Here is a 118,586-nt window from a genome sequence, read left to right on the forward strand (position 1 = left end):
CAAAGTGCAATGGGGCTTCCTTTTGTCTCTTTCAGCAGTACGGTATTTTGTGTTTGTAGCTAATGTATCTTTTTACCATGTGCTTGCTGTTGCAGGAGTTCTGACAATAACTTCCGCAGATATGACTGAAACAACCTCAGACACTCTTTTAGGTAAGTACATTACTGTCATCAGAAATCACACATTGATAAAGATAGAAATGCCAACATGTTGTCTACACCAAAGTGTAAAGATACCTATAGTGGCGGACAAATACAATTGAAGTCGGAAGTTTACATACACCTTAGCCAAATACATTTAAACTCAGTTTTTCACAATTCTTGACATTTAATCCTAGTAAAAATTCCCTGTCTTAGGTCAGTTAGGTTCATCACTTTATTTTAAGAATGTGAAATGTCAGAATACTAGTAGAGAGAATGATTTATTTCAGCTTTATTTTCTTTCATCACATTACCAGTGGGTCAGAAGTTTGCATACACTCAATTAGTATTTTGTAGCATTGCCTTAATTGTTTAACTTGGGTCAAACATTTCGGGTAGCCTTCGACAAGCTTCCCACAATAAGTTGGGTGAATTTTGGCCCATTCCTCCTGACAGAGCTGGTGTAACTGAGTCAGGATTGAGGCCTCCTTGCTCGCACACGCTTTTTCAGTTCTGCCCACAAATTTTCTAGGGTTGAGGTACAAAAAAAAAAAAATGAAATGTATGCATTCACTACTGTAAGTCGCTCTGGATAAGAGCGTCTGCTAAATGACAAAAATGTAAAATGTAAAAAAAAATCTTTGATGGCCACTCCAATACCTTGACTTTGTTGACCTTAAGCCATTTTGCCACAACTTTGGAAGTATGCTTGGGGTCATTGTCCATTTGGAAGAGCCATTTGCGACCAAGCTTTAACTTCCTGACTGATGTCTTGAGATGTTGCTTCAATATATGCACAGACTTTCCCTTCCTCATGATGCCATCTATTTTGTGAAGTGCATCAGTCCCTCATGCAGCAAAACACCCCACAGCATGATGCTGCCACACCTGTGCTTCACGGTTGGGATTGTCTTCTTTGGCTTGCAAGCCCCCCCTTTTTCCTCCAAACATAATGATGGTCATTATGGCCGAACAGTTCTATTTTTATTTCATCAGACCAGAGGACATTTCGCCAAAAAGTACGATCTTTGTCCCCATGTGCAGTTGCAAACCGTTGTCTGTCTTTTTTTATGGCGGTTTTGGAGCAGTGGCTTCTTCCTTGCTGAGCGGCCTTTCAGGTTATGTCGATATAGGACTGTATTTACTGTGGATATAGATACTTTTGTACTTGTTTCCTCCAGCATCTTCACAGGGTCCTTTGTTGTTGTTCTGGGATTGATTTGCACTTTTCGCACCAAAGTACGTTCATCTCTAGGAGACAGAATGCGTCTCCTTCCGGAGCGTTATGACAGCTGCGTGGTCCCATGGTGTTTATACTTGCGTACTATTGTTTGTACAGATGAATGTGGTACCTTCAGGCATTTGGAAATTGCTCCCAAGGATGAACCAGACTTGTGGAGGTCTACAATTTTTTTTTCTGAGGTCTTGGGGGATTTCTTTTGATTTTCCCATGTTTGAAGGTAGGCCTTGAAATGCATCCACAGGTACACCTCCAATTGACTCAAATGATGTCAATTAGCCTATCAGAAGCTTCTAAAGCCATGTCGACATTTTCTGGAATTTTCCAAGCTGTTTAAAGGCACAGTCATCTTAGTGTATGTAAACATCTGACCCACTGGAATTGTGATACAGTGAATTGTAAGTGAAATAATCTGTCTGTAAACAATTGTTGGAAAAATTGCTTGTGTAATGCACAAAGTAGATGTCCTAACCGATTTGCCAAAACTATAGTTTGTTAACAAGACATTTGTGGAGTGGTTTAAAAACGAGTTTCAATGACTCCAACCTAAGTGTATGTAAACTTCCAACTTCAACTGTATATTGCCAACATTGCTCTTTTCATTAATAATTCCCTATTTCTGTCCCTGATGGGGCTTGATGATCGCCTCTGTGTCCAGTCTGCCAAAAATACTTTCCTGACACTCACCTCCATGCATTCTGGTCTTGTCCCATCATCGAGAATTACTCGAAAAAAGTTCTGAGCATTCCCTCAGTCATCCTCCATATTACCATTCTTGCATCCCCATCACTCTGCATACTACACTACTTTGATGATGGCGTCCCCTGTGTTTCCTCTATGTCCAAGGACAAACGACACTTCCTATTGATTTCATTAACAATCGCCCAAAAAGTGATATTGCTGAACTGGAAAAGCAGATCCAATGTTTCAACCATACACTGGCTTCATTTATTGTCTAACCTGGCCTCCCTGGAGAGATCCACAAAATAACAAACTGAAGGACTTTAACACAATCTGGGAACCATTTCTATCCTATATTGCCCGCAGGCCACCCCAGACAATATTAAAATGGTACCTACTATTAACAGCCCTATGCTAACAGGCTACTTTTCCACAAGTCTTGCTTTGTCTTGTCCGGTCCTGTCCTGTCCAGTGTGGCCGTCTCTTGAATTGTCCTGTTTTGACATGTCCCTATTTTCTACTTTCCTCATTTTATTCTTACCCTACTTTTCAGTTTTTTCTTACTTGTTGGTTGTAGTTTACCTTCTTCACTATAATAAACAGTTGTATGTACACAGCAAATTTTAGATCAGTATTTTAACACCCACAGTGTTCAATTGAACACTTTCTTAGAAATTATATGTGATCCACCGAAATAGTGTTCCCAAACTGACACCCCTAGAGTGTTGGTCCCTGGAATGAGATGTTCAACAAGCAGGTGTCCACATACTTTTGGTCATGTAGTGTATGTATGAATATAAAAAGGGAGACGTATGCAAATGTTGTAAGAAGAGGCAGGGGGATATGGATATGACAAGGCTGGGTGTGAGCAGACCGAGAGCGAGCACGAGCAATCTCTCCCTGAAGTCTCTCACTGCGCGCGTGTGTGTGTGTGTGTGTGTGTGTGTGTGAGCAGACAGAGAGAGTAGTCTTTCCCTGAAGCCTACATGCCTCAGTCTCAATTACCATCCTGTCTCTGACCTCACACGGTGAGAGTTAAAAAACCCTGTGAACTCTCCTCTCCCTGCTCAAACATGTACTCTCTCAGTACTGACACACACTACTAACACCTCTTACCCTCTTTCACTTCTAAATGCAGCAATCTCCCACTCTCAGCTCAACCTCCGCCATGTCATCCACTACACTTGTGCCCCTGTTCAGGGAGGGTGGTTATCGACGCATGTATCTTGATAATGACTTGGTGGGCGCAACATTCCCTATGGAGTGTGCTACTTTTTGACCAGAGCACCAGGGGCCCTGGTCAAAAGTAGTGCACTATGAAGGGGAATAGGGTTCCATTTGGGAGGCATCCTTGGAAGGGGTTGCACATTTTGCGATAGTGATTAATGAATCATTAATGATAGGCTAACTCCTCTGATGAAGCAGGTAATTAAGAGTTAATGAGGTATTGCCCACTGAAGCGCCCCGGCACACTTCTTTTTTTTTTTACTTGGCACTTTTGAAGTGTGTGACTTTTTTCACTAAACACCTGGAAGTTGTTCTGGGAAGTGTGTGTATGTGTATTGGGGATGCACTGTGAGATAGGTTGGGTGGAGGGGATGACACACATTGAGCTGATTGGAGTGTTTGTGTCCCTTGGCTTGATTAAAGTCAAGGTGGATTGGACGGCTGTTCCATTGCAATAACTTATACTTAGCATCTCCTTCATTCCTCTTGATTTAGTCTCCCTTCACTTTTTACAGGTAGAAAGGCACCTTCTACCTGTCACTGTTTTAGTGAGAGAATAACATTCAGTCAACAGGCCCTGCGCTAGACTAGCGGCCTGTCCAGGAGGTGTACTTGTACATCAAGCTGCCTCCGTGCTTCAGACACAGGAGAATCAGGAGATAGGCTACTTAAAGTCAACAGTGTAGCTGTACTCAAAGCCACATCGTATACTGTACACACAACTCTGTCAGTACTGTATAGTCTAAACCAGAGTCAAACTACGGTGATAAGCAACGCAAGCAAGCGTCAAACAAGCTAGCGTAATGAATGTATGGTGAAATCTGAAGGGAAATGTAATGATAAATCAGTAGGTATCGTACATTTCTGTGTGTTGACTACGAGGCCCTGTCTCTCTAATGTCATTATCGTGTTGTCTGTTCTGGTGTCATTTGCAGTGGGAGCCACCAACACATATGAGGGATCCTTTGAAGCCATTTTCATAGGTGAGAAATATATCAATCACAATGTATTTTTAAAGCCGTTTTTATATGAGCAGTTGTCACAAGGTGCTTTACATTAGCCCGGCCTAACCCCTAAGCTTTAGAGATGGTTATCCAGATGTGGAAGCATTATTGTTCTCTCTATAGTCTGAAAATGGAACTAATTCCATGAGTATACGTAAATGGAAAGTCCTCAACTAATTGTTTCTGGTTTCACCTATATAATTGTTATCGTTTCCCTCGCCATGCTGAGGAAACAACGTTCTGACATCTTTTTTTTTACTCTATCAAGAAATGTCATTTATTTGACTTACATTTGAAGTCAATTCGCAGGTGCTCTTATCCAGAGAAACTTCTAGAAGTGCTTCGCTCAAGGGCAGGTCGACAGATTTTTCACCTTAGGGATTTGAACCAATGACCTTTCGGTTACTGGCCCAACAATCTTAAAACGCTAGGCTACCTGCCGATCCACCTACCTGAAATCAATGAACTAACACATAAAAATGTAATGTTTCTTTGATGTTCTAGTTCATGATTACCCCTATGATAACGTGTCTTATGAACAAACATATTACTCTTTAAGAGTATTCTATATTTTCAGAGACCATTCTCCCCTTTGTCAGTCTAATTTATACCCGTCTCTCTCCCTTCCCAGAAGTAATTTTTCCTCTGTTGGGGGTGCTGGTGCTGGTCGGGGCGCTGGTACTGTGCTACATCGCCAAGCGTAAGGGCAATTACCACACCTACGAGGCCGAGTGTGGTGATTCTGTCGACACGTATGGCAGTGCCTCTCAAATTGAACAGGTTCAACTAGAGATTTTGAACGAGGAAGAATAGAAAGAAGAATACTTCATTTGAAACAGGACTTTTTCCGATTCTAAACCGGGGCCAGTTGTCAACTCAAGATGCCAAATATTTTCTACGGAATTGGAAAAGCCTATGATGGTCATCTAATTTCAAGGCAACATTTATATGGGGCATACAACCATCTCAGCTCTGCAGATTTTGCCACGAAGATAGAATCATTAGATCACTTATTTTTGTATTGCGCATATATACACTATACTCTGTATATACAAAATTATGTGGACACCCATTCAAATTAGTGGATTTAGCTATTTCAGCCACATTACAGCCTTATTTCCCTCATTAATCAATATACAGAAGCACTTTTATAAACAATTAATATTCATTACATGTGACTAACTTCAAGCTTACAATTATAGTACAATAGTTAAACCAATATCAGATTGTTGAGATTTCGAAAAGACGTAAAAGCTAGAGAAATTAACAATCCTATAATAACAATAATAACCCTTTTATTTTCCTTTCTTAAAATGTTTATATTCAAAAGATAGTACCTTGTTTGAATGTCTATTATGAGGATGTTGAGCGGGCTTAATGTATAATAATGTATAGCATTTCTGAATGTAATATCTGTTTTCTATTTTTTGACGTCCAATAGTAATCTGAGCTTGTAAAATTAAATCAAGGCATAGGCATCTTTCCTAACGCCAAACTGGATGTTTGTTTTTTTGGCCTCAAGGTACCAATAACTGAGAAAAGGGAAATGCTACGGCAAGGACCATAAGAACACAAAAAATACTTTCATGAAACCTGACAGACATTTCACCTATGACAATACTGGAAACAAATCAGTCAAAAATGTAAATTCCCCTTCTTCTTATGCAAGTCTCTGTAACTAATATATTACCATATGATTAAAGAGAAACGACCTTGTTTTGCCTGATGAAAACAGTGTCTAATTAGCAAGAAAACACTCGTTCCAGAGAGGAAGGACTTTTTGTATCAACAAGGCAACAACAGGGAAGTTTCAAAAGGAAACTGAAGACAGCTGAATCACAAGGGGGTTTGTTCCTTAGACACTGCCCCAGCTAGGTAGAAAGGCTTCCATGTAGTTCAGAGAGGGCATATCAACAGGAATGCCCTGAGAAATGCTCAAAGTATTAACATCCCAAAATACTGTATCGGTGACTAAATGTGGTCCAGTTTCTGTTGAAGATAATGCATGTCTGTTTTATCACATGAAAGTCCCATTCGATTAGCGGTGCGTATGTATCAAGCTACACATTTGATACATTTGCACAGTCATGGACTAAATCAGCCAAACTTTTTTTTTCTCCAAATTAAGAGTTTACTTTTATACCCAGTCGAAAAATAGGATTATTCAACAAAACATCTGGGTTCAGGAAACCAAGATATAGGGGCAAAAGTTTGCACCTCAATAGTATGTGTTAATGAGATTTAGAAGCTTATGGAGGATTTTGTGTTTTCTATTTTCATCAAGCTAGAATAGAGCGATGCAGTGCCCGAGGCTGCTGAAGGGCAGTTCTGAATCCTTGAGTAGCGCCAGGCAGAGCTATGTGGGTTTAATGCAATTCGAACAACCCCAGAAACGTTCCTGCAGAGCTGAGCCAGCACACTTTAAAAAAAAACCATGGTGCCTCTGGGAAATCGTTTTACTCTAATTGCGCATTATTCTTGGTCGGGATACAAGACAATACAAGCCAAGCTCAAGATCATATATCACCTGATCTACGGGCTGGCAAATAACACTTACTTTTGGCCATTTGACTGCAAGTTGAAAGTATTTATTTCCATTTGTCTTCCTAATCAAAGTATGGAACAATTGCTAACCTTTCTCCAAACAGGTTTTTCCTTCAATTCTCTAATCAAGTCTAACTTCAAAGCCAGTGACTCAGTGTGTGTTTGAGTGCATTAGCTAGAGTGCTCTGTCTGATTGAGGTAAAGACAATAACGCCATTGAGACATCTATCCAACTGCCGTCCTCACCGACATCATATCAAGTCCTATTGATCAGGGGACCAACCATCAGAGAGGAAAACGCTTACATAAGATATGTCCCAAATAGCACCCTATTTCTTATTTTGTGCACTAGGGTACTTTTGACCAGGGTCCTATGGGGGGAATAGGGTGCCACTTGGGACTCGGCCGTGACTTCAGCAGGGCCATTGACACCTCTCAAGGAGATGAAAAACTTTTCTACAGGAGTCATTCCAGGGTCACTGAAGCTATAGCTTGGCCTAGACAGCTATACACAAGCACCAGGCGCTTGAAAGGCAATAATCAGGAAGTCAGCCTTGCAACCAGCCGCACTTCCCATTCAATGTATTTTTATTATTAGAAATCAAATAACCGTTCGAAAGGCACCCATTGTGTTCTCTTACAATTGTATCCCAGCTTTCCTCCTGGCCTTGGTGTGCAGAGAACATACTTTTTATTGCGACAATAAGCCATACTTTGATATGGCCCTGAAGGCATCAACATAAATTCATTTCATCTCGACTGCTCTGTGAAGCTTGAACAATGGTAAAGCCAAAGCTGGTGACTTTTCCATCTCTTCTCCTACTGTCTACAAAATGGCATAAAATAAATGCTAGTATTCTCCATGGATGAATATGGCATGCGACTGTATTTACCTAAACACATCAACGATGAAAACATAGAATTTATTTTGAACAATGTAGCTACCTCACTCTCTTTGAGTTGTAGCTAATTCCAGTAAAAGAGGATACAGTACATGAATTAATGAATAACTTGACTTGGAAGCCCATGGTCCTGTAGTCTGAGTTGTGTGGATTATCTCCCTTGTTAGACAATAGGCTAAATCTTGTGTGCGTCCCAAACAGCACCCATAGAGCTCTAGTCAGAAATAGTGCACTACAGTATGTACAGGAAATAGGCTGCCATTTGGGACAGAGACTTGGATGTGTTCAGACAAATGGAAGAAGAACGGGAACAGGAAACTCATTGAATCATCTTGTTAGAATATCCCCATGGCTTAGGCTCTGTCCCAAATGCAACCCTATTCCCTATGGGCCCTGGTCAAAAGTAGTGCACTGCGTAGGGATTAGGGTGCCATTTGGGATGCACTTTTAAGGTTCTGGGGCTCTTGAGAAAGGAGAGTTTTGCATAATACAGCCACAATAAAACAAGAAAATGCTCAACTCCAGCTCATCCAAGTTGCTCTATTCTATTCTTCAGCGAATATCCTATAAGCTATAATGAAGATATAATGTGACTTAGCCCCTGACATGGCAAGCTTCCTAGGAGAAAGGACTTCCATTCCAGACTCAATTACTATTTCAATACGTTTCCGCTATGGATATTGAATATTGCAAGATAAGCAGTTCTCGCAAAATTGCTCGCACAAAGTCTGCTCCGGGGTTTATGTTAAGGCTTTTGACGCTTCTGTTCAGAGGTGCATTGGGAAGGTTATGAAGTACATTTTTGGGGGGCCAGGGTTACAAGAATAAATAATACAGTATCTGCCTGTGAAGATGGATGCTACATTGTTACAGCCAGGAATAGTTCCTGCACTCAGCACTTCCCCAAAGAGTTGTGAATGTCAAACTTAGCAGAGAGAGAGGGGATCCCCAACAGAGCAACATTAGAGAACTGTTAAACCAACTCAGTGTTATATCTGACATCCGCATAAGGTGAAACGGCGTCATTGTTCGCCCCCCATCAATCAATCAATCAAATGTATTTCTAAAGCCATTTTTACATCAGCCGATATCACAAAATGCTGTACAGAAACCCAGCCTAAAACCCCAAACAGCAAGCAATGCAGATGTAGAAGCACGGTGGCTAGGAAGAAACCTAGAGAGGAACCAGGCTCTGAGGGGTGGCCAGTCCTCTTCTGGCTGTGCCGGGTGGAGATTATAACAGAACATGGCCAAGATGTTCAAATGTTCATAGATGACCAGCAGGGTCAGATAATAATAATCACAGTGGTTGTTGAGGGTGCAACAGGTCAGCACCTCAGGAGTAAATGTCAGTTGGCTTTTCATAGCCGATCATTCAGAGTCATGATTTTTGTTTTGTGCAATGATGTCAGTGCGGGAAAAAAACGGTGTTTGTTGTTTGAAATAGCTTCTTTGTTGTTGTAATATCGCAAACGGACGTGGCAGTTTCACCAAGTAAGAATTCCAGTTTTAAACAGTGTTAAACCAATGCAGTGTTAAAACAGTTTTTAGAAGAATTCACAAGCTTGTAATTGCAAAACTAGGCAGAAATGAAGAAAAGTTATTCAGAAAAGAGGGAACAGATGGTGTTATTCTTTGAACTGCGTTTAATTAAGTCTGTTCCTTTCTGTTTACTTTGATGAATCCTTGTTTCCCTATCAAACTAAAGGCAACATCATCCCCACTAACAACTGTTAGTCATTTATATACCTGTAGTTTGGTTTTGAAAGATTCACACAGTACACTGCCCTCTGATCCCAGAGATCATAATAACCTTATGTCTTGCTCCCACTATGCAACGTGCATTTACTGTCCATAAGGAGGGTGCCTGCCTGCCTGTTTGCCTGCCTGCCTCTCTGCCTGCCTGGCTTTCTGCCTGCCTGCCTCCCTGCCTCCCTGCCTGCCTGCCTGCCTGCCTGCCTGCCTCTCTGCCTCCCTGCCTGCCTGCCTCCCTGCCTCCCTGCCTGCCTGCCTGCCTCTCTGCCTGCCTGGCTGCTTGGCTTTCTGCCTGCCTGCCTCTCTGCCTGCCTGGCTGCTTGGCTTTCTGCCTGCCTGCCTCTCTGCCTCTCTGCCTGCCTCCCTGCCTGCCTGCCTCCCTGCCTCCCTGCCTGCCTGCCTGCCTGCCTGCCTGCCTGCCTGCCTGCCTCTCTGCCTGCCTGCCTGGCTGGCTGGCTGCTTGGCTCTCTGCCTGCCTGCCTCTCTGCCTGCCTGCCTCTTTGCCTGCCTCTTTGCCTGCCTGCCTGACTCTCTGCCTGCCTGCCTGCCTCTCTGCCTGCCTCTCTGCCTGCCTGCCTGCCTCTCTGCCTGCCTCTCTGCCTGCCTGCCTGCCTCTCTGCCTGCCTGCCTGCCTGCCTGCCTCCCTGCCTGCCTGCCTCTCTGCCTGCCTGACTCTCTGCCTGCCTGCCTGCCTGCCTGCCTGCCTGCCTGCCTGCCTCTCTGCCTGCCTGCCTCTCTGCCTGCCTGACTCTCTGCCTGCCTGCCTCCCTGCCTGCCTGCCTCTCTGCCTGCCTGACTCTCTGCCTGCCTGCCTCCCTGCCTGCCTGCCTGCCTGCCTGCCTGGTGCGCTCAGCAGTAAGAGGTGATATAGGCCTAATCATTATTACTCTATGATAACTGATAAATCATCCTCATATGAACGGTCACTAGGGGAAATTGGCTTTTGCTATTTCATGTGTAACTGCATTGCACCTGCAGAAACCCCATCAGCAAAACAAGTCAGCCAGCACTGAATCATCTGCAGGTAGTCTGCTAGGCTATATTGTCATTAACAAACTACTGGAATTGTGTTTGTGTGTATATGGATGGGTAACTTTGGGTCCTAGTGTATGCTCACTTTTTTCATATACTGTAGTTCCATCCTATTTGTATTTTTTTTAATTACTGCTTTTTGAATGCAGGCAGACCATTGAAAGGTCTCTGTACTTTGTATTTTTCTTTCTCAGTGTGAGAAGCCAGTTCCCAAGTTCCATTACAATTGTCTTTCCAGACTTAGTTGTTGTGACAAACTTTCAACCAGATAATTCAGTTCCCTGGGTGTAATTACTCAGTTGACTGCAGGCCCATTTAGATTTAATTAAAAGTGGGAGCCCAATATCACTTGTCATTGCACCTGACACCCTGGCATTAACTTTGCAGCTTTGCATTCATTAGAGCAGGCAGTCATCTCCTAAAGTTGTATCTTATTTACAGCATAATCCTAACAGACCAAATATAGTGGAGCAAATTGTACATCCTTAGGTTATGAAAGTAAGAAACTGAGGAGTGTGTGTGTGTGTGTGTGTGTGTGTGTGTGTGTGTGTGTGTGTGTGTGTGTGTGTGTGTGTGTGTGTGTGTGTGTGTGTGTGTGTGTGTGTGTGTGTTGGCAGAGGCCTCCCAGGTTCCCCACAGTCATAACACGGTAGGAGCATGGCTGTGTCTTTGCTCTGCCAATTATCACTCCGGAAATTCAGCAAACAGACTAACTACATCACACGCGCACAGTGTGTGGGGTGACTGATGTGAGAAATCTGCTATAAAGCTTTGTCTCTAATTAGATGAAACAGGAAAAATAGATCTCACAAAACATCTTGCTCACCTTACATTTCCTCTGCCAGGTTTTGCTTGAAAGGCAGAGGCATCTTCAGCATCTATTCTACACTCTCTTAGAAGGCCGATACATTTCCGCTGTCATTTCTGCTGTGGACTGACTCCGTGTTACAGGATTGTCAAAATGAAATTGAATTCTTTAGAGCAGATAGCTACAACTCTTCAGGGAAATAGCCAGAGACAATATACAGTCTATTCAACAGCAATTAATACAAATGAATAAAGATAGTGCTAAAGTAACTATTCCTCATATTGAGTACATCCCAGTTCTTAATGGTAAACACAGCAACTTGATGTGTGATCTGCCTTTTTATGAACACTATTTTCCTGTGGACAAAGAGAGTTAGGCCACTGACTGGACTAATAGCCTTGTTTGGTATGCAGGTCTACCGGAGGCCCCAAACATAACAATTAATTGGCTCTAGTTCTCCTTTGTGTCAGATCCCACATTTCAACTCAATTAAACCCCATTTTATTACAGAGCTGCGTCTGCGGCATAAGTGTGACTAATTGGAAAGTGGATGAACAAGGAAAGCAATTTTCTCACCTAGAAATGACTCACCTACTCGTCGCACAATGCTTTTCTTTTATCGAACAAATGGTTCAAGCTTCTGCACAAACTTCTTAGGAACAGTGAGCCCCATTGTCATGTTGGAAGGGTGGATGAATGATGCCAATTTATCCATCATTACATAACATAGGGATGTCTTCCTTTGTGCTCATTCACTATTAGATGAGAATAGAAAAAAACATAATTTCACACAGACAGGGCAAATACAGTTTATTGTTCAAGTTTTATTGTTAAAGCCACTTAGTCCTAAAAACCTAAGAGGGATTAACATTCATTCCATAAGATTTAACAATGGAATAAAAGCTGTCATGTTAATCACGAGACATCTTTATAAGCTAGGAGAATTTGTTATTTTATTTAATGGTTAGCACCAATCAGTGCTGAAAGCCTTGCACTCTCCTGGATAAGCTCTTGAAGTGTATGTACATTCATAAAAGTACATCTATTTTTACTTTGCCTTTGACTCAATTCATTGGTCTACACCTCCACTAAAGTATTAGCAGGGAGTTTTATAACTAACCCAAGATAGATCAGAGCCTGTCGTTTCCAATGGGAGCAAATGAATCATAGTGGGCAGAACAAGCAAGGTGGGCAGAGCCAAACACGAGCTAGTGAGATCTTATTGGCGCGTTATTTGCATATTTCCGGTAGGGAACGCCTTCTCTGTGACGTACGCGTGTGCACTCGAAACAATGCCCTTTTTTTTTTTACTTTGGCAAAGGGTAAAGTCTACAAAACACAGTCCACTCTGTTTGTTACAGATTTTAGATTGGTAACAGAAACCTGTATGGAGATCAAATGTTTCATGGATGAGAAAATGAGCAAGAATGTCGGCCAAAGTCCATCTCGCTCGATATTCTCCCACTGCCGGCCACTATTGAGTGGAAATGCTCATTGTTCTATCTGTGGTATTACATTTTCTGTGATAGTGAGACACTTCCCTCTTGTGGTGAAAAGGATACAGTAGTTGTATGGAAGTCAAATGTTCTGACTGCGCCACCCTGTGGTAAATTCTAAGTACTGCAATGAGAATACTGGAACACCACTGATCAACAACCACTCCTTATGAAAGTAACGTGTTCAACAGAGACGTGACAGTTGGTGATAGAGTGGTGAAATGAATAGTGAAAAGCATCCTTCTCAGTCAACCTTAACGTTCAAGTTGTATTTTGATGTCGTGTACAGAGGTTAGGTTTAGAGTTGAGGTTGAGGGAATGTGTTAAGGTGAGGGTTAAAGGGGTTAACATAGACTCTGGCTTGGGAACTTCTTTGTACATTTGAACTGTAAGTTGTCCTGTTATGACTGTATATGACTGTTTTGAATATCACTCCCTGACCACATTTTATAAAGTGCCTGGGGAAGTGAGGGCCTCCACCGTGGGAGATTTATGATATGGATGTATTTTATTATCAAGTAATAAAACTGGTCCGGACATCTGTTTGATTACTTTTATGAAACAGGGGTGGCAATACTGATGGAGAATTACGAGGCGATAGACTGATTTACTTGCCATCAGGATAGCTGACTTGTTGTGAAGGTTGTACACTGGGTGAAGTGCTTCAAAACTCCAAGTATGGCAGTACCAAGTATCTCAAGTAAGGAATGCATAATGGATACCATGCCAAACAAGCAAAAGCAAAAGGCTGTTGTAGGCTCAGAGAAAAGTGTTGGTAGCAAAATACAAAGGATGCTTTAAGTTGCTCTTTACCATTAAGCAATACCGAGCTGACCAGTCTAATTTAAATCTTACCTGAATTCAGAGGTATACTCTGCCAATAACAGAGTGGGCTAGACTGGCAGAGACGGAGTGTTTGTTTCTAGAAATAAGGGTGTTTTAGATGGGCACATTCTGCTGGTAATGATAAGCAGGGCTGTTGGCAGGCGGCTGGTGTGGGCAGGGCCAGAGAGACAGCCAGGGGTTTGAGTTAGCTTAGGCCCAGACGCTCAGACCGTTCTGTTGGAGGGACGCCAGTGAAATTCCCTGGCCTGCTAGAGACAAATGATTATGTGAAGAAGAAGAGGGGTCTGGGCCGCCAAGAGCATAACTTCCCGTTAGAATGGGTAATTAGAGGACCACACAGTTAGTTCAATCCCATCAGTCACTAGGAAAACGGATCGATGAAGGAAGGATGGACGAAGTGGGGTGCAGATGCAGATGTGCTGAGTCACAGGCCATTGTGACATCCCTTCCTCTGTCTCAAAACAACAAAGATCCATCTACAGTTGAGGTCAGAAGTTTACATATACTTAGGTTGGAGTCATTAAAACTCGTTTTTCAACCTCTCCACAAATTTCTTGTTAACAAACTATAGTTTTGGCAAGTCGGTTAGGACATCTACTTTGTGCATGACACAAGCAATTTTTCCAACAATTGTTTACAGACAAATTATTTCACTTATAATTCACTGTACCACAATTCCAGTGGGTCAGAAGTTTACATACACTAAGTTGACTGTGCCTTTAAAAAGCTTGGAAAACTCCAGAAAATAATGTCAGGGCTTTAGAAGCTTCTGACAGGCTAATTGACATAATTTGAGTCAATTGGAGGTGTACCTGTGGATGTATTTCAAGGCCTACCTTCAAACTCAGTGCCTCTTTGCTTGACATCATGGGAAAATCAAAAGAAATCAGCCAAGACCTCAGAAAAAAAATGTAGACCTCCACAAGTCTGGTTCATCCTTGGGAGCAATTTCCAAACGCCTGAAGGTACCACGTTCATTTGTACAAACAATAGTATGCAAGTATAAACACCATGGGAACACGTAGCCATCATACCACTCAGGAAGGAGACGTGTTCTGTCTCCTAGAGATGAACGTACTTTGATGCGATAAGTGCAAGTCAATCCCAGAACAACAGCAAAGGACCTTGTGAAGATGCTGGAGGAAACGGGTACAGTATCTATATCCACAGTAAAACGAGTCCTATATCGACATAACCTGAAAGGCCGCTCAGCAAGGAAGAAGCCACTGCTCCAAAACCGCCATTAAAAAAGCCAGACTACGGTTTGCAACTGCACATGGGGACAAAGATCGTACTTTTTGGAGAAATGTCCTCTGGTCTGATGAAACAAAAATAGACCTGTTTGGCCATAATGACCATCGTTATGTTTGGAGGAAAAAGGGGGAGGCTTGCAAGCCGAAGAACACTATCCCAACCGTGAAGCACGGAGGTTGCAGCATCATGTTGTGGGGCTGCTTTGTTGCAAGAGGGACTGGTGCACTTCACAAAATAGATGGCTTCATGAAGAAGGAAAATTATGTGGATATATTGAAGCAACATCTCAAGACATCAGTCAAGGTATTGGAGTGGCCATCACAAAGCCTTGTGATGGCCACAAGTTAAACTATTTAAAGGCAATGCTACCAAATACTAATTGAGTGTATGCAAACTTCTGACCCACTGGGAATGTAATGAAATAAATAAAAGCTGAAATAAATCATTCTCTCTATTATTATTCTGACATTTCACATTCTTAAAATAAAGTGGTGATCCTAACGGACCTAAGACAGGGAATTTTTACTAGGATTAAATGTCAGGAATTGTGAAAAACTGAGTTTAAATGTATTTGGCTAAGGTGTATGTAAACTTCCGACTTCAACTGTATGTGGTCCAAGCCAGGACAAAGGATGATTTCAGAGAAGAGGACAGAGGGGGTGACATCCGTGCGATGGAAGAGTGAGCACAGGGTGGAGGACTGGATGTGTTGGGATGAGGTAAAAAATTCCCTCCCTCTGTCTGGACCTAATAAGACAGTTATTGTTAACACATTACACACACACACACACCAATGGAAGCTCCTCAGAGGTGGAAGGGGAGGACCATGCTTCTCAGTGAATTTCATAAAAATACAAATAGTGAAACAATAATAAAATGCAATCCTTTTTAGATAAAACTATAGTAAATATATTCAAATGTCACCAAATACCTAATTAAAACACACTGTTTTGCAATGTTCTACAGTAGCCTCAACAGCACTCTGTAGGGCACCACGGTGTAGCTGGAGGACAGATATTTTCCATCCTCCTCTGGCTACATTGACTTCAGTACAAAAGCTAGGAGGCACTTGCTTTTCACCCGCTTTCATTGGCCTTCCGGAGGACAACCTCCAACCAATTAAAGCTTTTGCAGTATGAACTAACATGTTGTCCACTCAATCAAAGGATCAGAGAACTAACCTAGTCCTACACATGTCTGATTTAGAAGCTTGGTGAGTTGGTGGCATTGTTGGATAGATTGAAAGATTGAGATAGTGATAGATGAGCATTTTTAGGTTATTATTCAATTCAAATGAATTTCTTCAAACTACAGGAGACTTGGAGGTAGATTAATCCTTGCTTGGACTAACAAATTCTTAGCACTTCTGTCTAACTGTGTTGTGTTATTGTTTTTTGTCTTCCCAGTCAAATCCTGTCCTATCCTCAGTGGAAGAGCTGAGCTCTCCAACCGCATCCATCCATGATGAGCATGTCCTGCACTGAAACCCGCTGATCACCTCAACCCCTGTCCTGCACTGAAGCCTCTGAACACCTCAACCCCTGTCCTGCACTGAAGCCTCTGAACACCTCAACCCCTGTCCTGCACTGACGCCTCTGAACACCTCAACCCCTGTCCTGCACTGAAGCCTCTGAACACCTCAACCCCTGTCCTGCACTGAAGCCTCTGAACACCTCAACCCCTGTCCTGCACTGAAGTCAAGCCTCTCGAACACCTCAACTCATGTCTTATAACCCCATTCAGTCACTGCTGTGATCCCTTCCCAACACTGCGTGAGTATCAACAGTCAACATCAACTTTCATTCCCATTCCCCACACTATTTAACAAAAAATGTATTTATTAAATCTTAGGGTTAAAATAAGTTGTCTTTGATGATTTTTTTAAACATGCTTTGTCGACTCCATGCAGTCTGCGACTATACTGTGGGTCTCCCATCCTCCCACATTTTCTAGTCACCATCCTCCAATGAGACAGAATCATATTAAACCCCTATACAACCAGAGCCTCCCAGCCTCTGAGGCAGAATAATTCAGATGTGTTAAATAGTAAATAAAAAGGAGGATTAAAAACGAGCTAATTAAAACATCCAATGAGTTTACTGACCTCACTCTGTCTGCCCCAATCCCTGCAATCCCCTCTCCACAGGTGCAAAGAACAGCTTTATGAATACCTCCATACACACACACACACACACACACACACACACACACACACACACACACACACACACACACACACACACACACACACACACACACACACACACACACACCGCCAAGTCTTGAGTGAACTGAAACACTACATGCCAGCTTTACGAATGCCACCAGAAAAAAAAGTAGCTAAGTAGCTTAGTATGCAGAAAGCCGTTTAGTGCTCATTGTTATTTCTGGATACTGTGAGAAAAAGTGCCAGAGGCAATTAAGGCCATTGCCTTTGAGTGGCTGTGTGGTCACTTGTTTTTATGACGAGTCTGAAGCAGTGAAATAGTACATAATGATGTCTGGTTTGAGTAACAAACAAACACACATACACACACACACCCACACGCACATACACACCAGTAAGAGCCAAGTCCTGAGTGAAATGAATTGGAACACTACTACTGGACTCCTGATCAGAGGACCGGACCTCACCTGGGATTGAAAACACATCAAGTCTGCCAATGCCTGTTCCTGTTCAAACAACTTCTCTCTCATTCTCCACCCAGATCATCTTGTCCCAATTTTACACGTTACTTGTGATTTCACTTTGAGGTTGGTCCCAGACTGGCAGTTGGTTTCTCTGGGCCAAATCAAACAATAGCCTGATCTTCACTTTGTAACGCAATAGGGGCATGGCTTTTTTCCTTTTTGTGTTGTGCTTGTCAATTTCTCCACCAAATTTACTGCCTTCAGCAAGCTTATAAAACTTAAAGCATTTTGACGAATTTAACAGTAAAAGGATACAGATCTAAAATAAAACATGGAGGCCTTTGACTTCTTAAGATGACCCAGAAGATTACTTACTTGACTTACTAGGAATCTTTGGCTCCCATAAGGAGCATAGCAGACCATTGATAAATGTCCTTCATCTCACTCAGTTCTGGGCAAGTTCTTCCAGGTCACACCAGTTGAGGCCGCTCACAGTCACTTCTACCTGGATGTCTCTCTATGGGGGAATCTCAATTGAGTCCTCTCTCATCTCTCCTCGCCTCCTTCTTGAAACCCATTGGAGGAGAAGGTCACAGGGGAGGGGCCTCTGGCTTTCTCATCCCATGGGTTGTGAGAAGTAGGTGACGAGAAAGGAGAGAGGATGCGAGGGGTATGCAATTGAGATTATCTCCAAGCCTTTCTGGGTCGAGAAGATACGTCATGAGATACAGAAGACACAAGTTCAAAAATGTCACTCAAACATTTCATAGCTCTACATGCTTTCAGAAATAATTAAAATCCCTGTCTCTAAGCAAGCATATTAGGGTTATATGAGTGTTTACAGCAGTGCCAAATTAGATTTACAGTATTATCCATAATCGAAAGCTGTTAAAAAGTGAGCTAAATGTACACTGTACAGCCGAGAATGCATCAAAGAAAAATGCATCCACACCTGGACTATCACCAGAGAAACTGACTGAGAAGTGTGTCTCTCTCTCTCTCTCTCTCTCTCTCTCTCCTCTCTCTCTCTCTCCTCTCTCTCTCTCTCTCTCTCTCTCTCTCTCTCTCTCTCTCTCTCTCTCTCTCTCTCTCTGATTGGTTAACTGACAGAGGTTATAAAGGCACCTCTGGCCACCTAGAGAGACAGAGGCACAATTCAATAAACGTCTTCCTCAATTTGTCAAATAGTCGGCAGTAGGCTACATGCCAAGTTCAACCTGGGCTAACCCAAATAACGAGCTGCACTGTCCCTATAGGAGAAGCCTTTTTGGTTCCAGGTAGAACCAGGTAGAACCTTTTTGGTTTCAAGTAAAACTCTTTTGAGTTTCATGTAGAACGATGTCAGGAAAGGGTACTACCTGGAACCAAAAATGGTTCTTCAAAGGGTTCTCCTATGAAGACATCTGAAGTACCCTTTTAGGTTCTAGATAGCACCTTTTTTCTAAGAATGTATAATAGCTTGTTAAATAAGAGGCCAAACATTTCATGAAACGTTGTTGCATACAGCATTTCATATATCTTCTCCATTTTACCAATTTTTTGGGATAGGGTCTTACCAGTTCGAGGTTGGCTCGCTGTCACTCTCCCTGAAAACTCCAGTCAGGTTTTGGTCGATTTCAGTGACGTCACTCGACATCCGGTAATAAACGTCTTTGGCTTTACCTTATTAAAGACCGTCTCCTAGATGTTGAACTGATGTGCCCAGTTGGTAGCTAGCTCAGCTTGTTAGCTGTGTTGATGGACGTACACAGAAAGCAAACAAAAAAACTGTAAAGTAAGTTAAGGACAGATAAACATTAAACACACAAAGAAATGATTGAAAACACGGTACATAAAAGTTTATGCTTTTGGCTCAGTATATGGAGGGCTAAAACTTATTTCCTCTCTAACATTATCAATATTATTGTCCCGTCCTGACCAGTAAAAGGGGTTATTTGTCATTGTAGTTTGGTCAGGGTGTGGCAGGGGGTATTTGTTTTGTGTGGTTCGGGTTTTTTTGGTTTATGTTCTACATTTTATATTTCTATGTGTTAACTAGTTTTTCTATTTCTATGTTGGGGTTTTGTTAGGACCTCCAATTAGAGGCAGCTGGTTGTCGTTGGCTCTAATTGGAGGCCATATTTAGTTGGGGTTTGTTTCACTTGTGTTTCGTGGGTGGTTGTTTCCTGTATAGTCTGTGCACCTTACGGGACTGTTTTCATCATTTGTTTTGTTTAAGTGTTTTTTCTTTAATAAATAAGAAGATGATCAATATACCCGCTGCATTTTGGTCCACTTCTTACGACGAACGTTACAATTATGAAATGACCCTCAGCTCTTTTAAGAGAGAGGTTTTTGTCTAACTGCTATGCATCTAATCTAGTAGCTCCCTCTTCCTCCTCTTTTTCAGACCAAATAGTTTCAATATGCTCATTCTTGGTTAAGTTCATTGCAACCATTATTCAGTATATATTGCCTCATTAATCTAATGTATCCAACCCTTTGAACATTTGAATAATAAATTGATAATAAATGTATAAATATCCAGTTAAATCACAAGAAGACATATTTCCCAAATATTAAGAGTAGTGATAGAATGTGGGATATCCAAAATCCAATTGTAAATTGACCTCAGAATTTGTTTTGTAATTTAGGCCCACACCATTCCTCTCTACACATACCCAGCTGGCTTTCATCCCTCTAAGAGAAAATAGGGAAAAGACTGCCAAGAAAAGCACGGCCTAACCGTAATTCACCCTCTGCATGTGCCTTGAACAATGTTATGGTTGATTAACATTTGACTTTTAAAGTCTGTGTGTTGAACAGCGGTCCTATGCGCGTGAGTTTAAAAATGGTTTTGACAAGTGTTCAGTGATGCAGAGGAGGGAAGGGCCAATAGAAAAGGAAACTGTCGTGTTTCCAGGAAAAACATTTCCCAGTCAGCGACCATAATCCCATGCATTATGGATGAAGCCAATAGGCATGGAGAGAGAGCGAGAGAGGGCAGGCCTGTAGCGGGGAATTTGCACTTTAACTCACACGTCTTATCAGATCAATTTAAGCAACTAAAATAATAATGACATCCACTGACTAATAGTGAGAATGGAACTTTACATAACGTCGCTGTCTGATAACATCGTAAAAAAAAATTGGGCCAATTGTAATTTTGTACGTTTACTAAAAGCATCAACTCCCCTCAATGTACTCGGAACATTTCATAACTAATACCAAGATGTAAAATGTATTCAAAATTGCTTCTGAAGTTAAATGGGAAAATATGCTCATTTTTCATTTCCTGAAAACTTTTTGTATTGGAGATAAGACATTTTCATCAGACAGTGACAGTAACGAAAACCAAGTTTAAACACTCAAAGGAAACAAAATGTGACATTCTAAAAAAAAAAAACATGGAAGGACTAGGCTATATTTCCACATACTTTAGGTATAATGTATTTACTGTAAAATTTTTCTACAAGGATGCTGTTATTGTATGCAATAGGAAGTGTCAGCTCCTTGCTTGTCCCGTTGTGTTTTTTGACAGGTACTCAAAGCCACATGGTATAGTGTAGCAGCTGGCTATGGCATAGTAGACTGGCTACGGCATAGTACCGCATGCTTGCTACTGTAACACAACCTAAGTTATCAAATCCATCCCCTATCAAATCAACACCAATAATGACAAAATACATCAACAAATTTGACAGACAGCCTCGTATACAACAACATTAACATTAACAGGGATCTTTTATCACTCTCTGTTCTGCTTGAAGTGAGTGTTAACTGTTAGGTCTAAAATGTTCAATTTTTCATTCACTACAAGGGGATGCATGAGTTCATGGAAAGCCGCCATGTTTATCACTGTGAGTGTAGCCTGGGCCTCGCTAGGCCCATACCTCATGTCAGCGCTGGGGAACCAGGGAGAAGAAACCAACCGACCGACCGGGGCCCTAATCAACTACAGATGAGTGGAGGGACAGAGCCCGGCCAAGAGCAGAGGAGGCCCCACTCTTCAATAACACTAGAAATAACAGAGTGGGGCTGGGAGGCTGTGGATGGCGGGTCCCAATGGGCCAGATAGGCCTGGCCCACTCTCAGTTCTTCAGCTCCAGCTTCACAGTCTTCTCCTGAAGTCACCACCTGAGAATGCTGGGACATGGGGCCCCACAGCCCCTTGCGTGCGAACGCAGTTTTTCAGAGGGAAGGGGCTCACTCTACCCACTTAGAGTCAGGCAGCCCGAGCCGAGATAGCCTCAACACCAGGCACTGCTGTTGACTCGATGCAATCGCCTCTCCTCTCATGTCCAGGCTACAGTAGGCCACCATGCGGTGAGGCACTGCAGCACACTGTTATATGAAAAGGCAAAGCCGCAGAGGTTAGTTCCCGCTCAGCCCAGTCAAAACTGTTCGCTGCTCTGGCACCTCAATGGTGGAACAAGCTCCCTCACGACGCCAGGACAGCGGAGTCAATCACCACCTTCCGGAGACACCTGAAACCCCACCTCTTTAAGGAATACCTAGGATAGGATAAAGTAATCCTTCTAACCCCCCCCCCTTAAAAGATTTAGATGCACTATTGTAAAGTGGTTGTTCCACTGGATATCATAAGGTGAATCCACCAATTTGTAAGTCGCTCTGGATAAGAGCGTCTGCTAAATGACTTAAATGTAAAATGTCAATGTTAGGAACTTTGACTTTGTGCTGGTCACATATATTACAACCGCATGTTTGTGTTCTCAGTAAAGAGTAGTATACTACTCTCCTAACTCCAAAAGAGAGTTATTCTGAGCATCTTCTCAAACAGGTCATATTGACACGCAAGTAGCACCATTAGAAATAAGTACCGTAGGACTAATGTCCCTCAGATTTCATGCAATACCACATATACAAGTATAGACATTGGTCCCACAAAATCAAAACATGAATACTGTACAAAAAGGGTATTGATCTGAGTTATTGTAGATGTGTTACTAAATACACATAAACACCACACATTTCCATTAAAAGGCATAAGGCAAACCCACATAATAGATCCTAAAGTAGTCGGAGGGAAAGTGTGGCATGTAGAAAGCACCCAAACACAAGTGTTCCACTTTGGAGTGTTTGGGTGCTTTATTTGTGCTGGCTTTTCCAACAGCTGATTAGCCATACTGATTACTGGGCTTATGTGAATGAATGGAAAACAAGATATTGGTTCTACTGTAGCTACCAGCGTTAAACAGTAGGCCTACTCTTCAATGGCACTTTTGCTGCATGCTAATAGAACAAACATTGTAAGTGACATTTGCAGATGTTGTTTGACATTTCTTCTCTCTGTAAATATAGTTTATGTCGTTACTGTTGATCCTTAGGGGCCTCCTTATTTGCATTCTTCGTTAGAAACATTTACATGATTCTGTAAGGTGGTGTCCATGTCTTTTGTGGGACCACAACATACAGTATCTGTGCCCATGCTACTTGTCCAGAGCGAGTGGTGGTCATCAGTTGGGAAAACCCAAAGGTTGGGGATCTAGGCCAGACCCAGGTGTCATAAATACGATGCCCTTGGACCCAAGGTGAGCTGTTTGTCTCCATCCAAGATCACTGTAGTGCCCCACCTTCTGGATGCCACAGTTAACAGACGGTCAAGTAGAGGAAAGTAGATGTATGAAGACTGCTGTCATGGATTATATATTATTCTGTTATTTATGTTTACATTTTTACCAAAATTCCAACTCCGATCTTGAAAACACTTCCAGTAAGATAAACATGAGAGAAGTACATTCCTCATAAATCCCATTCTCCTACCTGCCAGCCAGGTAGACGTGATATTCAATATAATGAATCATTACACAGTGGAGCTTGGCAGTAGGATCAAGTGGGGTTTATCATTGGAGTTTATTATTTTGGGAACTTGGAAAAGAAGATAGGCACACACTGGATGAATCAATTTTGTTTCCACGTAAGTATGTGCCCAGTGGGATGTTGTTGCCATGAAATTCTGATAGTAGTGAAAACTATGCATCTCTTCTTCATAATTCATGTGAGTCCACCAGAACTTTTATGGATTTGAGTGAAGGAAGAAAGGGGACTTTCAAATGAAATGAAATGTTTTTGGTCACGTACACCTATTTTGCAGATGTTATCTCGGGTGTAGTGAAATGCTAACGAGTGCAGTAATACCTACCAATACAAAACAATACACGCAAATCCCAAAATGAAAAAGAAAGTTATTAACAAATATAGAAATATTTGAACGAGCAATCTCAGAGTCCGGAATATAAATATATAGTATAGTATGGGGTGTATAGACAGTATTGACAGTATATGAATAGAAAAGGTGTGTACAGCAGTAGTTATATAGGATGAGCCTCGACTAGAATACAGTATATACATATTGGGTTAAAAAGTATGCAAACATTATTAAAGTGACCCGTTTTTAATGACTATGTACAGTACATAGGGCAGCAGTCTCTAAGGTTCAGGGTTGTGTACCGGGAGGTACCCGGCTAGTAGCAGTGACTAAAGTTCAGGGCAGGGTACTGGGTGGAGGCCGGCTAGTGGTGACTCTTTAAAAGTCTGATGGCCTGGAGATAAGGTGAGTCTACTGCCCAGTTTCATCAGGTACAAAAAAAATGGTGGTAATGTTTTTCAATCTGAAAAGCATGATTCAATCTTTAACTACTTGTTACTTTTATTTCTTATTCTTATCTGTATTTTTTTTTTACCTGCATTGTTGGTTAGGGCTCGTAAGTAAGCATTTCACTGTGAGGTCTACACCTGTTGTATTCGGCGCATGTGACTAATAGCGTTTGATTTGATTTGATTTTGATGTTAATCAGTAGGAATTCCATGGTTGCCATAGCACCGAGATGGCAGCCTTGGATGATTACTCCTTTACATCTATTAATTATTTACTGTGTTAAGTGTTGTTGTTTTTTTTTTTTTTAAGTCAACAAGTGTTCGATTTAGGAAGCTGATTAAGAGTAGGTTACTCGGATCTAGACAATCTGAGAATATATCAGTCTGATTCATTAGATGTTTTGATTCAAATTCGCTCAACAATGACAACCTGCACCTAAATGATTATAACACACGTGGGAGTCTATGGGGTGGCCCACGGAAGAGCCTGAAAGTGCGGCAGCCTTATATCAGTGACCAATGGGGCTTGTCAGACCTGAGCCTCCCAATCCCCCTTTCCAACTCAAAGCACATGTGGAGCTGGCCTCATTCAGCACGCAGCCCCACTCATCATTATCATGTTTATTTTCTCACACTTGGAGAAAACTGAGCATTAGGAGTGGTGTGACCCGGTAGGAGAAGGCTAGCCTGGGTGTTAGCAGTCAGACCTGTTAGCTACACTCAAACCCAAACTATAAGGTACCCAAACTTCAGTGGTGTAAAATACTTAAGTACTTAAGTCGTTTTTTGGGGTGTCTGTACTTTACTATTTTTTTGTTGTCGCTAACTTTTACTTTACTACATTCCTAAAGAAAATAATGTACTTTTTACTCCATACATTTCCCTGACACCCAAAAGTACTATCAGGTTTCAGGTAAGACCCAAGTGCAGACTGTGTTGAAGTAACAATGTTTATTGCAGCAGGGGCAGACAAACGACAGGTCAAGGCAGGCAGGGGTCGATAATCCAGAGTAGTGGGGCCAAGGTACAGGACAGCAGGCAGGCTCAGAGTCAGGACAGGCAAGGGTCAAAACCAGGAGGACGAGAAAAAGAGAGACTGGGGAAAAGCAGCCACTGAGACAAACCACTGGTTGACTTCAACAAACAAGATTAACTGGCACAGAAAGACAGAAAACACAGGTATAAATACCCAGGTGAGAAGTGGGGAAGATGGACGACACCTGGAGGGGGGTGGAGACAAGCACAAGGACAGGTGAAACAGATCGGGACGTGACATACTCGTTACATTTTGACAGGAAAATGGTCCAATAAAAAACACTTATCAAGAGAACATACCTGGTCATCCCTACTGTCTCTGATCTGGCAGACTCACTAAGCACACATCTTTTGTTTGTTAATTATGTCTGAGTGTTTGAGTGTGCTCCTGGCTATCTGTCAATAAAAAATACCAATTGTGCCGTATGGTTTGCTTAATGTAAGGAATATGATATAATTTGTACTTTTACTTTATAAACTTAAGTATATTTAAAAACAAATACTTTTAGACTTTTACTCAAATAGTATTTTACTGGGTGAGTCATTTTCTATTAAGGTATCTTCTTTTACTCAAGTATGACAATCAAGTACTTTTTCCACCACTGCCAAACTTACCCTGCCATACCTGTAGGGTACAGACCGGAGTTTACAGTTTAGTTGGCCCAACATTTCCCAGTAGGTTGGGCAGCAGCGATATCCCTTAAATCCCAAACCAACTCCTATCTCTTACCTCCTTGGCAATTGTAGAGATCTGAGATGACTGGATCCGTGTCCACTTCTACCTACAGGAGACCCAGTGTGCGTACCCATGATCTACTCACAGGAGAGAAATGTACTTTAGAGCCCTTCCATCTACACTGTAGAGGCCAAAAACACACCCTGGCCTGACTATTCAAAACATGTCATCTAGGTAGGCACTTAGGAGTACTCTACCTCACACACTGTTTGAATAAAGGTGGTTTTCTGTTGCTGTTGAAAGTATAGAGGCAAGGCTAAAGTGAAGGCTGACTTCAGTGTTTGATACAAACAAATCGTTTCCTGAGTAGGAATGCACTGGCAAGACTACAGTCCTAAAGCCCACTCAGTACTCTGCATGACAACGAGCATAACTCACTACCCTCGCCTCCTTTAAAAATTTCACAGCTAATAATCTCTCATGAAAAAACAAGATGAGAAATAGGACCAATTTGTCTTCCAAAAGGCCAACCGATCAACCACAAGGGTTAAGTCCCTTCCAATAAACCCAATTGTGATTCATTGGGCTGGAGAGAGAGAGAGTTAGAGCTGCCATGGAAAAAGCCATGACCAGACGGTAAGGTAAAGTTTAAACAATGACCCGACCAACCAACTCCCCCCTCCACCCTGTTTTGCACACACTATGTCCACTACGCCAACATCTGTCCGCAATCACGGGTCTCTCAGAAGTAAATTAAATTGAGGATGACTATAAGACTGAAAGTGTGTGTGTGTGTGTGTGTGTGTGTGTGTGTGTGTGTGTGTGTGTGTGTGTGTGTGTGTGTGTGTGTGTGTGTGTGTGTGTGTGTGTGTGTGTGTGTGTGTGTGTGTGTGTGTGTGTGTGTGGCGCGTGTGTGCGCATGTGCGCGTGTTCGTGTGCTTATGCGTGTGTTGGTCCAGGGTCCAAACCTGGACTGAGTTTGAAGGATGAGCCTCTCTCAGGTTTGGTACTTTCAGGTGGAGATAGTGTGTCCTTCATTTTCATCATGTTTCATACATCTATACAAGACCGTATAAGCTATTCGTTGAGAGGAACATTGCGAGGTCCACCACCGGGCAGAGAGAGTGCAGTACTTAATGATTTACAGCATCAGAATGATGACAGATATCCTCTAAGCATATACTCATAATATATTCAATATTATGTACCATGATACATTACTGTACCCATAAATATAATGATGAGAGTGCAGAGAGATGAAAGAACTTTACTGAGGAGAAGACTTGTATTTCCTTGTAGACTCTTTATTTTCCTCTTCCACAGATCAAGTGCTTTGCTAGATATGGCTACTCTGAGTAAAGGCTAAGGGCCACTTCTGGATTTAACAATGGATTTAATCCCTTCCTTTCTCTGTGAACCAGACAAACCCCGGACTTCCCCTCTCTGCTTCAAAGAGAGGTCAACACAAACAACTTGTAGCCAATGAAACGATGCCAAATCACAACCTTCGGCTGCCATTTTGATTGGAGGTAAGCTCCTGTAACTGTTCCCAGACCTATGTGATAGTATCAGATTTAGCTATGGTTGTTGTTGTTTTTCCACTAGTTCTGCGCCCTTATAAGTACCGCACAAGTTGATGGCTGGACAGGGAGGCCGTCCAACAGCTTGAGTTTTGAACTTCGAGCCAGTTCAGTCTTTTGAAGAACCAGTGCTTCAGTCTGTGTTTCATAAAATGAAGGATGAAGGGTAGAGTAAGACATTATGCTCAATTCAAAACAATATCATCCACACCGACTCGTCAGGCTAGACTCCAACACTGTCAGAAGGCATCAGTATCAGGAAAACAGAAATGCTGTGAATATGAATAACCATGGTCAGTGATTTTCAGATATACATATAAATGGATTGTGTAGAATGGTCAGAGTGGCAAATTCCTCTGCCTCTGTTCTTGTAAATTGCCAACCTATCCTACAAAGGTTCTGTTTTTTACCTCTAGGGGCAGAATTCCTTGCTCTAATACACCTGTAATATCAATCAGTAACTGCAGGGTGAGCAGAGGGGACCAGGGGGTTAGCTTTACTTGAGGGTAGAGACCAGGCAGCGAAGGTACATTTTCCACCCACTTCATGCCTCAAATCTATTAAATCAGAGTATTGTATTAGATACCCTCCCTCAGCTAATTTGTTTACTTTTCCCATTGTGCATCCTAAACTGTCCTTGGTTATGACACTCACAAACAAGTATATCTTAGTCCCTTCATGCCAAACAAATCCTCTGCGAAGGCAGACGACATATAAATGGCATTTTCTTTTGGTTAACCTTAAAGCACATCAGTTTTCTGAAGCCCTATATCATGGATGCAGGTGCAGAAAGATGTCAAAATTGAGAAGAATGCAAAATGACATGGTGCTCATTTCACTTTATGAAGCTGGTTATAGAACTAAATGCTACCCTGTAAAAGTTGAATGGGTACCAATTAAAACTGTTTTCAACAGATTTTCTAGTGTATTAAAATCATCTCTGCGTGTCTTGTTAAAAACGATGGTAACAACCTTTGATTTGCCATCTAGAACTGGAAAATAACCACAGTTTCACCCTGTCCCCATCAAACAACATAAACTTCTCTGAATTGTATAACTCTAAATGTGTCATTCTATAATTAGCTCAGGTTCAGAGTGCCATTTTGTTAATAATGTTGCATCTTTATTGCTTGACATGTCAGCTAGAGCTTCTCTTCTGGTTGCATAAACTGATGTGATAATTCTACCTCGATGATAACCATATCATTTGTATCATACTACAGCTATTTGAACAGCCTTTAATAAATCACATTTCAGATTGAAGTAGAATTTCAGATCTAAACTCCATCACGACAATAATGGCAGCGTGCTTCGAATGAATGTCAAAACAGAGAGGGTTTTCATAAACTCCATTTGTTCTCGCTACAAACAGTCGTTTCTTCATTTTCATTCATACAATTTACACTCCCTGTGCAATCTACATAATTACAGTGCTACCAAGACAACTTCACTAACTAAGGTCTGTGTGTCAGTTTCCTGTATGTAATCCGGACAGATTTTCTTTATTGCAAGTCAAACTTTAATTTAACTGGATGTATTTTCAACCGTAAAAGTAATTTCATGGTGCCAGATGGTGGCATATCATAAATAGCTGCTTACTTGTAACTGGTTTGTTTATAAGCGCCAACAACAGTGGCTCTATGGTAACGAAATAGGTTTTCCCATGTGTTCTTTTGTTCTTCACTATAGCGGAGACTTTCCCTCCAGTGGCTATGACGGTGATTCCCAATACTTGCTTGGATAGGACCCTTTAATAGGCAGCTATACCAAATTATTTCTGGTTAGTGTTGTTAATAGGGGGGAAACAGACGCAAAAAAAAGCAGGCACAAAATAACCAGCTGGTGTTAATTCTTGAATTACACTCAATTTAGCCTTTGTGTTTATATCACTGTATTTCTCAACATACATTTGTCACGATTTATATTCAATTAAGCTTTAGTGCTACAGTAATGTTTGTTGATTTCATGTGTTAAAAGTTTCCATTATAGTGCAAACCCCAATACACTGCTTCAGTTGACAATTGGGCAAATAGTTTGTCAATATGTGGATCCACACATAAACAGCGGTTATGAAATCTGTTGGAACACTATGTCAATGCCAGCAGCTGAATATATGAAGCCAAAATACTTTGTGGTCGACTGATTAATCAACAAGACCAAGAACAGAGAGACCTTTTCAACCCCAATCCTCTATTCAGTGTTTACTGACAGGGTGTAGGAGTAAAGGGTGACAGATTGAACAATAATGAAGGGTATAGATTGAACTCCTACTTTTTCAAAGAAGTTCACTTGCAACCATGGCCTGCTGTTGTATGGGGACCTACTTTGTGGAGTGTCAAGTGAGTTGATTTTACACATTACATATCACTCCTCTCTGCCAGCCAAGTCAAAGCTGTCAGCTATTCTGTGGTGTGCTTTACTGTCCTTTCTGTGACTGTTTGTCTCTACTGACACTGTTTCAATACGTGTGCTGCAGATAGTTCCATGCTCTGTGGTGAATATGGTCAGTCAGAGGTTCTCCACAGCAATGCCTGGGGCGACCCAACCAAACCAATCACAGTCTGGGGTGACAACACCACTGCAGCCTGAGTATAGAACAGATCAACGTGTTAGCAAACATTGGCCTCCCTGGCCTGTGCCACATGATTGGTAGTAGCACAGTCATGATACAGTGAGGCTCTATTTTATTCTATTAGTTTATGTTCTATGTGATTATAATCCTGTCTATTGTGTTTCATTGAAGTTGTTGAATATTTACCAGTAAGTCTCTATTGTCAGTGTTAATCATTCACTTCAGTTTCCCTCAGAATTGAATTATCCAGTATTATCATGTGCTGGAAATACTGTCCTACTACTAGGATCCATTGGCCAAGCCATCACAGAGGAAGAGGAATAAAACAAGGCCTTTTACAGTAACTGTCCATAGTTTGCAAGTGTATTTAATGGATTGTGGTTTGGGGAGTTTCGAAAGCCCGTGGACATAACAGGATATCTTTGTTGAAATAAACAAACAACTCTTCAAGACAACCCTAGGCAACCATTACCACATTCATGATTGAACCAGAAGCAATAAGTCATCTTAATGGGAAGAGCGTCTGAAAAGCTCCCAGCATCATAGAACCATGCACAACCACAGTGTAACAGGGTTATGGTAGAGCCCTGCAGCCAGGGAATACCTGGCTATCTATTATCTTCTACTGCATGGGAGAAAGTGGCTTTGGAAATGTCTGGTTGCCAAAGTCCATGCACTAACATAAAATGATCTGAAACGGTGTATATTAAAAATGTTTTAATCTAGCATTCCAATATAAAGTTAGAGGCCCAGGACAATAGCCAGCATTTAAATTGAGATTGGTTATTGCACATAGCTCTGAGCGCATTCTCCATGATATCAAAGGTTGCAAACGATTATGTAAGTACAATATGTACAGTTTGTCCTTGTTGTATATATCAACAACTCCACCATTAAAGGGGCAATCTGCAATTTCTTAAACAATTTTTGACATGTAAATTAATGATACTGTATTGATTCTTGAATAATGTAAATTCTAACTACCTCTTGAGCTTAGTTCAGCTGTCGTACCCCATCAGAACCCAAAATATATGCTTGTTTTACTCTATTGTTTGTAATTAGTAATGTAATTAGAAACGATCACTGTATAGCCTCAATACATGGTTACAACTATGATTTTGATATGATGGATGCTCAGTCCTTGCATCCAAAGCTCTGTGCCTCTGCCTAATAATTTCAGAGTGGATACATTTCTCAAGCCCCATCCCTCGGGATATTTACCATAAACAGTGGCGGGGTCACCGCTCTATTATTGTTTGAATCGCAGATTGCCCCTTTAAAGGTATCTCTCTCTCTCTCTCTCTTGTGTTATATTTCCTGGAAGCGCTTTGCACCAATAGCGAGCAGCCCTACTGTACCTGCTGCTGGATTGGTTGGAGTAGCAGAAAAAGCAGCCATTACTCTCGCCCCACTGGGGGAGTGTACAGTATGTTAATGCATTAGGAATGACAGCTTCAAAAAAATAAAAATATTTTAAAAAAGGAAGGAGTCAAATGTATTCGGATCACGCACGCCATTTATAGCTGCTGTGCAATTTGAAAAGTTTCCTAAACTTTTGTATCAAAAAGCAATTTTGGATTTTGTCGGTCTGGTCTACCAAGAGGAATAGTTTCTGTTCATATTTGGAGCGTCGACGTATAAGACGTTCTGTACATCGGCGGACTCCTTGTGGATATTTACATTATACAGAGCTGTATCTAGTCGTGTGTCTTCGAAAACGACCTGCAACAATAAGAGGGACACGTATAGGATAGTCTTATTCTATAGACTTTCTTAGGGAGACATTATGTTGGGGAGTACGGCGCAGTATGCAGCTAAGAAACGGAAGAAGCCTGTTCAGAAAATGTAAGCAACTCTGAATATAATTTTCAAGTTAAAAGATACGGCTACTTTGTGTAAAGGAATGGTTACATTATCTTACAGGTCAACCAATGCTACTAATACAGGTTAGAACGATACAAAACAATAAACTAAATGTTTCGTTTGAAGGTTATTCTACTATTATGTGAATAGTAGACTTTGTGTAGCCTATCGTGTGGCACTTATTTTCACTATAGGCTATGGGTTCTGAGCTTTACTAAATCAAGTTACGCAAATAAGACCGATGTGCATGTTCACCACTTTTTATCATAACTTTATGGGTGAATGCATGACGGTCTTTTGACGATACACACATTGCTTGACGTGTTATGTATCAATCTATAATTGATCATATTCTATGAATAATATGCATATTATGATACTGGGTTTGTGTTTAAGTTTTGCGTAATGTTGGTATAGCTCTGGGTATCTGCAGTGATTCTGCAGATGCAACGATACCAAACTGATTTAGCCTACTGTCTCGTTCCACACCATTTTCATTCGATTTTTTTATCTATACAATCTCTATTTAAGTTCTCAGTATTTTCCACAGCAGCCTACTATAAATGCTTCCTCAAGTCATTAGGGTTACCTTAGGATTTAATTTTGGTGTGTAGATATGGTCTGGCATGGAAATGGTACTCTTGCATTAGTCATAATCAAGTTGAAAATTGACTGCGCTCTCACGCAATGCTTACATGGGGAGAGCAAGGGAATTTGGGCCGAAATGTTGTAATCTGATAGTCCTGCGTTTTTTTCAGATCATGAGGACAAACTTTTTTTTATTTCTTAATTTTTTCCTATGCAAATTACCATATTTCTAAGTCACACAGTTACACAGTTGTATTTTCTGGCAAAAAAAATGTCACTTGAACAAATCTTTTTTTTTTATGTTTAAATATATTGCACTATTCAGGACATTTGTCCCAAGATTCCAGCAAAAATCTTATTTTCGTTTATCTGACTTTCATTTATCTGCATGTACAGCCCTTATATTTACATAAACAGTTGCATTCATGAGATGTCAATAAAAAGATAAGTTCCGTCTAAGCACAAACCTGATAAAAAAATGAATTTATATGAATGCTGTAAGTACATCAATTGTTTGCTCACTGGAAAAAGATTATCCAACTAGTTACTGACAACTGTGTTGAGTTTGGAGTTTGTGTCAGCAGCTATGTGAGCATACAGTGTTATAGACACATGTCCAGGGATTTCCAATGATCTTCTATATTGGAGATATTGGATATTGGAGAACCCCTTACCTTTTAATGACCCTTGTGTGGCTTGTACGCATAGTAGAGCAAAAAACGTGCGTGTTTGTGAGAGTCTTAGCGTTTCATAGAGAGCTTTTAATAGTTTGTAGCTCAAACCATTCGGACTCTCCAGATATTTTTGTATAAAAGACCCGCCCCCGGGATCCTTCGGGTTCCGCCCTTGTCTCACAAACACCGCTCTAGCTCAGCCCCCGCTAATCAAACAGACTAATGGTTGGTATTTACGGATGCAGAAGATATAGACGATTCCAATGGTACAAGACTAGCTCAAACACACAATGTTTAAAAGGGGTTAGAAGTCTAAAACTCACGAGCGATACGGTGGGACTCAATGAGTTAATAAGTACGAGTAATTACTTTATTATTACCTACTGTTACGCTCGTCGTAAACATTGGACCATGGTGCAGCGTGGTAGGCGAACATTTTACTTTTAAAATGAACACCGACAAAAACAACAAAATACAAAACGAACGTAAAGTTTTGCAGGCAACACAGCACCTATGCAAAAACAAGATCCCACAACCTAAGGTGGGAAAAAAGGCTGCCTAAGTATGATCCCCAATCAGAGACAACGATAGACAGCTGCCTCTGATTGAGAACCATACCCGGCCAACAAAGAAATAGAAAACATAGATTTCCCACCCTAGTCACACCCTGACCTAACCAAATAGAGAATAAAAGGGATCTCTAAGGTCAGGGCGTGACACCTACTTATAACCTTACGACCCTATTAGCAACAGCAAGTATTCTGCTCACTTTTAAAAAGTATTTTCTTTCTCCAATCTCCCAACTTTCTGTCAGCCCTATATGGAAACGTTCTCTTTTCATTGCTCTCTCCCTCTATCACATTTCCAGAAGGTTGGAACAATGGCACAGGGTAACTTGTTGGCCTTTTAAAAAGAGAAGATTGATGACATAACATTACCTACAGCAGTAGACAGTGTCTACAGTTCTATAATGTCCAATAGAGTGAGCTTTTTCTACCTCCACAATGATATCATTGTGTGGCTGCTGTGTGCAGACCAGGCGTAGGCTGCCTCTCAAACGGCACTCTATTCCGTATATAGTCCACTACTTTTGACCAGGATAGGGCTCGCTGGTCAAATGTAGTGTGCTATATACGGAATAGGATGTCGTTTGGGATGCATCGCTAGTGTTTTAGTAGATATTGCTCTGAGTATGATACTGAGTCAGCCATTCTCACTTGGTCACAGACTTTTAGTTGGTGAGTTTTCCACTAGGAAAAATCCCTTTTAGAACAGAAAATCCATGACTCTTTGTCATGCCTTTGTGAATCAAATGAGAGTGATCCAACAATTTAGCAAACATTTCACATTATCTAACAGATGTATAGACATACAGACAGATAGGCAGGCAGGCAGGCAGGCATGGAAACAGACACACAAAGACAGACACACAGACAGACAGACAGACAGGTTAGACCCTGGCTCTCCAGTCTACACCAGACCCTCGGCCACCTCTCCACCCCTGGCCTGCCACTTGTCAGTGATGTCACATGGCTACATTAACTGTAACAGGCCTCACCAGAAGCTCATTACGGGAACACTTGACCCAATGAGCCAGAAGTGACTCGGCTATTTTTGGCAGCAAGTATGTCAATGGATTAATATGACTTTGATGGTGATGACCATGGAGGGGCATGCATTCACTTTCCCACATTTTAAAGCTGTACTTTAAGGGACCCCTATTCCCTATCCATAGGTGTGGCTTCTACCTTCACCATTACTTCACAGACAGTGTCCTGACTGTTTGGAAGGAATGTTAGACAGTATTTTCCTTGTCTTTTTTTTCTTCTTTGCCAAACAGTTTGGAAAGAATGTTAGACACTTTTGATGTAATTATTTTAGACATAAAACCTAATCTTATTCAGGGTTGTTGTTACACTGACTCAGACAAAATACCTTTGTTTGGGAGTCTGGGAAAGCAGTCTTGCAATAAGATGGTAAAACTCTGCCAAGATAGATAACACTACACACCCATTGTTTTAAGAATTGGACCTACAGTAAGAGTAATGGTGAGAGAGCCAGCGAGGTAGGCAAGACGAACGCTGCAGGTTGAGCCATCTGAGTTTAATTCCAGTCTTGTCTTGTTGAGGTGGACCAGAGACAGATGTCCATGGAGTTCTACTGGATGTTATCAGGGTGGGAATGACCTTACCAGAGCCGGGCTCAAAAAGTATTTGTGCACTTTCAAATACTTTAACTGCCCTTGGTTGAGCTTGCCTGGCGCAAAAGAACCAATAGAATAGGCCCAAAAGGGAAAAAACCCTGCCAATCTGGCAGTCCGTGCAGGCTAAGTCAAATGTTGAAAGTATTTGATGGAAACAAATACTATTTGAATCCAGGCCTGGGCCCCGCTGTTTCCAAACGTGCACAGGCCTCTTGTGTCAGTTGTCGATTACAACACTCAAAGTCAGATGACCTAGATCTGGTTCCTCTATCGCGCCTCCTCTGTTCAGCCATCAGCTTGACCTTTGGAAGACTGGCCTGTTATCTATTTTGGTTCAGATCTAGGCCGTCTGGTTTGAACTGTTTATGGGAAGGTTGGCCATTTTAATTATGTAAGCCAAAATGCTACAAGAAGCTAGCACTTATGTTATTAGAAATATATAAGTATGTAAACATCACTGTGTGGTCCTTGCAGTGGTTAAGAATACACTACTGTAACATTGAACTACATGCACCCATATCAAAACATGCTAATGTCACTTGGAATTTGTCATTAACTTGTGATAACACCTGTGCTACAACAATGAAGGTACCTCCGTCTGTGTGAGGAATCCAAGATGGAATCCAACTGACGGAGGATGGACAGAGACGGTCTGAATGAAGGGCCTATTGTCCCCAAGGCCAGTCTCTGGTGTCGTCACTTTCCCTTGTTTTCGGGGATTGTGTAATTTGGTTCCAAACCTCTGGCTTGAGTTACTGTTGAAATCCCTTCGGTAAGCCCTTGGTGATGAAAATACAGTGTTGGGTTACAACAGACCTCTCCATTTGACAACAATGGCTTGGTTTCTCAAGACAAAGTTCTCCCAAACATTGAACCAGGAAATTCTGAAGTGGGAGAGGTTGTTGGTTTTAAGGATTGGTAAGAGTAGACAATGACACACTGTGTTAACAACATTATAATGTTTAGGGTTTGAAATGTGATCTATGTCTATGACAAATCATTTCTAATACATTTTTCAGTTTTTCTTATATGTTTATGACCGTTCATTTATAATACATTTTTTCAATTTTTCTTATATGTCTATGACAGTTCATTTCCAAGAAAATGTTTCACATCGTTTTTGTTGAAATAGATGATTATGATGTACAGTATACTTGACACACAACGCTAATATTGCCTTGCTTATCAAATGCCTAAAACAACTCTGACCAGCCTAATATAAGCTCTTGGACTTAAGGCCTTTTGTAGTTAGTTGAACATTATAATGGATTAATTATGCTATTTGACAGTTTACAAAGAGAGTTAAGTATGTTTCTAGGAATATGCCAGAGAGAGTATAGTAGCTGTGACCCAAAGGTGTTTGGTGAGACTTACTCTAAGACAAACACCTGGGACACAGCGGCCTGTATTTGTGAGGAGTCAGGATGATGTCATACTGCACCAATGACCTGGTTCTTTACTTGAGGTTGAGAATCACATCTGTTTCAGCTACTCTTCAACTATCAAAGGGGACCGAGTCTCTGTTTGTATCGGAAATGACACCGTATTCCTTATAGTTCACTACTTTTGATGCTATAGGGCCGGGATGTCAAACAAATGTTCCACGCGGGCCGCATTCAATCTTCACCGAGGTCCGGCAGGCCGCAGTTAAAATTTAGCTTGTCGTCAAAATTTGCAAAAAACTTGTTCTCTATCGCTTTCTGGAATGTTCGATGCTTATTGACTGTCAAGCTTTCATTTCGACGACTGTTAGCTAGCTGGACAGAGTGAAGAGACTATACTGTATATACTGAGCAAAAATATAAACGCAACATATGATGTGCCATGTTTCATGAAATAAAAGATCCCAGAAATTGTCCATATGCACAAAAAGCTTTTTTGTCTCAAATTCTGTGCACAAATTTGTTTATATCTCTGTTGGTGAGGATTTCTCCTTTGCCAAGATAATCCATCCACCTGACAAGTGTGGCATATCAAGAAGCTGATTAAACAGCAGGATCATTACACAGGTGCACCTTGTGCTGGGGACAATAAAAGGCCACTTAAATGTGCAGTTTTGTCACAACACAATGCCACAGATGTCTCAAGTTTTGAGGGAGCGTGCAATTGGCATGCTGACTACAGGAATGTTCGCCAAAGCTGTTAACAGATAATTTCATGTTAATTTCTCGAACATAAGTCGCCTCCAACGATTTTTAAAATGTGGCAGTACGTCCAAACGGCCTTACAACCGCAGGCCACGTGTAACCATGCCAACACCGAACCTCCATATCCGGCTTCTTCACCTGCAGGATCGTCTGAGACCAGACACCTGGACAGCTGATGAAACTGAGGAGTATTTATGTCTGTAATAAAGCCCTTTTGTGGGAAAAAACTAATTCTGATTGGCTGCGCTCCTGCCCAGTCATGTGAAATCCATAGATTAGGGCCTAATTAATTTATTTAAATTGACTGATTTCCTTATATGAACTGTAGCTCAGTAAAATCGTCAAAGTTGTTGCATGTTGCGTGTATATTTTTGTTCAGCATATACAGTTTACATACACCTTAGCCAAATACATTTAAACTCAGTTTTTCACAATTCCTGACATTTAATCCTAGTAAAAATTCCCTGTTTTAGGTCAGTTAGGATCATGACTTTATTTTAAGAATGTGAAGTGTCAGAATAATAGTAGAGAGAATGATTTATTTTAGCTTTTATTTCTTTCATCACATTCCCAGTGGGTCAGAAGTTTGCATACACTCAATTAGTATTTGGTAGCATTGCCTTTAAATTGTTTAACTTGGGTCAAACATTCCGGGTATCCTTCCACAAGCTTCCCACAATACGGTGGGTGAATGTTGGCCCATTCCACCTGACAGAGCTGGTGTAACTGAGTCAGGTTTATAGGCCTCCTTGCTTGCACACACTTTTTCAGTTCCTACCTATTTTCTTTTGGATTGAGGTCAGGGCTTTGTGATGGCCACTCCAATACCTTGACCTTGTTGTCCTTAAGCCATCTTGCCACAACTTTGGAAGTATGCTTGGGGTCATTGTCCATTTGGAAGACCCATTTGCAACCAAGCTTTAACTTCCTGACTGATGTCTTGAGATGTTGCTTCAATATATCCACATAATTTTCCCTGCCTCATGATGCCATCTATTTTGTGAAGTGCACCAATAACTCCTGCAGCAAAACACCCCCACAACATGATGTTGCCACCCCCATGCTTCACGGTTTGGATGGTGTTCTTCGGCTTGCAAGCGTCCCCCTTTTTCCTCCAAACATAATGATGGTCATTATGGCCAAACAGTTCTGTTTTTGTTTCATCAGACCAGCTGCAAACCGAAGCCTGGCTTTTTTATGGCGGTTTTGGAACAGTGGCTTATTCATCGCTGAGCGGCCTTTCAGGTTATGTCGATATAGGAATCGTTTTACTGTGGATATAGATACTTTTGTACCTGTTTCCTCCAGCATCTTCACAAGGTCCTTTGCTGTTGTTCTGGGATTGATTTGCACATTTTGCACCAAAGTACGTTCATCTCTAGGAGACAGAAAACGTCTCCTTCCTGAGTGGTATGACGGCTGCGTGGTCCCATGGTGTTTATACTTGTGTACTATTGTTTGTACAGATGAACGTGGTACCTTCAGGCATTTGGAAATTGCTCCCAAGGATGAACCAGACTTGTTGAGGTCAACAATTTTTTTTCTGAGGTCTTGGCTTATTTCTTTTGATTTTCCCATTATGTCAAGCAAAGAGGCACTGAGTTTGAAGGTAGGCCTTGAAATACATCCACAGGTACACCTCCAATTGACTCAGATGATGTCAATTAGCCTATCAGAAGCTTCTAAAGCCATGACATGATTTTCTGGAATTTTCCAAGCCTTTTAAAGGCAGTCAACTTCTGACCCACTGGAATTGTGATACAGTGAATTGTATGTGAAATAATCTGTCTGTAAACAATTGTTGGAAAAATTACTTGTGTCGTGCACAAAGTAGATGTCCTAACCAACTTGCCAAAACTATAGTTTGTTAACAAGAAATTTGTGGAGTGGTTGAAAAATGAGTTTTAATGACTCCAGCCTTAGTGTATGTAAACTTCCGACTTCAACTGTATATTTCTTTACTCAAATTGCCCTCTGGCCTTGAGTTTGACATGTGCTATAGGGAATAGGGAGCCATTTTGCGCGTTTGCAAACTTGAGACATCTCTCTAAAAGACAATTGTTCTTGGAGGTTTTTGGGTCTGGATCACATTTCATTTCCTGAAGTGGCCCTATGTATGATTTTCAGCAGCCTTAGAATCTTCTTTAGCGCCACTATTCACTTCGACAGCAACCTAACAGTGGACAGGGGAATACCCTAACCCGAATAGCACACGGCTAAAATCATAGAGTAGATCCAACTTCATTAAGGACTAAATTGATCAGGCATTTTCACATTACAATAAAATGAAATCAGATTCCATGTAAGATATGCACTACTATTCCATTCTCTTCTTTACCAAAATATTTTTTACAAGAGAAACCATGCTGTGTAGCAGAGACCAGGGTGCTTGTCACACTTTCTACTCTTGTGTGTAATTCTCAGCACCAGCATATCTTAGAAGACTCTTTTCAACAGTAATAGAAAGACCAAGGTCTCGGGTTGAAACGGGGGACCATAAAAAAAACCCTGCATCAATTTCAAACCCCCATCATTGAACGTTATCTTGTTTTTCTCTCTTTTTCAGTCCTAAACCCCCTCCTACAGATGGCATCAAGTCGAACCCGTCGAAGCGCCACAGGGATCGGCTGAACGGAGAGCTGGATAAGTTGACCGGGCTGTTGCCATTCTCAGAGGATGTGCGTGCGAGGCTGGACAAGCTGTCTGTGCTTCGGCTCAGTGTGGGATACCTCAAGGTCAAGAGCTTCTTCAATGGTGAGTGTCAAATACTCGGACTCATAGATAAACCAACACTTTAGCTGCCTCATAGGCAACATTGTGGCTAGCTCTTACGGCAGAGGTGAAGACTGTTAGATTGAGATCTGTAGTTTTTGGTTTGAGGCTTCTTTTTCTCCCTTCTATTCGCCTCGCTTCTCAACTCTTGACTACTAGTCTTCCACTCGCTGTCTCTTTCTGCATCTCTCTCTCTCTCCTTCTCTATTTCTCTCAGGAAATGGTCTATATCTGTGTTGCCATGTTAATTGCACTTTGAGTCTCTGAGGCCGAGTGTTGAGTAGAGGACAGACAGAAATATGGTACCTCAGAGTGTCACATGGCCAGACGCAAGCTTCCTTTTCCTGTCGAGCGGCAACACATGTTCTAAATATCATCGCGCATCCTCGTCCCCCCACCGCCTGGCTCCTCTTAACTTTCCGGCCCCTCTTAACTCCCAAAACAGCAGAGGATATTCATTTGGTCGGAGATGTTAGCTAGCATTGCACACACACGCGCGCACACTCACGCACGCACGCACACACATACGCACACCAGGCAGGATTGACTGTCCTGCTAGTGTTTCTGCCACACACAACGTTTCCTCACGTTGCTCTGTCCAAAATAGCATCAATTAGAAGCAGACTGCGGCTTCGTTGCAAGCCAGGCCATGACGGGAGCTAACAGACACTCCGAAAGAACAGACTATTTTTATTTTTAGTCTGGGGCATCCACCGACATAGTTGTTAGCTATAAACACTCTGCAACAACAACAAAGGCAAATCAGACAAGGCCCTTTGCATAGTGTATGTTTTGGACATAACTTCCTTGGCAACTAAAGGTGTTAATTGTAATGAATGGAGACATGCGTTTATTGAGTCACTAAGTAAACGTTGCCAGGGCGATGGCCGTACACAGTGTGAGTAGTCATGAGCTGCAAGCCCAAAAGCGGTTAGGAGATCCCGTTTTGTTTCCATCCTTTTTTGACACCACAACAACACACACAACAGCAAGAGCGGCAGCAGAGCCTCTCTCCCTCATCCTCTCTCTCTCTCTCTCTCTCTCTCTCTCTCTCTCTCTCTCTCTCTCTCTCTCTCTCTTTCTCCCCCTCTCTCTCTATCCCCCCTCTCTCTTTCTCTTATGGAGCAACAGAGAGGGTCAAAAGGACAGAGAGGGCTTGTGGAGGGAGTTGGAAGTCAGGCCTTGAACTCCACCCACACTCTACTTCCTGTGCAACCGCTTACCCTCCTTTCCTTCTTCTGTTCCCTCCCGTACTCCTTCCTCATCGGCCTGTGTGAAGTTCACAAACTCCCCCTCCCCAAACAAATGCAACAGGATCCAAGTAGAGTGGTGTACTGTGCTTGCACGGAATGGTCCGGAAATTGATTGTCATATACAATATATTAGCATTTTTCCATTATTAGTTGCTATTAAAGATACTAGAACTAGTTCAACTCTACTTAAAGTGGGCCTTATATATTTTATACACACATTTTCTCAATGATGCAATTTTTGGTCAACCTCAAACGTGCTGTGGCGGTCACAGCCCTTTGGTCATCCTCAAACATGCGGTGGCGGTCAACTCCCCTTGCCCGCTTTTAATTTATGACCATAATACGCTTTGGTCATGCCTGAGCTATGTAGATGTATGGAGAGCTCAGAGTGGGTTGAAGTGGCTGGATGTTTGGCTCAGGAGAAAGAGACCTCTGTACTCTGAGGTCCAAGCTGGACCTGCTCTGTCTTGCCCCTCGCCTCAATCACAGACCACTAAAGGATGACGGGAAGGAGGCCGGCCTCGAGCCGTAAGGCGTCCACATAAGCAGCACTTTGTGCCTTCCCCATGATCGTCAACCTACTGGCCCACCAAACCCCAGTTTGCTTTCTCTCCCTGTCTGCTGAAAGTACTGTGTTTTAATGTCCCCTGGGTGTCTGCTCTCTGCAGGGGCCCCACTGCTACATAATCTATCTGTTGTCTGACCATGGTGGTTATCTTTAGTGTGTGACCTCAGTTCAGAGTGGAAGTGTCAATCAACCATTTCCACACTTGATATCTCTCAACTATCTTCTGATTGAGAATGAATCAGAAGGTGCATGACCTCACAAAACAGCTTGTAGTTGCAACATTATTCCCATATTAACAAAGTCTACACATGGGGGAATAACAGTGAAGGTTAATAGATTTGTGTGGCTGAGCTCACCATGCATTCACTACTGCAATATGGACAGTGGTCTTTCAAGGCCTTCTTCGTACCATGTGGTTCTTATCTCTGTGTTTCACTTGGCTGACACTGTGAAGAAAGGGAGTGTCAGTGAGTGTCAGTGATAGTGTGGGAATGGAGGTTTGACACTGTACGACTCTGAACTGGGGTCAGTGAAGTTGAAAGATCACCACCCTGAATCCATGTGACTCTATGGTGAGACAACAGACAGACTCTGTAGCAGAGGGGCCCATGCAGAGTGCAGAAACCCGGGGGAGATAAATACGTGTGTGTGTGTGTGTGTGTGTGTGTGTGTGTGTGTGTGTGTGTGTGTGTGTGTGTGTGTGTGTGTGTGTGTGTGTGTGTGTGTGTGTGTGTTACTGTCAGCAGACAGGGAGAAGGCATCCTGGGATCTATTGGGCCAGTAATGCTGATCATTGGATCTTTGGTTCCTAACAGTGGTCTGCATTGATGAAAATCAACATTTTATCCAGAAAGTAACTCGGAGACAGTCATGATTGTCGACAGAAAATATACTGAAGCACTGCTTTACCTTTATCCGTCACGATAGGCTTGTGTGAGCTCCATCGGTCAACCACCCCACAACACCCACGCACACACACACACACACACCCCACGCACACAACGCACACATCCATCTTTCCACCTCCTCCCTGTGCGTTGTCTCCCTGCTTAGCACTGGTCTTTGTCTCTGTGAAGCCTGTTTATCGCCTCTGGGATCTGAGGCTGCCTGCCTGCTGGGGATGGAGGGATGGAGGGGCAGGTTTGGGGAGGGGAGTTCTGGAACATTGCTGGCTGGCTGCACAACCACAACACGAGGGACTGCTGTCGGAGTCAGCTGTGTTTGCCTAGTGACAGATCTGACGTCTAGATTACTGGTAGGCCTAACCCCTGTCACGTTCTAGCTCTACATCTTAGAGCAGTGTTAAAGAAACGATGAATAGGCCGTGTCCCATTATAACTGAAATATACCTGTAGTGTTCTTCATGTTCCTGTGGACCTGCAAGGTGTGCAGGTTTCTGTTCTAGCATAGTACTACTGACATGTCAGATTCAACTCATAATGAAGAGCCTGATCATTTGTATTTCAGTTGAATTTGTGTTGGTGCTGGGCTAGAACAAAAGCCTGTGGGTTCCTAGGAAACAGGATTGAAGAACACTCCTCCATTATGTACGCCTCCCAACTTTATCTCCACTAGTGATGCCGTTACCCCTACCCCTTCCCACCCCCCCTCCTCGCTGTATCCTGTCTTGGGCCTCTGTGGCGATTTCACACCCCTTCCCCCACCACCTTCCATGGCTTTCCCAGATGTTTTTCCAGCATTAGGATTTTGCTTTGGGGAATAGGGAGGGGTGCAGGTCGGGTCGCTAGCATGCCCCAACAGACGCAGGCTGTAAAACATGATAAACAAGCTACTGAGACAGTCACCTTTGACCCCTTCCATGCTAACCAATCTCACATTCTCCTGGGGTCATGGTACGGTTATACTGAGGTTGTACTGAGGTTGTAATAAGGATGGACTATGGCAACTGTGCTTCATTTCACTTCCTGTGTGACATACATTTGGTCTTATTTGTTATTATTCTGAACTGAAATCTTCTTTGAATGGATCTCTTTCAGTTGCTCTTGTTTGTTACGAAGTGTTGACAGAGTGAGACTTGAGTGTTGTGGGTGTTACTGTCGGTGACGTAGATACAACACAGGGTTGGATTCAACGTTAGTGCATGTGCAGGTCAAACAAAAAGTAGAGTGACTGGGCTGCATTTTTGCTGAGAAACAAATGTTCCCGCTGAGACTAAACACACGCTAAATGCTTAATCCTAAAACCAAACAGAACATCATTGACCAATATTTGGATAATGCAGCTTTTCTTAATCGGTACAGAGAGAAATCATGGCACAGATTCAGTATTCACACAGTTATGATGTCACAGACCCAGGGTTAGAGAAATATGTGTTTAGGTGTTCATACACTCAAATGACTGTAATGCACGTGTCATCTCAACATTGACCTTGTATCCCTTTGTGGATTTTGAAGTCATCTAGTCATAAATAGCTGCCTGAAGGGTGGATGCGATTTGTAACATGCATGATCACACACCAGGTCCATTTGCATTGTTATTACCATTCTTCTCGTCTGTCTATGTGACGCCATTGTAACTACATTGAGTAAGTGGGGTTAGTGAGCAGGATGGTGTCTGGACATGTTCAGCTGGGTAATGTTTGACATTGTAGACACATTGAGGGCTACGCGCACACACACACACACACACACACACACACACACACACACACACACACACACACACACACACACACACACACACACACACACACACACACACACACACACTGCTCCAGGACATAACACGATGAAATGGAGTGAGAAGTCACAGAGACAGAGAGGAATGTTCCCTGTCACCATTAGCAGTGACCTCTAAACCCTTGACCTCCCAGAACAATCTCACAGGCTCTGGCAGGCTCAAGGTTTTGACATGTTGTTGTTGACTACCTAGACACCAGGGTTTCCCAAACACCAAAACGGGGGGGGGGGGGTGTAAGATGCACCAACAACATAGTGGTTTATGAGCCTATAATGTCACAACCTGACTAAAACATGAGTCACTCTGTCACAGTTGAAATCTGTTTTTGAAGAACCAGACTAGTCAACATTAGTTCTTTCACTATGACACATAGTTATAGTGCCGTAGGAATGTCCCCGGGGGCACCGCAATAAGAATAACAACAATGGTGATTATTTAACCACAGTGATATTACCAACTACCACCCATTTAACACAATGATGTCAAGACCGGCTGATGATTTACAGATCAGTACACACTGAGTAAACAAACAAAAAAAGGCATATAAGCCATAAAAGCCAAACTTTAACGTGCTTTTTTCCTTTTTTTTTCAACTCTAGGCGTTTTCTTCTCTCCGTTTTCTTGTGGCACAGGGGGTCTTCAGCGGGTGCTTGGGCATGTTTCTACTTGAGCAGCTAGCCGCTTGCTGCTGTGTTTTGACTGGGTTGTGCTTCAGAGGGCAAGCCAATAGTCATGGCCTTATGCTAGCTGAGATGGCTAAGATGGAGTCCTGCGTTGGGTGGGTTGGGTGGACCTGGGAAAATCTAGCTTCGTAAAGGAGTGCAGTTCAGTGGTTGCCACAGATCATGTTCTCTGTAATTTACTCCAGTGTTGCTTCATGACCATCTTGATCATCTCGCTGGCTTGCTTAGATTGGGCACAGGGTAAACAGGCTCCACCCCTGACGTTTTTTACAATTTGAAGTTCCAACTTATTGAGCAGCGCCCTCTCTGTAATGGCTATCAAACACAAGGCCAAACAGTTGGTACATGTACAATATCTATGTCTGGTTAGAGTGAGCACCTCTACTTTCCAGATGGTGTCGAGGTCCTGTGTTTGAGTTATGATCAAATTACATTGCAGGCGAAGTGCTAAGACTGAGGAATCTGCCACATGCCAACTAAACCGTATCACAAACCCAGCAGATTCCTCCAGTTATACCAACTGCTAGCTAGCACTGAAACCCTAGCCCTGTACTGTATTTGAACTAAAATATCACTGGGGTCTCTACCCATATTTGGGATTGAATTTGACAAGAAATGTCTATCTTAAAATGCTCAAAATAAAGACTTATGCATTGTAGGGCATTGATTGCTACAATATCCAGATATTAAATTTTTGAGTAAAAGGTGGTCAGAGATGAGTAAGGGAAGAGTTACTGTTAGGGTTAAGGTGTGCATTGAACCAATCACAGAGGTTGAGTGGTTCGTACAACCAATCACAAGATGACCACAGGATTCATAAGGTCAGACAGATATCAGCAGCAGTCGAGTAAGGCTGTCTCAATCAGGCCAGGTTAATGGTCACCATGCAGGACAGGTTGAGACTGGCCCTAATGACCTACAGCTTTCAATGTCATGTTCCTCGTAGAGCTCAAGCCCTTTTCGTGTGTGTGTTTGTGTGTGTGTGTGTTTGTGTGTGTGTGTGTGTGCGTGCGTGCGTGTGTGTGTGTGTGAACGAGAGAGTGGAATTTCCTTTTTTTCCACATAAGAAATTACTGTTAGAACTTTACAAAGACCAATATCTGCATCCCAAATAGCGCTATATTCCCTACAAAGTGCACTACTTTTGACCAGCTCTGATCAAAAGTAGTGCACTATGTAGGGAATAGGGTGTCATTATGGACAGGTCCCATTACGTTAGACTGAATGACTCCAGCCAAAACAAATATTGATGTTCTGCCTCCCTCTGAAACAAACTGCTTCTTTTTTTCCTATCAACAATGGAGAAGCCGTATAACTTTCTCTCTATGGAAGAATACAATGGATAGAAAACAAATAGGACCAGGAAAATCAATGCTTGGAGAAGACAATGTCCAACGTTGCTATTGTAATTTGAAAAGTAAGTATAAGAAAAAGGGTCTTTCGTAATAGCTCCCACACTAGTTGAAAAAGAGTGGTCAGTTGAGAGGGAAAGTCGAAAGGGGTTCTCATGGACCGAGCCATGATGAGACGACAGAGACAAATGAATGAATGTCCCCAAAGAGACTTGTAGATCTACTCCTGTTTCTTTCTGTAGACCTACTCCTATTTCTTTCTGTAGACCTACTCCTATTTCTTTCTGTAGACCTACTCCTATTTCTTTCTGTAGGCTTACTCCTATTTCTTTCTATAGACCTACTCCTATTTCTTTCTGAAGGCCTAGTCCTATTACTTTCTGTAGGCTTACTCCTGTTTCTTTCTGTAGACCTACTCCTATTTCTTTATGTAGATCTACTCATGTTTCTTTCTGTAGACCTACTCATGTTTCTTTCTATAGGCCTACTCCTATTTCTTTCTGTATGCCTACTCCTGTTTCTTTCTGTAGGTCTACTCCTGTTTATTTCTGTATGCCTACTCCTATTTATTTCTGTAGACCTACTCCTATTTCTTTATGTAAGCCTACTCCTGTTTCTTTCTGTAGGCCTACTCCTATTTATTTTATGTACTGCTACTCCTGTTTCTTTCTGTAGGCCTACTCTTGTTTCTTTCTGTAGGCCTACTCCTCTTTCTGTAGGCCTACTCCTGTTTCTTTCTGTAGGTCTACTCCTCTTTCTGTAGGCTTACTCCTGTTTCTTTCTGTAGGCCTACTCCTGTTTCTTTCTGTAGGTCTACTCCTCTTTCTGTAGGCTTACTCCTGTTTCTTTCTGTAGGCCTACTCCTCTTTCTGTAGGCCAACTCCTGTTTCTTTCTGTAGGCCTACTCCTCTTTCTGTAGGCCAACTCCTGTTTCTTTCTGTAGGCCTACTCCTATTTATTTTATGTACTGCTACTCCTGTTTCTTTCTGTAGGCCTACTCTTGTTTCTTTCTGTAGGCCTACTCCTGTTTCTTTCTGTAGGCCTACTCCTATTTATTTTATGTACTGCTACTCCTGTTTCTTTCTGTAGGCCTACTCTTGTTTCTTTCTGTAGGCCTACTCCTCTTTCTGTAGGCCTACTCCTGTTTCTTTCTGTAGGTCTACTCCTCTTTCTGTAGGCCTACTCCTATTTCTTTATGTAGATCTACTCATGTTTCTTTCTGTAGACCTACTCATGTTTCTTTCTATAGGCCTACTCCTATTTCTTTCTGTATGCCTACTCCTGTTTCTTTCTGTAGGTCTACTCCTGTTTATTTCTGTATGCCTACTCCTATTTATTTCTGTAGACCTACTCCTATTTCTTTATGTAAGCCTACTCCTGTTTCTTTCTGTAGGCCTACTCCTATTTATTTTATGTACTGCTACTCCTGTTTCTTTCTGTAGGCCTACTCTTGTTTCTTTCTGTAGGCCTACTCCTCTTTCTGTAGGCCTACTCCTGTTTCTTTCTGTAGGTCTACTCCTCTTTCTGTAGGCTTACTCCTGTTTCTTTCTGTAGGCCTACTCCTGTTTCTTTCTGTAGGTCTACTCCTCTTTCTGTAGGCTTACTCCTGTTTCTTTCTGTAGGCCTACTCCTCTTTCTGTAGGCCAACTCCTGTTTCTTTCTGTAGGCCTACTCCTCTTTCTGTAGGCCAACTCCTGTTTCTTTCTGTAGGCCTACTCCTATTTATTTTATGTACTGCTACTCCTGTTTCTTTCTGTAGGCCTACTCTTGTTTCTTTCTGTAGGCCTACTCCTGTTTCTTTCTGTAGGCCTACTCCTATTTATTTTATGTACTGCTACTCCTGTTTCTTTCTGTAGGCCTACTCTTGTTTCTTTCTGTAGGCCTACTCCTCTTTCTGTAGGCCTACTCCTGTTTCTTTCTGTAGGTCTACTCCTCTTTCTGTAGGCTTACTCCTGTTTCTTTCTGTAGGCCTACTCCTGTTTCTTTCTGTAGGTCTACTCCTCTTTCTGTAGGCTTACTCCTGTTTCTTTCTGTAGGCCTACTCCTCTTTCTGTAGGCCAACTCCTGTTTCTTTCTGTAGGCCTACTCCTCTTTCTGTAGGCCAACTCCTGTTTCTTTCTGTAGGCCTACTCCTATTTATTTTATGTACTGCTACTCCTGTTTCTTTCTGTAGGCCTACTCTTGTTTCTTTCTGTAGGCCTACTCCTGTTTCTTTCTGTAGGCCTACTCCTATTTATTTTATGTACTGCTACTCCTGTTTCTTTCTGTAGGCCTACTCTTGTTTCTTTCTGTAGGCCTACTCCTGTTTCTTTCTGTAGGCCTACTCCTGTTTCTTTCTGTAGGACTACTCCTGCTTCTTTCTGTAGGCCTACTCCTGTTTCTTTCTGTAGGTCTACTCCTCTTTCTGTAGGCCTACTCCTGTTTCTTTCTGTAGGCCTACTCCTCTTTCTGTAGGCTACTCCTGTTTTTCACTGAGAAACAACAGAAGTGGCTGCATGATAATAACAAGAAAAGAGCAGCAGGAAATATGGCACTTTAGCTTCCTATTGCTTTGTTCTCTTTTGCAGACCTACACCAACTTGAAAGGGATCGGCTGGTCCATTACGTCCAGTTGAGTTTTTTTTGGGGGGGGGGGGGATATGCCCCTACCCAGCAGATTTGGCTAAGTAATGCATTTGATGCTCTTCCTTATTATTGAGAAATCCGATCGAGATTGATGGGAACAGAGATAATTAGGGGTTGTGGGGTTTTATAAGGGGGGAGGAGGGGCTTGGTGAATTATCACTTCTCGTTTCTGATGCATGAGTTCAACTTTTGGCAAGAGGAAAGGAAACGGAGAGAAACTTCATCTCTCTGAAGGACAGCTGTTATGTTTTCGCCCCTTTTTTTTATTAACCTCCAGTGTTATTCAGCTGTCACTAAGTCACACACGCCGATACTAACAACCCCACAACAGAAGAGATAGTCAAGGAGGGGGGAAAAACGATTCCTTTATTTTCATTGAATGAAACGTCTTCTAGAGAATACATACGGGATGTATAATAGAGTTCTCCTTCTACACTGTGTCATGAGAACGGTGCGACTTAACACTAGATACATCTTGAGGGACCCCTACTTCATGCCAAAACTAGTAATTTTGACTCCAACATTCCTACAGTCTAATAAATACATTTCTTATATGTTATTGTAAGAATACTCCTTTGGTTGTTTATGAAGGTCTTGGGTAACATTAGAATACGGAAAAAGTATTATTTCAAAGAACACTATAGCGTTTTACGCTCAGGGGTTAGGTTCAGGGTTAGAATTAGTATAATGGGGCCTCCCGAGTGACGCAGTGGTTGAGTTACAGTGCTTGAGGTGTCACTACAGCCCGAGGTTTGATCCCAGGCTGTGTCACTGCCGACCGGGAGACCCATGAGGCAGCTCACAATTGGCTCAGCATCGTCCGTGTTAGGGGAGGGTTTGGCTGGCTGGGATTTCCTTGTCCCGTCGCGCTCCAGCAACTCTTTGTGGAGGGCCGGGTGCCTGCAAGCCGACTTCGGTCACCAGTTGGACAGTGTTTCCTCTGACACGTTGGTGCGGCTGGCTTCTGGGTTAGGCAAGCAGTGCGGCTTGGCAGGCTCGTGTTTTGGAGGATGCATGGCTCTCAAACTTCACCTCTCCCAAGTCCGTAGGGGAGTTGCAGAGATGGGAAAAGACCGTAACTACCAGTTGGGGAGGAAAAGGGGTAAAAGTAAAAAAACATGTATTTTTTTAAGAATTAGTGTAAGGGTTCATTTTAGGGTTATTGAAAATAGGATTTTGAATGGAAATACATTTTAGGTCCCCACAAGGATAGTAAAACACGCTGTGTGTGTGTGCTCCTCGGTCATTTATCTGAGGAAACCCGGTGAGCATGTTGAGTGATCTCCTTTATGTAAACAGGAAGCTCTCTTTGTTCAGACTGAGTGGATCATAGGAAGTCAGGCCGAATAGGAATGCCTCACTGTGGCTTGATGCTTGGTGTCTCAGAGCAGCAAGGTGCCCGCTAACCTCCGCTCCAGCTCTTCACCCCTGGCTCTGATCTAGCGCTGGCTCTTTGCCTGCTCCTCCGGCTGCTGGGGAGAGACGGGGATTAGATGCAGGATCTTGGATGGTCATCGTTGTTCAGGGCTGGGCTGGACAAGTCTGGATAGGACTGGGCTGTGATGTTCGGTTAGCTGCAGTTCTAATTGTATCCTTCAGGTGATAACATGACTCAGGAAGGGAATATCCATTTCCAACAGTCCACTTCCCTGAGTTTGTACGAACAGCTGAGTGTGTTCCTGTGCAGAAGACTGTTGAATAAGAACGTGCATCAGGTACATACCTGCCATGATGATTCATAAGAGCAGCAATGATCTAGTGTTTCTGGGAGGAAAAATATGTTTCCATGAGCGGATTAATGTGCTTAATTTTAAGAAGTTGTTTGGCCACTTTAGTTGTGATACCAACCTTATCAAAACCTATAGGCCTATGGGCTAGGCTACATGAGGTGTGCGACTATGATTAGAAAAAGTCAAAAAAAGAGAGAGTTTTTTAGTGCTGGGCATCATACACAAGTGATAATATATAATTCACAAGTAACAGTCAAGTATTGTCACCCATCAGACTGTTCTTGATTTAATGTCATTTTTACATATACTAAATAATATATGTGTGACATTTGTTTTGATTTAGAATGGACCATTATCATGCATCTGTCTCGAAACAGGGGCAGCGGTGAAAAGTACATGTCATCTATGCATTTAAATAGCGAATGGAGGACACTTTTCCCCTGGTTCATTTTCATGCCAGCCATGTAGGCTATACTCCTGTTGTAAAGATAAACAATGTGCTCTATATTAGGAAAGTTAATAAATAAATATAGTAGGCCTAGCCTAGAGAAGCTGATGGGAGCCTCCTCTTTTTAGTAGAGGCCATCACTGTTTTCTCACGCAATTGCATAGCCTATAGAAATGTTGCGCAACATTTGCATTGATGTCAGATTGATTAGAGCAGGGCTGCCCAACCCTCTTCCTGGAGATCTAATGTCCTGTAGGTTTTCAGTCCAACCCTAATTTAGCATATCTGATTCAGCTAGTTAAGGTCTTGTTGAGCAGCTAATTAGTAGAATCAGGTGTATTAAATAGGGTTGGACTGAAAAGCCACAGGACAGTAGATCTCCAGGAAGAAGGTTGGGCAGCCCTGGATTAGAGGGACAGTAGAGTACTGAGAACCAGGTAGTTAGCAAGTTTGGTAGGCTACTAATGACCATCAGCAGCATCAGCGCTTGGAGAAGCCTAATTACCGCGACTAAACGGTCACGTGCAATTTGACTGCCTTCATGGCTCGTGACCTCTGGTGTGGCGTTAATACGGTCACCACAACAGCCCTATTCCTGACTCAACTTCTTTTTTTTAATGAGAAGTGTTTGCCTCTTCGGATTTTCTGTTTCTGAGAAACGTTTTCTCGGTTTCTTCCATGAAGACTTCCTTCTGAAACTCATGTATTTTCTTCCACTGACACATAATGACGGAACAATTTCACCCACTGTCATGGCACAGACCATGAAACATGTTGCACCAGACTGCACATACACGTCGACCTCACCTGACATCACATCACATCAAGACACTGGTTTAACATCATGGCGGTGGAAAATTACTGGCAGGCATTCCCCTCCCCCAGAGTTATGAATGAACGTTTACATAGGCAGAGCACCACGTGGGTTCTTAGAATAAAGAGGTGGAGAAGTGGAGATCTGGCAGGAAGGTAAGAAGTAAAACAGAACAAACCAGCCTGCATGTCTTGTCAGAATCCATTGTTTATTCTACACCTCTCTCTAATCTACGCCTCTCTCTAATCTACGCCTCTCTCTCTCTCTCTCTCACTCACTCTCTTTGTTTATATCACTCTCTTTTGCTCACTCCTTTTTCTCCCTCTCACTCTCCTCCATTATTGCTCTCTCTTTTTCTCTGTCTTTTCTTTCTCTCCCTTATCAAATGTTTGCACCTTTCACCCTCTTCTGCTTAGCATGAATTGCATCTTCGAAGTCAACACACTAAACACTGAAAGACTTGTTGGAGCAGATTACAGAATTCCCCAGTGGAGTGTGATAGCTGTTTCCCGACATATCCTTAATCTGTGGAATCAAAGCCATAATTCATGGGGAAATAAGACAGTATGGGCTTGTTGGGCAAAGATAATAGTTTATATTTCACTACCAAGCTTGTGTAAATGTATTGTGCTTACCTGGCCCTTGTTACAGTGCTATATCTCTTTTAAAAAGCAGAAATGTTGAACTTGAACTGAAAACAACATTTCCCCTGGCAAGAGTTGTGTAAAGCAAGCAAACTTGAGGCAAACTTGAAGTAGAGAAAATAACTCCAGCAGCTACAATATGTGCAATGTAAGAAGTGACGGACAGATACGTAGAATATCTGTTCTTCCAGAGAGAGGCTCTGGCCATCGCTTCCTCCCTGCTCAGACAGCAGAATCACTTTGGACACCCGGTCATGTCCGCTCTCCAATCTTCTCTTCCTGTCTTCCGCAAACTCTCATAGTCGTACTGTTTCGCAGTGTTGTGGGTTGCGAGGCACACAGGAAGAGATAGGGCTCTCTTTCCTCTTGGTCCCCAGGGGAGGTGTGAGAGCAGGGCCCGGGATCTGTCAGTGGAGCTGGGGCTGGGGCGAGGAGGTGGTGGGGGGGGGGGGGGGGGGGGGGGTCTCTCAATCAGTTCTCTCTGCCTGTCAAGGTCTCCTGTATTAGCGCTGGGGACATACAGACGAGGTGCCCTTGTCTGTCAGCGAACCTCAAGAACACGCACACACAGTGCAACACAGGGTGTTGATGTCAGAAAACCAGGAGCCCCTTTTCAGCATGGGCTCTTGGTGTTGCTGGGATATGGCGGCAGGGAGGGCGAGAGAGAGAGAGAGAGAGAGATATTACAGGTCTTATTTTAGCTGCTGCGTCGTCGCTCAGCTTGACGCACTCTGTCCCACCGCCACCACCTGTCAAATGACATGGGGTCTGGAAGGTCAGATCCAGTGGCAGAGAATGAGGCAGGAGTGTCCATGGGCCTGGTTGGCTGGCCTTGACGTTGAGACAAACTGTCACCAACATTTTATTACTCAGTTACTTTAGCCCCTGTTGATTGGCACAGGAATCCGCTGGCTGTGGTTACGGGATGATGTGGGGATCCAAACGATTACTCAGGACACCTCCTATAACGAGACCATTGCATTACCCAGATGCATATCCGATTTTATTTCCGCGGTTCAAATGGCACCTTATTCCCCATGTAGTGCACTACGCGGTGTCATTGTGGACGTAGCTCAGATCTGTGTTTTAGTTTATTGGAGATGATGAATCCTTTTCTTTGTCTTTTGATATGAAGATAAAACAGACACGTTTAACCCTTTACTCTTGTGGGAATTGGCCTATATGGATAGGGCTAAATTGAAACTTTTCTTACAAAAGAAAAATCCATAAGCGTGGTACCAATTACAAGGGACTAGTTTGGAGGTTATGGGGAAATTGTTCTCATGAGTTTTATGATATGGCATGTGATGTTCACATTTGAACTGATGTTTGGTGCTATTTATTATAATCATCAACGTCTCATCTTTTAAAATACATTGAGTCCTCTTTAATTCACAGCATTTCCCTCACTCAGAGAGCAAAACATTTGCAAAAGTTGCCCAATTAGCAGGAGGGATGGGGGCAACTTCCTGTCACGCGCTGTGCTCAAGTTCAGTCAAAGCTCATACGGCGCTGTGAAGCACAGAGCTGCAATGTCATGTATAGCATGTTACTGTGCAGCCACTGCGTTCCAATTTAAGTGCTTATCAGTACCCAAATCGGGGATTTTCAACCCTTATACGGGTAAGAGTGTAAAGGGCTACGACAAGTTGGACAAGAATGAGTGGTACATGAGTGGTACATGAAGATGTAATGCCACATAAGCAGCCAAAGCCATGCCCAGGTCGGCCTGCAGACATGGCATTATTGTGTGTGTGTATTTCTGCATAACCACTCAAGGTTAACCATTAACCAGGCTAAACCAAAACCCAAACCTTAAACCCTAACCAACAACCATAACCTCATCTCAACCTCTCTCTCACCCCAGTGGTGAACACCAATTGTCTGTGGTACGGTGTAGTTCAGTTAGTAGAGCATGGCTCTTGTAACACCAAGGTTGTGGGATCAATTCCCGTGGGGGACCAGTATGAAAAAGTTGCTCTGGATAAGAGCATCTGCTAAATGACTAGATTGTCTAAGAAGGCTCATGACTATTGGGCTATAGTGTCTCAGCAATAATGTACACGTCTTCATTTCCTGCATTGATTAAGACTTCCTACATACAGGATATTTGATTCTCTCTAACTGATTTGATCTTTTGAACAAAGACAAACGCTGTGAACATGTGCCTTACAGTCAAGTCTAGCCTATCCTACTGTAACCAGACCGGACGGGGTTAACGGTGCTTCGCTCCATTATGTAGCGATTACACAAACCCTCCATTTTGTTTCGTTTTTGCCTGCGGCGGGCCGGCGGGCGGGCGCGGAGAAGGGCTAGTGCGAGCAGTTCTCCAACATGTCTGTGCGGGGAAGGCGCAGGCCCCGCTTTCAAGTACGGCCCCAAGTATGTAAACAGGATACCCTGCGCTGCCAGAAAAGAAATGCAAGGCATGGAATCATTAAAAGTTAAAAGACAAAACTGGGGCCAGAAATAAGCAGCATCTCCTTCTCTACCTCCCATCCTCCTCTCCTCCCTCGTTCTCTGTTCCGTATTACTACAGGACATGAGATATCAACCCCTGTGCTCCTCTTGCAACAGAGTGAAGCTTATTGCTGGTGTTAATTACATTCCGTTTGCATCCCCTATGGGCCCTGGTTAAAAGTAGTGTACTATATAGGGAATAGGGTGACATTTTGGATTACTGCTAATTCATGCGGCAGCTGAGAGAGACTGAATCGTCTTGAATCAATACATGAACAGCTGTTCCACAATTGTAAGGCAGAGTAGAAACACATTTAGACTCGTGATTATTTTTAGGGAGAGCAATTTAGAAATACCAAATAAAACATTTTGGGAATGTGTTATGCGTTGCATTCTTGAAGCAACAGGAAATAGATTGCGGACTAGTCCTTGAATACATTTGACTGTACGTCTAAAATGGTGTGAATAGTTGTTATTATGCAGATGACATGTTGTTTAACATACTGTATGTAATTCATGGATTGGTTAGCATACTGTTCACTTGGTTAGCATACTTTTACAGTATGTCTAGCTTTGTATACATTTACATTTACATTTTAGTCATTTAGCAGACGCTCTTGTCCAGAGCGACTTCCAGTAGTGAATGCATACATTTCATACATTTTTTTCTCCGTACTGGTCCCCCGTGGGAATCGAACCCACAACCCTGGCGTTGCAAACACCATGTTCTACCAACTGAGCCATTGTACTTACGCTACGTGTGCATATAGTAAAAATAGGTTCTCTTTTGTGCAATGTGTAGCAGTTCCTGGTGAAATGAAACTGGTGTGGTTCTCTCTACCTGTGCTCTTGAACACAGTCAATCAGTCACCTCCATAACGTATGGTTTGTTTTCTCCCCAGTCACTTACTGTATGCAAAACTCAGAGCAAAAACAAACAGTTCAGTGACACAAAGGCGCCGGTAGATATGGATCAGCTGTTGGACTGGTGGAGAGTGCGCCTCTCTCTCTCTCTCTCTCTCTCTCTCTTTCTCTCTCTCTCGCTCTCTCTCTCTCGCTCTCTCTTTCTCTCTCTTTCTCTCTCTCTCTCTCTCTCTCTCTCTCTCTCTCTCTCTCTCAATTCAAAGGGCTTTATTGGCATGGGAAATATATGTTTACATTGCCAAAGTAAGTGAAATAGATAATAAGCAAAAGTGAAATAAACAATCAGAAATGAAGAGGGCGAGGGAAGGAGGATGGAGGCAGGGGCAGTCAGGATACTTTTCTCTGGCTGTGTTGTGAGTGCATCGTCCCCCAACCCATTGGTTCCTTTATCTCTGACTGCACATTGTATACACTACTTCCCTAGACCCTGCGTGCAAGGAAAAATCTGTAGTCTGGCTCCTCCATTACTCTCTTTCATTCTTCCTTCCTTTTCACCTCACTCCTCCTCAACCCTCTTCTCTCTTCACTTCTTTCTCACTTTCTCTCTCTGCCTCTCTCGCTTCTTCCCTCCAAGCAAAAACAAACATGACTCTTTGGCACAGACTTGACTGTGGAGGCAAGGCTGTGTCAGAGTAGTCGTGCACTTTCAGATGTGCACTCGCTGCTCGCCGGGATTTTTATTTCATTTTAAAATCTAAGTAGTTTCCTCACTGTGTTGTCTCCTCTTCTTTTATTTTCCTATGTTTCTAAAGTGCTGAATGAATAGAAAACCAGCAGCATACCACCCTACATCCCACTGCTGGCTTGCTAAGCAGGGTCGGTCCCTGGATGGGAGACCAGATGCTGCTGGAAGTGATGTTGGAGGGCCAGTAGGAGGCACCCTTTCCTCCGGTATAAAAAAATATATATCCCAATGCCCCAGGGCAGTGATTGGGGACATTGCCCTGTGTAGGGTGCTATCTTTCTGATGGGATGTTAATTGGGTGTCCTGACTCTCTGTGGTCACTAAAGATCCCATGGCACTTATCGTAAGAGTAGGGGTGTTAACCCCGGTGTCCTGGCTAAATTCCCAATCTGGCCCTCATACCATCATGGCCACCTAATCATCCCTAGCTTACAATTGGCTCATTCCTCTCCCCTGTAACTATTCCCCAGGTCGTTGCTGTAAATGAGAATGTGTTCTCAGTCAACTTACCTGGTATAATAAGGGTTTAAAACAATAACTGCTAGCTATTTCTTATGAGACCATCCCATCCCATAGAGTAGTCATGCGATCCACTGCCTTATGTGATGTCTGTCCAAGTGATTTAGACTTGGGCAAGTAATGTATTACCACATGTATTTAGCCCAATGTAAGGAGGAAAGGCCATTGTGGTCTGACCAAAGACTCTAGTTAATGAGGTACATGTGTGTCCATGGAGACATGGGAGAGTTGCTGTGATCTATGTCTGTTTAACATAGCGGCCTGTGATACATCATCCTTTGATACAAAGCACAACATACAACTTTATTGTTCGTGGAAACGGAGACGGATACATGCGGTCTGTTTCATCATCAACCCATTGAGGCGGTTAGAAAACAGAGTCACATTTGATGATATGAATGTAATATTTTTCTTCCAAGCCTTTTGATGAACTAATTGTATTTTTTATATCTTTTTCATGTCCTTGGTGCTCTCCTTTGGTTCCATTCTCTGTAACAACAGGTAAACCTTTGTAAACTTATAACACACAAGTTGAGAAGGGGAAGTGGAGGAGAGGAGTGGAGAGGGGGAATTGGAGGAGAGGAGAGGAGAGGAGAGGGGGAATTGGAGGAGATGAGAGGGGGAATTGGAGGAGAGGAGAGGAGAGGGGGAGGTGGAGGAGAGGAGAGGTGAGAGTGAAGTGGAGGAAAGGGTGAAATGGAGGAGAGGAGAGGGGGAAGGGGTGAGGCCAGTCATCCAGAAACGAAATAAACATCCCAGCAGCTGCTTCATTAGTCAATAGCCAACGATAATTTTCCATGGCTCCCTCCGCCACCATGGCAACCTGTTGTGTGGTGAACACACACACCCCACGCACACCTGCACACACACACACATAGTGTAGTCACACACGTGGACGCACTTCCCCTCCAGTCATTGTGGCATGCAAAAGCAGTCGGTCACTCAGGTTATATCTCTTTATCTCTTCTTCTCTCTTTCTCTCTCGTTCCCTTCATATTCCTCTCTCTCTCTCCGTCTCTCTCTCTGTCTCTCTCTCTTCCTCTCTCTCGTCCTCTTCCTCTGCTTTCGATTGGATTCATCACTTCAAGGCATCACTTCTTATTTCCATGATATGGAACTCTGCTCCAAGAAGACAAGGGTGGGTGGATGGGAGGGTGATTAGGGCCTAGCTGCGAGGAGAGGAGGAGACCCGGGGTGAGGTGGGAGGGAGAAAGAACGGGGGAGGAAGGGTAGTATGTGCAGTATGTAGACTTCTATTTGCATTCCCACGCTGTATTTAAAGCAGGCTGGATTTGAATGTCTGGGAATCTGGAGCAAGAAGGCCTAATGAAGTCATGTGTGTATCAGTTGGTAGAGCATGGCACTTGCAATGGTTGTGGGTTCGATTCCTGCCGGTGCCACTATGTGAAATGTATGCATGCATGACTCTAAGCGGGTTTGGATAAAAGTGCCGGCTAAATGTTGTACGTTATTATTATATGATGGTCTTTCGAAAGGAGAGGAGTGAGATGCCTACACTCTTAGAAAAAAAAGATGCTATCGAGAACCGAAGAGTCTTCTCCAGCTGTCCCCATAGGAGAACCCTTTGTAGAACCCTTTTTCGTACTAGGTAGAACCCTTTTGGTTCCAGGTAGAACCATTTACACAAAGGTTTCTACATGGAACCCAAAAGGGTTGTACCTGGATCCAAAAAGGGTTCTCCAATGGGGACAGCCGAAGAACCTTTTAGGAACCCTTTTTTCTAAGATTGTACAGTTCAGTCATGTCTAAAAACACAATCACTCACAGAGTGCAACCTATGAGGCCCATGGTAGCTTGAGTAACATGTCATTGGTTATGTCTATGTGACATTGTCATAGAAATGACGAACGGCCATCTGCAAACGGTTGTTGGATGATCCAGTTTGTGGCTTAACCTTTGTGGGTTAAATCAGGGTCACACAGAGTGTTTCCTGGTGGTCTTTAATAAATCTACTATGAAACAGAAGTTTACACCTCACACACATGGTTATGGGCTTAATAAAAGAAGACACCTGTACCATGTCAGATATAGAGTTTAAATGTATTACATTTTGAGTTTGCATCCCAATATTACACTTTATATACATCACAGAAGACTGAAATACAACAAAAATGTTTGACCTAGAAACACCGGGTTTTCATTGGGTTCTTTGAAGTAATCTTGATTAATGATCAAATTCTTCAAAATATTAATAACATTACACCCATGAGGCCAAATAGGGCGCTTTTGGTCATTGACTGCAGGAAAGGGCTACACGTCAACCAACATCACACTTCCTGGTCTGAATCAATATGTGGTGTTGTCGGGAATCAGATTGGGACAGAATGAACAACTGGATATGATAAATGTTCAATTTAATTGAATCAACTTCATTGATTCCCAGAGGGAAAACTGTCACTACAGAAGTTACATCCTTCAGCTGCTGGTCTATACTGTGCTATGTTCTGTTATCTCTGCCTTATCCAAGCCCTCTTGTTTTATGTAAACACCACTACAAACCAGGAAGCATGTAACATTCAGCGTGATTTATGTCATGGCATACTACAGTTGAAGTCGTAAGTTTACATACACCTTAGCCAAATAGATTTAAACTCAGTTTTTCACAATTCCTGACATTTAATCCTAGTAAAAATTCCCTGTCTTGGGTCAGTTAGGATCACCACTTTATTTTAAGAATGTGAAATGTCAGAATAATAGTAGAGAGAATGATTTATTTCAGCTTTTATTTCTTTCATCACATTCCCAGTGGGTCAGAAGTTTACATACACTCAATTAGTGTTTGGTAGCATTGCCTTTAAATTGTTTAACTTGGGTCAAATGTTTCGGATAGCCTTCCAGGTCAGGGCTTTGTGATGGCCACTCCAATACCTTGACTTTGTTGTCCTTAAGCCATTTTTCCACAACTTTGTAAGTATGCTTGGGGTCATTGTCCATTTGGAAGACCCATTTGTGTCCAAGCTTTAACTTCCTGACTGACGTCTTGAGATGTTGCTTCAATCTATCCATATAATTTCCCCTCCCCATGATGCCATCTATTTTGTGAAGTGCACCAGTCCTTCCTGCAGCAAAGCACCCCCACAATATGATGCTGCCACCCCCGTGCTTCACGGTTGGGATGGTGTTCTTCGGCTTGCAAGCCTCCCCCTTTTTCCTCCAAACATAACGATGGTCATTATGGCCAAACAGTTCTGTTTTTGTTTCATCAGACCAGAGGACATTTCTCCAAAAAGTACTATCTTTGTCCCCATGTGCAGTTGCAAACCGTATTCTGGCTTTTTTATGGTGGTTTTGGGGCAGTGGCTTCTTCCTTGCTGAGTGGCCTTTCAGCTTATGTCAATATAGGACTCGTTTTACTGTGGATTTAGATACTTTGATACCTGTGTCCTTCAGCATCTTCACAAGGTCCTTTGCTGTTGTTCTGGGATTGATTATGCACTTTTCGCACCAAAGTACATTCATGTCTAGGAGACAGAACGCGTCTCCTTCCTGAGCAGTATGACGGCTGCATGGTCCCATGGTGTTTATACTTACATACTATTGTTTGTACAGATGAATGTGGTACCTTCAGGCGTTTGGAAATTGCTCCCAAGGATGAACCAGACTTGTAGAGGTCTACAATTTTAATTCTGAGGTCTTGGCTGATTTCTTTAGATTTTCCCATGATGTCAAGCAAAGAGGCACTGAGTTTGAAGCTAGGCCTTGAAATACATCCACAGGTACACCTCCAATTGACTCAAATTATGTCAATTAGCCTGTCAGAAGCTTCTAAAGCAATGACCACATTTTCTGGAATTTTCCAAGCTGTTTAAAGGCACAGTCAACTTAGTGTATGTAAACTTCTGACCCACTGGAATTGTGATACAGTGAAATAATCTGTCTGTAAACAATTGTTGGAAAAATGACTTGTGTCATGCACGAAGTAGATGTCCTAACCGACTTGCCAAGACTTTAGTTTGTTAACAAGTAATTTGTGGAGTTGTTGAAAAACCAGTTTTAATGACTCCAACCTAAGTGTATGTAAACTTCCGACTTCAACTGTACATGTACTGTGTGCGAGGAAATAAGTACTGATACTGTAAGTATGCTGCTTTTGGACGACGGAATGTTGCATGGAATAGATTTGACAAGACCGTTAGCTGTGATTAATGTGTTGTGTACACACACACACACACACACACAATGGGTTGTGTATTCTGATACAGGGAGTCTGTCTCATGTTCTTTTTTTACTTTCTCTCACTGCCCTGTAATTAGGCCTGTCTGTGACATCGTTAAAGAAAAGCTGCTGATTGGACAACTCAGAGGCAGCTGCTGATCTCCCATGATCCTTCACTCACTCACCTGTGTGTGCCTGTGTGTGCGTAAGAGCTGGGAATTGACAAGGACCACACGATACGATATAATCATGATATTTAGGTGCTGATGTGCATTGCAATTCTCACGATATTACAGTTTGATACTGCGCTTTGATGTTCCTAAAGTATTGCTCCCTATATGTCTGCTGCAGAGAGACAAGAGAGAGTATGATAAAATTAGTTTTGATCAGTCGGGGAAATAAAAGTACTGAAAACATGTTGGGTCACTATTTTAAAAGAAAACAAGCTATAGGATGAAAAATACCAGAGTTTTGGCGCAGGTGCAGCTGACTAGCACTAGGTAACTCTACCTAGCAAAAAATATACTGCTCAAAAAAATAAAGGGAACACTTAAACAACACAATGTAACTCCAAGTCAATCACACTTCTGTGAAATCAAACTGTCCACTTAGGAAGCAACACTGATTGACAATACATTTCACATGCTGTTGTGCAAATGGAATAGACAACAGGTGGAAATTATAGGCAATTAGCAAGACACCCTCAATAAAGGAGTGGTTCTGCAGGTGGTGACCATAGACCACTTCTCAGTTCCTATGCTTCCTGGCTGATGTTTTGGTCGCTTTTGAATGCTGGCAGTGCTTTCACTCTAGTGGTAGCATGAGACAGAGTCTACAACCCACACAAGTGGCTCAGGTAGTGCAGCTCATCCAGGATGGCACATCAATGCGAGCTGTGGCAAGAAGGTTTGCTGTGTCTGTCAGCGTAGTGTCCAGAGCATGGAGGCGCTACCAGGAGACAGGCCAGTACATCAGGAGACATGGAGGAGGCCGTAGGAGGGCAACAACCCAGCAGCGGGACCGCTACCTCCGCCTTTGTGCAAGGAGGAGCAGGAGGAGCACTGCCAGAGCCCTGCAAAATGACCTCCAGCAGGCCACAAATGTGCATGTGTCTGCTGAAACGGTCAGAAACAGACTCCATGAGGGTGGTATGAGGGCCCGACGTCCACAGGTGGGGGTTGTGCTTACAGCCCAACACCATGCAGGACGTTTGGCATTTGCCAGAGAACACCAAGATTGGCAAATTCGCCCTGTGCTCTTCGCAGATGAAAGCAGGTTCACACTGAGCACATGTGACAGACGTGATAGAGTCTGGAGACGCCGTGGAGAACGTTCTGCTGCCTGCAACATCCTCCAGCATGACCGGTTTGGCGGTGGGTCAGTCATGGTGTGGGGTGGCATTTCTTTGGGGGGCCGCACAGCCCTCCATGTGCTCGCCAGAGGTAGCCTGACTGCCATTAGGTACCGAGATGAGATCCTCAGACCCCTTGTGAGACCATATGCTGGTGCGGTTGGCCCTGGGTTCCTCCTAATGCAAGACAATGCTAGACCTCATGTGGCTGGAGTGTGTCAGCAGTTCCTGCAAGAGGAAGGCATTGATGCTATGGACTGGCCCGCCCGTTCCCCAGACCTGAATCCAATTGAGCACATCTGGGACATCATGTCTCGCGTGTGTGTGCGCGTCTGTGTTCTGGTTCACTGCGTCAGCTGCAGTTGTGCTATGGCTTCACACACACACACACACACACACACACACACACACACACACACACACACACACACACACACACACACACACAATTTCTCAAAACACTGATACACTACATGGCCAAAAGTATGTGGACACCTGCTCGTCAAACATCTCATTCCAAAATCATGGGCATTAATATGGAGTTGGTCCCCCCCCCCCCCCCTTTGCTGCTTAACAGCCTCCAGTCCTCAGGGAAGGCTTCCACTATATGTTGGAACATTGCTGAGGGGACTTGCTTCCATTCAGCCACAAGAGCATTAGTGAGGTCGGCACTGATGTTGGGCAATGAGGCCTGGCTCCCAGTCGGCGTTCCAATTCATCCCAAAGATGTTCGAGGGGGTTGAGGTCAGGGCTTTGTGCAGGCCAGTCAAGTTCGGCAAGACGGAGCTGCTCTTCCTCCCGGGGAAGGACTGCCCGTTCCATGATCTCGCCATCACGGTTGACAACTCCCTTGTGTCCTCCTCCCAGAGTGCTAAGAACCTTGGCGTGATCCTGGACAACACCCTGTCGTTCTCCACTAACATCAAGGCGGTGACCCGATCCTGTAGGTTCATGCTCTACAACATTCGCAGAGTACGACCCTGCCTCACACAGGAAGCGGCGCAGGTCCTAATCCAGGCACTTGTCATCTCCCGTCTGGATTACTGCAACTCGCTGTTGGCTGGGCTCCCTGCCTGTGCCATTAAACCCCTACAACTCATCCAGAACGCCGCAGCCCGTCTGGTGTTCAACCTTCCCAAGTTCTCTCACGTCACCCTGCTCCTCCGCTCTCTCCACTGGCTTCCAGTTGAAGCTCGCATCCGCTACAAGACCATGGTGATTGCCTACGGAGCTGTGAAGGGAACGGCACCTCCATACCTTCAGGCTCTGATCAGGCCCTACACCCAAACAAGGGCACTGCGTTCATCCACCTCTGGCCTGCTGGCCCCCCTACCTCTGAGGAAGCACAGTTCCCGCTCAGCCCAGTCAAAACTGTTCGCTGCTCTGACACCCCAATGGTGGAACAAGCTCCCTCACGACGCCAGGACAGCGGAGTCAATCACCACCTTCCGGAGACACCTGAAACCCCACCTCTTTAAGGAATACCTAGGATAGGATAAAGTAATCCTTCTAACCCCCCCCCCCCCCCTTAAAAGATTTAGATGCACTATTGTAAAGTGGTTGTTCCACTGGATATCATAAGGTGAATGCACCAATTTGTAAGTCGCTCTGGATAAGAGCGTCTGCTAAATGACTTAAATGTAAATGTAAGTTCTTCCACACCAATCTCGACAAATCATTTCTATATGGACCTCGTGCACGGGGGCATTGTCATGCTGAAACAGGAAAGGACCTTCCCCAAACTTTTTCCACAGAGTTGGAAGCACAGAATCGTCTAGAATGTCAATGTTTGCTGTAGCATTAATATTTCCCTTCACTGGAACTAAGGGTTCCTAGCCTGAACCATGAAAAACAGCCCCAGACCATTATTCCTCATCCACCAAACTGTACAGTTGGCACTACAGTATGCATTGGGGCAGGTAGCGTTTTCCTGGTATCTGCCAAACCCAAATTCGTCCATCAGACTGCCAGATGGTGAAGCTTGATTCATCACTCCAGAGAATGCGTTTCCACTGCTCCTGGGTCCAATGGCGGCGAGCTTTACACCACTCCAGCTGACGCTTGGCATTACGCATGGTGATCTTAGGCTTTCCACAGCTGCTCGGCCATGGAAACCCATTTCATGAAGCTCCCGCCGACGAACAGTTACTGTGCTGATGTTGCTTCCAGAGGCAGTGGTAAGTGTTGCAACCGAGGGCAGACGATTTGTACGCGCTTCAACACTCGGTGGTCACATTCTGTGAGCTTGTGTGGCCTACCACTGCGCGGCTTAGCCATTGTTGCTCCTAGAGGTTTCCACAATAACAGCACTTACAGTTGACCGGGGCCCTAGCACTGCAGACCAACTGACTATTGTATAAGAAAGAGTATGGTACATTAGAATATTGTATAAGAAAGAGTATGGTACATTAGAGTATTGTATAAGAAAGAGTATGGCTCGTCATTAGAGTATTGTATAAGAAAGAGTACGGCTCATCATTAGAGTATTGTATAAGAAAGAGTATGGCTCATCATTAGAGTATTGTATAAGAAAGAGTATGCCTCATCATTAGAGTATTGTATAAGAAAGAGTATGGCACATCATTAGAGTATTGTATAAGAAAGAGTATGGCACATCATTAGAGTATTGTATAAGAAAATGTGGCATGTCCCTTTCTGATGCGGTGTGAAGGTTGGAACATCGTCAAATATATGAGTCACTACACCACCAGGGAAAGTCCCTCAGTAGCCCAAATGCAGCCACCTGTACCCAGCAGTGTCCCTAGAGAGTGTGTCATGTTTACCTCAGTGCCATGCAGCCACTTCTACCCAGCAGTGTCACTAGAGAGTGTGTCATGTTTACCACAGTGCCATGCAGCCACTTCTACCCAGCAGTGTCACTAGAGAGTGTGTCATGTTTACCACAGTGCCATGCAGCCACTTCTACCCAGCAGTGTCACTAGAGAGAGTGGAATGCTTACCACAAGGCCAGCCTGGTACCACATCTTTACCCTACAACTGAGCACTATACCCTACAATTCCTCTTTCTGTTGTCTCCGTTTCGCCTCCGCCTCTCTTTGCCTGAAAGTAGATATTTCATATTTCTGTGTAAACGACAATTTCGGAGAATACAAATCAGTGATGCTATTGTTTCAGACTTGCAGAGTTGCAGATTGGAATTTGTCCTTCTCAGTCTGTGGGAGGTAGGTAGCTTAGCGTTTGACGTGCGTGGATTTTCCCTCTACGCTGATCAAGGTCTGAAATCACCCACTGACTCACGTCACAGTAAGGACTGTATTTACACCCACCGCACTGATGATTATGGGAACTTTAACTTTACCCACGGCAAAAATTAGATAAAGAGTATAACAAATATTTCAAAACTCCGCTTGTGAGTGTTAATTTGAAATGCAGTTAGCATGCCCTGAGGTTTACAGAACATGAGGATACGTTTCTGAATGAACCAGAGGAGCATAATCTCAATTCGGAAAGCGATAATACCTCACTTTTTTTTATATCGAATAACATACTAGCCACACCTTGTCCTTACTTTAACTGTCATGATACAATAACAGTAATACGTCTCGTCAACCATGAAAGCCTCTTACAACGTGCTTAGGTGACTTCAAAATGGCCGAAGCTTAAGAAGAGGAAGTACAGTATGTGATGAACTGCTTTGTCAGAGAAGCGTGGGTGACACTGTCCTACACATACTGCTGCTATATAAACCAAGTGCAGATGGCTGTCAAACGCGGAAGTGTTGGCGCTGCGCAGAGCAGAACCGACACAGTTCAGTTAGATCAGTCATTGCGTACTCCTGTTCTCGATTTCACAACCTCCGGAGTAGCTCTATTGTCCTCGGGGTTTATTAAGGGGTTTTCTATCTCTCTTTCTCTCACACCCTCACTGTCTAACTCTACTTTCTATCCTGTTCACTCTTTCTCTATCTCCCCCCACCCCTCGCACAGTCTCATTACGATGTGAATGCGTCTTTTGCACCTCGGTCTGGCTGGCACAAGCCTCGCACTCTCTCTCGTCTCAGCCACACAGCGACCTGAAATATCTTTTGCATACTTTGTTTTCGTAGTACTGGCGTCCTTCCTGGGTTCATAAACGATTCAGTCTTTCTAATACTTTGAGTGTTTGCTCTAGCCTGCCTGGAGCCTGCCTCGAATTCCAGATGAAAGGGGTTTGCAGTTTGGGACTACTCTATTTGTCCATTAAGCCAGGCAAGCTCAGTCAAGCACAGATAAAGTATCTGAAAACATTTCAAATAGTAATTGAACCCAGGTCTGCTGGTGTACATTGCATGCTAGAGTTGAGCTGGGTTATTTGGGCTAGGAGGGGTAGGTTTGAGATTCAAGGAAATTATGAAGTATATTTATTTGCACTAATAGATTGTCAATTTCATTATTATATGTTCTGTTGCCTGTAACAACCCAGAAAACAAATGTGGTATTCAAACTGAAACTAATAGTTTTGAATTTCTGCTATCCTTTGCAATAGAGTTGTTGTTGTTGTTGTTGTTTATCTCTCAGCCTGTAAACTAGGCTGAGACAGACCAGACTGTTTTTTTTGCGTGGCTCCATGGAGGTTTGGAGTCAGTCATGGCAGCCAGAGCCAGGCGGAGGACTCACGACAGACAGGGGGTTAGAGGGATGGAGGGTTGGCGGTTTGGAGGGCTGCCAGACGGTTCGGGGAGTCAAGCCAGTGGCAGGGCAGGGCGTGGAGGTGGGAGAGAGAAAAGGAGAGAAGGAGGGAGGGAGTCAACCGAGGTTCCATGTTGCATTCTGGGAACGTCAGCATCATATTAATGGTCTATTTGGTCTCTCCAGCTCCAGAGGCCCAGTAGCTCTCCCAGTCCAAACCACCGGCCCCTAAAGGCCCCAACCACTCATAACAAACCTCCCCAACCCTTCTCTCCAGTCTGTATTTTCCTTCCACTCTCTGACTGCATCCCACATAGCACCCTGTTTCCTATATAGTGCACTACCGATATGGGTCTGTTCAAAAGTAGTACACTAAATGGGAACAGGGTGCCATTTGGGATGCCGCATCTCTCTCTCTCGCTGCCTTTCTCTCACATAGTTTTTGCGCCATCCAATTTTAGCTGACCACTTGGGCCTCCTTTCCTCCTCCTCCTCCTGGCCTCTCCCCTCCCCACGTGTCCCCCTGACTCATAGGAACTAGTAGAGGTTTTAAAGGAGGCGGCAGTATTTAGGCTGGGCCAGCCCACCGGGAGGTTGGCCTGCTCGAGCCCTGCTTTCTTCCCAAAAGGCCTCTTGGAGCTGTTGACTGACAGTAATTGGCAGATGCAGTGGCTTTGCGTGTAAGAGTTTATTTAGCGAAAGAGAGAGAGCGAGAAAGAAAGAGAAGGGGGGGGGGGGGGGTGGAAAGAGGGGATAGGGTTTAGAAAGTGAGTAGTACTGCAGTAGTAGAGAGAGAGAATGTAATGTCATATACACAAAATAGGTGCAGTGAAATGTTTTATTTTTATTTTACAGGGTCAGCCAATACGTAGCCAATACGTACGTAGCCCCTGGAACAAATTATAGTTAAATGCCTTCCTCAAGGGCACATTGAGTTGTTTCACCTTGTCAGCTCAGGAATTTAAACCAGCAACCTTTCGGTTACTGGCCCAATGGTCTAACCGCGAGGCTACCTGACCTATCTATGGTGTCAGTAAACCTGGCTGTTATCCAGACATAGTCTCCACTCTTGACGGACAGCATTTGGACTGTAAGTCCCTCTAGTCTGCTCCACACTGTCATTAACTCGTGCCCAACTGTACCTCCGGGTGCTCAACTTGTTGTACTCCAGATCAGATCAGCTGGCTGGCATGCCCTGCCTGGCGTGACCTTGTTTTGTTATCCTCATCATACCAGTGTCTCCGTGGGCATTAGAGCATAGCTAACAGCCTTCATTAATTTGGCTCTGCCCTGATTAATTCAAATCACAGCAGAATGGACGGCTTGTTCAGACTCACTGCATCCCTTATGTAAACCATGCTGTACTTTTGGCATGCACCCACAGCCTTTATTCAAGCATTCAACTACCTTTTAAGTGCCTGGCTGCCTGGAACAGTGGCAGAGGCAGAATAGGTGTGTGGGTACAGAGGCAGAATAGGGGTGTGGGTACAGAGGCAGAATAGGTGTGTGGGTACAGAGGCAGAATAGGGGTGTGGGTACAGAGGCAGAATAGGGGTGTGGGTGTACAGTTGGGGGTCTCACGCGTGTGTACATGTTTTACTGTACCTGTGAGTACCAGAAGTCCTCACAAGAATTATGAACCAACAAAAATATGACATTTTGCTGGTCCTCACTTGTAAAAAGGCTATTTTAGGGGTTAGGTTTATGGTTATGGTTAGAATTAGGGTTAGGGTTAGAATTAAGGTTTCGAGTTAGAGGTAAGGTTTCACATTTTATTAGTCAACAATGCAACAACAATAACAAGTAATAAAAGATAAGAATATGAACATAAAGTAAATGGAAGTAGAATAGAATACACATTTTATTCAAGTATAATACAATTTAGTTTCAAATATTTACATGTGTATTGGGGAAGGGGGGATGGCATATAAACTGAGCAGTATAATAAGTGTCTGGTAGCAGCAGGTGTGTGTGTGTGTGTGTGTGGGGGGGGGGGGGGGGGGGGGTTAAGGTTAGGGTAAGGTTTAGGGTAAGGTTTAGGGTTAGGCTTTGGTTTAGGGGTCAGGGAAAATAGGATTTTGAATGGGAATCAACTGTCGGTCCCCAAAACGTCCTCACAAGTATAGTAAGACATAGTTGTGTGTGTGTCTGTGTCTGTGTTTGTACCTGCTTGTGTGTGTGTGTGTGTGCCTGTGTCTTAGCATGTGTCGGGTGTTTCTCAGTAATCTTCCACGTCCGTCCGTCAGTGACATAAAGAAAACACCCTTCAGGTTGGAGGTAGAGAGGAGACTCAGTGACATAAAGAAAACACCCTTCAGGTTGGAGGTAGAGAGGAGACTCAGTGACATAAAGAAAACACCCTTCAGGTTGGAGGTAGAGAGGAGACTCAGTGACATAAAGAAAACACCGTTCAGGTTGGAGGTAGAGAGGAGACTCAGTGACATAAAGAACACACCCTTCAGGTTGGAGGTAGAGAGGAGACTCAGTGACATAAAGAAAACACCCTTCAGGTTGGAGGTAGAGAGGAGACTCAGTGACATAAAGAAAACATTGGCTGCGTCCCAAATGGCACTCTACATTTGACCAGGGGCAATAGGGCTCTGGCAAAAAGTTGTGCACTATGTAGGCAATAGACATAAGCCAAAGAAACATTTTCCTCTTGGCTGGCTGGAAGAAGAAGGGTGTTGCGTGATCCTTCGTACTGTTATATGAGCGAGAAGAAGAGAATGGAGTCCTCTGAGTTCACTGACTGGTTACATGTGAAGTGTTGTGGTCTGTCCGTGAAGCCCAGGTAGAAGTGACAGATGGATGGATGGCTGACTGGCTGGGTTAGTGTTGTAATACAAGGTACTAGTGTGTGTTTGTCTTGGTTGGGTTGCAAATAAGAGAGAGCGATAGAGATAGAGATATGCGTCAACAGCAACCTTGGGAAAATCCTCTGCATTATCGTTAACAGCAGACTTGTACATTTCCTCAGTGAAAACAATGTACTGAGCAAATGTCAAATGTGCTTTTTACCAAATGATCGTACGACAGACCACGTATTCACCCTGCACACCCCAATTGACAAACAAACAAACCAAAACAAAGGTGAAGTCTTCTCATGCTTTGTGGATTTCAAAAAAGCCTTCGACTCAATTTGGCATGAGGATCCGCTATACAAATTGATGGGAAATGATAATGGGGGAAAAACATACGACAAGTGTGCGGTTAAAATAGGCAAAAAACACACACATTTCTTCCCACAGGGCCGTGGGGTGAGACAGGGATGCAGCTTAAGCCCCACCCTCTTCAACATGTATATCAATGAATTGGCGAGGGCACTAGAAAAGTCTGCAGCACCCGGTCTCACCCTACTAGAATCTGAAGTCAAATGTCAACTGTTTGCTGATGATCTGGTGCTTCTGTAACCAATCAAGGAGGGCCTACAGCAGCACCTAGATCTTCTGCACAGATTCTGCCAGACCTGGGCCCTGACAGTAAATCTCAGTAAGACCAAAATAATGGTGTTCCAAAAAATGTCCAGTCACCAGGACCACAAATACAAATTCCATCTAGACACAGTTGCCCTAGAACACACAAAAAACTATACATACCTTTGCCTATATGGCCTGTTTATTGCCTTACCTTACCTCCTTACTTACTCCATTTGCACACATTGTATATAGATTTGTCTATTGCGTTATTGACTGTACTTTTTTTGTTTATCCCATGTTTAACTCTGTGTTGTTGTTTTTTGTCGCACTGCTTTGCTTTATCTTGGCCAGTCGCAGTTGTAAATCAGAACTTGTTCTCAACTGGCCTAACTGGTTAAATAAAGATGAAATATATATACTTTTTTTTTTAAAACATCAGCATCTGAGAGACAAGGCAAGAAGGGCATTCTAAGCCATCAAAAGGAACATCAAATTTGACATACCAATTAGGATCTGGCAAAAAAATACTTGAATCAGTTATAGAACCCATTGCCCTTTATCATTGTGAGGTCTGGGGTCTGCTCACCAACCAAGAATTCACAAAATGGGACAAACACCAAATTGAGACTCAGCATGCAGAAGTCTGCAAAAATATCCTCTGTGTACAACGTAAAACACCAAATAATGCATGCAGAGCAGAATTAGGCCAATACCCGCTAATTATCAAAATCCAGAAAAGAGACGTTAAATTCTACAACCACCTAAAAGGAAGCGATTCCCAAACCTTCCATTACAAAGCCCTCACCTACAGAGAGATGAACCTGGAGAAGAGTCCCCTAAGCAAGCTGGTTTTGGGGCTCTGTTCACAAACACAAACAGACCCCACAGAGCCCCAGGACAGCAACACAATTAGACCCAACCAAATCATGAGAAAACAAAAAGATAATTACTTGACACATTGGAAAGAATTAACAAAAAAACTGAGCAAACTAGAATGCTAGTTGGCCTTAAACAGAGAGTACACAGTGGCAGAATACCTGACCACTGTGACTGACCCAAAATGATGTGCAGACTCAGTGAGCAGAGCCTTGCTATTGAGAAAGGCCGCCGTAGGCAGACCTGGCTCTCAAGAGAAGACAGGCTATGTGCACACTGCCCACAAAATGAGATGGAAACTGAGCTGCACTAACCTCCTGCCAAATGTATGACCATATTAGAGACACATATTTCCCTCAGATTACACAGATCCTCAAATAATTAAAAAACAAACCAGATTTTGATAAACTCCCATATCTACTGGGTGAAATACCACAGTGTGCCATCACAGCAGCAAGATTTGAAACCTGTTGCCGCAAGAAAAAGGCAACCAGTGAAGAACAAACGCCATTGTAAATACAACCCATATTTATGTTTATTTATTTTCCCTTTTGTACTTTAACCATTTGCACATCGCCACAACATTGTATATTGACATAATACGACATTTGAAATGTCTTTATTCTTTTGGAACTTCTGTGAGTGTAATGTTTACTGTTCATTTTGATTGTTTATTTCACTTTTGTATATTATCTACTTCACTTGCTTTGGCAATGTTAGCATATGTTTCCCATGCCAATAAAGCCCCTTGAATTGAATTGATAGAGAGCGAGAGGGAGTGGCAGAGGAGGAGAGAGAGGGAGAGGGAGAGAGAAAGAGAGAAATCCTGAGATTCTTCATCACCCCCCACCAATTTTTCTGCCTTTCTACAGTTTTTATGAAGCAGCCAAGTATGAGCACTCAAGCCTCAGCCAACTCATAGAACAATGAGAGGCTTTGTGTCTCTACCTGGTGCTGGCTGGCTGGCTGGCTGGCTGGCTTGCTGGCTGGCTGGCTGGCTGCTAACTGCCTTCCTCAGCAGAACAGGGAGGAGGAGGAGGGGGAGAAGAGATGTGTGTGTCTCGTGTTCTGGGGTGTGTGTGTGTGTGTGTGTGATGACGGGTTAAGGTGTGTGTGTTGGCTGCGAGACAATTGTGTTGAGCTAGCTATAGGATTGTGAGGTTTTTGTGTGAGGTGCACGCAAGTTTTGTTGACTAGTGAGCAACGTGGGTGAAAGTGTGTGTGATGGAAAGGAGGGTGTTTCGTGGTAAAGAGTGTTGATGCAGAAACACAGGCTGAGGAGGTTGTCTTGACTAGTGGAATTTGTGTGTGTTAAGTAGTGAATTAATGTGTGTGTGCATCTGTGCACGCGTTTGTGTGCGACGTGCACATGTATGCGTGTGTACATGTGAGCACGTGTGTGTGTGTTGTGGAGTGCAGTTGAGTGGGAGCTGTGCCGAGTCTAACAGGGGAGTGAGATTGAGTACAGAGTACATCTCTGCCCGATCCCCTCGCCTTTCCTTCCTTCGCCTTGCGTGAGGAGAAAGCATGCCAACTTTCAACCCTGGCAGTCGAGGTTGAAGTATTGGGAAAGGGAGAGAGCGAGAGAGCACAGAGGAGGGGGACAGCGAGGGGAAGTGGACAAGGGGGTGGGGGGTGGAGGGGCGGATCAGGGTGAAGTGTTTGGTTACACAAGGATATGGAGTTTGGTAATTAACATCAGCAGGGAACCAAATGGAGGAGCCACTTGCCAAGAATAAGACTGTCCTCTTATTTCAAGCTGCATTTTCCACTTCAGCCTGTGGTCGAGTGGTCAGGAGAGAGAGAGAGAGAAGGAGAGAAAGAGAAGGGGAGAGAGAGAGAGAGAGAGATAGACCAAGGAGAGAGAGAGAGGAGAGAGAGACCAGAGAGAGAGAAAGAGAGAGGGTGTGTTGAAGGTAGAGAGGCCTAGAAAGTGGGAGACAAGAACGAATGAAAGGCAATGAGGGGCGCAAAGAAAATTGAGTGACGGCAGAGGGAGAAGAAAAAGAGAGAGAGAGAAAAAGTGAAAGAGGGAGTCTGACCTGAGTAGACTTGCGGTGCGGTGTCGTGCCACGAAGTGATTTAGAATAGGAAACGAGTCGCAGTTTAACTCAGCGGCTGCCAGAAACGCGACATTAGAGCTGAGACATGTTTCGTTGGCTTATCGAAAGTGTTGAAAGTAAACACTAGATATTAATAGCTTGCCCTGAGATTTTGACCTGAAAAAAACGCCCTTCGACAGTGGTTGTTTCTGGGGAAAGGGGGATTGGGGAGACAGGTGTTTAGATTTACTAGGTGGGTATGTTAGGTTTTTCACGCTCAACAGTTTCCCGTGTGTATCAAGAATGGTCCACCTCCCAAAGGACATCCAACCAACCTGACACAACTGTGGGAAGTATTGTGGGAAGTATTGAGTCCATCCCCCGGACGAATTGAGGCTGTTCTAAGGGAAAAGTGGGATGCAACTCAATATTATGAAGGTGTTCCTAATGTTTTGTTCATTCTGTGTGTGTGTGTGTGTATATATATATATATATATATATATATATATATATATATATATATATATATATATATATGCAGTGCCTTCAGAAAGTGTTCATACCTCTTCACTTATTCCACATTTTGTTGTGTTACAGCCTAAATTCCAATGAATTAAATATGTTTTTTTCTCTCACACATCTGCACACAATACCCCATAATGACAATGTGAAAACGTGTTTTTATAAATGTTTGCAAATTTATTGCAAATAAAATACAGAAATATCTAATTTACATAAGTATTCACACCCCTGAGTCAATACATGTTAGAATCACCTTTGCCAGTGATTACAGCTGTGAGTCTTTCTGGGTGAGTCTCCAAGAGCTTTGCACACCTGGCTTGTGCAATATTTACACATTATCCTTTATAAAATTATTCAATCTCTGTCAAGCTGATTGTTGATCATTGCTAGACAGCCATTTTCAAGTCTTGCCATAGATTTTCAAGCAATTTTAAGTCAAAACTGTAACTAGGCCACTCAGGATCATTCAATTTCGTCTTAGTAAGCAACTCCAGTGTATATTTGGCTTTGTGTTTTAGGTTATTGTCCTGCTGAAAGGTGAATTTGTCTCCATGTGTCTGTTGGATAGCAGACTGAACCAGGTTTTCCTCTAGGATTTTCCCTGTGCTTAGCTCTATTCCGTTTATTTTTATCCCAAAAAACTCCCTAGTCCTTGCCAATGACAAGCATACCCATAATATGATGCAGCTATGCTTGAAAATATGAAGAGTGGTACTCAGTGATGGGTTCACCATGCTCAAAGGGATATTCAATGTCAGATTTTTTTATTTTTACTCATCTACCAATATGTGCCCTTCTTTGCGAGGCATTGGAAAACCTCCCTGGTCTTTGTGGTTGAATCTGTGCTTGAAATTCACAGCTCGACTGAGGAACCTTACAGATAATTGTATGACTATTATTGCACACAGAGTGGGTTCATGCAACTTATTATGTGACTTGTTATGCAGATTTCTACTCCTGAACTTATTTAGACTTGCCATGACAGAGAGATTGAATACTTATTGACTCAAGACATTTCAGCTTTTCAATTGTAATTGAAAATTGTCGTTTTTCAGCTTTTTTTTTTAAATTTCTGAACATTTCTTAAAACGTAATTCCACTTTGACGTTATGGGGTATTGTGTGTAGGCCAGTGACACAAAATATAAATGTAATACATTTTACATTCAGGCTGTCCCCCTGTTTTTCCGGTCTCTCCACCTTAATCTCCTATGTCACTTATCCCTTCCCCACTCCTTCCTTGTCTTTGTATTTCTTCCTCTTTTCCCTCTTCTCCCTGTCTCCTTCCCTCCTCCTGAGCTCGTCCGTGCTTCATCTTTGGTACAGGCTTTATCTTTCTTCTCTCTCTCTCTCTCTCTCTCTCTCTCTCTCTCTGACTGTTGGCTTTGACATTGAAGGCTAATTATGTTGTATCCGTCCATTCACTAACGATCCAGACGACAGTATAAACGGACCTCCAGCAATGCCTGTCCATACAGACACCCATCACAGTCATCACAGTCTCTTTGGAGTCTTTCTCTCTCTCTCTCTCGCTTCCTCTGTCTAACTCTCTCTCCCTCTCTCTCTCTCCCTCTCTCTCTCTAATAACTCTTTCTCTGCAGATGAAACAAAAATACTTGTTTGTCAAGTGATTCGGGTGCTGCTGGCTCCAACCACACTTTAACTCTGCATTTATCTACTTTAGTGGATAGCTGGATAGGATCCAGACTATAAAAGGATTTAGGTATTGCTGGTGCCAAGGGGGCCTGTTGGAGAAGGAAACAACATATTTTATCATAAACCATGAATTAAACAATAACTAAACTGTAGTACAGTAATGAATCTCACAGTCTCTCACTGTACAATTCTACAGAAGACGTGTAGAAGGCGCTGCATGTCATTTTGATTTACTTGTAGTATTTGAAGAATACGGCATAGAATATGAATCTTTCTCACACTAGACTTGGATCAAAACTTCATGGAACCCGACTCAAATGTTTTATATTCTGTCTGAACTTCTGTTTTTAAGGTCTGTTCTGTTTCCTCCTAACTCATAGTTTGTCGTTAATTACTCACTTCCTTCCCTCACCCAGAATCCTTTGCAAAAAAACAACATTAACACACTCACCGAGTGGTGAAACGTCAACGGGAAAAAAGTTTGTATTTCTTTAGCAGCGAGAAGCTAGCTGCTTCTAGATCTAGTCTAGCCAATTGGATGGCAGCATGAATACGGTCTATCTACATGAAACATCGGCCCATATGTGACATAGCATGGAGACAGGGGAATGTAAACAGTGGGATGTCTGGACCGCACTCTGCGCTCTTCTAAACCTTATCTCACTTTACACCGGGGTCAAGGGTCAGGGTCTGTTTGTGCAACAGGTTTATGGTGCCCACACAAGCAGATAGAGGTCTACATGGAAATGTGGTGCGAAGATAGGCTCCAAATAGGATTCCAGTAAATCCAGATATAACAAAGGCTCTTTATTGTTATACCAAAATGCAAGACCTCTCGCATAACCTGTCACTCTCTCGCTCTTGCTCTCTTTCTCCTTCTCCTCTCTAGAGCTCTTTGTTTCTCCTCTCTTGCTATCTCTTTCTCTCTCTCAGAGAACAGAGTTGTATATGTTTCCTCTAACAGGAAATAGCTCTGTAAACAGAGAACAGAGTGCAGTTCGTCCCATGATCCCTGAGTGTTTAAGGTGTACTGTAGGCTGGAGGAGGATGTCTGATGGTTGATGGATAATGGAGTAGAATTATATAGGTCTGTATTCTGCTTCACGTAGTTTGTTTCATTAACCCTTAGTCTCTATGACTGTTTTAGACTTCCTCTAGCCTTCACAGTATAAAGCCCTCAAATTCAAATCTGGACCTTGAAGCCTGCTTTTATCTAATTCTTCCCCTCAAATCAGGGAATGATTTAGACCTGGGACCCCAGGTGGGTGCAGTTAATTTTCAGGTAGAACGGAAAACCAGCTGGGTATGATCTGAATACCCCTGGTATAGCCTATGGGGAATGAATAATGCCCATGTTGTATAGTGTACAGTAGGTTGATATGCTGCTGTGGAACCTTGAATAGCAATGTGCTGTAACGTATACCTTAGTGTGACCTTTTGGGAACATGCTGTGACTTCCAGGAAGGTTGCCCCTGTCCCTGTTCTGTAGGGGGTCTTGTTTATGTCACCCCCTGTGGGGCTTCAAGGTCCACAGTTGAATTTGAGGGCTTCATATACTGTCAAGGCTAGAGTAAATCTCTGTCCCACCTGACAAACCACAGCTGTGTCCCAAATAGCACCCTATTCCCTTCATAGGCTTGCGGGCCCTGGTCAAAAGTAGTGCACAACACAGGGAATAGGGTGCCATTTGGGAGGCACCCGGTGTGGCCTGGGCATTTACTGCCATGTCAGACCGCTATGCTACACTAAACAGACGTACAAGATACCAGACCCGGGTCTCAGGGATGGCTAACTCTGTAGGTCCCTTCCGTCTCCACTGAGTTAGATCCATCTGCTTTTACTTTTTTTCTTTAGCTCTTGTGGAATACTCTTCACGGCTCTCTGAAACTGGATGAATTGGTGCCTCCCGGGTTGATTGTGAACCTTTTTACTGAAGAATGTGTTTTGTTTTCCACCATTGATGTGTATCGACGTGGACACAGGGCTCGTCTGTAAAAGAGGCCTCGTTCTCGGCTTGACTCCCTGTCAGAATGAAGGTGAAATGAAAACACTACGTATACTTAGCACACCTATAGTCCACCATCGGACAGCTACAGCCTACTCCTATTTATGTGTTCTGTGACAAAGTATGCCACAGTGCACAAATACAGTACAATGAGTGCATACATTTTGAGCAAGTGTTCCGTATTGCTAACGCTGCTCTCTTAAAAACTAAACCACAGAGGACCTTCTCTTTATGCTTACTGCATGGCTTCAGGTGAGATACACTGGCAGGTTTCACAGAGACCAGGAAGGTTGCTGTCAGATTTTGCCCATGTAAAGACCACGGGGGGAGGGACGGATGGATGGAGGGATTCAAGGAGGGTGTCAGGATAGAATTATTATGAAGCCGGTCCGACTGGCGCTCCAGGCAAGGAAAGAACTGCACGTCCGTTGGTGGTGTGTGTATGTGTGTGTGTGTGTGTGTATGTGGTGGGGATAATATACCCTGTGGCGAGGACAACAGGCAAACGTTTAGACTATAGGGATATGTAGGGACAGACAGGGGAGCTGGAGGGTGAAACATGAATGAGGGCCAGAGGGAAGACAGTAATGTCGCTTATTAGCTGGCCTGCACATAGTTTCACCAAACTGTGTAATGGAAAGCCCAAAAAAGGGTAACTTGCGTGTGGCGTCTAGAGTGTCCGTTTTATTCTGCGGAATAGCTCATCGGGTATTAGAACAGCTAATATTGAGAGTACGTAACGTTGAGATTATCCTGCGTTGGTAGACTGCATGGAGTCAGAGGAAGCTAAGTAGCTTTTGCACTTACCTGGGGGCAACTGTGGGACCTTTATCAAGATGTAAACAAACGCATAGATACCTTGTCAGAATATCTTTCTGTAGGTACAATATGTTAAGGCATGTTTAGGGAGAACAAGTATGGTAATGGCAGTTGATTAAAAGAAAATCCAAGTTACTCTTCAAACGAGTTGTGTGGACTGGGTCTGTGTACTGTATTATTCTGTACAAGGGAACCGAGGGGGTCTGTCTGTGCCACTGCTGAAGAGAGAGTGTCCAACTACAGATAGATAGAGCACTGTGCTCCTCCAGAGCTCTGCAAGTTACGACCTGCCATTAAACAAAAAAGAGAGAGAGAGAGAGAGAGAGAGATAAGAGAGGGAATGAGAGAGGCTGGATGAGGTTGTGCTGGCTGGCCAGACGACGAGGCAGGCAGGGAAAACAATGGTTCAATTCAGCTCTTAGGTTTCAAAATCTGCAACAAAAAAAAACAGTGAATGGGTGTGGGGGAGAAGTTAGGGAGAGACGGGCGAAGTATGGGGAGGGTCAGAGGGTTTGTGGAGATGGAGAGAGAGAGAGAGCGAGAGAGAGAGAGAGAGAGAGAGAGAGAGAGGGTGGGGGACTATAGGGGTGCAGGGGGCTTAAATGGTTTCATTTCCTCTACTGTATGTACAACGTTTGACGCCAGGAGAAGTTGTAGTAGAATCTCTAGAGGACTTAGCATAGAGCCTAGGGGAACCCCTAGCGGCTGAGGAGGCCCCATCGCTTTACCTCTATACTTTAAAGGCAAGAAGGGGGAGATGTAGAGAGAGATGGGGGGGAGAGATAGGAATGGGGTCTCTTGCTTTATTACGGGACTGACTGGGGGTTTGCTGGCTGCTTTCCCCTGTCCAGCTGGTTCTAATTAGTAGGTAGTGCTACAGTGCAGTGTGGGATGGATGAAACAAAGTCGGCTGGTTTTCCAGCATCAGAATCTGAACCAGTCCAGTTGAGTCCCCATGGTACTACTACTTCCCCACAGACATTCCCTCTTTCTTTCTTCCCTTCTTCCCCCTCTTCTCTTCCTCTTTGTTCTCCTCGTGGTTTTTTTTGTTCATTGTTTCCTTCTTTCTCCCTAAATCCGAAGTACTGCGCAAATGTAAAACAGCTCTGGGTTGGCCACAGAGGGTAGAGAGTCAGGACGTGGGGCAGAGAGAAGCAGAGAGAAAGTGCGGGAGGCACCGAGTATTACAGAGGAGGTCCACTGAGCATGCCCCAACATGCCCATAACACAAAGCCTAGCCTACTAAAGCGTCCTGTAGTACAGAGTACTACACTTACTAGTACACAGTACACTAATACAGTGTACTTTTCTTACTGTATATCATTCTAACATTCTTTCTAACTCAGTAACGCGTTGGCACTGTTTTGGAGTTTTTTTGTTGGAAATGACTTTTGCAGTTACTGCTTTATCACTTGAAGGAAAGTTGATCGGGAACTGAAGAGTGTACAAACCAATGTGTGCTTAGCTTAGACACAGAGGAAATCAATCGGCCGTAGCCTACATTTTATTTCACGTGTTAACAACAATCTCTAACATAGCTCAGCCTCACAAACAGAGAAAAAGGTGGGAAGAAAAAGTGTCCGATGATGTATGTGAATTTGGAGAGTGCATAAAATCTATCTTCAGTGTTTTGCTGTAAATCATGTTCAACATAGCGCGCCATGAGAGAAATTACAACTATTTGGCACGGCTCAGAAAAAAAACTCCAGAGTTGAGAAACGAGCAAGTCGTTATTTAGAACTACATGTTTATACATCCCACACACTGGAGCTCTCCTCTCTCTCCCTGGGCTTTAAAAACCTCACACCGTGCACACACCAATACACATGTACACAATCCTCCGCCTCGTGTTGTGTACAGTACTTCACTTAAACTGCTACGAAAATGACATGCAAAACAATCACGTTGTTGTATTGTCGATTTTCTTCCAGTTTAAGTGAAAGGGTCACTAACAGGATGCGGACCCTTTGTGTGGGTCTCTCATTACCCCCGACTGGTCTTGGTATTGTAGTCCACCCACAGTGAGTGCTAGGGGCACTATCACACATTTGTTTACCTATGAAATGTATGAAGTTCTTTATGTTTAGGGCAGCAAGAGGGTGGGAGTCATTAGTGCCAAACACCATTTACACACAAAAAAGAGAGCAAAGACAATACTGGGAAGTGGTCCAGTTTGTTAGCTAATAGGGTTCAGGTGCTGTCAAGGATGCGGTCTCGCTCTGCACGCGATGGTCATTAACTAGACGGCCATACAAGAGCAAGAACAGATAGAGAAGGCTGGACTTCTTTCTTTCTCTCTCTCTCTCCTCTCTCTCTCTCTCTCTCTCTCTCTCTCTCTCTCTCCTCTCTCTCTCAATTTCAATTTCAATGTATGCCCCTCTCTCTGTCTTAAACTGTCACTCCTCTCTCTCTCTCCCTCTCTTTTTGCCCCTCTCTCGCTCGCTCTATCTTGATCCTGATCTCCTCTCTTTCTCTCTTCCACCCTCTCTCCCACCTCCCGCTCCCTCTCTTACCCATCTCTCTTTTCTCCGTTTATCTCCTCCCAGTCTCTCTTCTCCCTCTATTACCCCCTCTCTCTTCCCTCTCTCTCCTCCTGCTTTCTCTCCTCTCCCTCTCTTTCGCCTCCCCTCGCTCGCCCTCTCCTCCCTCGCTCCCTCCTCCCTCGCTCTCCCCTCTAGTGTAAAGAGTATGAATCATGGCTCCATGGCTGGGAAACATCAGCCATTCAAAGGGGGATGAGCTAGTCACTCGGCAGTCGTTGTGTGTTCCTATTCTATACACCAGGGGTGGAGGGAGCGAGGGAGGGAGGGAGGGAGGGAGGGAAGGAAGGAGGTAAAAGTGGGAAGGAAGTGAAAGAAGGAGGTAGAGGCGTGGTAAAGAGGGAGGTAGAGAGGGGGTGAAAGAGGGATTGAGGTAGAGAGAGAGAAAGGTGAGGAAAAGAGGGAGGTAGTGAGGTACAGTACAACACAGCTGAACTGCACTGTAGGTGGCTTGTATGGGGATGTGTATATATACAGTTGAAGTCGGAAGTTTACATACCATTATGTTGGAGTCATTAAAACTCGTTTTTCAACCACTCCACAAATTTGTTGTTAACAAATTGTAGTTTTGGCAAGTCGGTTAGGACATCTACTTTGTGCATGACACATTTTTCAAATAATTGTTTACAGACAGATTTTTTCACTTATAATTCACTGTATCACATGTCCAGTGGGTCAGAACTTTACATACACTAAGTTGACTGTGCTTTTAAACAGCTTGGAAAATTCCAGAAAATGATGTCATGGCTTTAGAAGCTTCTGATAGGCTAATTGACATCATTTGATTGAATTGGAGGTGTAGCTGTGGATGTATTTCAAGGCCTACCTTCAAACGCAGTGCCTCTTTGCTTGACATCATGGGAAAATCAAAAGAAATCAGCCAAGACCTCAGAAAAAACGTTGTAGACCTCCACAAGTCTGGTTCATCATTGGGAGCAATTTCCAAACACCTGAAGGTACCTCATCTGTACGAACAATAGTACGCAAGTATAAACACCATGGGACCACGCAGCTGTCATAACACTCAGGAAGGAGACGCATTCTGTCTCCTAGAGTTGAACGTACTTTGGTGCGAAAAGTGCAAATCAATCCCAGAACAACAGCAAAGGACTTTGTGAAAATGCTGGAGGAAACAGGTACAAAGTATCTATATCCACAGTAAAACGAGTCCTGTATCGACAGCAAGGAAGAAGCCACTGCTTCAAAACCGCCATAAAAAAGCCAGACTACGGTTTGCAACTGCACATGGGGACAAAGATGGTACTTTTTGAAGAAATGTCCTCTGGTCTGATGAAACAAAAATAGAATTGTTTGGCCATAATGACCATCGTTGTTTGGAGGAAAAAGGCTTGTAAGTTGAAGAACACCATCCCAACCGTGAAGCACGGGGGTGGCAGCATCATGTTGTGGGTGTGTTTTGCTGCAGGAGGGACTAGTGCACTTCACAAAATAGATGGCATCATGAGTAGGGAAAATTATGTGGATATATTGAAGCAACATCTCAAGACATCAGTCAGGAAGTTAAAGCTTGGTCGCAAATGTGTCTTCCAAATGGACAATGACCCCAAGCATATTTCCAAAGTTGTGGCAAAATGGCTTAAGGACAACAAAGTCAAGGTATGGGGTGGCAGGTAGCCTAGTGGTTAGAGCGTTGGACTAGTAACCGAAAGGTTGCAAGATTGAATCCCCGAGCTGACAATGTAAAAATCTGTTGTTCTGCCCCTGAACAGTGCAGTTAACCCACTGTTCCTAGGCTGTCATTGAAAATAAGAATTTGTTTTTAACTGACTTGCCTAGTTAAATGAAGGTCAAATAAATACAAGTATTGGAGTGGCCATCACAATGCCCTGACCACAGCCCTATAGACAATTTGTGGGCAGAACTGAAATAGCGTGTGCGAGCAAGGAGGCCTACAAAAACGTGACTCAGTTTCACCAGCTCTGTCAGGAGTAATGGGCCAAAATTCACCCAACTTATTGTGGGAAGCTTGTGGAAGGCTACCTGAAATGTTTGCCCCAAGTTAAACAATTTAAAGGCAATGCTACCAAATACTAATTGAGTGTATGTAAACTTCTGACTCACTGGGAATGTGATGAAAGAAATAAAAGCTTAAATAAATCGTTCTCTCTACTATTATTCTGACATTTCACATTCATTAAAATAAAGTGGTGAATCTAACTGACCTAAGACAGGGAATGTTTACTAGTATTAAATGTCAGGAACAAATAAATGTATTTGGCTAAGGTGTATGTAAACTTCCGACTTCAACTATATATGTGTGTGCATGTAGACTGTTTGGGGGTTGAACATTTCCTCTTCGGTGTGACAGGAAGCCGTTTATCTTGGGTGTCATTATTGTATCTCTCGTGTAGCAGTCCAAGAGAGGCCCTGCTCTGTAGTGATAAGATGTGCATGCTTTCAGAGACACTTCTGTATACCGGTTGAACATCTGCAAGCTTATTATAATTCACACACACAGCCTTTTACCCTTTAACCTTTTGGCAGGTGGCACGAACCTGGTCATTCACACGCATGCGCATGCACATCCACACAAACACATACACACATACAAACTGCTGTCGCCTAAGCACGTCATCAAGGCATCCATCCAGAATTGTCCTTCCACCGCCTGATGACATTGCAGTGAGACAACAAAGAAAGAGAGTTTGTCTCTGTCCTAAATAGCACCCAATTCCTTATATATATATATACTGCTCAAAAAAATAAAGGGAACACTTAAACAACACAATGTAATTCCAAGTCAATCACACTTCTGTGAAATCAAACTGTCCACTTAGGAAGCAACACTGATTGACAATAAATTTCACATGCTGTTGTGCAAATGGAATAGACAACAGGTGGAAATTATAGGCAATTAGCAAGACACCCCCAATAAAGGAGTGGTTCTGCAGGTGGTAACCACAGACCACTTCTCAGTTCCTATGCTTCCTGGCTGATGTTTTGGTCACTTTTGAATGCTGGCGGTGCTTTCACTCTAGTGGTAGCATGAGACGGAGTCTACAACCCACACAAGTGGCTCAGGTAGTGCAGCTCATCCAGGATGGCACATCAATGCGAGCTGTGGCAAGAAGGTTTGCTGTGTCTGTCAGCGTAGTGTCCAGAGCATGGAGGCGCTACCAGGAGACAGGCCAGTACATCAGGAGACGTGGAGGAGGCCGTAGGAGGGCAACAACCCAGCAGCAGGACTGCTACCTCCGCCTTTGTGCAAGGAGGAGCACTGACAGAGCCCTGTAAAATGACCTACAACAGGCCACAAATGTGCATGTGTCTGCTCAAATGGTCAGAAACTGACTCCATGAGGGTGGTATGAGGGCCCGACGTCCACAGGTGGGGGTTGTGCTTACAGCCCAACACCGTGCAGGACGTTTGGCATTTGCCAGAGAACACCAAGATTGGCAAATTCGCCACTGGCGCCCTGTGCTCTTCACAGATGAAAGCAGGTTCACACTGAGCACATGTGACAGACGTGACAGTCTGGAGACGCCGTGGAGAACGTTCTGCTGCCTGGAACATCCTCCAGCATGACCGGTTTGGCGGTGGGTCAGTCATGGTGTGGGGTGGCATTTCTTTGGGGGGCCGCACAGCCCTCCATGTGCTTGCCAGAGGTAGCCTGACTGCCATTAGGTACCGAGATGAGATCCTCAGACCCCTTGTGAGACCATATGCTGGTGCGGTTGGCCCTGGGTTCCTCCTAATGCAAGACAATGCTAGACCTCATGTGGCTGGAGTGTGTCAGCAGTTCCTGCAAGAGGAAGGCATTGATGCTATGGACTGGCCCTTCCGTTCCCCAGACCTGAATCCAATTGAGCACATCTGGGACATCCTGTCTCGCTCCATCCACCAACGCCACGTTGCACCACAGACTGTCCAGGAGTTGGCGATGCTTTAGTCCAGGTCTGGGAGGAGATCCCTCAGGAGACCATCCGCCACCTCATCAGGAGCATGCCCAGGCGTTGTAGGGAGGTCATACAGGCACGTGGAGGCCACACACATTACATCAAAGTTGGATCAGCCTATAGTGTGGTTTTCCACTTTCATTTTGAGTGTGACTCCAAATCCAGACCTCCATGGGTTGATAAATTGGATTTCCATTGATTATTTTTGTGTGATTTTGTTGTCAGCACATTCAACTATGTAAAGATAAAAGTATTTAATAAGATTATTTAATTCATTCAGATCTAGGATGTGTTATTTTAGTGTTCCCTTTATTTTTTATATAATGTACTACTTTTGACCAGAACTCCATGAGCCCTGGTCAAAAGTAGTGCTCTTTATAGGGAATAGTGTGCCATACGAACTCTCTCTTTGTGCTCGGAGTGTTGTCTCACTGTAATGTGATTATTCTGGACGCCTTGTTGATGGGGTAGGCTACTTGTTGATGGGTTAGACTACATATCCCATTACTGTCAGGATATATATACCATGCTCATCATTTAGGTGCCCAGACCAGCTCCTTGGCTCCCTGCCTCTCTCTCTAATATCAGGTTATAGTGGTGGGTGGGTAGATTGGATTGACCTTGAAATTAGAGACCTTTTATGGTTCTGTTTGGTCCTACAGGAGACTGACTGGTGGGTTGACCTTCTAATACTAAAATAATGATGAGGCTAGACTGGTGCTCTCCGCCCAGCGTGGACAGCGGACCGGCTGCTTGCCCTGATGTGTGTGTGTGTGTGTGTGTGTGTGTGTGTGTGTGTGTGTGTGTGTGTGTGTGTGTGTGTGTGTGTGTGTGTGTGTGTGTGTGTGTGTGTGTGTGTGTGTGTGTGTGTGTGTGTGTGTGTGTGCGTGTGCGCGTACTCTGTCTTACTCTCTCTCCGCCACTAGGTTGAGTAGCGATGGCTTGAATGTGAGAGTGCCAACTTTGTGGTTTTGAAGGGATATGTTGGCATTTCCCTAGTGTTGGAAACATTCAAAGAAAATATCAATGGAATATTTTGTTTTGTAGTAAATTAAGATAAATTATGATGAGCGTAGGTCCATATCAAAGTACATAGAAGGCGTACGATGGTCAGTGACAGGCGATCATTAGGAAAGAGGAACTGGAACTAGATGACTCCAAAGCCTCTAATCATAGGCTATTCTCCATAATATACACTGGCAGCAGTAGGATGGTAATTCAGTCCTGATGGATTAAGTTCCGCGGGCCGGGCAGAGTTCCGCTTTACGGTCCTCCACTGACCAAACCACTACAGACCATTCTCCTTTTTAGACTCGGTGACTCCCATCCATTTCCAGCTCTCAGGGCTACAGTCAGCCAGTCAGTCAGGAGAGAATAGAGGAATGTGGTATTGCTGTTGCTGCTATCTGACCGGCCAAGTGGCAATTTTGCGGCCTGGTCTGTTTTCCTCGTTTGGCGTGCGTGCGTGTGCGTGTGGACCGGGCTGAGCCAGCCCTCCAGTCATTCCTTTGCTGTGTAGTCAGAGCTTCACGTCAGTGTCGAGGTTAACCCCAAAGACCGAGAGACCAGGCCACAGATGTTCTGATAGGGAAGTCGAAGCTCGTTGATTGGTTAAGCCCTGTGAACTGTTCCAAGGCTTTGGTTTGGTCTCTGTGCTCCAGTAACAGCAGCAGGATAACAGCACCACAACACATCTAGTCCTGCCAGGGCTGGCTCCCTTTACGTGGGACAGGCAACTGCTATACTGGGGTCCTGGGCCCGTATTCATAAAGCGTCTCAGAGTAAGAGTGTTTTTATAGAATTCGGTCCTCCCTGTCCATATAATCATATTCATTAACGATCTAAGAGGAAACATTTATCCTATATCAGCACTCCGACACTGAGACTCTGAACCCTGGCCCATATTCTCTCTAGTTGGTTCGCTGAATTAAATAGCGGTCTCCCTGGTCCACATATCATTTAATGTATATGCCATTTAGCAGACGTTTTTATCCAAAGAGATTTAGTCATGCATGCATACATTTTACATACAGTACTCCCAGGAATTGAACCCACTATTCTGGAACTGCAGGCGCCACGCTCTACCAGCTGAGCTATAGGGCCACGGTTATGACCCAGTCATAAGGCCTCATTGTCAGCCCAAATAGAAACACTGTCTTCTCTTCCTCCCTTAGTCATTACTGGAACAAACATGGGAAAGTAACCATAACGCATAGCCGCATACTGTACATGTCTGCCAAACCCTGAAACGGTGCTCTCTCTCTTTCTCCCGCCCCTCTCTCTCTCTTTCTTTTTCTCTCTCTCTCTCTCCTTCCCAACCCTGATGTATGCTACATAGTTAAGTACTCGACAATTTACTGGGCCATATCGATAGGCCATCATCCTTTTAAGTGGTTTGCCTTTGACTTTGCATTTCCCCCAAAATTATCTCCCAACATCTGTGTCCTGTGGGAAAGGTATTTTGGGGTTTTGTTGCTGGAATGAAACACTGTTGTTTTCTCTCTCTCTCTCTCTCTCTCTCTCTCTCTCTCTCTCTCTCTCTCTCTCTCTCTCTCTCTCTCTCTCTCTCTCTCTCTCTCTCTCTCTCGCTCGATTTCTCCCCCCCTCTTTTTTCTATATTTTTCTTCTTGTGATACAGAGGGCTTGATAACGGCTGAGGATCCAGAAATAGCATTAGCTGCAGCCTGTAGCTCACAACACAGGAAATGACTGGGCGCCCCACCCAGCCTGCAGCCGACCGTACCTCAGGGGCAGAGCTTGCTCCAGGCTAGTCTGTACAGCAACCACACGCTCTAGCTAATTCCAATGTAGACTATAGCAGTCAGCCACATACTCTTAGGCCGTACCACAGAGCCAGGGTTAGCTCTGTGCTATAGCCTAATGTTTGCCTGGCTACCCAGACTCCTTTCACGCCTACAGACATTCGTTTCTTCTCCTCAATGAGTCTGGATCTGAGTACCTCCTTGACCCTTCACAGAATGCGAACACATTCGGGGCCGTGTGATTGGTCCAGAAACGTATGGGTTGGGCCAAAGCCAGAACACACGTGGGTAAAGCATTGGCTTTGATACTCTGACTGGTTTTAGACGATCCAATCACTGTTGACTTTGTCTTGTGTACAACACCCCTCGTTCCCCTCATCATCACAGACGACTAAAGTATGTAGCGAATGACAGAGCAGTGTGAGTTGTTAGGCTAGCCTAATGTAGCCTACAGCAGGCCATCTCTCTAGCTAGCTCTGGGCTAGCCAATGTACAGCAGGCCATCTCTCTAGCTAGCTCTGGGATTGGCAATGTACAGCAGCCGCTCTCTCTAGCTAGCTCTGGGCTAGCCAATGTACAGCAGCCGGTCTCTCTAGCTAGCTCTGGGATTGGCAATGTACAGCAGCCACTCTCTCTAGCTGGCTCTGGGCTTGCCAATGTACAGCAGCCACTCTCTCTAGCTAGCTCGGGGCTTGCCAATGTACAGCAGCCACTCTCTCTAGCTAGCTCTGGGCTAGCCAATGTACAGCAGCCACTCTCTCTAGCTAGCTCTGGGCTAGCCAATGTACAGCAGCCGCTCTCTCTAGCTAGCTCTCTTACTCACATTCCAATTGGGAAACTTCTAGACTTATAGCAAAGTACTATGAGAGTAACTTATCTCTGTGATTGAAAGAATTAGTGTTGGTGTAGCAGCCCCCATAAAGCCTTCTGACAGGTCCAGCCAGGCCCAACCAGCCCAGTCAGGCCCAGCCAGCCCAGCCAGGCCCAGCCAGGCCCGTCCAAGCTGTAATTCAGGCTGAACAACATGCTTTATTGATTTATGATCTGTGGTGAAGGAAGAGAAAGCCCCTGGCTCTTTCAGCGCTCATCAGAAGTGGCTGAGCACAGTGGGTGTGTTGTGTCCAGCCGGGTATGAGGGTCGAGGGGAGGCTGAGAGTGGGAACAAGGAGGCTCTTGTTCTGGTCTGGAGCTACAGACGGGAAAGACCAGAGCCCTAGGGTTCCGTCTGGACTGCAGTCTGGAGTCTGGGGGAGTCAGTCACCAGTGTGTCCAACTCCAGTATGTACAGCTATTTGTCACTGTCTGTCACCTCCATTTGTTTGTCTCCTTCTCTGTCACTCTTTGTCTGCCTCTCTCTCTCTCTCTGCCTCTCTCTCTCATCTCTCTCTCTCTGCATCTCTCTCTCTCTGCATCTCTTTCTCTCTTCCTCTCTCTCTCTTATCCCGCATTCTCTCCCCTTTTCTCTTTCCTTCCCTATCTCTCTCTATTTCGATTCTGACCTATTTTAAGAAGACCACCTTTGAGATATTAGACTAATGGACAGAAATAGTCACAGCTCATCTGGCATTTCTGAGAACAATTGGCTTTGGTTTTTTTCGCAAACATACTTGGTGTCTGCAGCTTTGCTTTTAGGGGACACAAACATAGATTAGAGGCCTGGCTGTGGACATCTGGAGTATGTCTCAACTCTCCAGTTGAAACATATGACGTACACAACCGCACTTAGTCCCCTATATGCCTCACTCTCTGTCCGGGCTTCTCCTGGGGATGAAAACAAAGGAACAAGGGAAGTTAGAAAACGGAGTTAGACAAATTTGGAGGGAGGTTTTATAATCTCATCTGTTAAGTCTAGAGTCAAAGTTAAGTCCCAAATGAGCCCCAAGCCAATCCTGGCTGACACAGACACATGCAAGCAAGCACATGCACGTGCACACACACAGACACACACACACCATATGTTTTACTATCCTTGTGGGGACACAAAATGCATTTACATTCAAAATCCAATTTTTCCTAACCCCTAAACCTAACCCTAACCTTAACTCCAACTTTCAGCCCTAACCCTAAACCCAACCCTTAACCTAATTCTAACCCTAAACCAAACCCTTAAAATAGCCTTTGTCCTTGTGGGGTCTGTCCTTTACTATCCTTTACTATCCTTGTGGTGACTTTTGGGGATTTCCGGTACCAACGATGATAGTAAAACAAGCCTAGACACACACTTACAAACACACACACATATACACACACAGCCACACACAACAACAACAACAACAGCAGGGGTTGGAGAGAGGGAAGGAGAGCCGTCTTAGGGGCTGTAGTTTAGTCTGTTGGCTTGGAAGAAGAAGAAAACTGTTTCAGAGCTACAGACGTTAGCAGAGAGCATGTCAACAAAATCTTTGAGAAGTGACTTCCATGCTGCTTTCTCCCAATGTCCGGCGCATATTGCTTTCAGGTTTGCGTGCCGGTGTGAAGTTATGTTTCTCTCTCTGTTCTGTTTCGCAGCGACCATGAAGAAAGGCAGTCCAGGTTGGGGGGTGGAGAGAGCGGTGGGGTTCGGAGGGAATGGACAGATCACTCTAGCGAAGAGCACTGTCACCACAACCTCTGTGGATGGGGTCACGTTCTCCGAGGGAAACCTCCTGCACCAGGTATACAGTGTCTGTCTGTCTGTCTGTCTGTCTGTCTGTCTGTCTGTCTGTCTGTCTGTCTGTCTGTCTGTCTGTCTGTCTGTCTGTCTGTCTGTCTGTCTGTCTGTCTGTCTGTCTGTCTGTCTGTCTGTCTGTCTGTCTGTCTGTCTGTCTGTCTCTCCCCCCAGCCCGAGGCCTCTCTCTCTCTCTCTCTCTCTCTCTCTCCTCCCTCTGGGGTTTACCTGAGGAAGCTTAGCTGGCGTGAAGGGCAAGCACCAACCTGTCCCCCAGCTCACACACACACTATATGATGCCTCTCATACCCATCTACATGTAAAGAAACCAACCTCACTCCTTCCCCTCCAGTTATACGAAAAGCTATTTGTTTTACGTCTTGACATGACCGAAACTCCTCCACCTCACCTAGAGTTAGGTTAGGGATTACTGTCTCACGTCGTCAGCCTATATATCATGCATACTGCATACCATAGATAAAGAAGCCCTGTGTACAGTCTCGAACAAATATGCTTGATTATAAACTCTTTGATTTGTCAACAACCTCCGTGTAGCCTCTCATACATGTATGTTCGGTGCCAACAAGGAAGAACACAAAGAAGCAGATTCAACCACTTGTCTGAGCACACACACAGAGTCATTTTCTTGGAGTAAACACCCACATTCCCTCCCCTCCTGACTAAATCCTTGAGTTTGACTCTCTCATTTCATTACCCATGGGCAATGCCCTCCCTTTTCTTACCGGGGCTAATGCTAGGAGTGTTAGCATGCTGTCCCATTTCTCAGTGAGGGCTACGCTAGTCCTCATTAGCGATCGTTTTATTGCTAAAGATAACCATCGCCATCTCCAGGGAGGTCTCAACACGGACCACACACAGCACTATTCTCTCCGGTAGGGACCGGTCTAATGGAGGATGGTGCTAGACTGATTTATGACTGACTGTCCGCCTTGATAGTTTGGTAATGCTGGGCAGTTTGTAGTTTAATCTTAACTTTCTTCCTCAGTCGCTGTCCTGGTGACTGCAGTAAATCCACACAGAGAACAAACGCTGCTCTTTATGAGACACAATTGTGTTGTTTTTTGTGGTTTTTTTTTGTGTAGGCCTATACACCAGACAAAGATTAATGGGGCTAGCTGATTCACCATGCAGAAAACTTGTTCAGTGCTATCTGGGAGAATATATCATGAATACACAGTGGTGTAAAGTACTTAAGTAAAAATACTTGAAAGTACTACTTAAGTTGTTTTTAGACAACTTTTACTTCACTACATTCCTAAAGAAAATATTGTACTTTTTACTCGTTACATTTTGAATGTTTAGCAGGACAGGAAAATGGTCCAATTCACACACTTATCAAGAGAACATCCTGGTCATCCCTACTGCCTCTGGTGGACTCACTGAAACACAAATGCTTTGTTTGTAAGAAGGTTTTTACATTTAACTAGGCAAGTCAGTTAAGAACGAATTCTTATTTACAATGACAGCCTACCCCGGCCAAACCAGGACGACGCTGGGCCAATTGTGCACCGCTCGATGGGACTCCCAATCACGGCCAGGTGTGATACAGCCTGGATTTGACCCAGGGACTGTAGTGACACCTCTTGCACTGAGACACAGTGCCTTAGAGCGCTGCGCCACTCGGGAGCCCCAGAGTAACTCAATGATGTTGGAGTTTTCCATGGTTATCCGTATAGTTTTGCAATTACATGTACTTTTGATGCTTAAGGATATTTAAAACCAAATACTTTTAGACTTTTACTCAAGTAGAGTCATTTTCTATTAGGGTATCTTTACTTTTACTCAACTATAACTAATGGGTACTTTTTCCACCACTGCACACACACACAAATACTTAGGCCTGTATTCCTAAACCTGTTAGCTAATGTCTGTGTTTTAAATGCTGAAAATTTGCAGCAGCTTCCAGTAAATCCAGACAGGCCCTTTATTGTAATACCAAAATGCAGGACCTTTCGCAGACCCTGTCACTCACTTTCTCTCTCTCTCTCTCTCTCTCTCTCTCTCTCTCTCTCTCTCACTCCCACACACACACACACACACACACACACACACACACACACACACACACACACACACACACACACACACTCTGGTGGTCTATTGTTTCAGGTTCAGGATCCTGTGCGTGACAAGTAGCTATATTCCCCCTGCTCTGTTGTATTGTCACATTTAACACCTGAACAAAGGAATGGCTAATTACATGGGATGTTTACCCAACCCTGAACAAACACACACACACACACACACACACACACACACACACACACACACACACACACACACACACACACACACACACACACACACACACACACACACACACACACACACACACACACACACACACACACACACCATGGCTACTTCTCCCTCCTTCAACAGCTGACCAGAATTCCTCCTCTAATTTAATTTGACTCCTTTATTGCCCCTTATCATTCACTACGTCATGGAATTCATTCTTATTTCTTTCAGTTTAAGTTTATTTGCCCATCGTCATGTCGAATAACTAAGTGTGTCTTGTTTGACATATGAAGTATGAACATATGTTAACTTCATAATAATATAATACAATTAAGTTCATAAATAGTAAGTTTATAGTGCTTATTTTTGTCTGACTGTGCCTCTCTGTGTCTCTAGGCCCTGAACGGCTTCGTGTTGGTGGTCACGGCGGAGGGATACGTGTTCTACTCCTCTCCTACTGTTCAGGACTACCTAGGCTTCCACCAGGTTAAATAGAACCTTTTGACCAACGATGACTGACACACACTGCACCCACATTATGCATATACTGCTTATAAATGTATTATGTATCGGTTATTCAGGTGTTATGAAGACCCTACAGTATGTAGGTACCTTTCAAGTCACCTCATAGCAGCCGTATCCCCTAGCTAGCTAATGGTATCGTACATGTCACCTCATGCCAGCCCATATCAACTAACTAGCTAATTACGCCATCATATGTACACTAAAGACAAATGTCAATATTGTCACAGTTGAATAATTTGCTGGCCAGCTGACCTTGTTGAACATTCTAATGTGACTCCTCAACTTTAACATTAATCTGTCAAAAAGCCTGTCATCCCCAAAGCATATCAGTCATAACTGAAGTAGCAAGGCTATAATCGGAAGCAGAAGTGCATGGAGTTCAGATTGATATGCCCTTGGCTCTCCTTCCCATCACAGACATGTATACAGACCACATTTAAATGGATATATTTATTTAAGTCAGACGTTCACCGGCCAACAAACTCCAAACGATCGTTCCGTGCACACACACACACATCATTCCCAGAGAGAGACCTTGACTGAGGTCAAGTACGAGTTTTAGGAAGCCTAAGGGAAAAGAGAGAGAGCATCAAACCGCTCGTCTCACACAGCTCTCTCTGTCAGACCTACGTTCCCAGCATTCTTTTCACGGCGGAGCGATTCATGGATGGATGGGAACGGGAAAACACATGAGTCATGTGCTCGGAACGACATTGGGCCCAGAAGCACTGCTTGCTCTCTGCAACACGATGCATGAACCCGGGTCATTAACCCATACACACACTTATAGTACACACACACTTACAGTACACACACACACACACACACACACCTACAGTACACACACACACTTACAGCCAGGGGTGAACGTAAAGCGGTCTGGTACGGCGTCCCGGCAAAATTCTATGATTAGGCCCATAAGCGTGTACACACATAGGACGTCCCGTACTGAGAAGAAATGAAATCTACATTCACCCCTGCTTACAGTGCGCACACACACACACACACACACACACACACACACACACACACACACACACACACACACACACACACACACACACACGGCCGAGTCACTTGCCTAAAGACAGACGTCACACTGCAGGAGAGAGGCTGTAATCAAATCAATTTTAAATGTATTTATATAGCCCTTCTTACATCAACTGATATATCAAAGTGCTGTACAGAAACCCAGCCTAAAACCCCAAACAGCAAGCAATGTAGATATAGAAGCACAATGCAGGTGTATTCTAATGAATATGTTGATGACTCATGCTCCAAACAACAACACACACGTATGCACACACGCTCACAGAGAGTCCTCTTGGGATATGGGGGTTGTTTGTGCCTCTGCACCCTAGTGAGCTTTGCTCTTTAATGAGAGATGCACAGCCCATCCCACTCCTTTCCCCTTCCCACAAAACATTGAATGAAGTGGAGTATTAGGGCTGCCAAACCACTAGGGGGCAGCACCTGTTAGTTCCTATTCCCAGGAGACATTTGGAAATGACTGAATCTCATGCACTTCATATATTCCTCTCTAGTCTGTACTGTACTGTATATCGTCTTTTACACTCTTGTCTCCCTCTTTGTCCTGTCTCCCACAGTCAGATGTGGTCCACCAGAGTGTGTTTGAGTTGATCCACACAGACGACAGGGCCTTGTTCAGACGTCAGCTCCACTTCGCCCTTAACCCCAACCAGTTTGATACAGAGCCAGGGACAACAGAGAGTGAGTAATACACTATGCTAGTACTCTAGTCTGCTATGTTAGCACTCACCCTGGTTTTCGACTGCCTAAGCCAGGGGTGTCGAACTCATTCTGCGGGTTTTGGGTTTTTCCTTTCAATTAAGACCTAGACTACCAGGTGAAGGGAGTTCCTTACTAATTAGTGACCTTAATTCAGCAGTAAAGTACAAGGGTGGAGTGAAAACCCGCAGACACTCGTCCCTCCGTGGAATGACTTTGACACGAGGACTAAGCCAACCTTTGTGGAAAGATTTGAGGTTGCTTGAAAAAAAAATTGTATAGTTAGTATACAGGATAATAAACAGGCAGCCTAGCTGTTAAGAGCATTGGGCAAGTAACGGAAAGGTCACTGGTTCGAATCCCAGAGCCAACTTCATGAAAATGGTGCCCTTGAGCAAGGCACTTAACCCTAATTGCTCTTGTAAGTTGCTCTGGATAAGAGTGCCTAATACATGACTAAAATATAAAATATATATAAATGTAATGTAACTGTGTGTACTGTAGGCCTGCAGCCTAACAACAGCAGTGACATCACCAGCAACATAGTGAGCTATGACCCGCAGCACATTCCCCCTGAGAACTCTTCCTTCCTGGAGAGGAGCTTTGTCTGTCGCTTCCGCTGTCTCCTGGACAACTCCTCTGGCTTCCTGGTACAGTAAACTAACAGTCCAACCACACATGACAAGAGGCCTAATGTCCACAGATGAACTTTGTATTAGTAATTTTGTAGTAGTGGTTCAAATACGACTTTTACCTCCACAGAATGAGACAATATACGCAAAACAAAAACAATACAATATATATATAAAACTTACCTCAGTGTAGTTGTATTGAGGATTTCTGTTTATCCTCATGTGATCACACAGATTGAGAAGTCCCTTACCTTTCCTCCTCATTTCCCTGTGTCTTCAACTCCAGGCCCTGAACTTCAATGGGCGTCTGAAGTACCTCCATGGCCAGAACAAGATGTCAGATGATGGTACCATAGACCACCCCCAGCTGGCCCTGTTCTTGGTGGCTACCCCCATCCAGACCCCCTCTATCCTGGAGATCAGGACCAAGACACTTATATTCCAGACCAAACACAAGCTGGACTTCACCCCCACGAATGTTGATACACGGTAACACTCCCATCCAATGTTATTATTAAAGTACACTACAGTATGTGCACATCCCTTCAAATTGGTGGATTCAGCTAATTCAGTCGCACCCGTTGCTGACAAGTGTATAAAATTGAGCACACAGCCATGCAATCTCCATAGACAAACATTGGCAGTAGAATGGCCCGTACTGAAGAGCTCAGTGACTTTCAACAAGTTAGTTCGTCAAATTTCTGCCCCAGTCAACTGTAAGTGCTGTTATTGTGAAGTGGAAACGTCTAGGAGCAACAACGGATCAGCCGCGAAGTGGTAGGTCACACAAGCTCACAGAACGGGACCGCCTAGTGCTGAAGCGCGGACCGCAAAAAAATTGTCTGTCCTCGGTTGCAACACTCACTACCGAGTTTTAAACTGCCTCTGGAAGCAACGTCAGCACAATAACTGTTCATCGGGAGCTTCATGAAATGGGTTTTCATGTCCGAGCAGCCGTACACAAGCCTAAGCTTGCCACAATTGGACTCTGGAGCAGTGGAAATGCGTTCTCTGGAGTGATGGACCACGTTTCACCATCTGGCAGTCCAACGGATGAATCTGCCTAATCGCACAATATCACTGCCCGACCTCACTAATGCTCTTGTGGCTGAATTTTAAATGTATTTTAGACCTTTATTTAACTAGGCAAGTCATTTAAGAACAAATTATTATTTACAATGACGGCCTACCGGGGAACACTGGGTTAACTGCCTTGTTCAGGAGCAGAACGACAGATTTTTACCTTGTCAGCTCTGGGATTCGATCCAGCAACCTTTCGGTTACTGGCCCAAGGCTCCCTGCCTAGTGGTTAGAGTGCGCTAACCACGCTCTAACCACTAGGCTACTTGGAAGCAAGTCCACACAGCAATGTTTCAACATCTAGTGGAAAGCCTTCCCAGTAGAGTGAATGCTGTTATAGCAGCAAAGGGGGGACCAACTCTATATTAATGCCCATGATTTTGGAATGTTTGACAAGAAGGTGACCACATACTAATGGCCATGTAGTCTATATCTTACTTAAAGACAACGTTATTCCTTTGTGTGCGTTATAACATTTATATACATTTCTAAATGATTTATAAGCATTTGTAATGACTTTTTCATGAACATTACTGTGAATTGTAACCACAAACTGTAGAGAACAGAAAAAACGGAATAATTAGCAAGCGTTTCTAATGTTATTCCCCCTGTGTGTTATTGTGTGTCAGAGGGAAGGTGGTTCTGGGATACACAGAGCTGGAGTTGTGTATGAGAGGCTCTGGATACCAGTTCATTCACGCTGCTGACATGATGCACTGTGCCGACAACCATATCAGAAGTAAGCCGTTGTCACGTTTCCAAATCAATATTACAACTTTCCTCTTTGAATGTTTGAATTAACTAACGAATGATTGAACGGATGAATGAATGAATAACTGAACTAACAAATTGATTAAACAGTGAATGAATGAAATGAACAAAAACAAATGAGCTCTCTGTATTTGCTGTACCCGACCCTGTTGTTGACAGTTTCCTCGTGTCTGTTTCCCTCCTTAGTGATAAAGACAGGGGAGACTGGTCTGACTGTGTTTAGGCTCCTGGCCAAGAATGGTGTGTGGATCTGGGTTCAGGCTAATGCCAGACTGATCTACAAGGGAGGGAGGCCCGACTTCATCATGGTCAGACAGAGACCGTTATCGTGAGTAGAGTCATCATCTGGACAATCCAATCTAAGATTACTCTGCGCTGTACTCTACCGTACTCTACTGTACTCTACCGTGCTCTACTCTACTCTACCGTACTCTACTGTACTCTACCAAACTCTACTCTACTCTACCGTACTCTACTTTACCGTACTCTGTAGTACTCTTCCGTACTCTACTGTACCGTTCTCTACTCTGCCGTACTCTGCTGTACTCTACCGTACTCTACTCTACCATACTCTACTGTACTCTACCGTACTCTACTGTACTCTACCATACTCTACCGTACTCTACTCTACCGTACTCTACTGTACTCTACCGTACTCTACTCTACCGTACTCTACTGTACTCTACCGTACTCTACTGTACCGTTCTCTACTCTGCCGTACTCTACTGTACTCTACCGTACTCTACTCTACCATACTCTACTGTACTCTACCGTACTCTACTGTACTCTACCATACTCTACCGTACTCTACTCTACCGTACTCTACTGTACTCTACCGTACTCTACTCTACCGTACTCTACTGTACTCTACCGTAATCTACTGTTCCGGTCTCTACTCTACCTTACTCTACTCTACCGTACTCTACAGTACTCTACTCTACCGTACTCTACTGTACTCTACTCTACCGTACTCTACTGTACTCTACTGTACTCTACTGTACCGTTCTCTACTCTACCATACTCTACTGTACTTTACCGTACTCTACTGTACCGTACTCTACTCTACTCTACTCTACCGTACTCTAGCGTACTCTACCGTACTCTAGCGTACTCTACCGTACTCTACCGTACTCTACCGTTCTCTACTCTACTCTACCATACTCTACTGTACTCTACCATACTCTACTGTACTCTACTCTGCCGTACTCTACTGTACTCTACCGTTCTCTACTATACTCTACCATACTCTACTGTACTCTACCATACTCTACTGTACTCTACTCTGCCGTACTCTACTGTACTCTACCGTACTCTACTCTACCGTACTCTACTGTACTCTACCGTACTCTACTCTACCGTACTCTACTGTACTCTACCGTACTCTACTCTGCCGTACTCTACTCTACTCTGCCGTACTCTACTGTACTCTACCGTACTCTACTGTACTCTACCATACTCTACTCTACCGTACTTTACTGTACTCTACTCTACCGTACTCTACTGTACTCTACCGTACTCTACTGTACTCTACCGTACTCTACTGTACTCTACCGTACTCTACTCTACCGTACTCTACAGTACTCTACTCTACCGTACTCTACTGTACTCTACTCTACCGTACTCTACTGTACTCTACTGTACTCTACTGTACCGTTCTCTACTCTACCATACTCTACTGTACTTTACCGTACTCTACTGTACCGTACTCTACTCTACTCTACTCTACCGTACTCTAGCGTACTCTACCGTACTCTACCGTACTCTACTCTACTCTACCATACTCTACTGTACTCTACCATACTCTACTGTACTCTACTCTGCCGTACTCTACTGTACTCTACCGTTCTCTACTCTACTCTACCATACTCTACTGTACTCTACCATACTCTACTGTACTCTACTCTGCCGTACTCTACTGTACTCTACCGTACTCTACTCTACCGTACTCTACTGTACTCTACCGTACTCTACTCTACCGTACTCTACTGTACTCTACCGTACTCTACTCTGCCGTACTCTACTCTACTCTGCCGTACTCTACTGTACTCTACCGTACTCTACTGTACTCTACCATACTCTACTCTACCGTACTTTACTGTACTCTACTCTACCGTACTCTACTGTACTCTACCGTACTCTACTGTACTCTACCGTACTCTACTCTACTCTACCGTACTCTACTGTACTCTACCGTACTCTACTCTACTCTACTGTACTCTACCGTACTCTACTCTGCCGTACTCTACTGTACTCTACCGTACTCTACTCTACTGTACTCTACCGTACTCTACTCTACTGTACTCTACTGTACTCTACTGTACTCTACCATACTCTACTGTACCGTTCTCTACTCTACTCTACTGTACTCTACCGTACTCTACTCTACCGTACTCTACTGTACTCTACCGTACTCTACTGTACCGTACTCTACTGTACCGTACTCTACTGTACCATACTCTACTGTACCATTCTCTACTGTACCGTACTCTACTGTACCGTACTCTACTGTACCGTACTCTACTGTACCGTACTCTACCGTACTCTACTGTACAGTTCTCTGCTCTACTCTATCATACTCTACTGTACTCTACCATACTCTACTCTACTGTACTCTACTCTACTCTACCGTACTCTACTGTACTCTACCGTACTCTACTCTACTCTACCGTACTCTACTGCACTCTACTGTACTCTACTGTACTCTACCGTACTCTACTACTCTATTTTATTCTAGCACTCTCCTTTTTATTCCTCAAGAAATAATGAGGGTGAGGAGCACCTTCGCCAGCGGAGACTCCAGCTGCCCTTTAACTTCACCACTGGGGAAGCTGTTCTCTACGAGATGGGCCCCTCTCTGGACGTAACTGACGTTCCATCCCAGAGCAAGGGCCCTAAGATCAGGAAGATGGCCGAAGAAATGGCCCTGGACCCCGACTCCCTGCTGGGCTCCATGCTGAAGCAGGACCAGGCCATCTACATGCAGGTACAGCAATTTACTCTGTTTTACCGTATTCCCTATATTATGCACTAATTTTGACCAGGGACAATAGGTCTCTAGTGTACTATGTAGGGAATAGGTTGCCATTTTGGACACAGACAAATAGTCCCGTAAGGATGGGTCGCTAAGGATGACTTGACACGAAAAGTATTTTATTCATTCAATCATTCATCCATGCAGACCAGCCCCAGCGAGCCCTCCAGCGAGCCCCCCAACCCTCAGGAGTTGTGCTCCTGGGAAGACCAGGCCTTCAGCAACAGCCATGCAATGGCCAACGTGCCTAGTGATTCCTGGCAGTCCCAACACCACACTATGCCCAGGCCGGATGCAGGCATCAGGGAGGAGTCCACTGTCCAGGACCTGATGGAAACACTGCAGCAAATCATCGGGGACAACAGCCTGTGTTCCAGGTTTGACTTTTACTATAGAATAAGTAATAAAAATGAATAAAAAAACAATAGTAGATTATAAAATTGAAAGGTGAAAGTAAAGTTGCTTTGTCTAGCAACACTATCATGACTCAGAGTGCAGTATTTATTGAGTTGCACAGCACAAATGTTTGTTAGCACGTTTCTAACACTGGCTTTAACCATGGAGGGAGCAGTCCTGCCCAGGCAAGTGCAGGGGGGTTGCCTAGCAACATGTGCCTGGAGGGAGTCAACTTCTGCATAGCGCCACAAATTTGTGAATTAGTTCGGACCGAACAGCTAACATGACAGCTAAAATGGCTTTGAAAAAATGCGATTTCAGCTAATCGGGAGAAGTATGTAACAGAATAACTGCATTATAGTATTCACTAATCATAAACTATTTACATATAATGGAAATTTGTGGACATCTGTGGACAAAACTTACTCAACCTTAAAAAAATGTTTACTTCTTCAACTACCGCAACATATTTTCATCAGTAACAAACTTCTAAACTTCTTCCACTAGATGCTTGTACCACCACAAAAATACTTTCAATTTTTGTTCATGGAATTTTGCCATCTATTTTCTATGATTTATTGTATCTCTTTTTAAAAAATTATGTGAAGCGCATTGTATTGTATTGCTATACTGTAGCTTGTATGAAATGTGCTATACAAATAAAGTTGGATTTGATGTGATTGCAGCCTGGAAGTGGACCTTATCTGATCTGATCTGATCTTATCTTGTTGCAGCCTGGATGTGGACCCCATAGAGCTGAAGGACTGGGAGAACACTCTGCTGAAGATGAGCTCCAGCAACTGTGAGATGTCCGAGGACCTTGATGACATCCTCAACCATGACATCCTGTCATATGTGGAGGAACATCTCTTCAAGGAGAACGGAGGACTCAAGATGCCCGAGCATCTGGGCTCACTGCTGGGGTCCGTTAGTGTCAACAACCCTCTCCTGGAGGTACCAGAGTGCCTTACAAATGTCGACCTGCAGGGGAATACCATGATGCCTGGAGGAAAGGGCTTCAACTGGGGGGTTGATCCCAAGCAGAACCAGTTGCTTGGGATGGGAGGCTTGAGTGCGGCTGAAACAGTGAGTAACGTTCAGGGCATGATGAAGCAGACAAACATGGGCTCTCAGATGGGATTGAACGGCCCCACACTCCAGCAGGCTTCCTCCAGGAACACATTTGCCCAATCCCTGGGAGAGAACCTGGGCCTGCAGAGCAACGCCAACCCTCTGGCCTTTAACCCTGCTCTGGCTGGCTCCTGTGCCCAGCTGAGGCAGAACCAAGCCAAAGGTAGGCAGCAAGGCCTCCAGGCCTCTCAGATCCTGTCCAGCCCTGGTAACAGTCTGGCGTCTTATTCCCTGAGACAACAGATGCAGTCAGGCCTTGCCAATCGGAGCTCTGCCACTCAGGCCATCCCTGCTCCTATGGTTCTGCCAATCCAGAACCAGCTGGGGTGGGGCATGAATGATCAGCCAATGAGATTCCAGAACCAGAGCTCCATAAGCCAATCAGATCCCTTTGCAGTGCCCGGTCAGGAAACCATGTGGATGCCCTTGCCCTCCTCCATGCCCAATACCAACATGGTGGCCGACACCTTGTTGGAAACCTTTGCCCAGAATATTTCAAATCAACCAAAAGATGTCATTCTAGATCCCAACCCGGCTAGCTGCCTACAAGGACACTTTTCCCTGCAGACCCTGCATCAGCAGCAGCAGCAAATGCTGCCCTCGATGTTACACCAACAAAATGGACACCAACACAATGTCATGGGCAGCTTTTATAACAACCAGGTGTCTGACTTCCAAACTGCTCCCCAGCTCCCTATCCCTGGGCTCGAGGCCCAGCCACAGCAGAACTCTCAGGCCCATAACTACAACAGGGCTCAAACAATATCAGGCCTGTACAGGCCTCAAAAGACCTCTGCTGTCGTCACCCCTCCTCTCGTCTCTTCCAACAGCTGTATGTTCAGCAACACCAACCCCCACTCGGTTCCTGTCAAGGGGGTCTGTTTAAATACCAACACGGCCCTTGGTTCCCTGGTCCCATCCTCCTGTCAGAGAGCCATGGCCCCCCTCCACGACCAGAGTCCCTCCCAGGCCTCCTGCTACTTCCAGAGGAACTCCGGCGGGCCTATCGTGGGCTCCTCTGCAATCCCACAGGGTGACACCAACATCAGCCCTCTGTCCTGTCAGGTGGGGCCTGGTCTAATCCCTGGGGGCCTCACACCAGACAGCCTGATGGTCCAGCAGCAGTACCTCAACTGCAACGGGCAGACACAGGTAAAACAGGCACCAGTATTTAAATGTGACCTTTATTTGAACAGATTGTCCCATTGAGGTAAAAATACCTATTTTTCAAGGGAGACTTGTTTCATTATTACAGCCAGATTTCAGCGTTTCTAATTGCACCAGTATTTAGGGTTTTACTAGTAGGACAGTTATTACGAGCCACGACGGGACCTTTGGGAAGAAGGTGTCTGTTTCATATTTGTATTTGACGTATATTGAAGCATTTAGAGCTAATTACTCTGTTGTATGTACTTAAACGCACATTTGAAGATTTGTTTTGTCCATTGTTGGTGGTTTCTTTGAGAAGGGTATAATGAGGATTTTAAAAGCACTCAAACAAGCACAGTTTGCGGTGGGTTGCATGTATTACATCATCCCCTTGTCTTTCTGATCTTTGGTGGGTAACTTGGTCCGTTATTTACCATCCAGGTCACAAACTGTCCAATGGAGGAAAACATATCGTTCCAGTTCCCGGCCCTGCCCAACGGAACCACATACTTCTCAGAGAACAATCAAACCAACTGTTGCGACTTCTAGAAGGTTCTACAAGGAGGAAGAACCCGCCTTTTCCACGGCTGAATGGAATTTGTTGTGATACTGATGAGTAGCCCTCTTTGCTAAACAATCAGATACACGGACACATACAGACTCACACAGCCATGTGCCTTTTGGGGATTCTACCACCACCATGCCTTACTTCACCAAGGAGACTGGCCAAGATGGCATCCTTCATTTCTCTTCTATGCGTCTCAAATCGTATGTTTAGATGCAAGATACAAGGCGTTTGGACCAGAGGGTCGTGTGGCTTATTTTTCTTCTGCAACCAGACAGAAGACAGAAGCTCCAGTGACTGTCACGAGCTCCTCCTTGACTTGCTTTCTCCTTGGGTGTGCATGCCCTGGTCAAAAGTAGTGCACTATATAGGGAATGGAGTGCCATTTCGGACATACAGTCACGTCTGGTCGATATGGAGGAAAGACAGAATATATTTATTGGTTGTTTTGAATTGTACCCCCCGTTTGAATTGTGCCTCATTGTGCCTCTGATGATAAAGAATTGCCAGATGATTTTGGAAAGGAAAGACGAAAGATGATGAAGTAAGCAGTAATAGAGAAAAAGAGAGAACCCGCTGAATGAGATTCCTGGGATTACTTTTAAGTTGTTTTTTTTATCCCTAAATGCATTTGAACATATAGGATCTAGGAAAGGTGAGATAGTCGATGCCTGGTAAATTGACTACAGTATGACCGTAAGGACAAAAAGAAGAGCATTTGCATTTGGAAAATGCTAAATATGTTGGCATACGATATTATGGACAGGATGGATATCGTTACGTACTGTACAATACGTATGTATGAATGATATACAGTTTAAACTGTATCAACTGCTTATTTTGATGTGGAGAAAAAAAAAACTATTCCCCAGAGATCATAATACTTCAATGACCTGAATGAAAATTGAATAACTATTTCCCTTGTGATGACTTTTGAGACTTGCCACATGTTCTTGCATCACAAACCACGCTCCATTTTGATATATCCTATTATTACAACAAGATATGCTAATCAGAATGTAATGACAACAACGGCCAAAATACATTTATTTACTCAGCTTTGTTTTGTTTTTTGAAAAAAAAAATCATCTTTTGTATTTTTATAAGCATTTAACCAAAACTATAAATATGTAATTGAGCCAGTTTTGTCTTTTCTGTTATTTTGTGAAGTGTCCCACTGGGAAAACACTGGTTGAATTAGCGTTGTTTCCACGTCATTTCAATGAAATGATGTTGAACCAACTTGGAATAAATGTTGAATTGATGTCTGTGTCCAGTGGGATTCCTGTGCAACTGCAGTTTTATTTGCTTCTATTGTGCTTCTATTGATAGAAAACACCCAAGAAGGGGAGGTGCCTTGGTAAAGTATTCATGCCGAAACGCATCAGATAGTTTAAGTGCCTCATTTGCATAAATATGCAGAAGATTAACCAAACATGGAAAAGCATATAATCACCAGTCAATTTGAAAAGAAAAAGCAGAGCCACTGTTCAAACTGCATTGTTGATATGCTCTCCTATGCCTAAGTGGGAATATCTTTCACTTTACTTTAATTTCTTTGATTAATAATTTTATTGCCCTGCAGTTCTACAGGGAAGTAATACAGTATTGGCAGCTACAGTTTCAGAATGATCAATGATCCAATTGAATGTGGATTATTCAATGTATTCTAGGGGGATCGGGTGCTTTCAAAAATCGTACGAAAATACAGAACCTATAATGAACACCATAAGAGTCCATTTTAAAGTATAGTATTCAGTATTCTTGTCTGTATGCTTCTGCACAATGTAGGCACTATAACTATTGCACTGAGGCCAAGGCGCCTTTCTATATGCAGTACCGTTTTAATGTGTACATACTATTTTTCATTTGTATTTTTAAGTAATTTGGCCTTCATAAGATTCACATCTATTATTGTACACTATTTTATACATATGTTTTCTTCACACAGAACAGTTCATGTCTGTAAAACATTTTTTGACCTGTTTCCTCAGAACAGTATTTATAAATATACACCTTGTGGCTTTTGTTGTTTTTCTGCCTCTAACAATGTATCAGCCATGGCGCTTACGTCTAAATTGTTATTTCTCATCTCCACATTAAAGAGGTTTAATGACTTTACACAGGTTTGTCTGTTCTTGTCAGAATCACTTTTATTCATCAAGTACTTTTACATGTAACTGGAATTTGATCTGGTGAGATTTATTTATTTTCACAATATCCAATAAATCTTTAATGTGACGTTCAATTATACAATTTTAATCAGCAGAGCAAATAAATACAAATTTAAAATTAAATAAACAAAAACATACAACGTATAGATATGTCACACATACTATATGTAGTATACAGTGAGGGGAAAAAGTATTTGATCGCATGCTGATTTTGTACGTTTGGCCACTGACAAAGAAATGATCAGTCTATAATTTTAATGGTAGGTTTATTTGAACAGTGAGAGACAGAATAACAACAAAAAAATCCAGAAAAATGCATGTCAAAAATGTTATAAAATGATTTGCATTTTAATGAGGGAAATAAGTATTTGACCCCTCTGCAAAACATGACTTGTTGGCGATCACAGAGGTCAGACGTTTCTTGTAGTTGGCCACCAGGTTTGCACACATCTCAGGAGGGATTTTGTCCCACTACTCTTTGCAGATCTTCTCCAAGTCATTAAGGTTTCGAGGCTGACATTTGGCAACTCGAACCTTCAGCTCCCTCCACAGATTTTCTATGGGATTAAGGTCTGGAGACTAGCTAGGCCACTCCAGGACCTTAATGTGCTTCTTCTTGAGCCACTCCTTTGTTGCCTTGGCCATGTGTTTTGGGTCATTGTCGTGCTGGAATACCCATCCACGACCCATTTTCAATGCCCTGGCTGAGGGAAGGAGGTTCTCACCCAAGATTTGACAGTACATGGCCCCGTCCATCGTCCCTTTGATGCGGTGAAGTTGTCCTGTCCCCTTAGCAGAAAAACACCCCCAAAGCATAATGTTTCCACCTTCATGTTTGACGGTGGGGATGGTGTTCTTGGGGTCATAGGCAGCATTCCTCCTCCTCCAAACACGGCGAGTTGAGTTGATGCCAAAGAGCTCCATTTTGGTCTCCTCTGACCATAACACTTTCACCCAGTTGTCCTCTGAATCATTCCGATGTTCATTGGCAAACTTCAGACGGGCATGTATATATGCTTTCTTGAGCAGGGGGACCTTGCGGGTGCTGCAGGATTTCAGTCCTTCAAGGCGTAGTGTGTTACCAATTGTTTTCTTGGTGACTGTGGTCCCAGCTGCCTTGAAATCATTGACAAGATCCTCCCGTGTAGTTCTGGGCTGATTCCTCACCGTTCTCATGATCATTGCAACTCCACGAGGTGAGATCTTGCATGGAGCCCCAGGCCGAGGGATATTGACAGTTCTTTTGTGTTTCTTCCATTTGCAAATAATTGCACCAACTGTTGTCACCTTCTCACCAAGCTGCTTGGCGATGGTCTTGTGGCCCATTCCAGCCTTGTGTAGGTCTACAATCTTGTCCCTGACATCCTTGGAGAGCTCTTTGGTCTTGGCCATGGTGGAGAGTTTGGAATCTGATTGATTGATTGCTTCTGTGGACAGGTGTCTTTTATACAGGTAACAAGTGTGCTCCTAATCTCAGCTCATTACCTGTATAAAAGACACCTGGGAGCCAGAAATCTTTCTGACTGAGAGGGGGTCAAATACTTATTTCCCTCATTAAAATGCAAATCATTTGATAACATTTTTGACATGCGTTTTTCTGGATTTTTTTGTTGTTATTCTGTCTCTCACTGTTCAAAAAAACCTACCATTAAAATTATAGACTGGTCATTTCTTTGTCAGTAGGCAAACGTACAAAATCAGCAGGGGATCAAATACTTTTTTCCCTCGTACCATACCATAACACTGTCACGGATCCCTCCGGAACTTTCATTACGCACACCTGGCCCCTATTCCCAGTGATTAGCAATTGTATAAGGGTGTCCTTGGTTTGTCCTGTCGATTATTTTTACAATGTCCGTTGATTTGTGTGAGTACCTGTGCTGTGTGTTTTGGGCTTTCGTACCCTTGTGGATTGCGCAGATGATTACGGGTCTCATCCTGTGTGTTAATCATTGTGCGCTTGTGAAATTTATTTGAGATACTCCTCGCTCATTTGTTTGGGGTTCAACCCTGTGTGTTGTATACGTTTTTGATCTTCGTCCCTGTGCCTTTACACGGCACGCCGTAATTTGGGGTCCTGCGCCTGTCTCCCGACCCTTTATGCCAACGTTACACACTTGAATATAGCAACACATTGTTCTAGATCAGGGATCATCAACTAGATTCGCCGCGGGCCAATTCTTTCTTGAGGGGATGGTCGGGTGGCCAGAACAAATATATTTTTAGACTGCAAATTGACCGCAAGAAGCCTAAAAAGATATAGTATTTGACTAAAACATTGTTTCAAACCTTGATTACATTTGGGAACAACACATCCGTTGTAATGATGGGGCGGTGAGTTGGAAGCAGGTGCAACGTTTTAAAACAACAAAACGAAGAACACGACACTAACATTAAGCAGAACGCTGATACACAAGAACAATACCAACTGGTGAGTGACATATAAAAGGGGAGGAAATGAAGGCAATGGAGTCCAGGTGTGAATCATAATGATTCACAGGTGCACGTAATGAGTGCCAGGTGTGCATACTGATGAATACCAGGACCGGTGGTTAGTACTCTGGCGACGTCGTACGCTGGAGGGGAGGAACAGATGTGACAGTACCCCCCTCTGACGTACGGTTCCAGCGACAGGTTGACGTCGACGAGGGGGACGACCCCGAGGACGAGGAGCGGGTCGGTCCAGGCGGCGAAGGTGGAAATCACAGATATTGGGGTCCAGAATGTCCTCCACCGGAACCCAACACCGCTCCTCGGCCATACCCCTCCCAGTCCACCAGATACTGGAACTGACCCCCACGATGACAGGAGTCCAGTAGGGATCTGACTGCATACACTGGGCTCCCCTCGATGTCTAGGTGGGGTGGAGGTGTGTCGTGGGGGACAGCATCAGCTAAGGGACCAGGAACCACAGGCCTGAGAAGGGAGACATGAAAAGAGGGTGAGATACGGTAGTGACTGGGTAATTGTAACCTGTATGTCACCTCATTGACCCTCCGGAGAACCTTGGGGGCTCAGTTTCTTGCAGGGTAGGCAGAGTGGGAGGTTCGTGATAGAGAGCCAGACGCGATCCCCAAGATGGAACACAGGGGTCTCAATGCAGTGACGGTCTGCCTGCTCCTTCTGACGATGGACGGCACACTGGAGTCTCACGTGCGCATTGTTCCACACCTCCTCCACGTGCCGGAACCACTCATCTACCGCAGGAGCCGCGGTCTGGCCCGGGGTCCACGGGGCCAGGGCCAGCTTGAAACCGAACACACACTGGAAGGGGGTCAACCCAGTAGAGAGTTCTGGGCGTACTCTGCCCAAGGAAGACAATGTGCCTACTCACCCTGCCGGTCCTGACCGTGACTCCTTAGGAACCGCCCCCAGCTCCTGATTCATCTTCTCCACCTGCCTGTTAGACTGAGGCCGATACCCGGATGTGAGACTAACCGTGACCCCGAGCTTTTCCAAGAAGGCCCTCCATACTCGGGATGTGAATATAGGGCCACGGTCTGAGATGATGTCCTCCGGAAGGCCATAATGCCGGAAGACCTGGTGGAAGAGTGCCTCAGCGGCCTGCATTTTCCACTCAATCCCATACTTCTGGGTCACTGTCTGGGTGCTCCCATGCGTGTCGCTACAGAGCGTATATGGCACAGCAAGGACCGCAGGTGGTGCCAAATGGGAGTACTTGCCATTCATAGATTGTGGGCTCTGCGTCTCATTCCATATCTCACCATATGAACCGGAATAGTGTGGTGTCGGAATGGCAGCATGAAACATGGCTTTGATGTCTCCACTGATGGCTGTAGAGTGCTGCCGTAACCGGAGAAGGAAACCGAGCAAGGAAGGACCTAAGGTTGGTCAGGGGAGTAGACAGTCATTCAGGCTTTTACCAGCAGCTTGGAATGAACAGTTGAAGTCTGTACTTCCCATCGTTTTGCTGGATAACACGGTGAGGGAGATACCAGGATTCGCTGAGTGTGTTTCCCTCTTCATGAGCTGTCACTTTGGTGACATAGCCTGCCTTCATGAATCTCTCAGTTATGAACTTCAGCAAGCTCAGGATTCTTCACCAGGCGTCGCTCCGTTCCACGCAGTAGTGGGAGTACAGCCCGTGTTGTGGTTGCCAGAGGAGGATGGTTGGGCACCCGTAGCAGTGGGATCGCATACCTCTGAACGCCATCCATTTCAGTGGTGGTGGTGCGCTTCTCCAGGAGGTCTAATGCATAGGAGTCATGTTTTGAGCGGGTGACCTCCTGTAGCTTCCGGTTGGAGAAGGTGTCCATTTCCAGAGCATCTCCACATTCCGAAGGAGGTCAGTGGCTGCACAGGGGGGTGGATCTGGATTGCTTCTGGTGAAGAGGACTTGCTGTGACTGTACAGCTTGGGTGGAGAGAAGTAGATGGGCTGGACCTTGCACAGCCCAACCCAAGGATGTATGGACAGCAACGGGCCCTCCTTCTGGTCCAGCTTGTATAGGCTCAGTCGGGGTGATGAGATGTGGGTGGTCTGACCCAATCAGGATAAGTGGTGCTACTCTGGCCAGGTTAGGAAGAGGCAATCCTCGGAGATGAGGATATTGTTTCTGTAGAACACTTACTGGGCAGGAGCGCTCTGCGAGATTCAGGCCATCTGCCGTGAAGGCATTGGTGATGTTATAGGCCACATCCCTGTTTCCTGAAGGTGAAATGCTGAAGGTCACAGCAGAGCCTTTCATTTGGATAACATCATGTCGCACCGTTCTGAGATTAAGGGTCTCGGGGGTTAACCTCCAGGTTAAGCTGACGGGTGGCCGCCGGGAGAATGATTGTTCTTTCAGACCCATCATCTAGAACGGCGAATGTATCAATGCTTCTCCCATCACTTTGCAGAGTGACCTTGACCACCTTCAACATGACCCTTGGAGACCGGTTCTGCTGGTCGAGGTAGAGCTCCTTTGCAGCTCCTACCATGAGCATACTCTGCTCCTTCTGTGCTTGGGGAATGACATCATGCAACACTGTGAGATGGATTTCCTTACAGCGATTGCAGGGTTTCCTCAATGTGCAGGTCTCCGCCTTATGGCTACGGGCACACTTATAGTGTCGCTCGTCTGAAGTGATCCAGGCCTTCAATTGAGGTTGAGTGAGCTTTTTTACCCTGGGGCATGAGCCAAGGAAGTGCCCCTTACTATTGCAATATGGGCAGTAAGGCTGGAATTTGATGTTCTTGCTCTTGAGAGGGGTCTTCTTCCCGGGTTCCTCCCCGGCTTCACTATTTAAGTACATGGTAGTGGGATTTGGCATTTTCTGTCCCTCCTGGCGTTCAAACTCCTTCCTTCCCCCGGAGGCTATGGCTGAGATTGTGGCCTGGTGAGCAATGCTCTTCGACCTCGCCTTCACTTGCAACCATGCGGCCAGGTCTCTGAGAGCATAGGTGCTTCTCGAGCCCTCTTTCAGGATGCCCTTGTTCAAACAATGTTCAATGAAACTATCTCTGAGGTACACTGGAAGCTTGCTAAGAAGCCTGTCCACGTGGGAGCCACATTTCAGCTCGCTCCCGTCTTCTCCTTCAACGGATTGGAGCATCGAGGTCAGGGATTGGACAGCCAGGGAGAACTCTTGGAAGGCATCATGGTCTCCCATTTTAATTGGAGACATGGTTCTGTACAGCACTTTGAGATATCAGCTGATGTAAGAAGGGCTATATAAATAAATTTGATTTGATTCAGGATGTTGTTTAGTTCATTCTGGACTAGCTGGTGTGGCTCACCATATCTCGCTTTCAGGGCCTGGAGAGCGGCAGTGTGTGGTGTTGCGGAGTGCATAAAGGATTGGGCCAGCTTATATGCACTGGGAAACCGCAAGTGATCCATCAGTACTTGATACTTGTAGTGTTCTGACAGATGACTGTGAATACAGAGTAGGCTCTCCAATGCCATTTCCAAAAGGACAAATTCACTCTCCTTTCCGCTCTCAAAGTATGGCAGTTTGGGTCCGGAAATTCCATAGGCTGAGGCTACTAGCAGTTTCATAATGTTGGCTCCCTCTTCTGGTTGCGTGAAGGATAAACCCGGGACTGCTGATGAGCTCCCCGTGGCCTCATTGGGCCTGTCCCCTACTGTCCCAGACCCTCCATTGGTGGCATCCGGAATTGGGTGAGAGCCCTCCCACCTGATGTTTGAGGACTGGCCTGGTGCAGGCCCTGGACGAGAGGAATGATTTGCCGTGGTTGGTAATTGGCGGAAAGGCGAAGGAGTGATGCTTTGTCTAGATGGAGGAATGCTAACTTGTGTCACTGGCATAGAGGGCGTTGGCAGAGCGGCCTGTCCCCCGTGCTCCATGTTGGCTGTTGACCTCAGAGCCTCCGGGGACTGTGTGCCATGCTGTACCAGAGGGGCAGATTGGGAAAGAAAGGCAGACAGGTCAGGTCCATGTGGAGGGGTGGTCAGGTCAACTCCCTGTTCGTTCCTCTCCAGGAAGGATGAGACCATCCGTGCCTTCTCCAATTGCCTTCTTGCTTGACGATGCCGTCGCTGCTGTGCCAGGTCCTTGGCAATGAATTCCCGTTCCTATAGAGCTCTACGGGCCTGCACATCCAATAGGTGACATCGTTCGTCAGCCTGTCGTTCCTCCTCAATCTGACGCTCAATTTCCTCCAACGCTAATAGTTTCATCCTCTCTCGTAGGACAGCGGTCTGTGAATCGCTGAGGGCTAATGAATGGCGGCTGCCATGGCCACTTCCAAAGGGGTATCCACTGGTTGAACTCTCACTCCGTCTAGAGTGCCTCGACAATTTCCCTTTAGTTAAGGGGTGAGCGGAGCCTGCCTCAGGAAGCTGGTCGACCTGTGTGGTGGGAGTCACCTCCTCCATGGGTTCTTCCTGTAGACCACTTTCCTGTCCCAAAGCAATTTCCAGTCCTTGGCTCAGAGGGGATGGTTAATGGCTGAGACGTACAGTTGATCCATCACCACTTTGAGCTCTGGTGGGCTTGCCCTTTGATGTGGAAAACACAACCACATAATCCTTAAGATAACCAGGTGCTTGCCTGGTTCTTCTGGTGCTGCTGGTGGTTGAGGATGAAGCCTTTGTTGCTTTAGGCTTAGCTCCTGGATATTTTCTTTGTTCCAAGACCTTTCCCTCAGCTGCTCTCTCCTCCTCCCTTCTTCCTTCCAGTGGAGACAATTCTTCCTTCTCCTCCATTTCCTTTTCACCTGTCTTTGGTTCAGTATTCATCCGGCTCGAAGGACCATTGAAAGATTAGTGGAATCTGTGTGGGTAGCTGGACAGGTAGGATGACTGACAGTGAAGGTGAACAGGTGGTCACGTGTCAGGTGACAGAGGAATGGATGAGACTGAGGCAGGAATTCCTTTAACCATAAAATTGTATATTTACTGAGTAGTCTGTGCTGCATAACAAAGGAAACAGAATAACAGGTATCCAATCAAATTCATAACATGTATCCAATCAATAATGAATGAATGTTATGAATTTAACATAATTAGGGAATTCAACAATCCAGTTCATTAAGAAGTCAATAGGAATCATCTTTGAGTCATTTATGCTCGTAACTATTTATCACAATCATAAGAAGAATAATACAAGCAGTGATTGGTTATTCAATCTATAATCCCCATTAGTTTGATATCAGAATTGATCAGTTTGGCAAACAATGACGTTTCATATGTCACCCTTTCAAGTATCTTCATGTGTACATGTAATTTCATTACATATTAACCATATATCAATGGCATAATTGGCCTGTGATGATCCGTAAGGCCATGATCATTGACCATTCACATTACACAATAGCTTTGAAGCATGCGCTCCAAGCCATGCTCTGCGGTAATAACTACAAACAATAACTGATGGCCCGCTCTCCCGATCGCAACAGATAGTTCAGATGAAAGGTTCAGATGAAAAGTAACAGATTCGGTGGACTTACGTGGATTCATGGACGCACAGAACTTCTGGATTAGACGGAGTTAAGGAAGAGAAAGCAGCGAGATCGGGCGATGGCGATTTCCTCCTTTTATGGGGATGAGATCTGTCGGACATTTCCACCTGACCTAATTAAAGCGCCCCAGGCCCAGCTGAGTAAGTGTCCATGAATTAAAGGATTATTACACCAACTCCATGGGCCTTTTCTACAGATGGGTACTAAAAAGAGTAACAGGAAGAGCAGTAGATGGAATACTCATTCCTGGTCCAGGGGATGTAACATCACGTGACCATCCCTCTGCTCTATTGGATCCTGGATCCTGGCGCTTGTGCCCTCCCTGGCCACAGTACAGACAGAGCCTCAGCAGCATCCGTCTGCGTCGTTCCACCGTGGGAAGGCGTGTGACCCTACCTCCATGGGTTCACTCGCCGAAGGAGGGAGAGAAGCGATGTAGATGCCGATGCTCCCGGAGGAGGTTATTCAGATGGATGGCCATCGCAATGAGTGTGTCCAGGGTAAGGTTGTCACCTCGGCAGGCCAGTTCCGTCTGGACCTCCTCGCGCAGACCTCTTCTAAATAACGTGCTGAGCGCCGGCTCATTTCATCCACTGGAAGCTGCTACTGTCCGGAAGGTAAGCGCATACTCAGCAGCCGTCTGATTCCCCTGCTGGAGCTGAAGCAGACGCTCACCTCCCTCTCTGCCCGCCGCGGGATGATTGAAAATACATTTAAACAGAGTCATGAACCACTCATAAGACTCAAGCTCCTCTCCTCCCTCCCAGACGGCCGTAGCCCATTCCAATGCCCGCCCAGTCAGCAGAGAAATAACCGTGACAACCTTAGACCTCTCGGTGGTGGGAGCTCCCATCTGATGTGCGAAATAGAGGGAGCACTGAAGGAGGAAGCCACGGCATTTGGATGGTGTCCCTTCATATTTCTCCGGGAGGGATAGACGGGCATCGCTGACCTGAGCGGGTTGCTCAGGTCACCTTGTTCATTGATCGTCTGGGAGATGTCCGGTTGTCCTGCTGCTTCCATATTTTGAGTTGGTATTCTGTGATGATGGGGCGGTGAGTCGGAAGCAGGTGAAACATTTTAATAAAACAACAAAACCAAGAACACGACACTAACATAAGGCAGAACGCCAGTACACAAGAACAATACCAACTGGTGAATGAACCTGGAAGAGTGACATATAAAGGGGAGGAAATTATGAAGGTAATAGAGTCCAGGTGTGAATCATAATGATTAATAGGTGCGCGTAATGATGAGTGCCAGGTGTGCATACTGATGAATCCCAGGACCGGTGGTTAGTACTCTGGCGATGTCGTACGCCGGAGGGGAGGAGCAGGAGCAGATATGACAGCCGTCTTTCGGATGGAATGTTAAAGCTGGTGTCCTGACGCTGTGGTCATTCAAAATCCCATGCCGCTTATTGTAAGAATAGGGTTATTCAGCCTGGTGTCAAGGTTAATTTCCCAACCCTGCCACATTCCATCATGGCCACCTAATCATCCCCCTCATTCCTAATTGGCATACATCACTCCTCACCTCTCCACCTGATAGCTGATGTGTGGTGAGCGTTCTGGCACAAAAAAATAGTCGCCATGCATCACTGAGGTGGGTGCTACAAATTTCCCCCTATTATGTAAAGCGCTTTGAGTACCTCAGTTGGTAGAAAAGTGCTTTTTGAATCCAATAAATTATTATTAATTATTATTTGTTTACAATCACATACAGTATGTCTTTCTATTATCAGTGGGAATACTTGGGAACAGATTTCAACAGATTTCAAATTACATTTGTTTTGCTCAGAAAACTTGGGAGAACAAATAAAACCATCCGCGGGCCACCAGTTGGGGTACTCTGTTCAAGATGTTACCTCAAAATCACACACCATACACCCAACAATGATCAAATGTTTATAATGGCTCTATGTATTCTATCCAGGAATCTCAAGTTTTTTGAAAGGACTGTGGGATGCCTTGCATATCATATGTTATTTTTTCTAGCTGTGACGATCATCGTAAAGAGGAGACCAAGGTGCAGCGTGGTGAGTGCTCATGATAAATGTATTTTAACTCAGAACACTAAAGCAAAACAAGAAACAACAGAAAACGACCATCACGTTCTGCAGGCTAAACTGAGCTGTACAAAAATAAGATCCCACAACTGAAGGAGGGAAAAAGGGCTGCCTAAATATGATTCCCAATCAGAGACAACGATAGAGACAACGGCAAACAACAAAGAAATAGAAAACATAGAATGGAACATAGAACTACAAAATCTAGAATGCCCACCCAAATCACACCCTGACCTAACCAAAATAGAGAAATAAAAGGGCTCTCTATGATCAGGGCGTGACACTAGTTGCTGACCTCATTAATCCATTGAGTGATATTGGGAGGATTCTCATGGTTCCACGTAAAAGTGATACATCTTTTGGCCTCAGTCATAGCTAAGCTAAATCAATTCTTAATTCTCTGAGAGGTGAGTTGTAAATCGTATATAGATCACCGAGGATCGTCATCATGGAAGTTAGATGTACTTCCCTATGAAGGACCTCGTGTAAAATACTTTCAATTTCCAGCTACCAAGTTCAGAGCAGGCCCATGTCCTGTGTAATAGATAACCTGTCTCTGTTTTACAGCGAGGGCAGTGTGGGGACCGTCTTTTTTAAAGAGGTTCATTTTTTCAGGTGTAAGATAAGCTCTATGAATGAATTTGTACTGACAAAGCTTGTACCTTGTGTTAATGTAAACTCTCTGGGATTGCTCATTCGTTTCAGACCTTTGATCTTCTGTGATCTGGGTCTCAAGATCCCTCTCCCATTTATTTTCCACCCTTGTTGTGGTACATTTGGAATATTCTGTTAATAAGCTACAGTTCCGTGCTAAATTATTTGCCCCTTTCTGATTTGCTTTATGTTTGCATATTTTTGATACTGAATATTATCAGCTTCCTGTAGTTGTTGATCAGTCTCTCACATCGCTGTGGAGGAAGTTTGGCCCACTCTTGCATGCAAAACTGCTTTAACTTAGCAACATTTTCAAGCATGAACTGCTCGTTTCAAGTCCTGCCACAACATCTCAATTGGGATAAGGTCTGGACTTTGACTTAGCCATTCCAAAACATCAAATGTGTTGCTTTTTAACCATTTTCATGTAGACTTGATTGTGTGTTTTGGATCATTGTCATGCTGCATGACCCAGCTGCACTTCAGCATCAGTTTACAGAGGGGCTGCAGCGTAGCCTAGTGGTTAGAGCGTTGGACTAGTAACTGAAAGGTTGCAAGATCAAATCCCTGAGCTGACAATGTACAAATCTGTCATTCTGCTCCTGAGCAAGGCAGTTAACCCACTGTTCCTAGGCTGTCATTGAAAATAAGAACTTGTTCTTAACTGACTTGCCCAGTTAAATAAAGGTAAACTTCTTATTTTTTGAACAGACGGATGGGCTGACATTCTCCTGTAGAATTCTCTGATACAGAACATAATTCATGGTTCCTTCTATTAAGGCAAGTTTTCCAGGTCCTGGGGCAGCAAAGCATCCCCAAACCATCACACTACCACCACCATGGTTGACCGTTGGTATGAGGTTCTTAGTGTGGAATGCAGTGTTTGGTTTTCACCAGACATAATGGGACCCATCTCGTCCAAAAGGTTGACTCAAGTTTGTCAAAAGGCATCTGGAAGCATCTGGATGATCATCAAGACTCTTGGAAGAATGTTCTATTTACAGATGAGTCAAAAGTATAAGCTTGGTCTTTCAGGCCTGTTGTAAGTGTAGTATTGAGTGTAATTGGGATATATGGTGACAAATAAGTGTCCTGCCCCATATATCGATAAACATCATTCCATACCTTTACAGATTGACTACTTGGTTGTAAGGCAATATGGAACATATTACATACTGTGTCTTGTACTTTTAGAATATGCCCTTCAATCCGAGTCCATGTGGGAGGATTATTCTCATTTAAACCAGTGAAATAGTGGTCTAATCTGAGCTTTCGATATCGGAAGGACCTCACTCTTAGACTAGTTAATTTTATAACCAGAGAAAGTACTGAAATAATCAATCACATTCAACAGGGCCCGCAGTGATGTGTCTGGTTTTGTAAGAAATACTAAGATATCATCAGCGTACAAAGAAATCTTGTGCACTATATCTCCCACTGAAAAT

General features: G+C 44.0%; 2 protein-coding genes and 1 long non-coding RNA gene across 16 annotated transcripts in view; all 3 read left to right on the forward strand.

The window, feature by feature from the left end:
- LOC106575220 (uncharacterized) overlaps positions 1-5,792 on the forward strand; it is an 18,222-nt gene extending 12,430 nt beyond the window's left edge. For all 14 annotated transcript variants that reach the window (XM_045698797.2, XM_045698796.2, XM_082963381.1 and 11 more), the window contains 3 exons: positions 96-152; positions 4,224-4,271; positions 4,924-5,792. In XM_045698797.2, the coding sequence (XP_045554753.1) occupies positions 96-152; positions 4,224-4,271; positions 4,924-5,105 (287 nt within the window). In that variant the 3' untranslated portion in view covers positions 5,106-5,792. The remainder of the gene's footprint in view (positions 1-95; positions 153-4,223; positions 4,272-4,923) is intronic.
- A 4,312-nt stretch (positions 5,793-10,104) lies between these two features.
- On the forward strand, positions 10,105-19,815 carry LOC123728150 (uncharacterized). The gene is made up of 3 exons (XR_014381078.1): positions 10,105-15,648; positions 16,336-16,701; positions 17,076-19,815. It is a non-coding gene; the product is annotated as an uncharacterized LOC123728150 (long non-coding RNA).
- An 11,619-nt stretch (positions 19,816-31,434) lies between these two features.
- Positions 31,435-106,437, forward strand: ahr2 (aryl hydrocarbon receptor 2). The gene is given in 13 exon segments (NM_001123565.1): positions 31,435-31,865; positions 40,062-40,249; positions 90,887-91,032; positions 93,684-93,773; positions 95,420-95,543; positions 96,066-96,211; positions 96,480-96,682; positions 97,903-98,012; positions 98,231-98,372; positions 100,802-101,027; positions 101,223-101,452; positions 102,206-103,754; positions 104,193-106,437. Coding segments are annotated over 13 exon segments (3,321 nt in total). The 5' UTR covers positions 31,435-31,806; the 3' UTR covers positions 104,301-106,437.
- The last annotated feature ends 12,149 nt before the right edge of the window (positions 106,438-118,586 follow it).

The sequence above is a fragment of the Salmo salar genome, chromosome 17 (assembly GCF_965601325.2).
Source record: "Salmo salar chromosome 17, fSalSal1, whole genome shotgun sequence".
Lineage (NCBI taxonomy): Eukaryota > Metazoa > Chordata > Actinopteri > Salmoniformes > Salmonidae > Salmo > Salmo salar.